The sequence below is a fragment of the Mauremys reevesii genome, linkage group 10, assembly GCF_016161935.1.
Source record: "Mauremys reevesii isolate NIE-2019 linkage group 10, ASM1616193v1, whole genome shotgun sequence".
Classification (NCBI taxonomy): domain Eukaryota; kingdom Metazoa; phylum Chordata; order Testudines; family Geoemydidae; genus Mauremys; species Mauremys reevesii.
Genome location: NC_052632.1, coordinates 84169911 through 84313667, shown reverse-complemented (window position 1 = coordinate 84313667; position 143757 = coordinate 84169911). Strand labels below are relative to the sequence as shown.

At 50.5% G+C, this 143757-nt stretch overlaps 1 protein-coding gene across 1 annotated transcript; it reads right to left on the bottom strand.

The window, feature by feature from the left end:
- Positions 1-26289: 26289 nt before the first annotated feature.
- LOC120374126 (heparan sulfate glucosamine 3-O-sulfotransferase 4-like) lies at positions 26290-139399 on the bottom strand. The gene is given in 4 exon segments (XM_039493390.1): positions 26290-30993; positions 138821-139214; positions 139268-139279; positions 139282-139399. Coding segments are annotated over 4 exon segments (1161 nt in total). The 3' UTR covers positions 26290-30356.
- Positions 139400-143757: the final 4358 nt, after the last annotated feature.

The following is a 143757-nucleotide window of genomic DNA, read 5'->3' as shown; positions in this document are numbered from 1 at the left end:
GCTGCAGGCAGAGGCGGCTGCTGTTAACCCTGTGGGAGGCCCAGCATTCCAAGCCCAGAGGAAAAGCTGGTTCATGCTCCAAAGCCCTGACAGTCTGGGATCACACTGAGCACTGCAGCTGTGCAGCCAGGCAGGCTGCTCCAGGGTCACGTACATGTGCCCCCCACTCCCTGCCTGTTGGGCCCTGGCTCCGTGTTCCCCTTCTGCTGTGGCAAAGGAGCACGGCTCGGTGCCGTGTGATAGTGTCTGGCCACCATTCTCCTGAAACTGCCGCCGGGTGATTCCCACCCCACCCATCCTCCGCTGGCCACGCCCAGCTTTGCACCCCACTAGCCATTGCACGCAGCAGGGAGATGGGCAGCACCCCAGCAGGCAAGATCCTGTTCCGCGCTCCCATTGCTTCCATGGCCAACCCGCATGAGCTGGCTCCTTTCTGAGCTGTTGGGAAAGGCGGGGCAGACGGATGGGCATGTCCGCCCGATGGACTTGCTCTGGCCTCCAGCCCCATTGCAATGGGCTGCCACTCATAGAAGGGTTGTATTGGATGGAGAGCTTAGTAAATATAAGGAGGAAGTTAATCTGTGTGATCCAGCGTGGCAGCTGCATTAGGCTACCAGCTTCCTTCTCCAGGCGCACTCCTCTCCACCCTGTGTCGAACAGCCACCAGTCAGCTCTGCTGGGCTGGGCAGTGCCCCACGTGAGGGACTCCTGCCCTGCTAAGTACCCCACTTGCCTGGGCCTAATGCCCTATAATCCCTCTGGGTGGAATTTCCCCAGCTAGCCTCACCCTCCACCATGTTTCGTGGCTTTCCATTGTCATTCTGGATGTGCTTTCTCTCACCGTAACACGTTGCCGCTGTAATCCCAAGTTCAGCAGAACAATAAACTTTAAAGGACGGCAATACCTACCTCTCGGTTTGCAAACTAAACATCATTTTTATTTGCACTCAGATCTGTGGTTCCTGCGGCTGGTGAACAGTGAGGGAGGGGGACTCTGCGCACGGAGAGCGTGCCGCACCTCTGTGCAGGGGGCTGGGCACAGCCAGTCACGTTTGCACTGCTCCCCAAGTGGAGTGTCTCTATGTGCCTGGTCTCCACTCAGCATTGACATTCAAAGGAGGATTCCCTCTTTGTCAGAGACCACAGAGTTTCCAGCAGAAACCCTTCAGACCAGATTAATTACTGCTATCTGTGCCCACTGGGGTCCCGTCCACCTGTCTGCCTCTTACTTGCTGCAGCCAAAACAATATACAATTTTCATTCCCTTTTTGCTTTTTCCTTCTTTTTTCCTTTGCTGTTTACTTCTGCTTTAATCTGCATATTATCGTCAGTGCAAAGACCTCTGAAATAACATCTGACAAATGATGCCTATTAAAAAAAAAACTCTGCACTCTCCTCTTTCACCGCCTTCTAATTTGGACTAGCATTATAACTATGCATCAATAGACAAGCAATATTATGCTAAGAACATGATAAAATACCAGCAGCTTCATAATGGCAGCAGCCAAATGGTAATTTCTGCTTCAGAAATTGGTCATTTATTTTGCTGGTCTGTTCTTACGTTCAAATTAGATGAAGTTTAATATACTGTAAAATTGAATGTATTCTATCCTTTTCAACAAACATGGCATGTATGAAATGATTTATGAGTCTTACAAACCTTAAAATGTTAAATAATCTCCTTTTTCCTGTGCCTTAAGTCAGTGATGCCACATAGTTTAAGTACAGAGAAGCAAAACTTTATTAGCTCCTATCCTGATCACTGTGTAATTTCGCTGCATTTATAGAGGCAGGAACAGTATTTAACATATTAGACTGAGTTTTAAAAGCAGCCATATTAATTGGTACATTAATTTTCTTCTATTAACTGTAATTGGTAGGAAAGCAACTCTTCCCTGGTGAATGTTGGAATTTGTGATTTAAATTTTTAATAAAGCCATGATGAAACTGCAGATGCCTAAACCAGAGTGTTCCTGTTGACATTAATGCCGTCTATACATTGGGTCCTCTCCCCTCCAGAGCATGGCACCTTGTCACTCCCCGGAAGGAAAGCCCTCCCCAAAGGGAATCTCCACAGAAGAAAAGCAGTTCCCAAGGGAATTTTGCATCTGAAGCAGGTGGCATGAATCAGTTGATGAATCTGTTGCTATCGCGTGAGAGTGAATGGATGTTTGCTACCATGTGGTAAGCTGTTGAGAGTGCATTAGTTATTCCTGGGCTCTCTGCACAAGGGAATTGCTCTGGGAGGGTGAAGTTCACCTCTGTGCAGAAGGCCAGTGCAAGTCCTTTGGGCCACTTAAGTCCCAGGATGCACGGGCCTCCTGCCTCTCTGCACAGAGCTGAATTTCCCCCTCAGAACCTAGAATATCCTTGCTAGTGTCTGTGTGGCAAACCAGGTCCTCCAGCCACCTTCGCCTCAGACAACTGTTTGTGTGCTTCCGTTTGGTTTGGTTTGGTTTGGTCTTGGCCAAAACCACCTGTGTCTGCCTGTGCATTGGCCTCCTGGCAGCGAGTCCTATCACTGTTTCTGGGTGATAAGAAACCTCCCCTGCTGTGTTCCTTTCAAGTCCCAGTTTGGAGTAAGTGTAGATGCCTGGCAGCTGCCTCCTCACAGGCTAGGGTGACCAGATGTCCCGATTTTATAGGGACAGTCCCGATATTTGGGGCTTTTTCTTATATAGGTGCCTATAACCCCCCACCCCTGTCCCGATTTTTCACACTTACTATCTGGTCACCCTATCATAGGCACCGAGGGCAGTGGTGGGTTAGCTCCGGGACTGTGCATTAGAATTCACACACTGATCAGTGCAGGAATGGTGGGTTTGCTTTGGCGAATTTTGGCAAACGCAGCATCTCACCCCTTTGCTGGGTCTGGCCGGGGCCGGGGGGGGGGTGTGTGTGCACGGCAGATCATGTCACAGGGCTATAACAGTTGTAAAACTGGTTTCCACTGCTGCTGAAGTGGAAAAAGCTAGAATGCAGTGCGTGCCCCTCCCCCACCCCGCCAGCACTAGCCTGTTTTAACTGGGCGGGGCAGAAACCGGAGCCTCGCCTCCCCTGATATTGGGAAGTTGTTACCGAAAGTCATTTTGTGCAAGGACAGTGGGACTCCTTGCTCTGGGCTCTCAGGGTACGTGTGCACAGAGATAAAACCCCTACGGCAGGCCTGGGTTAGCTGATTCAGGCTCCAGGGAGCTGAACAACTGCTGTGTGGACATCTGGGCTCTGGGCCTCCCACTTTGCAGGGTCCTAGAGCCTGGCCTCCAGCCTGAGCTCAAACATCTGCACCACAGTGAGCCAGCCCCACAGCCCGAGTCACAGCTCGGGCACAGGCATATCCCGAGCCAGTGGGTACAAACCCTGCCAGTCGCTGTGCTCAGAGCTGCTCCTAGCTGGCCACTCGCTGTTAGTTTCTGGGGCTTATCAGCCTGTCACCAGAACCTTCCAACCACCCTGCCAGCGGGGACAGCTGCAGTGCAAGCTCCCAGCCCCAGAGGCAAGCCCCAAAATCTCCTCCCGTAGAAACATTTCGAGAGCAGCCGAACACTGCGCTGTGCACAGCCTTTTCTACAGTGCAGGTTCACTCATCGATCACACGGCCAGAAGGGCCCCTGGGACCATCTGCTCTGGCCTCCTGCACTGCACAGGCCACAGGTCTTCCCTGAGCGAATTCCTGTTTGGACAGAGACGGTCTGTAGAAAAAAACAACCAGGCTTGATTTAAAAAGTCAGTGGTGGAGAATCCATGGCAGCCACAGCCAGTTATTCCAGCGGTTAATTAACCTCCCTGTTAAAAAATTGCCCCTTATTTCTAGTCTGAATGTATCTGGCTCCCGCTTCCAGCCATGGCTCTTGTTAGATCTTTATGTAGTAGCCGAAGACCCCCCAGGATCAGTTTTCTGTCCCCCAGGCAGCCACCTAACGACTGATCCCGTCCGTCCCCCCCCCCGGAGGTTGGCACCTCATGCTGTGTTGTGTCTCGGCAGTGAAAGGGAGGTGTGTATTCCTTGGGAGTGACACTTCCCACTGCCAGGCTCCGGCTCGGCTAAGGACCAGGATTTCACATCAGGCCAGCAGACTGGATTGCCACTCAGGGTGTGTCTACACAGCGGCTAGATGCCCATAGCTGGCCCATGCCAGCCAACTGAGGCTGCTGGGCTACTTCGTTGCTGGGTCGATTTCTGGGCTCAGGCTGGAGCCCGGGCGCCAGGACCCTGTGGGCTGGGAGGGTCCCAGAGCTCGGGCTCCAGACCGGGCCAGCCAAGGGTGTCTGCGTGCTGTGGAGGCAGATCCTCAGAGGCTGGTCCTTAGCTCCTAGCCCTGATCACCCCGCCTTAAACACGTTAACACCCTGTCCCAGGGCAACGGGAGCCGCCACCGCGACCGTACAGAAAACATCCCTGGAGAGCCGTGGGACTGGAGGGACCTGGAGAGCCCGTCTAGCCCCTCCGAGGTCAACGAGAACCATTTACCTCCCTCTCCTCATAACAACCTTTTCTCTCCTTGAGAACTGTTCTACTGTCCCCCTCAGTCTTCTCTTCTCCAGGCTAAACACACCCAGTTCATTCTTGTTGGGTTTTAATGCGGCTGCTTTAAATTAAGGGCCAGAATGGCATGGCTAGATGACGCCCACTTGGGCGTGCGTGCGCGTGCGTGTGTCTTGTCTCCTCACACTGCAGCGACAGCGTGTTACTTACATCATTGGCTGTCGATACAGGGACGGTCCTTGGCCACACGGTACTGGGTGCGTCTGCCATTGGAATAAGAGTCCGGCCCTGGAGGACTCGGAAGCTGATGCCAGGCTGTGCATAGAGCACACAGCAGCATTTCTGTTCCCAAGCCCGGGGAGCGCTGCTGTGGGGGGAATCCCCCTGCTTGGGCCTCTGCGTGTGATCGCCCCAGAGCCAAGGTGTCTAGCTGCACAGTGGGCTCTGGGCTCAGAGCTGCTGTAAGGGGAATATTTGCTGTAAGTGGCAAATATCTCCTCCCTGTGCCCCCTCCCACTTCTTCCCAGCACTGTGGGTCTGCAGCATCGAAAACATTCCCAGGTCAAATAGTTGGGGGGGGATCGGGGAGCAATTGTATTTTTCTCTCTGTACAAACTGCCTATGATGAGACTATTCGGTCACGTGTGGGGAGCAGGGGAGACTGACTTACCGCTGGAGAATGTGGAGCCCCAGATCACAGAAATCCTGTTTGACAGGTAAATGTTTGTGGCATCATTTAAAAAGAAGAAGAGATTTTATTCACTGAAACCGACGGCTGCGACCAGATGCAGTAAAGGGGATGCCTAGCGCCAAACCATGCCCATTAGCATCACGACTGTAAATCCCCAGCTGTCTGTAGCTTGTGTTTGCTATACAGCTGCTGGTTTTAATGTGTGTGTGTGTGTATTAGTGCACAAAGGTGTGGTTTTGTGACACAGGTAGAGTGGCTGCACACTAGCTGCATGTCTGATGCAAAAACAAGGCAATGGAAAGTTAAGTCACTTACCAACATGTACCCTCTGTTCCTTCACCCATAAGCACACATAATTAGTGTACACCACAACCTTAACTCTGCCCCCGATTGTTACCCCACATCCTCGACAGTAGCAGGTGTGGGGGGTAGTAATTGTGTTGGGGGAAGGTAGATTGCTAAAGGGCTTGGTACAGCGAGTGTTTAAAGGGAGTGGTGGATGGCTGGCACCCTAGAGTGAGGGCTGAGTGCCAGGTATGTTGTATGTGAAGAACCCATAACTCCATCACAGTGGGTTGTTGTGCATTACTGCCCGAGGGTATTCAGAGCGAAATTGAAGGTAGGGCTTGGGTGAGCATGACGGGCTGCAGGAGGCCACTTTCCATCAGCTGTGGGACGGGGCATAAGCGAGACACTGTCAGAACAATGTACTGCCAGTGTGTGCCCTTGCCCCCCATCAACCAATCAGGCTTTGAGTGTGCCCTCTCCCTTTCCCTCCATCATCCAATCAAATCTGACTGTGCTCCCCCCGCCCCCAGTCAATCAGACACGTGAGCGCAGTTCGAATGTGCGTAACGGTGAAACATGGCCCTAAAACCAGCCCTCCCGGTGCACCCGTTCTCCTAAGGGGCATCCTGCCAGGCTTTGGGTGGAGGGCAATGTCTGCAGGAGCGATCAGTCAGCAATAATAGATGATGGCCAAGGAAACACTGCAGCCAAGCCAGAGCCCAAATTTAAAGGCAGATTATTAAAAATGTATGAAGAGACCAGACAAAAACGCCATAGAAAATTCAGTGGGCATAAACACTATCCCTATGTGAAATTTCACATTGACTGGTCATCTGTTCCTAGGGACACATAGCAGAACTGGTGCTCCATTTTAGACTGCACCCTGAAGCACGGGGACGCTAGCAGGTGCCTGCATCATGAGCCTGCGCTGTACAGAGCTGAGAGCTGCAGCATGAACAGGTTCATCCACACTCCTAATAACGAAGTTAGGTTTCTGATGTTCAGAGACAATCCCAGCCAGGCCTGAAAGCCCTCGTTAGAATCCCCTCCAGACACTGTACAATGGAGACATTGAAACGAGGCTTAATGCTGGTCACATTCTCTCTTCCCTGCCAGTAAGTCAAGGATGTCTCTTTGCTATTGTATTGTGGTGACTCATCTTTCATGTAATCATCTCCTGGAAGATTTTGTGCCAAGAAGAGAAGATGCCAAATCACAGCCTGTGTGTGTGTCTTTCTCCCAGCATCACCTGGTAGGGAAGCTGCTGCCCCTTCCTCCCTGGCTGCAGCATGCCCTTCGGGCAGCAGAGCTGGGCTGGCCTGCTGCTTGGGGGTGCATCTGGGCACGGGGGCAGGAGACAGATGCTCTCGCAGGAGGCCTGTTACCATTCTGCCCTGCACTGGCAGGGAAGGTGCGTTGGGCCTGGTGGGCAGGTGGCAGAGAACCACTGCCTGCCCAAGCAATGCTCTGACGTCAGGGTTCCTGCTGTCCTGAGCACACAGCAGAAGCCACAAGGGGTCTGGAGAAGGAGGTGAGGATTCTGTCCCGAGCTGGCCCCTCACCTGGGCCAAGCCCATTTCTCATGTTTGCCATGGGCAGCGTGACTGAGCCCGGGGAAAGTTGTCCAGAAGCAGAGAGCCAAGCTGGGGCAGCGCTCTCTGTGCTCCCTGGAATGAGCTAGTGCTCCCAAGAGGGAGACTTCTGCGGACACTTGACAGCCTGGCTCTGGCATGGGGGATGGAGCAGTGACGCCCTCCTGGCTGGGATGTGTGCTCGCCTGTCTCCTAGCAGAACCTTAAGGAAATTTCCCTCCTCAGGGAAATAAAATATGCAGATTAGCTGAGTAACTGAACGCTGTATGTTAATTAATTCCACAGATCCACTGTTCCATAACATCAAACCTACCCAAGGAGGATGTGCCGGAATTAGCTCGCTCTGGAAAACATTTCCTAGCTGCTTAGGAAGAAGTTGTACAAATCTGTGACACAGTGTACAAGACTCTGAGCATTTGCCATTTGCTAACATCAAAGCTTCAGTAGGTGTTGCGTGCACTGACACGAGGCAGGCGTCTCTGTGGAGGATGCGAAATGCTCAGTATTTCTCAGGAACGCTCAGAAGGGGTTGGCAGCAGGTGTGTGGCTGAGGATGCTGAAATATGGTACTTGCAAGTTAAGTGTAGCCCAGAAGAGACCCACTTCCTAAGTGGCCCGGAAAACAAAACATACAGGTGCAAAAGGTGCCAAAGTCCAGCCTACCAGACTCTGCACGCACTGATTAGATACCCACCTGGGGTGGCCGTTGCTGCGGGATGCTGGGCTAGGGCTGCTCAGGTTGGTCTGCCAGCTGGGGCTGGGCCAGGACTCCTCTGGTGGGGGAGTGTGTGTGTCGGGGTTCCGGCCAGTCTGGGGCTTCTCCGGCGGTGGAGGGGCTCAAGGGGGGTCCGCCTGCCACCTATGGTCAGCATGCTAACAAAAGAAAGACCACCCCGGTCCCTACACTGAGGAGCGTGCAATTTAAAATCTGATGTGCAGCCTGTCTCTTCCAAACATCCCCCTCTTCCTTGAAATTAGACCATCCTCTGGAGCGGTACCGTCTTGGGCTGTTCTCCCAGCCCTGAATCCCAGCTGAGGGTGTGACACACAGTCTGTGTGGCTCTGCTCCGGAAGGTGAATGCAGCTCCCTGCTCCAGTTCTCGGGGGCCAGGCAGGCTCTGAGCCCTCCTGTCCCAGGCCATCCTCGGCACACAGCAGTACACTGCCCTAGGAACCCTGCCAGGGAATTCTAAGGAAACGCCACGTCACCCAGCTGGGAAATGCTCTAGAAACTAATAACTGTGCCCGGTGCATTGTCTGGACCACAAGAAAGCAAAGCTCCTGCCTTGGGAGCCTTCATTCCAGCTTAAAAACATGGAAATTCTATGTCAAAATGACCTCCTGGCTGTGTACAATGGTGAGGCTTTGCATAAGAACCAGGGAGTTCAGAACCGAGGTTCCTAGAGTAACTCCGCACCTGCCTCCGTGTGTGTGCATATGCTGCAAGAGGGTCTTTAATTCTGTGCTGCTACAACATGAATGCTCTGACGCCAAATGAGATGCACACACGTCTACAGGTATGCACTGAGATGCAAGAATAAAAGAATGAACAATTCAACTTCCTTCCAAGTGCAGTTCTCCTCTACTGTAGTGGTGTGTTAGCTTCCAAATCCAATCGTCTCTCCCAGTGTCTAGCGATAGGGGATCTGATTGCATGTGGAAAGGCACAACTATTGTTACACAGGGCACCTTAATTCTGGATTTTCTAACTTCTGTGTGTATTAAGATCTCAGCTTTAGCCCGACATTGCTTTAGCTTTTTTCATTTAACATCTTAGAACTAGATGCAGCAACTCTTGCTGTGACCGATGGCAGACCTGCTGGCTTGGGAGCTCTTCTGCTACAAACATAACAAGACAGATGGAAAAAACAGTGGCATATGCCATTTCCTTCCTGACTGATATGAAAAGACATAATTCCCTAATGGAATGGGAATAAACCTCACGGCTGTTTGAGTTTTAGAGCGTTTCAGATTTTCACTGTGTCTCTTGGAATGTATCTTTTTTCTGGTGGCTAATTCCCATATTGTCAGTCTGGTAAATTTCTTTTGCTATATACATTTCAGTACCTGGAATGAAGACTTCAGGCTTAGGATTTTATTAAATATATCTAGAAAAATAGGCCAGCTAATGCTTCATTGTATCTTAGCCTGTAGAGATGGCCCCGACCAAATGGGATGAGCAAAGCATTAGCTGTTGTACATGCATATTAGCTCGGAAGCTTTAACAATCAAGAAACTGTAAAGCACTTCTCAGCAGGACCTTCTCTTCGGTGAACTCTGCCAGACTGCATGAACTGGAAGGTGGCCGAATTGCAGCCCAGATAAACACAGCCTTTCTGCACAGTCACTAATGACCTGTCTACTCAGGATGGTATCGTACTAAGGGAAGGACATTGTGGTGCCAACATTTGAGATTAAGAAGTTGCTACAGTTGGCTCAGGAAACGCAGCAGTGTTCTAGAGAAAGCACACTTCTCAATAGCAAGCCTGCTAAACAACACAGGCTGAGAACCTGCCCCATAAATTCAACTACCGGCATGAAAGGCAGCCAGTGCCACTAATACATTTACCATCCTGGTCGTGGGCAAAACACTCTGAAATGTTTGGTCTTCTTCATCAAAATCACCTGGCGAATGTGCTGACAACTCTGCCGGGCCTGGCAGCCTTCATAGCCAGTGATGATCTACTCCAGTGCGAGTTCTTTCCATGTCTGGCCTGCCCTTTGAAGTGATGGGAGCAGCGTAGGGCCTACTGATGAGGGATTATCCTACATCTGAGGAGCTGAGCCTGTTGCCAGAGAACTGAGGGAGCGGGGCCTTTGCTAAGGAGTGGGCTGGGACTGGGCAGGCTTGTCACTCAGCACTGTACCCACAGGTACTGGGGAAAGGCCCATAATGCTATGGCTGCCCTGAGAGATTCCCACTACACCTCACAGCGCTGTTAGGAAGGCACTTGAGTCTAGAGTCTGTTGCCTCGACTGAAAGAGGCTGGAGCCAGGGCATTCTTTGGGAGAGAGCCTCAGCTTTGGGGCTGGGCCCCAGAAAAGCCCAGATTTGTTGACCTCGAGGACACCCTGTAAGGCTACATAGCCCCCCCCTTCCACCCGCAAAGGCCTTTCTTGGAGGGTGCATGGGAGGGAAGAGGCTCTGTGGACTGTATTTATAACCGTGTCAGTGCCTAGAACATCGGAGAGATGCTGGCTGGTAAGGCAGCACCTATGAATAACGCACTAGTGCTGGAGGTGAATGTGTCAGGTGTGGCAGGGCTGGGAAGTGTGGACTGAAGATGAGCAGAAATGCCACTCGCTTCTCTGGGATTGCTCAGCGAGTGGTAGAATAGTTGTGTGGAGTCAGAGGGTCTGGAAGCTGCTCCCGGGAATGCTGCTAAGACCACGGAGCTCGGTCAGCTCCCCATCTGCGGTGCCTCAGACAGCCACAGGCGCTGCTGGCTGTGGTGGAAACCTGGAACCTGCCAGAACCTGTGTGAAGAGGATGGAGGGACCCAGAACGGACACTCCTGAGTCTGCTTGGTCGCCTTTCCTGGGCCTCGCCAGCTCCGTGCCCCATGTACTCAGACCTCACCACAGCTGTGGGCCCAGGACAGCTCTTGTGACTTGCGGTGTAAATATGGCTGAGTTGCGTCCCCAGCATGGAGCTCAGTTCGGGGAGCTTGGCTGGCTGTTGGCAGCAAGGGTTGAGAGAATGGAGGGACCAGGGACACTGGGCCAAATCCTTCCATTCGAGGAGGAAAAGCATGGAAGGGGCATCTGCCTGGTGTGCACCCTGCTCGCCTCTGCACCCTGCAGCGAGGGGAGGACACGGCCGGCCCTGGGAGGGGCTCTGCGTCGTTGAAGGCAGCACAGTTTCGGTCAGTGCTTCGAGGAAGAATGTAGCAGAGTGCCATCTAGTGCCAGGCCTGCACTGTTGTACCCAGATAGCGCTTCTCTTGTGAATGTTCTGAACGAAAGTGCTACAGAAGCCTCCCTCGCCAGCCAGCGCAGAGGAGCCAGATGGCAGGAGCAGGATGCATGTGGGGATGTGAGGCCAAGAGCTGTAAGAGCCTGGCAGTGAGTTACTGAAGAAGAGAGATGCCTTGGGAATCCTTTAAACATAAGGCTTGTGTTGGCAGCTCCCTGGCTCCAAAGTGTAGCTGGAACACCGTGTGCTCGGGAGCTTCTGCTGTGTTTCCAGTCAGGAAGGGTAAAGAGAGCTGGCGGTCTGACCTCAGCAGAGGACATGGGCATGGGGCATGGCTAGTCCCCTGATCAGAGCTGCTACTCGCACCACAACAGAGGGTGCAACCTGCTGAGATGGAGATAAACACACCTCAGGCCAGGCATGAGAGGGCGACATACAGTTGCCCAGAACAAGCATGGGGCCAGTTCTGCTGCATTCACACTTCCCTATGTGACTATTATCTGAAGCACAGGAAATCCCAGGAGGGTGAAGGCTGATGGGATAGTTCCTCCCAGCAGCAAAACCGCTGGAGCTGAGTGAATAATGCACAAGAGCTTGTGCAAGAGGTACTTGGAACAGAGAAGGAGATGATACCGTGACTTCTCTGGCCAATCACAGCTAAGTACACAGAACAAAATTTGAATATTTATGACCATAAAGCAAAAAATGGAAAATATTAATCAGAGAGATTAAATTCCAGGACATCGTAATGTGAACAGAGATTCCATGAAGAGAGAGAGAGACTAAATTTGTCAAATGAATTATTTACTCTAAATCATTTATTCTGTCTAGTGAAATTCTCCAAGGGGGAAGTGTAGTCACCCAAGGTGATCGGAGAATTCCTTATTCCTTTCATTCACTGCACTTTTTATTCTTTGGTTAGTTCTAAAACCCTTCTGCCTTGGGTATCCCGGGGAAAGTTCATCTGGGGCTGTAAGATAAAGGGACCCAGGCCAGGTCCCTGTGAGCAACTGGATCGGTTGGTGCATGAAGGGTGGGAGGAGCTGCCAGTCCACAGTGGGGAACCCAGCAAGAAGAGCTGGGGCCTGCAGCCGAAGGGACAGGATTTATGGTTTGTGCAGAGTTTTGGTTCTGAAGCTGTGAGCCCCAGCATGGCATTGCTATGAATGAGCAGCGCATCCAAGTCATTTTGGAGGCACTCCAGCATGTGTAATGCCCAGTTTGTTACTGGGTGCGGTGGGTATGCTGGCTGTCACTGGCTTGTCAAGAATTGTTACAGTAGGTCAGTCTGAGCGCACGTCTCTATCTCCTGAATATGATCCCAGCCTTAGCGCTGGGAGATCTGTGGCTGGTTACCCCACAGCACCTAGAGAGGCCATGGGAGATATTGCTACCTGTTGATCCCTGTCAGTTGGTGGAATGTTGCCAGATGGGTCACTTGCCTTCGTTACACAGAAGTCTCTTGTTACCGGCCTCTCTGCGGTTCTGTAGCGTGTAGCGCTGGAGTAATAGTGCTTGTTCTGGATGTAGCAGGGACACCTATTTTTTAAATATCAAATCCTGCCTTAGACAGAAAGTGACAAGGAGAGAAACACACTTAATGCTGGAGCCTCCTTGTGGGACACAGCACTGCATGCTACAACTCAGGTGTACCCTCTGCTGACTGCAGGGACAGCACAACCTAAGAACCTTCTCCCTGGGCCCAAGTTTACCCGGTGGTGCTGGAACACTGTCACTAGTGGGGGGGGGGGGGGTGGAAGCCAGCTCCCTTATTCCTGTCCATACTGGGAACAGGGCTGTGTCTACAGGAAGGGGGGACCCAGACAGGGGTGAAGGGGCTGAGGCTGTGGGGTGGAGCCCCATGTGAGGAGCTGGGAGCAGAGCCCCGGGTGTGGGGTGGCAGCCGGTACCCCATGTGCAGAACCAGGAGCAGAGTCTGGGGTGTGGGGCTGGGAGCAAGGATCCCCGGATATGGGCAGCAGCCAGGACTCCACGTGCAGGGCCAGAAGCAGAACCCCACATACGCGGCCGGGACCCCACATGTGGGGCCAGAAGCAGAGCCCCAGAAATTAAAAGGTGCAGTGCCAAAAGGGACATCCCTGCAAGCTGCATGGAAACTTTTTCAAGACACCATAATAGAGGCTCAACTTAAATGTATACCTCACATTAAAAAACACAGTAAGAGAACCAAAAAAGTGCCACTGTGGCTGAACAACAAAGTAAAAGAAGCAGTGAGCGGCAAAAAGGCATCTTTTAAAAAGTGGAAGTTAAATCCTAGTGAGGAAAATAGAAAGGAGCATAAATTCTGAAAAATGAAATGTAAAAATATAATTACGCAGGCCAAAAAAGAATTTGAAGAACAGTTAGCCAAAGACTCAAAAAATAAGAGCAAAAAATGTTGTAAGTACATCAGAAGCAAGAAGCTGCTAAACAACCAGTGGGGCCACTGGACAATCGAGATGCTAAAGGAGCACTCAAGCACGACAGGGCCATTGAGGAGAAACTAAATGAATTCTTTGCATTGGTCTTCTCAGCTGAGGATGTGAGGGAGATTCCCAAACCTGAGCCATTCTTTTTAGGTGAAAAATCTGAGGAACTGTCCCAGATTGAGGTGTCATTAGATGACGTTTTGGAACAAATTGATAAATTAACCAGTAATAAGTTACCAGGACCAGATGGTATCACCCAAGAGTTCTGAAGGAACTCAAATGTGAAATTGCAGGACTACTAACTGTCGTCTGTAACCTCTCATTTAAATCAGCTTCTGTACCAGATGACTAGAGGATAGCTAACGTGACGCCAATTTTTAAAAAGGGGTGATCCCGGCAATTACAGGCCAGTAAGCCTAACTTCAGTACTGGGCAAATGGGTTGAAACAATAGTAAAGAACAAAATTGTCAGACACATAAATGAACATAATTTGTTGGGGAAGATTCAACATGGTTTTTGTAGAGGGAAATCATGCCTCACCAATCTACTAGAATTCTTTGAGGGGGTCAACAAGCATGTGGACAAGGAGGATCCGGTGGATATAGCGTACTTAGATTTTCATAAAGTCTTTGACAAGTTCCCTCACCAAAGGCTCATAAGCAAAGTGAGCTGTGATGGGATAAGAGGGAAGGTTCTCTCATGGATTGGTAGCTGGTTAAAAGACAGGAAACAAAGGGTAGGTATAAATGGTCAGTTCTCAGAATGGAGAGAGGTAAATTGTGGTGTCCCCCAGGGGTCTGTACTCGGTCCAGTCCTATTCAGCATATTCATACATGATCTGGAAAAGGGGGTAAATGGTGAGGTCGCAAAATTTGCAGATGATACAAAATTACTCAAGCTAGTTAAGTCCCAGGCAGACTGCGAAGAGCTACAAAAGGATCTCACAAAACTGGGCAACAAAATGGCAGATGAAATTCAATGTTGATAAATACAAAGTAATGCACATTGGAAAACATAATCCCAACTATACATATAAAATGATGGGGTCTAAATTGGATGTTGTCACTCAAGAAAGAGATCTAGGAGTCATTGTGGATAGTTCTCTGAAAACATCCACTCAATGTGCAGCGGCAGACAAAAAAGCGAACAGAATGTTGGGAATGATTCAGAAAGGGATAGATAAGACAAAAAATATTGTATTTATTGCCTCTATATAAATCCATGGTACCCCCACATCTTGAATACTGCATGCAGATGTGGTTGCACCATCTCAAAAAAGATAAATTGGAAAAGGTTCAGAAAAGGGCAGCAAAAATGATTAGGGGCATGGAACGGCTGACATATGAGGCGAAATTAATAAGACTGGGACTTTTCAGCATGGTAAAGAGACGACTAATGGGGGATATGATTGAGGTCTATAAAATCACAATTGGTGTGGAGAAAGTAGATAAGGAAGTGTTATTTACTCTTTCTCATAACACAAGAACTAGGGGTCACCAAATGAAATTAATAAGCAGCAGGTTTAAAACAAACAAAAGGAAGTATTTTTTCACACAATGCCTGTGGAACTCCTTGCCAGAGGATATTGTGAAGGCCAAGCATATAACAGGGTTGAATAAAAAGCTAGATAAGTTCATGGAGGATAGGTCCATGCATGGCTATTAGCCAGGATGGGCAGGGAGGGTGTCCCTGGCCTCTGTTTGCCAGAAGCTGGGAATGGGCGACAGTGGATGGATCAGTTGATGATTCCCTGTTCTGTTCATTCCCTCAGGGGCACCTGGCACTGGGCACTGTTGGTAGCCAGGATACTGGGCTATATGGACCTTTGGTCTGACCCCGTATGGCCGTTCTTATGTTCTTATGAACCCAGCCAGGGATCCTTTGAGTCATGTTCAGAAATCCGAGCTGCTCTGAATTTTCCTTGCAAGTGACCCAGCTAAGCAGGCTGTTGCTCCGAGCGGCCTGTGGAGCTGATCAGCATGTGTCTGTCACCTGCGCAGCAGGAAGTGCTCCAACGGTTGTGATATGTACTGTAAACAGCAAGCTGTCTCCTCCTAAAGCAATGTGTGTGCTGAGCCCGGCCGTGTTGGAAACATCTTCTTGGGAGACGCACGGGAGAACCAATGGCTGGATTCAGCCTGCACCTGACTCATTACCAGAGTTTAAACACTGTTACTACTTACTTTATATTTCAATGACTAAATATCCTGCTTGGCATTTTGGGAACATGAATCTATAGTGCCCTCCATGCCAAAGAAGCCCAGAGCAGCTGGTAAATGCTATGTAGACTAGTAAGCTGCTCTGTTAGCCTGCACAAAAGCAGCACAGCACAGCACCTCGTGGCAGCTGTAAAAGCATCATGCATGGTACAGTCTGTGTATTTGTCTTCTAGCAATGTGCACTGACTGATTTGGATAAAACACTCTTTGCGACGTACAACCAACAGTGAGGTCACAGACAGAGGATAAGGGCTAAAGGTACAGAACAGGCAACAAAGAGATGCTGTTTTTCTGCAAGTGTCCATGAGAATAAGGGAGAAAGCAAGACAGAGACTGGATTAAATAGAAGGGAATTGTCTCCAAATAGAATGTTTTTCATGCTTTCCCATGAGGCGTCAGAATGTCTTTACGGACAAATAGTCAGAGTAGAGTCCATTATGCTCAGCGCTTTTTGCCTTGAAACATAAATAGCTGCATATCATAGAAGTGTTTGTTAGGAGGAAATGTGTATGCTGGAAAAAGTTAGACATTAAATCATCACTTCATGCAGAAAGATATTGCTAAAGGGAGAGGATTACTTACTATATTAATTCTCTCCTTCAGCTCCCCACACATCTTTCTGCATATAATGACGTTAGTCACAAAATGTGGGGTTGAAACAATTTTGGTACATTGCAATTCTATTTCCTCAGAGACTGCATGTCCTGGTGCTTTCCCTGCCCTTCCCCGTCCTCGGGCTCTGGCGGAGCGGGGAGAGAGAGGGGACCAGTCGTGTCACATTTTCCAAAAAACAACTGCACTGGCAAGTCCTTGGGAGAGTTCCCATCCCACTCTGCTCCCCTTTGCAGCCACCGGCCACCTCCAGGGATCGCCGTTAGCAGGGCCAGCTCCAGGCACCAGCACGCCAAGCGCGTGCCTGGGGCGGCAAGCCACAGGGGGGCGCTCTGCCGGTCACTGTGAGGGCGGCAGGCAGGTTGCCTTCGGCAGCATGCCTGCGGAGAGTCCGCTGGTCCTGCGGCTTCGGCAGACCTCCCGCAGGCGTGCCACCGAATCCGCGGGACCAGGGACCTCCCGAAGGCAAGCCGCCGAAGGCAGCCTGCCTGCCGTGCTTGGGGCGGCAAAATATCTAGAGCTGCCCCTGGCCATTAGCCATTCACCACGTCACTGTGCTGTGTGATCTGAGATACCACATATATAGAAGAGACGGGGCCCTGCGCTCCCCTCCCGCCAATCCCCAGCCAATGGGCTGGGGGAGGAACTCCTGGTGGCCTCTCCTCTGAGGGAAAAGAGGCGGCCCCACCCTGCCAGGAGCTGGGACCTGTGGTGGCAGCAGGGCAGGGCGGCCCTCCCTGGCCGTCCCTATTACTGCTTCCCCGTTCCTGCCTCTCCCTATTTGCCTTTCCCTCCCTCGCACTAAACAGTGTAAAAACGAAAAGCAGCCAGACAAGATAACCCCCAGCCCGGCAGACCTAGAGCGGCTTGGCCCATCGCCCCGGTCTCTCTGCTTGTCTCCTTCCTCCCGCATCTCCCTTGTTTGGCCAGTCTCCTCACACAGCCCGTTCTTTGGGGCAGGGCCTGTCTGTGTCTGGGCAGCACCCAGCGGTCCTGATCCAGGGCTTGGGTCTTCACTCCCTGCTCTCTCACACACATCACAATAGCAGCACTAGCGTCTCTGGTACCCACTGGGGCACACTGGCTTCTCAAGGCAGTCACGCGATGCCTAGAAACCGATGGCAGCTCCTTCACTGACGCCCTCAGCTCAGTAACCATTGGTTATTCCTCGTCAGGGTTCTGGTCTCTTCCTACTCAGGTGCTGGCAATACCTGCACCGTGTCTCTACGCAGGCCCCTCAGCCCGGCACGGGGTGGGCTCGCTAGACACGCAGCCCCTTCGAGCATGTGCCAGTTCCCACCCTGCCTCCCCACAGGGAGCGACGGCAGGAGGCCAGTTCAGGTATAAATCAGTCTGACTCACCCCACGCCGTGAAAGCTGTTCCCTGGCTGGAGGAGGGAACCAGCTGCCATAGGCCCCTCTTGTCAGCAAGGCAGCAGCAGGACATGGGGCACCCTTCACCCAAACCACATCATGGCACTGGGGAACCCCCCCTCTCTCCACATTCCCACTGCAGGGCTGTGATGCAAACGCTCTGGCCTGCCCCACCCAGGCAGAGCAGGACCTGGTATCTGGAAACACCCCCTGGCAGAACCTCGGCACTAGAACGAGACCAAATATTTTCATCAGGTCTTCTGGGGGGTGGGCTTATGAAAAATGGCTTTTTGGGTGGGTCAGCCATTTCTGTACCATTCAGGATTTTCTGGTTTTGTATTCAATTCTAGGCAAATTTTTCACTTTGAAAAATTCCATGAAAGATTAAAATGATTTAGTTTCATTGGGAACTTCTTCACAGCAAAGCCTTGCCATTTCCTGGCTGGCCTGCTTGCAGACCTCCTTGCTTGGAGAGCAATCCGTTCCTGGTTGAGGGCAGGGGTTACTCACCACTGGTGTTTCTCTCCACCAGTGCTCAGTAAATCACCCCCAATTCAAGGCTTGGACTGAGGCATGAATGTATCTTCTCTGGGAGACTGGAGCAGTGGGTGAGAGCAGCCGTGGCCAAAGCATTCCTGGCTGGGCTGGGGTGCAGTCCTGAGGCTGAACTCCCCTGCACCAAGCAGAGTGACAGGCAGGCGGAGGGCATTGACGATGAGCTATTCCTAGGAATTAACTCCTTCAATGCATTTCACCCTCTTTCTGTGTGCAAACTACCTGCAAACAGTCTGTGACATGTCTTTGCTTTGGTCCTGTTTGTGATCTGTCCTTTGGGGGGATTTCTTTGTGGATTTCTTTGACTGTGTGTCCATGTGTGTCCATGAATCCTTCTTATGGAATACTGGGGGTAATGACAACAACACAGACCCCTGCTCGGCAGAGACCTTGTGATCTGAGAACACTTGCCTTCTAGTTATTCAGCCAGATGTGGCCTCTGGGATGTCTTGTCAGTCCTGGCACGTGGCTTAAGACCTTGTATTGCCCTGAGAAGTTTTGCCAAATGCTAGTCAATGGTGCTGCAAGGGGGCGGGGAGCACACTTCCCCATGGTCTAATATGGTGACCCTCAAAACCCCTGCTTCTGAAAGTAAGGTCTTTACACTGAAACTGGAAGAGCCTCTTAAAAGGTCACAGGAATTTTCTAATCAAATACATTTTTTCCAGAGACTGACTCACAGAGGGAATAATTTCTGAGGTCAGAAATGAAAGCAGGAAAAGTAAGAGCAACGGTTTGTTTTGACATTTTCCTCCTGAACAACATGTACGTCTCACCCTGTTATCACTTGGCTTAGCAATGCATTACATTTCCTAGCTCCACTGCACCACAAATAAGTCTGGTGTCACAGACACCCAGCTGCCATGCCAAGGTGAGAGCTGGTTTATTCATGCTTCTGAAGTCATTACAGGCTGTGCAGAATGGACTCGTTTACCCATTATGGGTCGGCAACCTGCTCATCTTGGTAATCACCAGGCGGGATTCGTACCTCTGCGTGGGTAATAGAGTACACAGGACGTTCTCTCACAAAACGTACACTTGAGTGCTAATGGCAGGGACTCTCCCGTAATGCTACCGTTGCCTGCATTTCCCACCGTGGGTAATATAATCCTGGACGCTAGTCACAGGGTGGAGCACAGAGAGCAACAGGCCGTTACATAGTAATCTCTGATACATTACCCTTATTCAAAGGCCTCTGCTTGAAACCTGGCACTAGCGCATGCAGAACATGCTGCGTCTTTGCTGGCCCTCTTCAATCTGGTTTGCAAAACATCCGGGAGGATGTGCCCTCGGAGGGCAGGGGCACCGAACCAGCACACTAATGGTGCGTCAGCAGTGAGGGCAGTCTGCTTGGCCTGGGGCAGTTAATAACTAATGAGGGTGTCAAAGATAACAGCAAGAATGAGGGAAACAGGTGGTAACTTTACAGCCAGGTCTTCGACAAGGCAACGCACAGTTGGAAAGCACGACTCCCGTCTCAACAAGCCAATGCGTGGCTAAAGCAAGCTTTTGAGATGTTACACCTGGGCACTAGAATGGGGCAATGCCTCGAGAACCATCACCCAGGGCTTTGCTTAGCTGTAGAGCAGTAAAGAGGTAACCAGGGAGTGGAGCTGGTGAATACTTTGCAAACATAGTCAGTGAATACGTGGTTTGATTAACATCACAAAGTTTTTAAAATAAAACATGGAGTGGCTAATTTTGTTCTGTCCCCAGATTTTACTGTCAAGAGCAAGTGACTATTTCCCAATAAATGTTGCACTTTTCACCCAGTTCTGTCAGGAACTGGCTGGAGGAATTAAAAACTCGCTGGAGGAGTGCCCTGGTGATGGTCCTTTAGTGAACCGTCCCGCTTGACAAGTGCATGGGGCTGTGGGAACAATCCAAATGGTGGCCGAGGTGGCTAATACTCCTCTCCATGCCTACTCCCTAGAAAGGAGAAGCTGAGAATCTCCTAGGGGAAAGGAGACACAACATGCCAAGGAGCCCTCCAGCCTGTCCAAGCAGGCTTCAGACCACAGCTGGGTTTGCTGTTGCTGGCTGCAGGGCACTCTGGGTAGAACCTGGTACATTTTTTCCATTCCTCCAGACCTGGAAATGGGGGGATGATTTCACGCATGCTCTCCCAAACAAGCTCCCTTCTGGGGAGAAAGTGAGCGTGCGAAACCTCAGTCCCAGTGTGCGTGAGCAGCGCAAACCACGGGATGAGATGGGGCTCGGAGGGGTGCTCCCAACAATGGCTGCGAGGAACGACTGCTAAGCGGGGTTTTGGCAAGGGCGGCCCTGGGGCTGCTGTCTGCTTTGCCGGCAGTTCAAACCCACTCGCCCACTCAGGGCAATCCTGGGGTGGCACCCACCCCCCATCAGCCTGTTGCATTCCCAGGGGAATGGACACAAGGGCACGATGCCTTTGTAGCCCAGCTGCTGGCTTGGCCTGCTGGGGCCATGGGGAGCTGGTCCATTAGAAACAGCTCCTTCTAGTTACCGCAGCCAGCAGTGATGGAGCCATGGCAAGTTATCATCTTTCATTGTTTAGTTCATTTTGTATTTCCCTTCCCTTCCTTCAGACTCTTTGTAGTGTTGCCAGCACAGGCGTGTGCCAGGGAGGGGCTGCATTGTCCCCAGTCACAGGAATCCAGTGATTTGGACTTTAGTTTGAGTTGCCAGCAAAGAGCCTGCCCGTGCCCAAACTGGGGGAGCAGGCGAGTGGGCTAATCGGTCTGCCCCGGACGCGGCACTGGCAAAGTCGTGCTCTGCTCATGGAGCTCAAGTGCATAATAAAGGGAAACTTTAATTAGCATCTTTACAGCTGTTCCAAAAGCTTTTAATGACAACAGCAGGTGAAAATGACACATCATTCAAGACAGTTTGATTGTCTAAAAATACAGCACTTGCGTCGCAAAGGTCATCAAGAGAAGAGCGCATTTCTCCTTGGTCTTCAGACTGAGCTTTTCTGCTACGTCAACGCTGAGCAGTTATGAAGAGAATCCCAGTTAACTCATTAGGATTAAAATCTTAGTCAAGCAAACGTATTCCAAGGGGGCAGATTACACTGCAGTGTGATTATATCACTCAGGTACTAAAACTCTGACTTATTTTGAGATTTAATTGATCTTTTGAGGGGAGCCGCCTCTCAGACAGTAGCATCTACACCAAAATGATCTTGATTTGAATAAGTATTCAGTCCTTGTTTGGTAAATACACCCAGTGTTAATGGTGCTTAATGGTGCCTGTAATTGGTGTCTAAAGTTATTTAAAAGTAAATTTACTAGAAAATAATTAGCAATTTTATAGTTCACTACTTCCTAATTTTGTTGATAAAAATTGTCAGTGGTTTTATCAGATGACACAATAACACAATGGTGTGAAATAGCTTTTTCTAAATTGCTAGGCAAGGGTGCCCAGAAAATAAAATAAACTATTTTCCTCTCTAGCTTTTTCCACTGGAAGCCAGCCCCCCGCAGTAAATTAGCCTTAATCAGCAATTGGTGAAACTTTCCAAGCACTGTTCAGGGATTTGGGTTTTGTGACCTTGGGGGTTCTTAACCTTCGCTGTGGGAGCAGGGAAGGAAAACGGTTTCCTCATTAGGACTAAAGCATCTTTCCTTAATGAGCTTGTGGGACTGCTCAGCCCACCACGAGCCCCATTCCCCTCTCTGCAGCTCCACAGATGGAGTGAGCTCTAGGAGTACAGGGAAGACTGAGAATCACTGGAGAGAAAGCGCTTTCCCGTGGTGCCTGTTTGCTGTACGCTGTGGAGCTCGGCTGGTTAACGCCCCAGCCTGCTGCCTGCACAGCTACAAATCCAGGGGAAAAGTGTGTGGCTGGCAGGCTTGGTGCCTGCACTGGACTCCTGCTCCGCTCCCTCCGGATCTTCAAATTGGTGTGACCTCAGGCACCATCACGCCAGCAGGGGCAGGCCCACCCATGCCATTTCTGGCAGTACCAGAATGACGAGTATGCTGCGAGTGTGCGCGCGTGCATGTGTGTGCGTGTGCGTCTGTGTGCACGTGTGTGTGTGTGTGTGTGTGCACGTGCATGCGTGTGTGCATGTGTGCGTGTGTGTGCACGTGTGTGTGTGTGCGTGCGTGTGTGTGCATGTGTGTGTGTGCGTGCAGTACAGAGCTCCCCCTGCCAATCACTGAATCTTGCCCTGGCCCCAGGGTCCAAAGAGGCCTCCCCCTGCTGTCCGGGGGAGCCGTGCAGAGTTGGGCCCATAGGTGTTTGGTGGGTTGCAAGAGACCAGAGGGCTGGGCACTGAGACCTCAGTGCTCAGAGTGGATCAGGGCCCTGTCTGCTACTGGCCTGTGAGCTTGGCAGTGCTCTGCTTGGGCCCTTCCTTCCCAGATGCAACCACAGCTGCCGTGTGGGGGTCAGAGCCTGCCAAAGGCTGCGGCTGTGACCCAGATCCTGCGAGGCCCTCCCGCCCGCAGCTGGGAGCTGATAGGGCAGGGCAGTGGGAGCAGAGAACAGGCTGCTGACCGGCTCTTTAAATGCTACCTATCCATTGTGCCCACGGCTAGAGCATGAAAACACCTGTCCGCCCTGCTGCCAGCTGCTGGGCTCTCCCCGCTGGCTTCACTCGCCTCCATCTTGTCTGCAGACTGGGTGCTCCATTGTAACTAACTGGCTTTGTGTCTATCAAACAGAAGGTGCTATGTTACATGGATTCACTGATTCCAAGGCCAGAAGGGACCATCGTGATCCTCTCGTCTGACCTGCTGTAGAGCACAGGCCAGAGAACTGCCCCCAAATCATTCCTAGAGCAGAGCCTTTAGCGTCTGTCTACACAGCAAGAAAAACCCACGGCTGGTCCACACCAGCTGACGCAAGCCATGGGCTGTTTCATGGGCTGTCTGGGCTCAGGCTGGAGCCTAGTCTCTGGGACTCTGCAGGGCGGGAGGGTCTTGGAGCCCAGAAGCCTACACAGTGATGGCAGCCCGAGCCCCATGAACCCGAATCAGCTGGGACGGGCCAGCCAGGGTTTTGTTTCCCGTGTAGACAGACTCTTAGAAAAACAGCTGACGTTGATTGAAAAATTCAGTGCTGGAGAATCCACCATGACCGTTAGTAAATTGTTCTAGTGGTTAATTACTCACTGTTAATTACTCTCACTGCAAAATTTCCAGTCAGAATTTGTCTAGCTTCAACTTGCAGCCATTGGATTGTGTTGGAGTTTTCTCTGCTAGATTAAAGAGCCCGTTATCAAATGTCTGTTCTCCATGTAGAGTTACAGACTGTGAGCAAGTCACCCCTTGGCGATCTCTTTGTGAAGCTAAATAGATTGAGCTCTTTGAGTCTATCACCATAAATCATGTTTTCCAATCCTCCAGTCATTCTCCTGGCTCTTCTCTGAACCCTCTCCAATTTATCAACATCCTTCTTGAACAGTGGGCACCAGAACAGGACACAGGATTCCAGCAGTGGTTGCACCAGTGCCAAACCCAGAGATAAAATCACCTCCCTGCTCCTACTCGAGATTCCCTTGTTTATGCATCGTAGGATCACATTAGCCCTTTTGGCCCCAGCGTTGCACCGAGAGCTCATGTTCGGCTGATTATCCACCCCACCCCCCAAAAAATCCTTTTCAGTGTCGCTGCTCCCCAGGACAGATCCCCCATCCTGTAAGTGCGGCCAACATGTTTGCTCCTAGATGTCTACATTTACATTTAGCTGTATTAAAATGCATATTGTTTGTTTGTGCCCAGCTTACCAAGCAATCCAGATCACTCTGTATCAGTGACCTGTCTTCTTCATTATTTACCACTCCCACAACTATTGTGTCAGCTGCAAACTTTATCAGTGATGATTTTATATTTTCTTCCAGATCATCAAAAGCAGCAAAGAGTCCTGTGGCACCTTATAGACTAACAGACGTTAGGGAGCATGAGCTTTCGTGGGTGAATACCCACTTCGTCGGATGCATCTGACAAAGTGGATATTCACCCATGAAAGCTCATCCTTCAATATGTCTGTTAGTCTATAAGGTGCCACAGGATTCTTTGCTGCTTTTACAGAGCCAGACTAACACGGCTACCCCTCTGATACTTGATTCCAGATCATCAATACAATTTGTCAATAGCATAGGGCCAAGGACCAATCCCTATGAGACCCCACTAGAAACACATCCACTTGATGGTGAGTCCCTATTTACAAATACATTGTGAGACCTAGCCATGTAATGTGGGCTGTGATAAGTTTATATTGTTCTAGCTTTTTAATAAAAATGTCATGTGCTACCAAGTCAAATATCTTATAGAAGTCTAAATATGTTACATCAACACTATTACCTTTATCAACCAAACTTGTAATCTCATAAAAATACTAAATTAGATTGACAGGATCTATTTTCCATAAACCCATGTTGATTAGAATTAACTATATTACCCCTCCTTTAATTCTTTATTACTCAAGGCCTGTACCAGCTGCTCCATTATCTTGCCCAGGATTGATAGACTGACTGGCCTATAACTGCCTGGTCATCCGATTTACCTTTTTTCAAATATTGTCACATTAGCTTTCTTCTAGTCTTCTGGAACGTCTCCAGTGCTCCAGGATTTATTGAAAATCAACATTACTGGTCCAGAGAGCTCCTCAGCCACCTCTTTTAAAACTCTTGAATGCAAGCTATCCCGTCCTGCTGACATAAAAATAGCTAATTTTAGTAGCTGTGGTTTAACATCCTCCTGAGATACTAGTAAAATGGAAAGAGTGTTATCACCTTATGATATGAGCACATCATGTTTTTTCTCCAAATACACAACAAAAATATTTACTGAACACTTCTGCCTTTTCTGCATTATTATTGATAATTCTACCATTTCCATCTTGTAATGGACTAATACCATTGTCAGGATTCTTTTTGTTTCTAATATACTTAAATAACTCCTTCTTATTGTCTTTAACTCTGTTGGCCATAGATTTCTCCTTGTGTCCCTTTGCTTCCCTTATCAATTTGTGACAATTCCTAGCTTCTGATTGATATAGATTGATGGTGTTTGCAATTCCATTCATTGCCTGCAAAGGCATAGTTTGCTTGCAGGAATGTTTACACAGAGCAAGAGGCCCCAGCCCATTGGGCCCAGGGTGCAGAGCTGAGGGGCCCTGACATATGGGGCAGTGGGTGCAGAGCAAGAGGCCTCCAGCCTACTGGGTGTTCGCACAGCTCTGTGCAGCTCCCTGGGAATCATTCTCCCTCCTGCTGCTGCTAAAAGAGTTGGTTGCCTGATTGTGGCTTGGGTGAGCCGTCTCCCATCACTGAGCTAATCAGAGCCCTGCAGGGGCAGGGCAGGGCAGGGCAGGGGGGATGGTTTGTGGACTGAAATGCCCTCACAAGGCAGGTTAGAAGACGACACAAGTGTGTAACAATCCCAGCCAGTCTGTGGCTAATTCACAAGCAGAGAAACAGGGACGCCCATTGCTGACTGAGCTCCTGGCTCCCAGTGGCTGGCCCGGCCCGGCTGCGAGAGGCTCCCGTCTCCCTGAGACACATCCCCCGTGTGTGCTAGTTCCACGCGGGGCCCTGCAAAGGAGACTGCGTCGCTGCTTGGCTGCAGTGCAGGGCTCGCACAGGTGGGTAGCAGAGCACCGGGGAAGGGGTGACCCAGCCATCAGCTATGGGCATATGTAGCGTGCGAGTCATTGTCTTCCCGCAATTAGCCAAACACCCTTTCATCAAGCCATTAACAAGATCATACAGGGAAATGTGCAGGCAGTGCCCAGCCAAAGCTGGCAGCATTAACTTGCTGCTGGTTCTGTCCTTCCCAGGGACTGACACCGGCTCCCCGGGCCCTCAGCCCGGCGAGGATACCCAAGCGAGACACAGAGCCCCCCCAACTAACAAAGTGGGTTTCTGCCCCAGTAGCAGCTGTGTGGTTTGTTCTCTTCCTGCTCCCAGGTCCTTTTGGATCTGATTTGTGCTCACGGTCATGGAAAACTAAGAGACGAACATCTCCCACTACCTGCACCCAAGTGACTGACTGGGCCCAGGCTCCTGCACTGCCCTGACCTGTCTCTATGGTATTAGGTTGATTACGGGATAGTGCAGAGAATTCTCCTCAGCCCTGCCACTCCTGCCGCTTTGGAATATACCCATGCAGAGACCAAGGAGAAATGGAGCAGAGAAATGCAGCTGCTACAATGTTTTATTGTTTAGTGCTGTTAGGTTCGAGTTTTAAGTTGAAGATTTTCAGACGTTCATATCGTTCAGGTACAGAATGATACAGACAGACGTGTTTGGGAGCAGATGACAGAACAGCAGTTTGCTTTCAAAAGGACGAATTGTCCATTTTCATTTCTGAACCATTAAGTACCAGCTTTTCCATAACAATGAATCATCCAGTCTCTGTGTATAAAATTAAATATAATTTATGCTTTGCTAATGGAAATCAAATACAAAATTCAATCTCCTGTGTGTCGTAATGCTGACATTTAAATAGTAAAAAAAAAAAGTTATTAACCCAACTCCCTCCTAGCAGGTTGCTCCCTCTCTTGCTGGAGAGAAAATAACTCCTTGGTCACATTAGCACATTACAAAGGCGGACACTTGTCACTGACGGTGCAGGGACAAAAGTCACCATCTCACCCAAGCCAACAAAGCCATGTCGCCGCCTCTTGATGGCCGGATGTGCCAGGCCTCCCCTTCCCGAGAGCAACAGCAAACAGCATCATGTGTGGTACTAGTGAACAGCCACCCTCAGGCACCTGAGTCTCTCCTGGCTCCTTGATTTCTTAGCAGGCCATTAATGTTCACCAGAGGCTTAGCCCCAGACCAGGCCTGCAGACGAGCAATGCAGTTGGAAAAGTGCAGGAGTCAGTAAGCGCCACCTCCCGAGCGCAGGGAGGTAACCCATATAAAAAATAAACCTCTTAAAATATGGCAAAAAGAAGACTGGGCAAGCAGCCTCGGTGGCGCAGCATCCCCTGGATGCAGACAGGTCCAGTTCTATTGTAGCAGCCGAATAGGACCTCCCTCCAGAGCGTCTCACTGCAAGAACACGCAGCTTTGTAACTGCCTGGGCGGGCGAGCTGGCCGGGGTGAAGCGAGCTCCTTTCGGAGGGTGGCGAAGGGATGCAGCGTTAAGCACAGGCCACGCTCTGCTGTCTGAATCCTGCCTCAGCATTTTGTTGCGGCTCTGGGAATACAGCAAATGGGTAGGGGGTGATTGTACTTCATCCAGGTGCAAACTGGAGCTACGGCTCCTGCCCAGCTACGGGCCAAAAGTTTTCACCAATCCGTGGAACCACAGCGTCAGCGGCACAGGCAGGGTCTTGACTCAAGTCTCTTTTCCTTCCAGGAATGGGCCTGTGAAAAGAGCAGCCAAAGGCCACACGCAATCCGCGGCCTCTGCTGTCCTGGCTGATCCCAGGGACTAGGGAGCAGCACAACACTCTGGCTTTTTTAGGGTTTTTAAAATATGCAAAGAACATTTTTGGTGTGGTCGGGGGAGGAGGGGTTCCTATGGGGGGCCTCTGAGCTCAGTAGGCTCTTGTGTGGGAACGAAAATCTCCCCCTTGCTCGGGGTGGGCAGGCCGCCCCAGCACAGCCGTGGCTCACACAGCATTGTTCCGACTGCTAATGAAACCACTGTCGGGAAAACGAACTTTTTAATCCTCTTTTGCAAAGGTTAGTTGAAAGGGCTTGATCCTGCCAGGTGCTGAGTGCCCTGGAATGGGTTACCTGGGCGGTGGTGGAATCTCCTTCCTTAAAGGTTTTTAAGGCCCGGCCTGACAAAGCCCTGGCTGGGATGATTTAGTTGGGTTTGGTCCTGCTCTGAGCAGGGGGCTGGACTAGATACCTCCTGAGGTCTCTTCCAACCCTGAGATTCTTTGATTCTATGATTCCCTTTGCTGACGGGCGACCTCGTATTTCCGGGCGGGGCTCAGCATCTGGCAGGAGTGAGACCAAAACGAGCTCAGGGTTTGCGGGGCCTGTGAAATAAGAAAAGGCTTCGGGTGTCCATGTAAGCAGGACCCTAGAAATTGGGAAGATTTAAAAAAAATTCCCTCCATCTGAAGCCATGAATCATCTTGCACGAAATGGCAAAACAACCCAGCTTTCATTTAGCAGAAGAAACAACGTTTTAATAACATCTGAAACAACTGAACATCCGCCCTTACTACATATTTGCAGTGTTTGTACAATACATTTCTGGGTTTGCAGGTCGGTGAGAAAGTGTTTTATGTCAGATGTTGTTTTAAAACCTAATCAGGCTAATATGAACTGACATTTACTTCAACGGGAACGAATGTGATTCTCCCGAAACCTGGCCCACAGTCGAAATCCGACAAATGAATTTAGCTCCTTTTATACAATCCAAAGCACTAGCACCACTTTATTGTGTAATGAACCACATGACAGGCCATGAAACCGAAAGCAGGTTCAGCTTGTTACCTAGCTTAACGGTGTTTTAGTGACATTTCCTTTGGTTAGTTGGATCAACAAGGATTTCTTGCCACCTTAATCAAAACCGAGCCTTGGTCTTGCTCAGGAATACATAAGCTGTGTTTTCTTGCTGCTTTCAAACAGCAACAAACGCAACATCTCAAAGGAGCACTGAGGCTTGATAAAAATAAAACACCTTCCCTCCTCCCCCTGCAAAAGCAGGCCCCACTGCTGCTCTTTTTAAACAGGAAATAAAAGGAAAAGAAAAGAAAAGAAACCCCCGACAGCAAGAAATCACCCAAAGGAAGGAAATGTTCCCTCACAGGTAACACGGTGTTTTCTTTTCGTGCCCACTGTTCCTGTGTTTTTTTCAGTAACAGACATGGAATATAGTGCAGCTGTGTAAAACTGCTGCTACCTTGTCTTTGCTGATGCAGGCATGCAGCTCGCTTTGGATTTGCTGAGGTTCTAGGAGTGACAGGTGCTTATCTTATCGTTTCCATTGGGATTTGCCAATTTGGTTGATCATAAACCTTTGTCATTTCCATTCGGAAAGGAAGCTTTTTCCAGGGTAGTGAGCGCTCGCTCGGTGGAAACGACCTTTTCTCCTCTTTGCAGATTTTGAAGCAAAGATGAAGAATGTCTCACAGTTTTGCAAACCCTGCTGAGTCCTGATTTTCAGAAGTGCTGAGCACCCACAGTCCCCCTGACTTGCACCCACGGTCCCAGGGACTTCAGTGGCATTTGTGGCGCTCAGCATTTTTGAAAGTCAGGCCGGTGTCTGGATTTTGCACACCACTCTAGATACGGTGATGAGGGTTTACTCAGTAGAGGAGCTCCTTCTGGGCTAATGGCTACCTAGCAAAGAACTAAAAAGCCGCCTGTAATGACAACCTCAACTGCCATCTGCTATGCAGGGAAGCAGTGGGTTTCCAGAATGATTGAGAAATGCCACTTCATTACCTGCCTGCAGGAAGAGCTGTGAGTGGGACCCTGCACCTTCTGCTAGGAGACTGTGCAGTGCGTCCAGGCCAAGCTTTCTGGGATGGAGGCCATGAGATCATTCTCAGCTGGCTCCTTAGGTACCAGTGCATGACAGTGTTTTTCAGTGCGTGATCAGCTAAAGGAGCATATGAGAATTTAGAGGAAAAGCCTGGCCTCTGGCCTCGCTGCAGACCAGAGGAAATCAAAAGCAACTCTGTTCAGTTAATGGAGTTACACCCAAAAGTGAGAAAAGACTCGGGCTCGGGATATTTGTGGCGCTTGGTAAATGGTTGGTAGCTAGTGCAAGGTGTAACTAGTATGCAAGTGAAGTGTCTGTAAATAGTTTCTTTGCAGCTTTGCTGTTTGTGTGTGATCTGATACCACCTGACTGCCAGCAAGGCAAAACTAAAGTAGTGCAGAAGAAACTGAATCTGTCGGCTTGCCTTGTCACTACTGGGATTCTATCAGCTTCTCTCATCCTTCGTTGGCCATGGGTAGGACTCACTGAATACTGACTGGCTGGCGCTGACAGGAAGCACCAGGAACAAAGTGCTAGAAACAGGTAGCCTCCCCTGTCCCACTGGAGCCTCCCCCAGCCATTCTTGCAATACAATACAGTGGGAGGGCTTGGAACAGACCCAAATGCAACCTGTACTCGCTGTGACATGAAGGTTTCAGGGCTGGAAATGCTGTTCAGCTTGACTTTAACCTTGACAATGCAAGTCTCTTTGTCACAAGACTGAGACTTTAGCCCTGTGCGAGTTGAGTGTCTCTGACAACGATTCACCTCTAGATAGCAGATAGCTTTTCCCTGCTGTCTTGGCTTTACTTATCACTTTCTTCCTGTTCCCACTGGAAATCTTGACCTGTCATTTGGTAAAACATGACATTGAATGGTTTGTAAAACTTGCGCAGTCTGTGAATAACATCTGGGTCTATTTTGGGATGAGTTCGACCCTTGGACTTGCCCAGGCACCTGGGGGCGCTGCTGTCCTCTGGCTTCTTCAGACAAGGAAACCCCTTAGTTTTATTGAAATAAAAATGCTTCTCTGTCACAATCCGTTTGAGGCCTAAGAAATCCTGGACCTTGGCCATTTCCCCAGCTGGGTCAATAATTAACCGTTCGCCGCTGACAAAGAGGATCTGGGAAAGTGGGAAATACTGCAGCCAGTTCTCCAGGTGCAGCGCATAGATCCCGATGCGGATGGCGCTCCAGGAGGCATCGATCAGTCCCAGGGTCCGGTTCTTGAAGGCGAGTACTTCGAAGGTGGGGATCTCAGGTTTCTTGGAGAGCGTCTGCGTGTAGTCCGAGATGGCCCTGGTGATGGGGTTCCGCACCACCACGATCAGCTTGGTGTCCTTGGCCATGGAGTGAATGCGCTTTGGGGCTTCGTTGGTCACAAAATAGCTCGGCGTCTTCTCCATCGTTATTTGTCCATCCAGAGTCTTGGGCATCACGTTCCTGTAGAGAAAGAAAGAGGAGAGAGAGGAAGAGAGTTTAGTTCTGTAGCAGGAATCTAGCTCCCAAGGAAACTCAGCCATGTGGGTTCCCCTCCGGCCACGCGCAGGGAGTTGTGAGGCTGAGGGCACCCCCCAGGGGAGTGACACTAGCTACCCCATAATCTCTGGAGATCCACTGCCGATTAGTGTCCTTTGGCTTCAGAACCCGGCGACGGCAAGTACCTCAAGGGTTAAAGCCGGTCTCAGTAACATATGATACAGTCAATTTGCCATAGGCATATGTAGACAAGAGTTAATTGACAATAAACCTGTACAATACCTGTCTGTACAGCAAGCCATCTGCTACCATTTGCTCAATTAAGCCTATACACTTCAGAGCCTTGTACCAAAGTGGTGCATTTAGGATTACACAAGACCTTTTTGTTAGGATGACATGCTTTTAAATGTCTCAGCTAATAAAACTTAATACAGAATAAGATCCCTTGCTTCTAGTACAATAATTAAATTTATTTACTATCTTGTGTGTGAGGAAGAATGACTTTTCTTTTATCTCTAATTCACATGCTCTGTCAATAATTAATTGCTGCTGGGTTTTGAGCTTCCTGCGCAAGCACTTTTATTAGCCAAAAGGAATTTGCCTACCGGATAAATTAACATGTAGCAAGACTTTCCTGGATAGTATATCATCATACTGTAAAATGCAGCTGCAGCCCAGATAGCTTTTATATCTAAGAAAATGGAGAAGTAAATGCCTGGCCCATATGGCCCAAGCCAAAGATGAATGTCGCAAACCAGAAAGTTTTAAATCATGGACTCAGTATGTGTGTTAGAGCATCTTTTAAACCTTAGCTGCTGGGTACCAGGCTGGCTGCAGGCCTTTGCCGTACACGGGGCATGTAGTGCCTCCAGTTCACACCCACGCTGTGCTGGGCAGGGCACTACGCTCCCAGGAACTCGTGAGTCTCTTCTCACGGCCAGTGTGAGGTCTGCTGTTCTCTTGTGGCTCCCGGCTTGAGAACCATTATTCATCAGCTGGAAAATCCCCCCCAGCTACAGAAAGAGCAACTGCGTCACATCCTGCCTCACCCAGCATGCCAGAGGCCTGGCTGCTGCCGCCTTGAACTGTATGGTGTGGTTTGCACCTGTGTAATGTGTGTGTGAAACCTCTCCAGCCAGAATGGCGCCATTCGGCACCCACTCTGCGCAGGAGTCAGCGAGGTAAGGCAGGCGCAAGGCAGTCAGGAAACAGGTCCCCAGTGCACAGGGTTTATATCCGGTATCCGTGCCAAGAGTCAGAGCAATGCTCATTGTTTCAGTGTGTGCAACTGGCACAAATCTAAATGTTTTGGACATAAAATAAAACAAAAATGTTTTATTTTCAGTTCAACGTGTTGATTTTTAAGCTTTGCAGCTATGCTCCCGGTCACACACATTGTGATGTTTAGCTTGGTGTACGTTGCCCCAAATGTCCATGATTATTGTGTAGCTCGAGTGGGTAATTAGCAGGGGGAGGGGTGGTCCCTCAGCAGTGGGGTAGAACTCAACGTAATACCAGGGCATGATTATGCAAAGCGCTGAGCATCCCCTGAGAGGAGCTCCTGCATTGCCCACCTCTTCCATTGGCTTTAATGCAAGGTGAGGCTGCTCAGCATCTTGCAGGATTGGGCCCTTCACATGGGAAACTGTTTTCAGTGCAAACATATGGTGAGAAAATAATGGGTCTAGGCTTGAAACGGTTCTTTAACAGCCCCTGGGCTCCACAGCCGCAGCGATACTGCCGCCACGCAGCAGCGCACAGGCAAACCACCATCCCGTGGGGTTACCCAGCGGGTAGCTGCAAGCAGAGATGGTTGCTAGACAGGGCCCAGCTAGGCGAACTTGCCACTGCCTTGTGTTTGAGACTGTTCAGTGCCACGTGTTGCTTTGCAGCTCACCCATAGCGTGCGCCCATGTTTCCCGACATGATAGGTAGCAGATTAAGTTCCCTGGGCCACAGAATTCCTTTCGGGGCTGCTGAGTGTTCCAGGAACCAGCTTTGAGCTGAAAAGCTTTGGAAGCTGGTGATGGGTGGCCTGAGTTGTCCATATTGCCAGAAGGGCCCAAGGCTGCCTTACGGTACTGACGGCAGGATTCCCTTTGGCAAAGCGGTTTGCTAGGCGGCTGCGTCTTCCCCTCTCCCCCCACGCCCCCCTCCCCACAGCTCTTTTGCTGAGCTTTGTGATCCCGAGTCCCAGATTTCCAGTCGCTTCCAGCAGGCTTCCGCTCTCTAGCCCACCAAGCAAAGCACAAGGAGCCCCCCCGAATGCTGCATGCCCAGTAGGCACCAAGTCCCTGACATGCGGACACTGCTTCGCGCTGCAGCAGAAAGCGGTTGCGTGTATGGACACAATTGCTGCGGCCTATCAAAGCCGCACCCGTTTTAAAGGGCATCTGCGGCAATTAAATGGCAATTAAAGCTTTGTCAGCATGTTTACACAGGTGCCCAGGGCTCTCCAGGCAGGTGCTGCCAGCTGATGGGTCCTCCCGTGAAGAACGCTAGCCTGCGGTCTGCTCCTTACATCTCCTGTGGCTGGAATTCAGCCTTTCACCACCTTTGGGACACAGTCACCCTTCTGAGCATCTGACTTGCCTCTTAGTCCTCTGTCTCTTTCCAGCTCCCTCCTGCACCGCTCCCCTGCCTGATCGCCCTAATCCCCAGTCTATAGATGTCAGGGAGCCCAAATGTTGTAGCCAGACTGGTCCTTTGCTCTAGGGGTGGGACCCCAATATCCCCACACTCCATCACCTGCCGCAGCTTCTCTGATGTCTCCAAATCCAACTCAGACTCTGCAGTGTGACCCTCCTAGCTCTCCATGGACTCCTTGCATCCAGGCCCCTGCCCATCCTCTTCCCTCGGTACATCCCCCCGGGCCAGTTCCTACAACCCAGCAGCCATCAGCGTCTGATACCCACGACTCTCCACTCTTCTATTTATTCTGACCCATCTATCCAGCCCTCTTTCCCCACCAGCCTCTGAGCCACCGACTCATTCCTTTTCTGTACTGTGCATATTGCTAGTAATGAGTGACTAGACCAGAGAAATCTCATTAGCTTCCTTACAGAAAAGTCCCGTATAAGTTAACAGGGGATAAAACTACAGGGTTCTATAAAACTACTTCAAAAACCTACAGAACTTGAGAGATTCATACAGATGTGTAGATTCTCTATTAAAGTCTATAGGGTGTTTCCCAAAGAGCTAGGATTTGCAATGGTGTACGAGAAGTAATTCTTCTGCTCTACTCTGTGCTGATACAGCCTTATCCGGAGGATTGTGTCCAGTTCAGGAAAGATGTGGACAACTTGGAGAAAGTCCAGAGAAGAGCAACAGAAATGATTAAAGTTCTAGAAAACATGGCCTCTGAGGGAAGATTGAAAAAACTGGGCTTGTTTAGTCTGGAAAAGAGAACACTGAGAGAGGACATGATAACACTTTTCAAGTACATAAAAATTTGTTACAAGGAGAAGGGAGATAAATTGTTCTTCTTAATCTGTGAGGACAGGACAAGAAGCAATGGGCTTAAATTGCAGCAAGGATGGTTTAGGTTGGAAATTAGGAAAAAATTCCTTACTGTCAGGGTGGTTAAACACTGGAATAAATTGCCTAGGGAGGTTGTGGAATCTCCATCACTGGAGATTTTAAGAGCAGGTTAGATAAACACAGTCTAGATAATACTTAGTCCTGCCATGAGTGCAGGGGACTGGACTAGATGACCTTCAGGTCCCTTCCAGTCCTACGATTCTATGATTCTATGCCTGTGTCCCATGTCAGAATGGGCTCTCCACTGAAATAACTGGAAGAGGTGTGTTTGGAGGAGAAAGGCAGCTCAATGCAGGAAGAAACTACGCTCAGAGCAAAGCTGACAATATTGGCTCTCAAGAGCGGAGTAGCTGAGGGTCTTTTTCAGTAAGTGCTAGTGCGCTGGTGGTTTTCTGATATATTGCACACCAGCCAGCTGGACAAAAGACACTATGACCTGCCGAAACAGCTGCCGATGATCTACACTGCAAATTTGTGGAGTTGCACCTGGGCACATACAACTTTCCAATTTGCCTGAGTGATTCAAACTGGTATTCCCATTCCCATGGAAATCACTTTCACTCAACACTGTGTCTTTGAAAATGACCAGCCAGAAATAACTCTAATTACAGTATGCAGCCATCTGTAAATACCTCCCAGGCTCAGGGTCCCCTCATCAGCTCTTGCAGACCTGGCCTTTCGGTGCACACAGTACCCCTGTGCATTGGCCCTGCCTGCACTGGCCAAACAATCCAAGCATGGCAGCGTAAAATTTCTTGATCGATTTCTGAAAACACTGTTGAGAAAATTTGGAACTGAAAAGCTAAAATTTCTGCCTGGAAATTAGGCTGGTCTGATGCAACTGAGCAGAACAGATTAAAGTGACAGAAGAGAGCTGATGGATTTCATCAGCTGAGCGAATGACTGACAGCACTTGCAGGCTTGCATGGGGAGAATCCAGCCCTGCATATGGCTGTGTGCGCTGCACCAAAATGCTAATCCTCCTACCACGGAGAAAGGGGATACGATCTGCCCCCTTCAAATAAAAGGCCAGTGTTTACAGAGTGCATCAGCTAAGTGACTTCCCCCAGTGTGCTGAGCTCACTGGCCTTAACGCGATTCACGAGTGTACCATCAGCAGCACATGTAGCCCTGAGTTCTGTGCGCAGCACGCTGCCAGCGCTGCAACCTAAGTGACTTGGTAAATTTGTTAAAATATGATATTGAAGATCAGGTTAGCAAGAATTTCTGAAGAGTAATACTCTATTTCCCTCTTATCAAATCTCCCTCCAGATTAGCAGGTATACTCTAAATGCACTCAACTGCAGGGGCCTAATTGCATTCCATAGTTATTGATTTTTGGAGAGTTGATTTAGTTTTATTGAATGATAACAGAAAGAAACACCAGTTTACAAACAGTGGACGTGATATTGCTGGCTGCGGCTTCCCCCTCTAAATTCTGATCCATCGCCACTCTCACAGAAGGAGGTTTGAGGATACACATTAGACTCAGCAATACAGAGTTACCCCACAATGAGGACAGGATCCAGTCCTCTCCCATGGAATGGAGAATGGATGAGCAATTCTGCTCTAAGACACAGCTCTTTATCATAGACATTTTGCAGCCAGCCTGGTCAGCTGGGTCTCTGAAGTAACAGTACTTTATTATGCCCCCGTCCCAGATCCGTCCCAGGTCCCAGTCACTTCTCTCACAAACGAGGATGCTCGGGAATAAGCAGGTGTGTGCCTGTTGAGGAGATAATGCCATCAATGTTTACAGCACTTTCCTCTTCCCACATAGTTCTGTTGGATCATTAGGAAAGGCAAGTGCTTGCTCTGGCTAGTAAAATATTTAAATATCTAGTGCCGAAAACCCAAATGCTGAGAACTCAGGACTCACACGCAAAAAGTCAGCAGGATTTTATAATGATTTCTGAAGCAACGCAAGGCAATCATGCAGCCAAAACAGAAACCTTTTCATGCATTCCTCCTCCCCAATAACCTCATTTCCAAGGAAGGGCTCAATTAGTTGTAAACATGTAACAGCCTATAATTTGCTGGAGGAAAACACGTTTCATTTTGCTAGTGAGAGCGGAGGATGAAGGAGCACCGTCCCCTCACTAACTGCAGCGGCAGGTTGTTCCGGTGCTTTGTCTACGCTTCATGCTTAAGGCTGAGAGTCTGTCACGGACTCTGTGACTTACCGTAACCTCTGCAGCAGCTGGTGCTGGGGCAGTCTTGGGCCCCCGCCCCCACAGCAGCAGCAGGAGTGTGGGAGGGGGCTCAGGGAGTTTGGGGTGTGGGAGGTGGTGAGGGCTCCGAAGCAGCAACATGTCCCTCGGCTCCTAGGCGGAGGGAGGTGCAGCCAGGCGGCTCCACACTGCCTCCGCCAGCAGGCGCCGCCCCTGCAGCTCCTATTGGCTGCAGTTCCTGGCCAATGGGAGCTGCAGAGCTGGCGCTTGGGGCAAAGGCAGCGCACGGAGCACCCCTGGCCATCCCTGTGCCTGGTCGCTGAGGGACATGTTGCCACTTCCGGGGAGCCACATAGGGAATCTGTCAGCCCCGCCAATCCTCCCCCCAGCAACAGTGGGGGTTCTGGGCCGCCCCCCCCCCGAGTACCCAAGTTTTAGTGTACTGCCTGTGACCTGTCCATGACTTTTACTAAGTATAGCGTAGCCTTGTTCATGCTTAATTCATCCAGGAGCAGTTCTGTGCTTTGTAATATGTGAGCCAAACATACCAGGTTGCTATTGGTAGATGGTGGCTGAGGCTTTAGGACTGGGCCTTTCCAGACATCTCTGTGTTACGGACTCTGAGCAATATCTGAACAATGAACGATATTCCAGGCTCACCAACCCCAAGCATGCATAAGTCATGAGCCAGGCCCATCGAAATCAGGGAACTGGTTTAAAAATCATGGGTTTAGGGGAACAAACTCCAATCCAGCTGAAGGCTTGGCTACACTTGCAAGTTAGGGTGCCTGGGGCTGCTTTAATGTGCTCTAACGCCTGATGTGTCCACACTGGCAAGGCATGTAGAGCGCCTGGACTCTGCAGCTGGAGCACGCCTGGTAATCCACCTCGGCGAGAAGCAGAACGCTTGCTGCGCCTCGGCTGAAACGCCTGGGTGTCAGTGTGAATGAGGTGTTGCATTACTGTGCTCTGATCAGCCTCCGGAAACATCCCATAATCCCCTTAAGTCAAGTGGCCACTCGTCTCATTGTTTTGGAATCAGCTGTAGGAACGTGGCTATCCCCTTTCAAAGCTCCGTTTCTGACAGCCGGCTGCTTACCTGCTCCGAGACAAAGCAACCATTAGTGTGGAATGTTGCTTGCTGTGAGTGTGTGAGAGACAGGTGTGTGTGGGGGGGTCTGAACTTACAAGGCAGCATGCTGACACACTCTCAGCACCCCAAAAACCCACTCTCTCTCCCCCCGCACACACAACACACTCCCTGTCTCACCCCACCCCACCCCCTGCATTTGAAAAGCAGGTTGCAGCCACTTGAATGCTGGGATGGCTGCCACAATGCACTGCTCTTTGTGGCGTTGCAAGAGCTGCTAATGTGGCCACGCCAGTGCGCTTCCAGCTGACAGTGTGAACACAGGGCCGTGTTTTCCCTGCTGTGGTCTCCGAAGGCTGGTTTATCTGCAAGTGTAGCCAAGCCCTGAGGGTTTGTTTTTTTATTCGCCTTCTGTATTTTGAGCCTTTAGGGGCATTTAGGTCAGATTTTCAAGTTTTTCTCCTCTCCCCTGAGAGCTAGACACGTTGTTTTTTTAAAGGCAAGCTGAGATTCAGTCACCTGACTCCAAGAGCTGGGGCTTTAAGGCAAACACCAAATATTTCAAGACTTGTGATAAAATCATGAAAGGTGGCACCCCTGCTAGTCTGCGTTTGTGCGTCTCCTACAAAGCATGGCAAGGCCTTTGCAGGGAGGGTGGAACAGAGGGAGAATATCCTACAGGCTCTGAGAGCCAACGGGAAAGGAAGGTTTTTAGGCAAGACGTTCAAACAGGAAGTGATTCTGAATGTGTGCATGTGGCGGGCTCGGGGGCGAGGTGTTGACACAACCAGCAGAACAGCCTTTCCTCCAGCTCCAGTCCCAGGACAGAGGGAAGGCCAGGGCTGGCAGCCAGAGAAGCTGACTCCAGGCTGTCTGGCTTGTGAGGATTTAGGAAGGACATTATTCAAGGACCCATAAGCGTGAAAAGAGGAAGCAAGCAGGGATGTCAGGGGAGAGCGGGAAGGTCACCAGGATGCTCCAGAGATGGTGGGAGGTGGCAGGACAGAGAGAGAGGAAAGTCTAGGGCAAAGCCTGGCTCCAATGCTGGGTATTGAGCAGCATGGCCAGCCCCAAATGTTCAAAAACCGTGAGTCCGGCTCACCCAGAATCCTGAGGTTATGGAAAATAATGGAGTTGGGGGTCTTTTTATCTGCCTTCTGCTTTTTGAGCCCTTAGGGCAGCGGTTCTCAAACTGGGGTTGGGATCCCTCAGGGGGTCGCGAGGTTATTACACGGGGGGTTGCGAGCTGTCAGCCTCCACCCCAAACCCTGCTTTGCCTCCAGCATTTATAATGGTGTTAAATATATAAAAACATTTTTAATTGATAAGGAGGGGTCTCACTCAGAGGTTTGCTGTGTGAAAGGGGTCAACAGTACAAAGGTTTGAGAACCCCTTCTTTAGGGTGCGCTGGGGTCACATTTTGAAGCTTTCTCCACAAGCACAAGGGCTAGAAACTTACTTTTTCTGTAAGAACAAAGGCTGGAATCATCACACAACCACCTGACTCCAGGAGCTGGGGCTTTAAGGAAAACAGTAATTATCATAATTCTCAGCCTGTTTGAAGACCTGGTGGAGGACAAAGGCAAGGTACCAGGCAGGGACAGTCCAATCACGCTGTTTTTCCTGAAGAACTCCTAGCACAGATCTCTATCGATCCATTAACTATGGAAATCAGTGTATTATGTTTTTGTTGCTCACGCCACAAAACAGATTTTATTGTCATTCATAAAGGCCTATTTCTGTGCATTGCCGCCGTAACTGACTCAATTACAAATAAACAGGAGACAGTTCCTGAGCGTGCGGCTTAGTGCACGGTGCAGAACGCCCCAGCCGGAGCAGCCGTTGGGAAGGGAAGCCCCCGTCTCTCTCTGGCTCCCCCGAGGCAGCGACGAACCTCAGAATGATGCTCTAGATTGGTGGTGTTGGCTCAGGCAAGGAGCTGCATCAGCCAGAGCAGGAAGCAGGAAAGTGTAGGCGCCGGGAAATGCCTCTGCCAGTCTGGGGGCTGGTGCTGGCACACAATGCTTTCCAGCTACCCTGGTTTGTTCCTGTTTGGATGTGGCTGTGGGGGCTGCAGGTGATTGTGCAGCACAGATATGGGCTGCAGGCAGGCTGGTGGCTGGAGCTGGGGTATTTCTGCTCAGGCTCCCTGGTCTAGTGGATTAGAGCCAGTTACCACTGCGCTCGTGGGCACCTGTGGCCAGTACGCTGCTATTCAGCCCTTTCTCCCCTTCAGGGGCGTATGAAATGCTGTTAGCGCCTGGCCCTCCCGCTGCCAGGCATGCTCAGCCTGGGTTTGTATCTCTGCTGGTCTCCTTTCAGGCCTGGCAGTTTCCAGCCTTTGTCACGTCCTGTTTGGCGCACACCTGAGCGCTCGCCCTTCTTCTGTCGTGCAGCATCCATAGGGTGTGACCTGGGGCCTTCCTCATTCCCATGCGTCCCCACCCTGCTGGGCCCTGGGTCTGGCTGCAGGCAGCGGTGCACTCTCTGCCTAGGGAAGTGCAGCACAACCAGAAGGCTGGAAGAAACTCACCGTCTAGCTCCTATTGAGATGGCAAAAGCCCCCAGGTAGCAGGCCTGTGCTTTAAGTGTCATCCCGACCCATGGGCTCCTTGGAGATCATGGCAGCTGAGCCACTGCCCCCTCAGCCTTCCCCACTAGTCCTGGCCGGTCTCTCACCCCTGCTCCCGCCTGCACGGTGACTTGCTCTAACAGCACGAGTCAGGGGCAAGTCATCGTTCCCTTAAGTCAGGGGTTGGCAGCCTTTGGGAAGTGGTGTGCCAAGTCTTCATTCATTTAAGGTTTCGCGTGCCAGACCGGCAGCACGGGCAGCAGACAGAACCCCAGACTGGCAGTGGGCTGAGTGGCTCATCCCACTGCCAGTCTGGGGTCCTGTCCACCAGCCCTGCTCAGCCGGCTGCCAGCCCAGGGTCTGTCCATCCAGGCTGGCAGCGGGCTGAGCAGGGCCGGCGGCCGGGACCCTGGCTCACAGCAGCGTGCCACTAAAAATCAGCCCGCGTGCCGCCTTTGGCACACGTGCCACAGGTTGCCGACCCCGCCTTATGTGATAAACTGCAGCCAGCTCCTCCAGCTGACAGCCAGGGCAAGCGCCTGAGTTTTCACATCCAGCAAGGCCAGGTGCAAGAGCCCAGGGCTGCAATGGGGCAGGCAGCTCGAGTAGCATGAGGAAAGTCACCCTGTAGGAAGCACGTCACTCAGGCTGTCATGCTGGGGTAGCTCTGCACAGTGGGGTGGGGGGTGCGGACTCCAGGAGGGTTACGGGCTGTTACAGCAGTGAATTCTCTACAGCAACCCCCTCCCTTGCCGTGGGCGCATGTGGTGCAGGGGAGAAGTGACTCACTAATCTCCTCCACCCAGAATTGCGCCTTGTCAGGCTCTTGCTATCAGCAGCTAATCAGATGCTGTGTGATTTTCATGGGAGACCTGTGAATAGCAGACACTCAGGACGGGGGCACAATGGAATCAGAGCAACTGAAGAGATCCAGTGGGTCTGAGAGTCAAAACCGTGAGCCAGACTCGGCCAGCCCTGCTCCCTCGGCCTGGCAGGCCGGCTGCATTCAGAGGGATACTCCTGGGGTGAGGGGCTGCGCCGCAGGAAGACGTGTGGCCAGAGGCGGCCCTCGAGTGTACGTGTCCACCAGCACCAGCTCAGCCTGCTCCTGTCGCTCTGTCCTGACTAGCGCTGCTTGGAAAACCAACGCTTTTCCTGAGAGAAACTCCAAGCAAAAACATCTGTGTGAAAAATGTTTGGTTGAAAAATGTTGCTTTTCCCACAGGAAATTTTGAAACAAAAAGTTTCATTTCAAACCTGCAACATGAATTCAAAGGGTGTTTCCTGACAAAACTGTATTTCTTGATGGGGAAACTGTCTGCACAGACCCCTGGCCAGCTCCAGTCCTGACCCTTCCCACACCACTGCCTGGTGCCAGAGAAGGAGAACTGGCTTTGTGCTTTGAGCACAGGCCTGGGAATCAGGAGTTTTTAATCTACGTTCTGACCCAGCCTCCCCCATGGCCCAGCACAGGCCACTTAAGCCAAAATTTTAAAAAGTGGCCATTAGTTCTGGGGGTTCAACAAACCACCATGGGGCCTGCTTATCTGGCAGGGGTGCAGAACACCCAAAGCTCCCACTGCGACGGAGGGTGCTCAGCAGGGCCCTGTGTGTCTATAGTTGGGTGACCAAGCCCATGGCCCTTTGTGGCAATTTTAGGCCTCAAATTCCATTAGTTAAATGGGCTCAATCCTCCCCCAGTACCTCACAGGGCTGCGATAGGGTCGATTGGACAATTACTGCTAGGTGCATGGATGCTGAACATATCTTTTAGTAAGAGTAGAAAATCAGCGACATTCGTTTGGGGGCTGAACATCTGTTCCCTTGACGTGTCTGCACTACGCATACCCAAACATTAGCAGCATTGTGCAAGGACATGAGAACCAGAAATGGAAACTGACTGACTAGAAACGAAGCCGAGCTGGCTAGTCTGTTTTCATTGAGCCAGGGTATGTTAATAGCAAAAAATCAACATGCACCATCAACAGTGAAGAGTAAACAAGACTTGTGCAATGATTTCACTTCTCTTCTCTCTCTCTCTATGTTGGCTTGGCCTGCACTCACCTCCACAGTATCCCAGCAACACAGAGTGTTGTGGGTCAGACCCATGCTCCAGCTAGACCAATAGCCTGTCTCCAGCACTGGCCAGAGCTAGATGCTTCAGAGGAAGGTGTAAGAACCCTGCAGTAGCAAATATGGGATCATTTGCCTGCTACATCAGGTCTCACCGTAGTCTCCAATAGTTAGAGATTGGCTCAACTCTTGAAGCAGGAGGTTCAATATCCTGCCCAACATCAATTGCTATTAATTATGATTTCTATGGCTATCAAGAATATCCAGTATCAGAGGGGTAGCCATGTTAGTCTGGATCTGTAAAAAGCAACAGAGAGTCCTGTAGCACCTTTAAGACTAACAGATGTATTGGAGCATGAGCTTTCGTGGGTGAATACCCACTTCGTCAGAATATCCAGAATGATGTCCAATTCTTTTCCAAATCTTACTAAGCTCTTTGCCTCAACAACTCCCTGTGGCAGTGAGTTTCACAGGCTAGTTACATGAAAACAGATTTCCTTTTACTGATTTTAGAGTTCACACCTGCTATTTCAGTGACTGTCCCCTTGCTCTTGTGTAATGAGGCAGAAAACAGATGTTCTCAATCTCCCTTCTCTAAACCAGTAATTATTTTGTAACAGGATAGAACTTGGAAGGCTTTAAACAGAAGCTCAGATCCCCTCTTTCCCTCATCTCTAAAGGAACATATAAGGGCTCAGTTCATGAACAAAGCTTTTGAAGCCTCTCCTCCAGGTGAAGCAATGGTGCTCATACCTCTGCTGAGAACTGCCTGCCCTGAGAGTCGGCTACCCGGCGAGGAGAGGCTATTCCTTCCACTGCCTAAAGCAGGAACTCAAATCTCAGCATTTAAGATGTGAGGATGCAAATTGGGATGTGGATAGTGGATTAACAGGATGCTAAAATACTGTTATGTAATTATAGTGCTTATGTACATGACACGCAGACACAGCAGGGAGGCAGGGAACGCGTAGGGTGGGGAAAGATGGTCCCTATCTCCAGAAGAAGAGACATACAGGGCACGGCTGATCAGCTGCGACAGCAGAGGCCTGGATACAAACGAGAAACAGCAGCACATAAGAGTCCTCTAGCCTTGGGAGCTGGGCTGGAACACCAGGCGCTAACAAAGAGTCACTGATCCTGGGGATTTCAATTACCGACACCAGTTCAGCAATAACACTTGTTTACAATTTCCCAGACATGAGAGGCTGTTTTCTTATGCAATTCTCTGAGCAAATGGAAGGAGCAGGGTGGGTGAAACTGACTGACTGATGCTAATCTGAGTCAGAAATGGTGACCACAGGAGCAGGGTGACCTGGGCCAGGCAGGCGGATGGCAGATCATGCCCGCTGTTCGGAGATCTGAGTGAACCCGATGAGAGGGGGCCTGGGAGGCCTTGCAATGCCTGGGGGCTGCACCACGAGGACTGGGCCCAAAGGAAGGAGGTGCAGTGGGAGGAGCAGGCTGGGCTCCCTTCTAACATGTGCTGTCAATTGCCTCTGGAACTGGCTCAAGGATGCTGCCGCTGCACAGTCCTGGAGCTGGAGACATGGTCGTCGTTCTCCTTCAGCGGGCCAGGCTCCACAGGCAGCATGGGGGAGACGTGCTCCCTGGCCTCCAGGTGCTGCAATGCTGTCTGGGAATGGCAGAGCAGACTGCCTGCTGGGCAGCAGCACTGCACCCATTGCACCCATTGCACCCTCTGCCCACCAGGAATTGGTCTGACTCTTATGAGCTGATTTCACGCAGGCCCCCAGTGGTAATGGCTTCCAGCCAGGCCAGGCTTTGTGAAGTGGGTGGGAGACTCGAGCCCACCAGCCCTCTCCCCATAGTGCAGCCCACACAACAAGCCACACGCAGGCCAGGACGGGGTGGCGAAGAGAGGCCCCCGCTGCAGATTTTCTTGCACAAACCACTCGGCCATTCGAGTTGTGATCTAATTCCCAGGAGACACTGCGCAGGTTGCGGGTTCCCCTCTGTGCCGAGCAGTCTTCGTCCCGGGGGACAGAAGCTTTAAAAAGAAGCTGGGTCTCCTGCACATGGGAGGCTGCCTGGGAATGCCCTGAATCTGTCCTCTGCCAGCACCATGGCTGGCCACACCCCTCCCTGGCCACTGCCCACTTCTAGAGATGTGCTTGTGGACACGGATTGCTAGGGGCCCTGCACCAGGTTAATCCCACCCCTCCGTGTGGCCGTGCCCAAAGCCGGGCTCGCCCGCCTTCGGCACTGATGCTTTGGGATAGACTCTGACAATCTGCCTATTTCCGTAGTGCCCAGGTGCCATAACCATAGACCAGGACACCAGGTGCTGGGCACTGAACAAGGAAAACTGCCCCAAGCCTTTTGCTGTCACTCACCTGTTCCTGGAACCTTTGGGCAGGGAATGATCTCGGGAATACAGGGGTTTGCTGCTGCCTGAGCTGTTCCTGTGTGTTTGGTGGCTGGGACTGTGGAGTGCGCCTCTTATTTATTGGGGTGACCCTAAGGCTAATGAGATGAAAATGAACTCAGTTCAGTTGGAAATACAGCCTCCCTGATCCGCCCTTCCTGCACACGAGGCGTCTGCCCCCTGGGAGTTTGGCTGCAGGATTTGTCAAAGGGTTAGAGCAGTATCTTCTACCAGGTGCTCAGGTGACGAGGGCCCAGTGGGTACCTGGATGGATGCCTACTGCCCCTCCTCCTGCCTGGCCAAGGTAAAGGGATTGTCGTGTTTAAAGCACTGAGCGTTACTCTACCACAGCACTGGAAATAAACGGTTGTGTATATAAATGCCTAAGAGCCTCGGCTGCCTGGTGGGGACACCCACGCTCCACTGGCAGATGTTCAAGTCCAAACCAAACAAATGAGGGATTTACAGAAGAGCCACTGACAAGCTCTTAATTACAGGAGCCCTTCAGGTGATCTGATCACAATAAACAGGAGCTGAGAAATTAAAATAAAGAGCTAATCATCTGAGAGCCCCACCCACATTCTGGGATTGTGTTCAGTTCTGTGCACCTGGAGCCAAGACTGGCACTTAGGAGTGACAGCAGGGCGCTGGAGACTGAGAAGGGACCTGCTAAAAGATTTCACTCTTGCTTCACAGCTGAGCTCATAAATACAGCTCTGGAAGCTTTGCCTACAGCGTGGGGCCAGGCTTGAAGGCAGGAGCCAGGGTGGAGGGAAATGCTTGACTTTGAAGGACACTGTCAGCGATAAAAGACTCTCATCATGCCATGGGGAGGGCTGGGGCCTATACCAGCTCCACCGATGGAGTGGGGGAGCTGCTCAGGGATTTCTACCCCTCTCCAAGCCCAAGCTACTGAGCTCTGCACAGAGATGCCGGGTGAAGAAGGTGTAATTCTGTTTAGAGCCAGGCCTGGCCCAGTAATTCCCGGGGGATAATAATCTAGAGTTTAGACACTGGATGGGAGAGAGCTGCTTGGAAGACAGGCAGATGGGTTTTCTAACAGGGCAGGGATGAAAGCAAACAGCAAATTGGATGTAAACGCGTCGTGTGCGGGAACAGATGTGTATCTAAGCACCCAGTGCCTGTCTAGAGCACTTGGGCAGCGACTCACAGGGAAGCCAGAGCAGAGCTGAGATGCTGTGCGGGAGCAGCACCTCCGGGACCATCTCTCTGACATGCTGGCCTCTCGGGGGCCCTATTGTGCTGCACGTCAGTTCTCTCCTTCATTAGTCTGATGGGTTCCCGGTAGCTCGGAATTCACGTCTACCAGCCTCAGAGCCTGTCTGGGTTTCAGGGCCAGCACTTTTTGCCTACGTCCTTGCTGGCCTGGTCTCTGCCTGGCTGTGTCCAATAGCAGCGCAGGTGCTGAGTGCACAGGAGAGAAAAACGCCTGCCGCTATTTCACTGGCGGTGTTGAAAATAACAAGAGTCTTAAACGTCAAGCAGCCAAGCAGCCAGCACCAAAGGCATGTTCCTCGGAGCAGTTAACCCTTCCCAGTCCTGCCTGCCATGCTCGCTGCTCTAACTGCATGTGTGTAAACAGAACACTACCCAGTGCCAGTCCGCCTGGCTGGGGTGGTTCTCTTCTGCCGGCTGCTGTGGGATTGTGTTTAACATTGGCATCGTGCTGCATCGCCAGAAAGGACAGCTAAGCCCTCAGCTGCTCTCCAGGTTTCCTTTACACCACTCCTTCGCTTTCCATCAGTGGGGTTATGAAAAGGGACGTGAGGGCTTTTGCTTATCTATGCTGTACATTGTCACACTGAAAGGTTTATTGCCAGTCCTGGGCTGGGGTCCAGGAATTGTCTGGCGCTCCTCACTGACTAACACAGAGGTATTATTTGGGTGTTTGTGTGACTTTTGATATTTCCCTCCCTTCATATTCATCCCACAGCACCACAGCACTGATGCTAAAACAAACCAGCCTCTTCTGCATCCCACCCTGGCCCCTCCCTGACCACCTCTGCTGCTCCAGGATCCGAAGGGAGACTCATTGGACTCAGGTCTCGCCTGTTAGACCACTGAACTAATCAACTCTACAAATAGCACAGTGCAGGGAGTGGCAGGAACTTTGTCTCCTCTTCTCTCACTCCAGTTTGCCGCAAAGGCCGGCCCTAAACCCTTACTGGAGAAGTGTGCTTGAGAAATTGTTCTTAGCTGCTGGTTTCAAACAAGCTCTTAATTTTCAAAGGATACGTTTTATAAATTTGTGAATTTACATGTTGCCAAATCCCTCTTGTGACTTATTTAAATCCAGATTATCCTGTTTATTGCTTCAGTCACAGCTGTCATGTATATCTGTGTAGGCAGCTTGTTCATTATGTTGTAGGGTTCCTGCAATCCCACTCAAAAGGAGCCGTTGTTAACTATATTTTTATGCTTCCACCATAAAGAAAATTTTGTATAGCGACTCCCTCAGCTCAGTATCACAGAGAGGCAGGACCTTAATATGCACAGGACAAATGCTACCCAAAAGATGCAGCATTCAGCTGCCTTGACTTCGTCTCCTGTGAAGGGAGCCAGTCACTACCATTCTTTGAAATGTGGTGCAAACATCTGTTTTCATCTTTAGACCAGACAAACACAGAGTCATTTTCCTGTTTTATTATTAACACATTCTGGTATAATTGCTTGGGCTCTCAACTGTGACTGTTGGTAATTCACTCAGCTGTGGGATTTTCAAGGGGAATACGGCACTGCAGTTAAAGATTGCATTTAAAATAAAATCTATTTGCTGTAAGCCCCCAAGTCAAATCTCTTGTTGAATTTGTTCAAACATAAATTTATAGCTGAATTTACATAGATTTAATGTTTTATAATCTTTTTGGTCTGTGAATCTATATTCAAGACTGAGTGCATTAGCTTAGAAATACTGTGCTTAAAGCTGAAAATAATTTTAATCTCTCCAAAGTCCAATCCTTTGCACATCACTAAACCACAGAATCCAATCCGTTCTAATCAGAGACACAAAACCTGCAGCTGCTGCTGCCTAATAGATGCATATTACTCTAATTCAGATGGCTCGCACATATGTTTTAAAAAACATTAAACACAAATGATAAAGAGCTTTGGAAGGAAACTTTGTGGTTACTCATATGTTTTCCTTTGCTAGGGCTGCTGTGGCTTTGATTAAGGCTAAAACTGAACATACGGTCTTCAGGGAGATTCGCTTAGAAACAGTTCATGACTTTGGGGCCAGTGCAAGCACCGGTCGTGGTAGTGAAGGTGGACAGGAGAAATCCATCCCCCAGGACTCACGGCTCCACTCCCATGGGCTGACCCTACTGCCTGGAAGTGGCTGGCAGAGCCTGCCCTCTCCCCTCCTAGGAAAGCCGCTCAGTGCACAAGCACCGTGTCTCAGTGCTGCTCGGGATGTCAGCAAACCCCCTGCCCCGGGGGCCATGGCCAGGGCCTCTGCCCGATATCGGTGTCACTCCAGGCAGCAGCTCCCATGCACTCGGGGTGTGTGTAGGAACCACAGCTAGCACAGGCCTGCCGCAGCAGGACCCACGTTTGCCGGGTATGCGTAGCAGCCAGGATGCATCTCACAGACTAAGCAGCACTGCTTCGATGCAGATGGATGATGGAGAGAGCTGGGCTCCGGCACCTCTCCAACATCTGCCCTGCTGCCTGGGCGTGGAAGTGAAATCTCTTGTCACCCGCACCCAGGCCCCTAGTGGCCGAGCTCTGGGCGCCCTCCGCGCCGGCATTACACAGTCTGCTCCCTCGACGCTGGCCTGATGCCCCTGGTGGCACAGCAGAGAACCTGCTGGTTCACAGGGGGCCCGGGCCCGAGCGCGCTCACCGCGAGGGCCCCGTACCCATGCTCACCCCGGCCGTTTCCCTGCCCGCTAACTCCGCCCTCCACTGGACTCCAAGTTCAGCCTCTCCCGGGTCCCAAAGATTCCAAACTAAGTCCAACGACGTCCTTAGCAGAAACTAAACCCCTTCTGGGGCTCTGCCCAGCCTGTCTTTGGCTCAGCTCCTGCCCCTGTCCTTACAAGGGGCTTGTGCACCCCCTTCCTAGGGACTGGGGGGATCCAGTCCCACCCACGCCTCTGGCCCCTAGCCCAGGGCCCTGGAGTGAACAGCTGGGTCTGCTCCTTGTCTGTGCTCCGGTTTCCCCTGGGCCGCTTCCTACCTCTCTTCTCCGGTTCCCCTATGGGTCTCCCAGCCCGCCACCCCCACCCCCCGGTTAGTCAGGGTCTGCCAGCCCTGCCAGCCCAGAGAGCTTTTCTTTCCCACGCTCTTCCTGGCAGCTTCCTTGCCTGCACTGACCCAGGGCCCTGGGGGAGCCTTCGTGCCCCCTGCAGTCTTTGCAGACACAGCTGCTGTTTCCCGGGGATTCCCTCCCACCCCCCGGGTGCCCAAAGTGTGGTGCCCACCGGGCTGCAGAGCCCTGGCATCGGCATCCCCCCGCACACATTTCTGCAGAGCACCAGCCAGCCAGGCCAGCCCCGCCACAGCAGTGTGTATGGAAGGCCCGGGAGAGTGGGCCTTGTTACCATAACAACCGAGGTGCTAACATCCTCTTTCTAACTGTAAACTGATATGATCAGAGAACCAAAGTATCGAGTTGCTATGGCAACTGAAATGCCGAATTTGAAATTGTGTCAATAGCGAGGTTCTCGGAGAAGAAGTAAATGTAAACAACAGTTTGGGGCAAACGTTTCCTGCTGGTTTGAGATTGTTCTGCAGCTGAGCCGGGCAGTTTGTGTGCTCTGTTTCATCCTCGCTTTTTAATGGATGAACCAATTCAGGGGACCTCAGAATACCAGTCTGCAGCAGAGCTCCTGGGGCTGGGGCTTGTGGTATGATATGGGCTTCTGGAGCCTTCTGCTTTAGCACCACCATGGTGGGAGGCGCTCTGCAATGTTCCATCCCTCGGGATCTCTCCTACCCAGCCAAAGGCCCACCCTGTGCTCACCGTACCCATCACTCCAGCTCTACGCCTCGCATCACACCTGCCTCGCTGAGCGGCAGGTATCCAGAGATGTGCACTAGAGATGTACAGAAATGACAAGGTTCCCTCTGAGGAGTTGGTCTGGAGCTTGGCCCTTCCTGTGAACCTCTGGTTGTTAATTCTGGATGCTCCATTAATGGGATACAAAGAGAACTCCAGGCCTGCCCCCTGCCCGGCTGGGTGATGGCCCTCACTGTGTGACTGCCCCACTGGGAATGGGTCCTGGCTGCCCTGTGCACACATGGGGGAGTGGAGTCTGTACCTCACACACACACTCACAGTATTTGACCAGCCTGGCCGGGTTCTTTTACGGATTTGCCAGTTGTCAGAAAAATAATTTAATCTGGCGGGTATTTTTAGGTGAGTCTAAAGATTTGCATTATTATCACAATACCCTGGGCTGGCTAATGTTAAAAGTGTCTGTGTCCAGCTAAAGATGCTGCAGTGTTCCACTTCTGCAGTTTAAGCGATAACAGATCAAAACAGTTGAAAATACAGCAGCTGTCTGCCCACCAACACGCCAGTGCACTGCGCATGTGTGTGAGAGAGGGTTTTTGAGTCACCATAAAAACAGTTTAAGGGGGGTTGCGGAGTTGCCTTGTGGTTGGAGGTCAGGGTTGCGGCAGGCTTGCCTTGTGGAGGAGGGTACCGGGGTTTTTGCATTTCAAAGGTGGTAACCCTATCTCACAAGGACAGGACAGGATCTCCCCGTCCGCCTTCAAGTGGGCTCTGGCGTCTTCCCTGTGAGTGCTCACTAGGCTTTGCAGCAAGGGGGTGATGTGATAAAATGGGGCAGAGGAGTGCAACTCTCCATGTGTTATTAACGCTCTGTTGTGGCTGCTCTGGGTCTGAACAGCCGCTAGCTGGCGGGGGGGGGGGTCCCGAGGGAAGGGGTCTCCAGTTGGGACACCACTACAAATACCTGTAGTTACTTGGTTCTTTCCATGACTCACCCTTATTGCTCCTGTTAGTTTCCCGTTAGCACCACAGCATGGATGCCACTTTACTTTCTTGTTGTCCCTGGTAGTGGATTTGTCTCTAACAGGATCTTTACCACAGGCCGGTAGGACCCTGCAAAGCTCTCCCAACTCTGCAGAGTGCCTGCACCATCCCAGGGAAGTCAAAGGTCTTTATTGCCACTTGCAACATGCCACACTTGTTGCTCAGCGGGTATCCCATGCAGGATGTGTAACATGAACTCTTGGGACCATCCCATGGATGCAGCAGGCAGGATCTAGATGGGCCAGGGGGACGTCTGTGCTTTGTCACAGGGCATAAGAGAAAAGTCTCTTCTTCCAAACTTAATCTCAGTGCCTCTGAGCAGGACGAGGCGTAAGGCCGTTCCGATGCCTGAGGGACGGCATAACTCACACTGCGATGTACACGGCACCACGATACGAAAACATGTAGTGCTGAGACCCGGCAGACAATGCAGGCTACTGATCCCAACCGAAGGGTGCTTCCCCGGACTCAGGAGGCTGCCCCGACTGGCCACTCGCCCCAGTTCACCCTGCTCCCTGTGTGACAGTGGAGCATGTGAGAGTAATCACAGCACTAAGCAGCCGCCCTCGTACGGGAGCCATCTCTTCGTTTCAACCCCTGGTGACCAGTGTGGTGGCTGCAATGCTTCGGCTGAAGAACGAACGATGCCGAGCAGCTGCACAGCAGGCTGCGGGCTGAATGAGCTTTACAAACATGAATGACAGGAAAGGCTGGAGTTGCTTTCGTGGGCTATACAACGTGTCCTCAGAGTGACGTGCCGTTCCCAGCACGCGCTGAACCTACAAACCGTGATGTGAATGTCTCTTCCCCAGCTCTTCCAGGAGATTTCTTCATCTGAATGTGTTCCAAGACCCAGTCCCATTTTCGCAAGGGTTTACAATTCTGTGGCGTGATTCTCCTCTCACATACACGGGGGTCGCTGCTGACCACAGTGGAGTAACTCCTGATATACACACGTGGAAGCAAGAAGAGGGTGAGGGAGCCCAGCAATGTACAAACACAAGGAGACAGGGAGCTTATCACCCCGGTTAGTTGCCGCCCATGTCGTCGAGAATATTTCAGTGGCAGAAATTTAGGTGACTCACAAGTCTGAGTTTGTGTAGGAGTCCTGCAGAGGTTAGTGTGGATCTTGGTGTGGTATTCTCAGGCCAGATCACTATCTCCCATGGTCCTGAAGCAAAGGGTTTTCATGGTGTATCCCGTCACAGCATGGCTGGCCCCAGTAAATGAGGTGGGGCCAGCTCCCCTGTGCCAGAGCACAACTGGCCAATTCAGAGGGCAGGGCAGCACCGAGGGGCTCTAGAAGCTGAGGGTGAGACCCAGTGACAGGGGGTCAGACTGGTTTGGTGAGGGGGGCAGGTGAGAGCTGCCACAGAGCTGGGGCCTGCTGGCTCTAAGCTGGAGAGGGCTGCAGGCAGGGGACAAGCAGAGGGACTTCTCCGGGGCCAGAAAGCTGCACCAAGAGGGCCAGGGGACGTGCGGGATGCTCCCCTGGCAAAGATGCTCCTAGCAGCAAGGCTGCGGGGTTCCTGCTGGGAAGAACCATTTGAAAGGGCTGGGGTGGTGCCCTGGTACACGGACAGGAGAGGGCTGCACCGGAGAGCCAGGGCATGGTAATGGATGCTGGGGGCTGTATGATGCAGGTACTTTTGGACTATGCTGGGGGGATTCTGGCCTATGGTGTTGGGTCTTGTTTTGTTATAATTTATGGGCATGGGACTCTTGTCCTCAATGAACCCCACAAGGGCCATATTTATACTTGGAAGATGCTTTGGGTTATTTCTGGAGAGACTGCAGGAGGGAAACGGAGGCAGGTGCCCCTGTCGTGCCATGGTCTGCAGCAGGAGGGCTCTCCAGGTAGGGCTGTCCTATGACATACCCTTTACAGCCTTAATGGTGCCCAGCCTACATCATCCACCAGGCTCTTACGTGGTGAATCCAGCACTGCCTGAGAGCTGGGATAACGAGCCATGCCAGAGTTTACTTTCTGTGAAGCTACAGAATCCACGACTCATGCACCCACCAACACCCGCGACTCCTGACTGACTGAGGCCTGAGAATCAGGAGTAGGGGGTGCTGGCGTGTGCATGAGTCAGGGATGGACTGAGGCCTGAGAATCAGCTGCTGCATCTGTAAGGAAGTCGGATTCTGTAGGCATTGTTAGCATCTCTTTGGTGTCCAAACCTTCCTAATGATTCTCATGGCCAATAAAACAAACCCACTGCAGACTGGGCAGTCTCTGGGTCCAGCCAGACGAGGGGAGCTTGCTCTGACCTTGGAAGACAGCACGGCAGTCCTCTGGACTCAGCCGTATGAGGCTTCAACATGGCCTAGTTTTCAATTCTTAGCCTGTTGTGAAGAAGACAAACATTTGTGCTGCCCTTTGAAGCGTTCTTAGTGTGTGGGTGAAATACCAGAGCCAGGGACGATGGGTGGGGTTGGTCCCCCTTCCTGCCAGCATGGAATAGATTCAAGGGGCAGCTGGCCGAGTATCAGGGAGATATATAAATACACTGTGATTTCACTGGGACCATCTGGCTCACGCATGATAGGTGGGTAAGAATGCTATAATCATGGAGCAAAAAATTAAGCTGATCCATTAGGGCCTTTTAGCAGACGCAGCGATGGAGCCCATATTAATCCTGCAGTGCTTTGTGAACAGACATCACAAGGTTAAAACTAGCCAGTTGCAATTAAAAATAACCCTGGCTGTTCAGGCTGGTCTGAAGAGCTGTTAAATTAGTGCCTCCCCCAAAGATCCACTGTTGTATAGGATGGTGTGGCTAGCACAATGCAATCAGAAAGGCCGATCTTAATGTGAATCTCACTCCCTTCTGCTCGCTCCTCAAGAGGATCCCCCCAGGAAAGGATTATCTCACTGCCCCGAAATCCCTCCGCCCACATGGCTGCACAGTTCAAAGCACACTCGGAAAATCCCAAGCCATACAGCACTGCCGCGGTTCCACTGCCTCCCTAACGGATTGTGCACAGAATCACTGGCTCCTTCCACGGCAAACTGACTGTCGGCTGGAAAATGCAAATTCTGCGCGTGACCTGGCCGTGTGCAGCATTTACCTCGAAAATAGCAAAGCTCTTAGCATGGTGGGGAGCGGTTGGCATATTGGCACTCACACACACCCTGTCGTTTTTTCTGGTGCCCACAGGGAATGTGACTGTCAGAGTTTTGAGCACCTCCCATGCCTGTATGCAGAGGAACCTTGGCTCTGTGAGACGTGGACATTTAACGCATGTTTGGTGTAACGCCGTTCATGCTGGGCATGTGTTTGGCTTGGGTTGCCCAGTTTTTACTTTGTATGTGTTGTTGGTCAGTAGTTAGGGGCTGAGGTGGGAGGGCTGGATGCTCCGAGATGCAGCTTGCCAACCTCGGTACCAAGCATTGCCCCTTTTGTCCCAATCCCACCTTCGCGATCATTCTCACGGAGGTGAACACTGATTGTCCTGATGCTGTTTATGGCAAGTATCTTCACTCAGTCTCATACATGTAATGCAGCCAGCACAAACCCATTCCCTGACGTGGGGCCTCGACAGTGCGCGTCCTAGGCACGGGGGCTGTCGCTGAAGGGAGCAGAGATTATTTCTGCAGGTTTCTATTGAGCATGTCCAGCAAGATGCACTGTGCTGCCCATCAGGTCCAGGACAGTGCTCTGGGAACAAGTTCTGCACCTTCTCAACTATGGTTTCATTACAGAGGGGTCCAGGCTTCCCTCCTAGAGAGGAGCCCCCGGGACGTTCACAGGGCTCCCTGTACAGCCATGGGACATGCAGTCTGTCATGTCATTGCAGGGAAGTGAGATCATTTTGAAACTCCCAACATCAGACGCTCTGACTCCACTGTGAGCATCAGTTCATTCGTGTCTCTTTATTCTTTTCTCAGCCCTGCAGGAGCAGTGCAGATGGGCTGGACAGCGGTGTCTGGGGGAAGAGCCCAGTTCAGTGAGTGGGGAGGGCTAGGATGAGGGTCAGGTGTTAGCATGGAGAAATGGTCTGAAGTAAATCGGATGAAATTCAATAAGGACAAATGCAAAGTTCTCCACTCGGGAAGAAACAATCAGTTGCACACTACAAATGGGAAATGACTGCCTAGGAAGGAGTCCTGCAGAAAGGGATTTGAAGGTCATAGTGGATCACAAGCTAAATATGAGTGAACACGGTAAAAGGGGGAAGGCAGGAATGCAATACGTCCATTGCAGAGAGGTATCGGTGGGTGGGGGAGATGTTAGCATTAGCTGTGGTCTCCAATCAGCATCCCTTGGAAGATGCAGGAATCCCCTGGACTGCCCTGGGGGTCACCCGTCAGAGCAGGCCTGGGCGACAGCTGGCAGGTTAAGGCGCGCCAGGAGCAGAGGTGCCAGAGTGGGAGGATGCCAGGCACCTCCATCAGGTTTCTCCTGCTGGGTGCATCAGGAACCAGTGGGAGTGACTTCTGTGCCATGCATGTGAATGGCCTGGCAGGGCAGCCGTGGGAGCAGGGATACAACCCAGCCATCCTAAGTCGGGGCAGGAGGATGAGAAGAAAAAGCAAGTCAGGGAGGAAGGGCAGGTGGCTGGATTCAGAGATGGACCCATAGGAGGGGTGAATAGCACTGGGGACCCCTGCCTGGGCTTGAATGCAGAGCCCGGGATCCTCAGGGCCTAGGGGGTCTGGCAGCCCCAGTCCCTCTGCTCTTCAGTGCAGCTGGGCAGTGACCTCCCCTATGCATCCCGGCTGGGCTTGCAAAGGAGCCTGAGGCCAGGGGAGCAGCTCTGGTGAGCAGATGGGAGGCAGCTGCAGGGTCAGGGATCCGTGGAAATGGCAGTCCTGAGCAATCACAATCAGCTCCCTGCAGAGGGGTCATCAGCACCGGGCAGACACAGGGCCACAGCTGGGCACAGGTGTGGCTGCAGTTCATTGAGCAGTCCTGAGTCCACTAAAGGTGCTGAGGACACTACGCTGAGCATCCTTTTACACGCAGGGACTTGGCTCCAGCTCCTAGGGATGGTGGGGTCAGGGGAGAGAAACTTGTCATTGTTCTGCAAAACTGCCCCTAAAGCCCAACCCGCCAAGAAATCCAAATTTCACCCTTGTGACTTGTGGCCTCTGTCTCTCTCTCTCTCACACAAGCCCAGGCACAATGGTCCCAGCCCTCCACACTTGTGGTAGTTTGCACTGCCCGGATCACCCCGGCTAGTCTGGGAATGGCGAAGGGACAAGGCGGGCAGCCAGTCAGACAGTGGAGCAATTTGCGTGGTTGGCAAAGCTAGCTGTGAACTCCTTGGGGAAAGGAGCTCTCTGGAGAACAGAAAATGGACAGCGGAAAGGCTCCGAGACTATGTGAGAAAGTGTCAGACAGAAAAGCAAGGGGGCAAGGCAGAGAGGCGGCTCTGAGGAAAGGACTAAGCTGGGAGCTGTTCTCTACAAACGGAGCCGCTCCCATGGGGCAGCAACAGGAGCGATGCGTGTGAAGGAGTCACTATATTGTATTTCAAGAGGAAAAACACCGTGGCTGAAAACTGTTCTCTCAGGATGCGGGGCGGGGGGGTCAGTATCAATCGGATTTACTGGCCTACCTCGTCTGGATGCTGAGTGGGAGAAGCACAAAGGAAGGGCAGATCCAGTGTCCATTGCAGGGGAGACAGCTGGTCTCCTGGGGCCACTGGGCAGAAGTCAAGTATCTTGGTAACACTGACAGGGAGGCTGCCGGGGTCTCCAGACGGGACAGAACAGGGACCCCAGGCAGGGTCTGCAAGGAGCAGGTCGTCTTTAGGGGTGCCTGGTTTGTGCCACTTCTGCCTGCTGCCCCCCGTGCTGGGCAATGGAAGGAGATAAATAATAATAATGCGTCATGTGTCAGTCACCCCTGGAGCCCACGGCCCGGTTCCGTGCATACCGCGTCGGTGCTATGTCTTTGCACGTAAACGGTTGGTGAGAACCATACGGTGATTCTCCAGGCACCAAGAACATGGGGACGGTGCCTTTAATGTGTCTACGTTGAAAAATGAATACAGACACTTTTGCCTCGGGGCTGGAATGAAAACCTGTAAGTGGGGGGAAAATGCCCTGTGAATTTCCAATTTAAAGCACCAATCTTAGAAACGAATCCTAATCTAGCACGTCCTACAGCCAGGTACTCACTCTAAATTGGCTCTGAAATCCACTTCCATCTAGCGTTCCCTTAGCCCAAATGGCACAATATTCCTTAATGAATTGGCTTGTAATCATTCTCCAGAAACGCTCCTGGAGGGAGATTCCCTGTGTGCGCATGTGCCTCCCCTTGGAGTGTTTGCAGTGTGCATCTGACTGGGAAATCCCAGGCTGCACTTGCCACACCACTGCCATCTCTGCAAACCCAGGGGATAGGACGGAGCATGCCTAGGGGGCCAAGGAGCTGCACTCAGCGAGGGAAGGACATGAGCAGTCAGTCTGCTGCTCTGGAGTCTGTAGCAGCCAGGACAAGAGGGAGAAGGGAACATTTGTGCTCACAGGGTTAAGAGTTTTTAAAGCCGGGTTTCTTCTTTTGTTAAAACTGTAAGAAGCTTTGTAAACTCCCCCCTCCCCCCCCAGCACTTATGCCTTTTGGCCACTCAGCACCAGCTTGCATCAGCATGGAGCTTTCACATGTTCTCCTCTCGCCTTGGTCCTTTGTGTTCATAGCCAGCATGGGAAAAGCAGCTCAGCAGCTGTATACACACATCATTTGGCCGCTCTGTGCTCTCGGGCAGCCCTCTGCATGGGAACCCTTAACCTCAGGCTGCAGTCAAAGGTGTGTCTGTGCCGGCTGCACAGGGGCCCGCGAAATCCCGCGTGTCAACGCCTACATTCCAAGCCCCGTGGCCCTGTCAAACCTTCATGTACATTGGCCACAATGTGCAAACCAGGCAGGTGAAAATTAGGCTCCTCAGTCTCTACGTAAGCAAATATGGGACCCTGCTGGGTGTGTGACAGATTCCAGCGTCACGTGCTGGGAAGAACTGCGTGACCCTGGAGGCTCCATCAGGGAAGGACGTCACCTCAAAGCTGTGACTCTAAAACCTGGCACGCGCCCCGCAGCCCCATCTATTGCCTTGTGAGAGACAAGAGCATTTGCGCATTGACGTGCACTACCCTGTTTAAGGCAGAGGCATGTTCTCTGCCACAGGGGTATCTGCCTCACTGAGAGCTAAGTAACATCCGCAGAAGCTTCAGGATTAACATTCACTAGTAGCACTGCAGGTTCCTGGAAACCTGGAAAAACAGGTTATTGTGTAAAATGATCCAGCTGAAGAAGAGAGATGCCCAGTCCAAACCACTCAAACCATCGACTTGGCTCAGTTGTGCAATTTAGGCTATTCCTGCTCCCTCCAGGAGGGGCCATTCCTGAGGAGGAGGATTGTGAAAATGGAGTGTTAAAAATGTAATAATGTGGCTCTACATTGCAAGGAGTTCAGTTTCATCTTCTGGGAAATTTACTCCCAGCAAAAAAGATCTGCAAATAATGGCTCTCTAAATGAAGCCACCCCGGCTGTATCATGCTAAAAGCTTTTAGGAGAAAAACAGTAAATAAATTCCACTGTTCAGATGTATTTGGATGTTATCCTAACGCAGCATCATGAGTAATAGGAGAGCCATCAACAACTAAAAGGATTGGAACTATTATGGCAGGGCGGCCAGAGGAGTAATGTCTGCAGAAGAGGCTGAGTAACAGAAATGATTGTTGCACACAGCCCAGCACAGAGCTCTAACGATGATGAGAAGCCACGCTGAACGCAGAGAGACTCTGCTTTACAAGTCCTGAACTACGGGGGGCGGGTGGGGGCAGTTAGTGCTGCCAATCAGAGTTTCTGGCTTTCATGGAGGCAGTTAGGTAGCCACACAATATTCCCTCGCTCTTCAAACCGAACATTCATTTGGATCCTAATTTTGGAAGGGACAGCAGGAGTGGGGCTGAAGTTGCAGGTGAAGTGGAAAGGAAGACAGCCCTCAAGCATAACTGCAGAGACGCCATGCCGTGGAAAGCCTGGTTCTCGCCATGCACCAAGAGCGAGCAGCACACTGGGAACCCCACGATTGGAGCAGTGCTAGGGCATTGCTTGGCGGGCAGAGAGCTTGTGTGTGTGCATAGTACTGCCCTCTACTGCTAGCAATCGACATTAAACCGGGGCGTGGCCATGTAGCTTCATGTACCTGCAGAGGCCATACCGGGTACTGCCTCTGGCTGTCCATTCAGTGCCCGGCTCAGCCATAGGCAGATAGCTGCGCTGAGAGGTATCCCTGACTCTCTCCCACGCCTCCCGTCCTCAGCACGCCCCGTCCCTAGGACGTACATGGGAGGAGTATCTCCTGCACTCCCATCCGCCTGACATGTCGCACAGCGCTGGCTGGCCAGAGCTAAGCTATTCTCAGGCGATGGCACTGGCTGTGGAGCAGGCTTCCAAGGGAGATGAGACCAGTCCAGAGTCTGAGCAGCTCTAGGAAGCATTGTAAGACCTGCCTGTTCGCTCTAGCCTTCCCATGACAGCAGTGAGACTTCTCCCCTCCTGCCTCTTCTAAAGTCACACCCATGTGCACATTGTAGCCAAGCACTGGGCCCTCGGCCACCTCACACGCATGTGCACAGCCGCCTCCCCCCTATGCCACATCCACATAGCAATGGGTTCAGTACCCTAATGGCCATCTGTCCTGTCTGGACACCAAATCGATCCGTGATGTAACGCCAGGGACTTCAGTCACTTTGCACCAGGGATGTATGGGGCCATGAGCATTCCTGAGTCACCCACGAGGTGAGACTCTTTGCTTTCTTCCCAGGAGCCCCCCGGTGCTGTCAGTGGAACGGGAAGGGAAGGGATAGACAATCCATTGTGCAGGGCTCATCTGGGAAGCCTCCCTTTCCAATTCTGAAAAAGCCACTCGGGTGAGAGGCGTGCAGCAAAATGCCACTTTATGCCCTCTGAGGCCTGGCTGCAGCAGGGAGCTCAGCTGGCTTTGTTCAGCTTTCGGCAAAACTGCTCGGTCTGGCAAGGTCCGTGCTTGTGACCCAGGAGAAAGCAAAGCCAGCCGGGCTGTTGCAAAGGGCACCGCTAGTTATTATTTGCTTGTGCTGATTATTTTGGGGTTTAAGTTCATTCATTATGTATGCAAAAATGGTAATATGCCAACATCTGAATGTCTTTTAGGCGTACAATATTCTTATTATTCAAAATGTTGTTTTTTCCTCCATAATTGAATGGTTTACCTTATTATTACTTTATGCTAATACCCCAGCATTTCCATTTTTCTATAGGATGCTTAATTGTAACCGAGGCGCAATCAGAATCAGAGATGCCGTCTGTAATTGACTGCATCATAATAACAGCTAACATTACGGGAACAAAGTACCAAAATAAATGGAACCAGGGAGAAAACAACCTCCGAAAAGATCCAGCAAGCTGCTTTGTATCAGGCCAGAAAGCTCTGTACTGGCAGTAACCTCTCTGCCTGAGCAGTGGCAGTTTGAGCATTAACACAGATAGAGTGCTATTTATATCAGTTTGTACACTTAATCAGTTTTTTTGCAGTTTTCAGCGAGATGTGAACTATGTCCCTGTCCAAGGCGTTTGGTTCAAATCAGCTGAGACAGAGAATAATCAAGATTTATGATTCTCATTCTGACTCGGATCACACAGTCAGTGCAATTGGTACAACCCAGCTTCCTCCCGCACAGCCTGAGTGACGTGCACTTCACTTTCCCTCGCACAAGTGATTTAATGTCCATCTTGAAAACTGTCAAAATGCTTCTGCAGCCCCAGATAACAGTGGGCCTGGGCCTTCCCCCTCCTCCTGCGACTGCTGCCTAGGGCTGTGCACTGGAGCCCACTGATTCCCTGGTGACAGACACTGGAGGGACGTGGCAGAAAAGTTAAAGAATGTTTGGAGGGAATCAGTGAGCTCACACTAGAAAAATAAAAGAGGTTTCAGCTAGTTCCACCTCTCAGTGTGCTCCAAGGATCCAAGAGAATGAAAAGATCCCCGACACTTCTGACCTTCCCTCTAAAAAGTATCTTTGCTGGCGCACCAACTGCCGTAGGTTCTGTACGTGTCACTGCTGCCTATAAATACTCGCTCCGCTACCAGGAAAAAGGTATTTTGAGGTAGAGTGAACATCAGGTTTGCAGCCAGCGAGGACCCTGTGCAGTATCTCAGCAGTGCCACTGGACTGTACTTAGAGCTGTCAGCATGTCCATTAGATAGCTCTATTTCCAGAGGCTTCCAGCAGGGCTAGAGAGCTGAGCTCAAGGGCTCAGCTGGGAAGCAAATGTTTAGATAACATTTAAATGGCCCCAAATGACTTTAAAAAGTGATAGGAACAAAAGAGGAGAGAGCGTTCTGGTTTCCAAGCAGTTTATGAACCCAGCAAGCCCCCCCCCCACACACACACATATACACAACTGGGAACAGGGCTGCTTGGGCTGGGCTGGGTTACACAACACATGAGGACATTCTGCTCAGAGGCAGGGCGTGAGCGCAACAAGCTGCACAGTGACAATTTCAGGACGATGTTTCTGGCCCACGACACAGTTTCACGCATACCAGCAGCACCTGGAAGCCTGTGCCTTAGAGGGACCCATCAAGGCTCCTCCTTCACAATTTGTGCCCCATCCAAACTGAGAAGCAAGAGGTGGAGCCCAGCAGGGATCTCTCCTGTGTCTGACCGACACCATTTGGCCTACTGGGGTTCATACTGATCCCTGCCCTCCTCTGTCCTCCCCTTCAGACTCAATGGGTCACTCTCAACGAGAGATGGGGTGGCCAGGTCAGTGTCTCTCTCCAGGACCTCATGGAAGCAGAAACAAACCATAGAGAGTTTACAGTCCAAAGGGAAAAGTTGCTGATTCCTCCCGCAAAGGCCGTCATGGCAAAACCCAGCTTCCAAACTCCTCCAGCACATGCCCCCAACTAGAGTCCCCCGTTCCTGGGCAACATGTAGGTCACTGAGGAGTGTCTGGCAAGCCAGTGAGGGCTCTCTGATGGCTCTGCCAGGGGGTGGATATTTCTGCCAAGCCCTACTGGTTCCATAGTAATTCACAGCCAGCCTCCAGCCCACACAGAGACGAGGGGCTTGTGAAATGGGGGCCAGGCAGAGGGGCTGCACGAGGCCCTATGCTCAGACGGTTGCCAGGGACCTTAAGTGATCCACAGCTCTGAAGTGCAGGTGCTCTGCACGGGGCAAGGTCACCGTCTGCGCTAGAAGCTGCTGTGACGGGGAGAGCTCTGGCCGGCGCTGGCCGGTTCACAGGAAATACCTTCAACGGGAAAGCCCAGTCAGCCTTGCCTCTTGCATCAGCCGCCTGCTTTAGCTGCAGGACGGTTCCTGTCAGACAACCCCAGCATCCCTCATGCTGACTCCCAGCTGCCATGGCTGCAAAGAAACAAGCCTGTACTGAAGAGTGTCCATTGTCTTACAGCAGAGCTGGCTTGGGCCCAGTGCCTCTCTGGTCCGATCGATGGGACGGGAAGAATTCTCCAGCCCAGCTCCCGTGCAGCCAAAGATGCTGGAGAGCAGACCCACCCCCCGTCCCAGTGGGACATAGCTGTAAGAGGAGAGGCAGCTGAGGGAACAGCCCCCATCACGGCTCCGCTCTCCAAGGCCCAGAGGCGACTGCAGTTCGGTGCTTCGCAGGGAGTCCACAGAGGGTAAATGGGCTCGCGTTGCCGTACGTGTGTCCTCAGAAATGTAGCCAGACAAAAGTGCCAGCGATGAAGGAAAAATAGCTGCTGTTTCCTCGCAACATTTGAAATCTTTGTGCCTTGGCTTTGTCAGAACAAGCGACGGGCCGTGCTTTGCATTCGGCTGGGTTTGTTTAGCTGCCTTCCCCGGCGTGTGCGCAGTGCGAGCAGTGCGGCTTCGCATTAGAGAGGCCTTCCTGTTAAACTCACAAACTCGCAGAAGAGTCAAGTGTGTGAGAAAGCAGAGTGATTCCACTCCAGTCAATAAAGTAAACAGTGCCTGGTTTAGATAAACAGAACACTAGTGCTGAAGAGCCCTGGGCAGCACTGCACACTCTGATTAGCGTAAATGCTAAGCACAAACCAATTAACACTCTCTAAGGCTGCTTATCTCATGTCACTTAGTGCTAAAATAAAGCCTAATACTAAACACACATATTGATTTAACCATTAAATCCAGCATCACTCAAAATAAAACTCATCATATTATTGAGCAAAAATAAAGTCACCGTAATTTTCAGAACTGAGCATGTTGTGAATGATCATTTAATTGCTTCACCTAATGGTCACACATCCCCACTGATACTCACACTAAGAGGCTAATCCTACTAAGCCTTAACATTAAGACTAAAATGATGAGATGCACATGGTACCTAGGCAGCAGCTCCTTCTTCAGTGCTACCTAGATTTTCCTTACCCTGAAAATAGGTTAAAACACTTGAATGGTGGCCCAGCATAGTGCTAATGGGCTCTGTGCTGCTTTAAAAACCAGGAACTGAACACCTGCAATTACTAAAGATCCTGTCACAGGTTTCACTTTCCATGCCCTGGAGAAATCCCAGTTAATCAGTCACATCCCATGAGGGACCCATGGCCCCATTGTGCCTGGGATGCTGCCAGTGCCCTGGCTAGTCTGGTAAGCAGCCTGTGCTTTGAATGGGTCCATGCACCAGTGGCTGTTTTAAAGTACAAGAGCTGGAGACACGCACGTGCACACACACACACAGACACGCACGCACACACAGACACAGACACACACACACACACTGGCTTTCTGGGGAACAAGAGCAAGGCTTTTTCCTAGCATGTCTTAGCTTACAAGAGATTGGAAGCTAGGATCACAGGAACAGGAATTGCCATCGGACTGGAGATCCATCTAGCCTGGTGTCCAGTCTCTGACTGTGGCCAGTCCCAATTGCCTTTTGGGGAAGGTGCAAGATACCCCCCAGCCAGCAGTGATGAAACAGCCCACCCACATGGGACATTTCCTGCAGTTCCAGTTGCCATCTGGCCTCCCCTCACCCCCACTGGACAAGACCACACACTAGTCCCCACCCCGCTGAGGTGGGTCCCCGCCTGCACTGGGAGGCGGCGCCAGCGCCGGCATGCGGCATCTGGGAGGGGGGGCGGCAGCCGCGCGGGCGCAGAGCGGCGGCTGCCTGCCGTCTACCCCGCCCCCGGGCCCGTGCCACAGGCGCAGGCCGCGAGCCGAGCCGGAGCACGAGGAGCCTCGCTCCCCTCCCCAGCCGCGGGAAGAGGGGACCCGCCGCGGGACTGGGGAAGGGCGGCGCAGCGCTCCGCGCTGCTTGGGGCAGCCTACTTTCTAGAGCCGCCCCTGCTGGGAGGGCAGCGGAGGATGGCTGTGAGGAAGGTGATAGCTGTCTATAGTATTTTTTGATGAATGTTGTGGGCACCTCCACTGTTTGATTCTGAGTGGGTGACTGCTAAGGGTTAACTCCGTTCTATGGGGCCGGGTAGGGCTGTAGAAAGGCAGAGTATGGGGCAGTCTCCGATTCTTGGCATGCAATGCAGGTGTCAGCCCCTTTGCAGGTTCGCCCCAACCATGCTCTGATGAGCGAGTGGGACAGTGACTCCAAAGGGAGCAGGGGATCCCAGGTGGGAATTTTCAAACACAGGAACTTGGGGGTTAGACGGCCTGAAAGGCAACAGTTGCAGGGGGCAGCCTGTCTCACCCATCCTCAAAGCTTGGGAGTGGGAGTGGGGGGTGGAGCCTGGGTTAAGAACCTACTTAAACTGTCAAGGAGGGGCCAAGTTTAGTGAGACACTGTGCATTTTGGCCTTTTCTTATTTTTAACCCTTTTCTCTCTGTTTGCAACTGTTCCTATGGATCGATAAATCATGCTCTGCTTGGAACACGCTGCTCTATCGCTGCATTAACCAGCTGGTCCCAGTTCCTGGGAAGGATTTCGTAGCAGGAATAAATCCACTGAGACCCACCAGAAGTAAATACAGTTGGTAAAAAGGGGCTGCTGTACCTGGTGATTCTCTCTAAAGGTGGGGTGAGCCACAGGGTGCCACTCTGAGAGGAGTGCAGGTCTGTCACCTGCTCATGGAGAGACTGCGAGAGAGATCATGGGCGCAGTTCATCTCTCAGCCATAACGGGGTCAGTGTCTAGCTGCAGTGGCGAGGAGGTTTGTCTATCGTGAGCAACCCAGCCAATCTGTTCCTGCATCCTCTCCGCCTACATTCCCCTACGAACCCCAGCTTCATACGGTTTCCTTATTACCTGCCATTTCTCAGTGCACCGTGGGCCTAATAGTTTGACACTAGAGGTGTCATTTCAGTAGTGAGTGAAGTGCTCCATTGTGTACACCAGTGGCAGGTGTTTGGGAGGCCCACATACAGTGCATTGGGAATGGAACAGGAAAAGTGCTCCATAAATACCAGTCGTTATTCCCCCAGGTACAGACTGGTTATATGACCTCTCCTCTGGGACCCTCTTGAACCCTCCCCTCCCCCACCAATAGCTAATTAAGAACACTGGTGTCCCTCACTGGAGAAGACACAGTACATGTATGGGTTAATGCTGTTTAAATCAGCCGCTCAGTAAGGACTCCTCCATATTTGCCTTTGGAAGCTGTTTTAACCACAAATGGACCACAGATGTCAACACCGAAATAAACGATGAAGAGTGTTACCCATCAAATATAACGAATGGGACGAATATAAAAGTTAATGTCCCTAATATTTCCTTTTGAGTTGCTACCTTCTGCATTAATTGAAGCAAGAAATGTTCCACTTAGTTAAAACATCTACTTAGTGCTCTGCTCATAAACACACCTGCAGATCGAGTTCGCTGGTTCACTGGGTTTAAATTAGTTGATATCAATGTTATTGATGGCATGGTGGCATCAGGAGAGTACGCTGAAGCTTTAATGAGGCAGCTGAAAGCACTGGCTCCTTGCTTACTCCCACTGTTCATAGGTCAATGATTCATTAGGCCACAAAGAGGATGCTATCTCTGCCTTTTTGTCTGAAGCCTGAGGAGGCAAACACATTGGCTCTGTGGTGAACACCACAGGTGCTATCTGCAACAGGTCAGAAAAAGGACACAGACAGCAGGCAGGAATCCAGAAACCTGCCAGGCCCCTCCTTCAGCAGGGATCCTGCCCTTCCTTTGAGATGCAGCAGTGTCTGGAGATGCCATAATCACTGCTAGGCCTGGGCGGGGAATGGTTTTCCTGTCCTGCAATAATTTTGAAGAGTGAAAAAAAAAATTCCCACCCCAAATTGGGACGAAAAGCCAAAGTCTTAAAAATTTTCACAAAAAAATCCCCCCTCCCGAAATTGGATTGGGTCTTGTGATTTGTTTTTGAATTTTTTTTGTTTTAATGTTGATGTTTTACGTTCTCTTTTACATTTTTAATCTGTAAATTACCTTAAATTTTGAAACAAAAATAATTTCAAACCAAAAAATGGAAAACTTTTGTTTCAAATGTCTCAAAATGGGAAATTACAATTTGAATTCTTTTCCAATTGTATTTGATATGGGAAATTCATCAAACCCAGCCCTTTCCTGCTAACAGGTTCTCTTCCAACTTATCAATGTTTTGCAGTGAAGAAACATTTGGAAAAGTTCCTACCCAACTGTAATCACTGCCAGGGGTTCAGCATCCCAGTGGTAAGCATCCAACTGGGGCAGCCCTGCCTGCCTGGCTGTCTCACCCCCCGGGTATACGTGGAGAGAAGGTGGGGGTGGGGTGCAAAGTGCATGCGTGTCACTGAGGAGAACGTGCCGTTTACATTCCTAAGGACAAGAACTCATTCTTCGCTTTGGCCAGGTGTCTTTTCTCCAGACAAGGTTAACAGAATGTGAAAGGAGGCAGCTGCCACTGTACCATGCGGGAAGGCCAGTCTAGGATCAGCAATAGTCATCAGCTAGGAGCAATGCAAAACGGGTTAGCTCGAGCTGTTTGGGGGCACAGATTAAAAATAAATCTCCCCACGTTTCATATTCTGCCAGGCAGCTCCTGTTTGTAGGTGAAATCTATTAAAAATTATCCTTCGGATAAAACGCTAAAGTATCTTTGACATTTAGCAGCCTGCTTCAAGCAAAACAAAGTGCAATAAATGCATAGGTGAGCTAATTGGCTCAAACACACCCAACATACAGGCTTTCATGAATAAGTAATTTAGTGCCGATTTACTGATGACTCAGGCAGACCTATTAAAGGCTCTTTCTGATCACGAGTTGTATAGGCACCGGTTTGCCATGTTAATGAAATGTAATTAGGAAGTTCCAGTCGCAATCTGGTAGTAGAACCAAACCAGCTGCAACTCGACTCTCTAGGCCAGCAAGTAATAAAGAGAAAGAGAAATGCTGTTACGGCCTCTTACTGAACTCCATACTTTGAGGTACTTAGTTTGCTGTGAGATGGAGATGGAGCTGCTTGGCAATGTATTCTTCTCAGTAAAAATTAATGCTTTAACAGGAAGCCAAATAGCTACAGCTAATGCACTTTTGAATGAGATCTAAATTTTATTCATAAGCATCAGTGTCAGGACTAAAATAACATTTTTATGGACACTATGAGCATAAACAGCTCTGCTGATTCAAAAACAGAAAGTGCACTTCTGAATGAATCGGCGCATTCGGATGGAACGAAAGGCTCATTTTAAACACACGCCTCAGACAAGAGTGAAAGCCAGAGACAATGTTCTTGTTGTGAGGCTGCCTTCAAGAAACCACTTGTGCAGCAGAAAGGAGACTAGCCAGTGGGGAGAGAGTGTAGAGGTGAATATGTTTGGGGAGAAGGACATAGATCGCTCAGAGGATGTCTGGGTGAGTCTCTGCCTTTGCTTTGTGAAATGGCCGGGAGGTGTGGGGGGGTGTTACAGCGATGGGTGCCATCTCATGAGCAGCTCAGGTGGGAATGGCATGGAATCCCAGGTGGCATGTATTATTCTAACATTGCTGGTGAGCTCACAGCACGGGGGCGGGAGTTGCTAACTCTGAAATACTTTAAAGGAGCGAGTGCTCTGGCTAGATATTGTCTAATGGAGTTCTATGGCTATTTCTATTGTCTAATGGAGTTCTATGGCTATTTTCTGGGTGCCTCCACACTGGACGCTGAGAAATTGGAAGGAATTGAGAGAGAAACGACGACATTCACTAGGGAACCGTAGGCATCGAATTACTGTAAGAGGAACGATGCAGAGTTAGACATATACATGAACCTATGAAGTCTGACACTCCATGGGGATTTCCATAGCATGAATAGCAAATCTTAACAGTCCATCTTAAAATATATGGGATGGCAGCAACCAACTTAAATCTGTGTCTCTGTAGAAAGATAATAATAAAGGACTAATGAGCCTTATCTTTATGTAGAGTCGATTGAAGGTCTGAGAGTGAAGAGCGGCAGCAAGAATGGCCACTCTATCATGCTGCAGCAATTAGGAAAAGACAAAGAAAGCTGGTCATTTTATGCAGAAAGAAAGAAAACTGCTGTTCAAAGGCTCCGAGTGAAATTCTGGTCCATGGAGGTCCATGGCGAAGCTCCCACTGACTTCAGTGGAGCCAGGATTCCACCCTCAGCATCCTAGCTGCAGAGGGATCTGATAGGCAAAGCCAAACAGAATGGCTGGACTCTGCATTTCCAGAGTACCCCAGGCCCTGGTAAGGAGCTCCCTGGAGGGAGAAGCAAGTTCCCAGGATGTGGAGGGAACTTTTACCGATTTGCATTATTTTAGGGTTCTTACATTTATTCAGAGTGTAAGATAAATGTATTAAAGCCAAGAAATGCACACCTCTGGCTCCTTGTGTTCTGCCAGGAGCTGCAGCAATCCCTGGATGGTTTGCATAGAGAGGTCTCTGCACCTGCAATCCCAAACTGGCATCCGCTCTTTTAGCTGCCATCCTGGGATGCTAGCTTCGGTTGTGTTTCTTGGCACTCTGAAGACTTCTTGTTTCATTACTCCTTTCGTTCTCCTTCCCACGCTACATCTGGAGTTACAGTGTGATCCCCAGCTCTCTTATCTTGGCCAGGTTGAGTTTGGTTTTCTTTCTTTCCCATATTTCTCACTAGGTCCCTTTCCTCTGTGCTATCCCTGTCTGCACTGGTGTTTACGTCTCCTCTCCACTTAATGCCATCTGTGAATCTAAGTAGTCTGCGCTTTCTCCTCTCCTCCAGATCCTTAACCAAGACTGTAGCTAAGCCTGAACTGACCCCGACCCCTGCAGGACCCTGCTAGACACACACCCAGTGCTATTTATGAGGAAATGCGTTACTAACCCCCTGCTATAGTTCAGCTACCCCAGACTCCCCTCCTCCGCTCGTTGTGACGTCACGAGTGCTTCTTTATAACCCCCAGCTGCGTTTTATTGCTGGCTCTTGCCCCGCCGATAACATCCCCTAGCAGAGCCTCCACATCCCTAGAGCAGCCGTTCTCAAGCTGTGGGTCGGGAGGTGGCGACCCCTTTGCATGGGCTCGCCAGGGCTGGCTTAGACTTGCTGGGGCCCGGGGCTGAAGCCCGAGCCCCACTGCCCAGGCTCTAAACCCCTGGGGGCAGGGCTCCGGTTGCAGGCCCCCAGCCTGGGACTGAAGCCCTTGAGCAGGGGGCTTGTGCAGGCTCAGGCTTCGGTCCCCAATCCCGGGGCCGTGAAGTAATTTTTGCTGTCAAAAGGGGGTTATGGTGCAGTGAAGTTTGAGAAACTAGAGCAATCTGCTCCATCTGAGAATGGGGGCCGGCTCCCATCTTGTGTTCGTAGCTAAAGCAAAGTGGTCGGCCTTGGACCCTTCGGTCCTACTCTGCCTCGGAGGTGGAATTACCTCCCTTTGAGGACTCACACTGCAGACACATTTTCATCTCGGAAATCCCCAGCTCGGCTTACCTGTAATTCTCTAGGTGCCACTTTAATGGGTGTGGCTCTGAGAAGTGTCCTGTGATACACTGCAGGAAGGATGCTGTAGAAGCTACGTTTGGATTTTGATATGGGTTTTGACAGTGCACAGATAGCCACTGCTATGCCAACAGAGCAGCCTCAAAGGCTTTGAAGATGCAAGTTAAAAATAGTCATAAAATTGGAAAATGTGGAGTGCCTTGCAGCTTCATGTGAAAACTGGCTGCAAATAAAATAATAACAACTAGCAGCTAAAAGGATTTCAATAAATACATCTCAGAGAGAGCACTTGCTCTAGAAAAAAAGCCAGATGGATATTGGAAAACACTCTGGAGTGGGGGGAACGTGTACTGCTGTGTGCTGTGAGACAGGAAAATGACAGGGTCCTAGGCTGCTAGTGATTGTGTGCTTTCAGCCCTGACATAAGGAACTGGCAACACAACCGGGAGGAGAGCACTTGCCCCAAAGGAGAAGAGACCCAGAAGGTGGTATGGCCGTTCCCATTTGGAGAGTGATGTCAAGAGGGTTTGACAGTGCTCAGGGAACGGAAGAACAGTGGCAAGGAAGGAAATAGTGGGTGGGAAGACTTGGGGCTCACTCATCGAGTGCCCCAAATCGGCCATGCCAGGAATCCAGCTTTCACGCTAACTTATGCCAGTTCTAATGCACATCTTTCCAGAGATACGGCTCTCCCTGCTCCCATTAAGGGTCTAATCCAGCTCAGTGGAAAGACTCCCATTGACTTAAATGGGAGTTGGATCAAGTCCCAGATGTACTGCTCTGGATGGCTTTTGTAGATGATGCTGAATGTATTCGCTGTCTCTGTACACTCTGTACGTGTGCTGGGCCTTTGAATGGTGACACCAAGCAGAAAAACTCCATCAGAGCTGGGCTGGAAACCAGGCATTTGAAAAACCGAATCAAGTCTTCAGGGACAGTCCTAGGTCCCAACTTGGGCTTCCACTGAGCCCTGTCCAGACCAGGCTGCAGGCAGAAGAGGCGGAAAGGAACGTCCTGCTGGTGAGGACACAGCTGGGCCTTACGTCACTACCACAAAGAAGGGCTATGGGAGAGATGCCGCGGTGCTACTGCATGCTCTGCCTTTGGCTGATTCAGTTATACATGGGGGACTCCTAAACCGGGCTAGTCCTTCCCTCCTTTTAGCCTGAATAAGCCACGGGGCAACGGATCCTCCCTCCACAGCCGGCCCAAGGGAGCCTGCACTGATAACAAAGGCTTCCAGATGCTGTAACAAACAAGAACACCCGGTATAGTCCCACAGCTATGGAAAACCACCCCAAATAAACAAAGACCTGGTGCCGATCCCCACTGCTGCCGGCATGTCACTTGCTGTTAGCCACACGTGTGCCGAGTGCCAGTCCCAGGCACTGCAAGTAACTGCCCCCGCCCGGGGCCAGGGCCGAGCCCGTGGCAGGCCTGCCACTTCTCTCTGGGGGAATGTTTGGAATATTTTTAAATGTTAAAGTTCCAAATTTAAAATGTGAGCTCCCCTTGCATGCTCTCCCCCTCCAATTGGGGGGGGCATAACCAGTGACCCCCCCGCCTGCCCCTTGGAAGGGCCACCATCCCAGCGAAAGCCCACTGTTTCTGTAAAGGCCAGCCATTAATGACTGGATTCGTTAAGTAGGACAGACCACTCTGTGCTCTGGCTTGTCCCTCCATGACCAGAATGACATTTACAACTGCCCCAATAACCAGGCAGACTCTCCTCTGCCCAGAATGGCTCATGGCTCCATGAAATCCCCAGGCATCTCACTTGGTCAGTCTTGTGTGGCAGGCACTCAGCCAAAGAACAAGCCTTGAGCTAGGCAGAGCAGCCACATGCCTAGTGTCACTGAGGTATTAACATTAACTCATCGCCTTACACGTGTTTCCTTTCAACTTAACTCTCTGCCTCCCAAGTCTGGTTTTAGAATCATAGAATCTCAGGCTTGGAAGGGACCTCAGGAGGTATCTAGTCCAACCCCCTGCTCAAAGCAGGACCAATCCTCAGACAGATTTTTATACCAGTTCCCTAAATGGCCCCTCAAGGACTGAACTCACAACCCCGGGTTTAGCAGGCCAATGCTCACATCACTGAGCTATCCCAGCTGATTGCAATAGTAACCCTTAGCTCACCACAGGCAACTCACCTGAGCAGGCCTTCACTCGGACTAACTCAGCCCAACGTTTGTCAGTCTCTCCCCGTGTGGGAACCCCTGTTCCATTCAGCATTGCACATCCACTGTTGAACTCAGGAGCATTCTCCAGACAGGCTGGCCGGCTGGACACTCGACTCCCAGCACGTCAGAAGTGTGAGCGTTATATTATTAATACGTGTCTGAGAGTATTCGAATCTCACCAGCCAGAGCGCTGAACGCAGGGAACCAGCCGGCACTTCTTCAAGAACAAAACCGTTCCCCCTTCCCCTATGTACACCGACAAGATGCCTCTTGACAGCCTGGGCCACGTCCGTGTGGCGCATTTCTCCAGGGGGCTCCGCCAGCCTCTGGCCTTCTAAAACTAGAGACACCTTCCCACGAAGCATGTGCTGGCTGAGGCCAGCGGCCCGCTTTCCTCTGGGTCCCTCTGGTTCACTGCCTGTTTGCTGGGGCGGCTCTGCTTGTGCGGTGAAGGATGGAATCTCTGCCTGCTGCTCAGCTTCTCTGGGGATTCGTTAGCCAGGTCTGCCCAAGCGAGAGGCAGAGAACTACGCTCCGCTGCTAGGCAGCGACAGCCCGTCCGAGCCGCTGACCAGGCCGACCTTTGTACTAGTGGAGGTTTTATTGGAATCCAGGCTCAGCCACACCCAAACCACTGACTGGTTTGTTAAATCTGGCTAGGGTGACCAGACAACAAGAGTGAAAAATCGGGATGGGGGTGGGAGGTAATAGGAGCCTATATAAGAAAAAGACCCCAAAATCGGGACTGTCCCTATAAAATCGGGACGTCTGGGCACCCTAAATCGGGCTACGAAAACTTTACCCGACTCTGGGCAGTTTGTTTATTTTATAAGGCCAATGACAGCAGGCAGATCCCAGGGCTCAGTCGTGTCCTGAGCCCTCCTGTGCCACAGAAGCTGTTGCTAGTGGATGTGGACTGAGCAATCAGAGTTAATATTTGAATTTCAAATATGAAGTGATTCTAATCTATCTCCAAATGCAGAGAGAGCTACAGACGCAGGAGAAGCTGAGACAGTCGGTGCTGCCTGGAGCCCGGCAATCGCCAGAATTTTCTGACAAACTCAATTAACTTTGAGGCGCTCCAAGCCGGTGCCTCCCTGCGTGGGTCTGGCTGGGAGCAGAGGCTGCAGTACAGTTACTGGCGGTGAATTTCCTGTCATCGGGGTAATATATCTGTGGCCACAAATGAAAGATCAATATTTATTTAACACACACACTAGCCTTTAAAGGGCCTTAATTGTAAATTAATCATCATTAACTGACAGTAATTGAACATGCTTAAAGCTAGAGTCACAATTTTTCCCTGCAGCAAAAATAAATAAATAAAGGCGTCCAAAATACCAGCAGCTTGTGAGCACTTCCCAGGCTGCTGCTGTAGGAGCAAGGGGCACACGCTGCAGCTCACACGCAGATGGCAAGAAGGCTCCCATCGCCTCTCCTGAGCATGGACCCCATCTCTGGAGTGCGGGAGCGGCTCCTGAGCGAGGACTGCCATGGTGCAGCCTCTCCGCTCCACCAGCCTGGGCGCGGCTTAACGGGCTGCCATTCACTGCCTCGGAGGAAAAGCTGTCTGTGCTGGGGGTCCCTTCTCGTGGATTTCGATTGGAATCACGAGCAAGCACAATGCACCTGCCTAATGGTTCACCCCTGATCTGCAGCAGGGGTCCCGCCCAGCCAGATTGGTGTTTTATTTACAGTGATCCTGTATGCAGTCCTGCCCTCTCTCCAAAGAACGTAAGAGTCTTTTGGCCTTGCTGCTGCTGCAGTGAAATGGGCACCCTGAACTGCCTTTTAAATCAGCTCTTCACACATTCCTAGGGCTGGTTCAGAAACTTTCTCTGGTATCTAAGACTTACAGCAAGCCCAGATCCAGAAACTCTGCTAAGCACAGGGTCTAGGAGCAGGGGGCTGGTGCTTGGTTGCACATGCCAGAGCAGGCTTTGCAGAAAACATAAAGACACAGACCCTGAAGAGCTTCTGCTTTTAGACAAATGCAGATGGTGACAAGAAAGAGGAAGGGAAGGAGTGTGGCAGGTGAAAAAATGTGCAGAACATATGCAAGGAAAGCTGCTGGGCTGGGTCCTTCCTTGCCTCGCTTTATAGCTTCAACTAATGCCCCGGCTGAAGAGTCCTGCTTGTCTCTATCTGGTCAGGCAGGTGCCAGCCCTTTGGCTTTCCCCTCTCTAGTGTGAAGTTATTTACCAGACGCCTGCTAGGAGGTGCCTGACACTGCATCTTCACGCAGGGATGGTGCTGCCAGGCTGAGAAACACGCCATTGTTCATGGGCAGAGGGTTCCCCTAAAGGAAAATCACAGGGTGAAGGAACAGAACTCTAGGAATAGAAGTGACAGTTCTTTAGAATCTGGGTCAGTTTTAGATTTAAATATAACGGCAGTGGCCTTTTCTGAGCCAGCCACGGAGGCAGCATCCGGGGGGAGGGCTCTGGGCTGGGAGTCAGGAGACCTGGACTCTGCCCAGCTCTGGCACTGACCTGCTGGGTGACCTCAGGCAGGTCATGTGCCCACCCCCCACTTTGTCTGGCTTCTCTTTTAGCCTGGGGGCTCTGGAGGCAGGGACCATCTCTCACTGGGGATCCGAGGACAGTAAACCCCAAGTCTCCGCAGCCTAGTGAAGGATGAAGTTGTAGATGTTTGAAAGCAAAGAGGCATTAAGAGGCAAAGAGCAGGTGGCAGGGATTAGGGACACTCTGTGCGCTGGCTGCTTCAGACCTGGGCAGCGTCCCATGACAGGGGAAGCAGATCACCGCTAAGCTGTAAGAGGTTTATAGTGTGTACCGGGGGATTACTTTCCCCTTGGGGCTGGGGGGCTGCCTCTTCCAGAAACACTGGGAACTGAAAGTCCGGCTGGCGCATGGCTGAAATGCGCAGTCATGCATGTCACAGGGCTCCTGGTTCCATGCTGTGCTGCAGCGAGCGGTGCTGCTGTTAACACGTGTCCCCAGCGTTTGTGCGCAAAGCTGCCCCCAGCTGGAGACCCCTCCCGCTCGGATCATTCCCACATGTGGCACCACCAGCCCGTCTGGTTCTTGCGGGGCCTGGCAGTGACTGGCCCCAGGGACACGCTGACCAAAGAAAGCCCTCAGCCACGCTGTCTCCATCATCTCATGCTGATTCAACAGATGTTCTAGGCTGCAGAGTGACCCACACACCGAGTGACACGCCGGGAATCGTATCACATAGAGAAAGCGCAGTAAGAACCTTCTCTGCCGCCTTTGGCTACTGATGGGAAAAGCAACCAGCCAGGGGAGGGGGAGGGCGGTCGATGTGCCCGTCCACCAGCCCTGGCTGTGCTGGAATAGTGCTTGAAAGACGCTCGGGCGTCAGAGACCCAACTAGCTGAGGTGCCAGGAGCAGCAATGGCCGTTGGACAGATTTACCCAACCCTGGTGCTGTTCAGATTTACTGACTGGTCTAGAAAGCTGTAGCAGCTCCCAAGTGCAGTGTGGGAGGTATTATTAGGGTGATTTAGCAATAAAATGTGACTGACTTCATTACGGGATGTGTAGGGAGCACATCTGATCTTCAGTCCCAGCCAGGCCGCGCACGGCACGCCGGCAGACAGAAATGCAAATTCCCTTTTTATAAGGAAAACTGCTGTGAAAAGTGACTTTGTTATTAAAATTCACAATTGTTCCCAGTCGCTTTGTTTAGTGCAGAGTCGGGTAATTTAGGCGGGAGGATGGAGCGGAGCAGGCTGTGCTGAGCGTCCCGGGCTGCCAGCCCTTCTTGGCTCCCGTTTCCCCGGTGGGATGGCTTTCCAGCTCTGGCAGGGTGAGTGCTCTGGAGCCAGCCTCTCCCTGGCTTGTTCCTCTGGGAAGGCGCTTTCCTATCCTCCCAGCTCCTGCCTGGGGCTCGCTGGGCTAGGCCTGTACTGAATAGGTTCATTAAATGCTCGGCCCTGCACCCCCTCCGGGCCTGAGTTTCCAACTCGGTGCCAGGCCAGTCTGCCCCCCGCCCTGCTGTACCTGCAACAGCCCCTGGCTGCAGCAAGAGCACTGACCCCACTGTGCAAGAGACGCTGCCTTTGAAGGCTGGTCCTGCAGTTCCATGGCATCCCCCCTGCGTCATCTCACCCTGAATCCCAGAGGGGAAGTCAGCAAGGAGCAGACCCTGCCCCAACCTGGCCCTGAGCCCAGGGTGCGTGGAGCGGTTTATGGGAGCAGCAGGGAGAAGGGAGGGCAGGACAAGGGGCTGGCAAGAAAAGTCACTCTCAGGATGGGGGGGCTCCTTTCCCTTACTTGGCCTGCTTAGCTGCTGTCTGTCTGTCCTGTTGCCTTGCAAATCGCACTTGCTCTGCAAAGCCCCTATTGTGAAATCAGCGCCATGTCCACCCCCGGCTTTATATTACTGTGGATTTGGTCCATCGGCATGTAGGGGCCTTGTAGGAGCCAGACCTTTAATACTGGGTAATTGTAATGGTTGGAGGCAAACAACTGCCCCGCGAATTTGTTGCCAGGGAGGTTTGCTGACATGAAATCTTTCCATCGGGTTAGCTGTGTTCTTGTTTTGAGAAGCTTAAAATATGTCAAAGATCATATTAAACTAAATCCCTGACTTCCTCTGCCATCCAGAAAGTCTAATCGTGACTGATTTGCATTTTCATCTGCATATTAATGGTGGGCTTATAATCAGCAAGAGAACATTTCCGGCCTATTGTTCCAAAGATAAAAAACTTCCTCCATGAAACATAAACATGGAAAAAAGCTTCCTAATTCTGTCACATCTCCCAGCACACACTTCCCCTGTACCCACACGCCTGGGATTTGCAGTATCCTAAGTGACAGAACATTAGGGCTCGGCTACTTAACCCTGAGATCTTTACACTTTGGCATAAGGCTGTACAGCGCTGGGGTTTGTTTTCAGAATATGACAGTGCATTTGACACAGGTTTAGCTCCCCAAGCTAGGTTTAGTGTCAGTGCTAACACACCTAGCTGCTGTGAGCCAGCAGGTGAAATCAGGCAGAGCAAAGGGCCCTGCTTTCTGCTGCAAGAGGATCAGGAGAATAAATCTGGGACTTCTGCCTCTACACTGGCAGGCTGCAGATTTCGTTGGAGGGCTGAGTCCTGCTCTCCATGCTAGGCCTGCACCCCACGTCACTGCACACACCCTAGCCTAGCATCTCATCTGGAGGTAACCTGCTGCAGGAGTGTGCGCTCGTGTGTGTGAGAGAGCTGGGAACAGAGGAGAGAGAGAGAGAGAGCTGAGAGAGAGAACTTGAGTGTGTGAGCTCAAGAACACCTGACAGCACCTGTTGTGGAGAGGAAGAAGCACTGGGCCTGTTGAGAAGCAGAAGAAGGAGGGGGAGCAGGGAATGGGAGCAGAGGGAAACTCCTCCTTCCTGGTGCTGGTGGTTGCTGGTGGGAAGGTTTGGGTCTCCGGGAGGTTGTTTCTAGGTTAGGCAAGGCTCAGGGGAGGGGAATTGTAGGGAAGGAAAGGTAGTTAGCTATGGGAGATTGCTGATTGGAGCTGGATGGTGACTGGGTGACTCTGCTAGATGAGAGCCGTGTGGTGGGTCTCCCTGGGAGTGGAGTGGGAGTCGTGATCTCTCGAGGCTGGTAGATGTAGGTAGTGTGGGGAGGAGGAATGGGTAGTGGAGAATGTAGAGATGTCCTGGAAGGGGAAGGTAGGGAAGAGCAGGGGAGGATGAAATCCAGAGCCCAGTTGGGAAGGACAGAATCCAATCCACAGCACCAAGGCCAGCCAGGCAGGCAGAGCTTCACCACGCCAGCAGGAGGCAGCAGAGACGATCAGGTCAGGAGGGTTTCAGGATCGTAGGAACTGGGGAGAGGAGGGGAGGGGAGGAGTGGAAGACAGGAAAGGGATGTGGGGGGGGGAGGAGTGGAAGAAGAGATGGCTGGCGGGAACCAAAAAAAAAAAAGAGAGCTGTTAAAAAACTAAAAAAAAAGGAGAACGGAAGCAGAGCTTGATGGGGAGGATGGGACACTGCAGAAGCTAGGAGGGGCTTAGGAGAGTCTGATGAGAGAGGATCTAGAGGAAGGAATGATAGATGAATATAGTCATATAATAGAGAGCAGTCAGACAATCACATAAAAGAGAAAACAAAGGATGGTCAATCAAAAAGCAAATCAAAAAACAGACACAATAAAAAAAGTGTAGGTACAAAAGAAAAAAAACTAAAATAATAATAAGAAAAGTGAATAAATAATAAACTAGGATAATGATATTGGGATGAGATATAATAAGAGACACACCTGGATGATACAAATAAAATGATAGACACAATAACAAAGGGGTACAAAAGGAATGGTGGGTACAAACACAGGCCAGGAAAGGGGGCAGGTGAGAAAGTACATATTGTTAAAAAAGTGGGCATTTAAATGAACAAAAAATATAAAAGTAGATCACAGGTTCCCATAATCTATAGGAAATATAAAAATATTCCATTCTAAAATAATACATTAAATATCATGCTATTATCAAACAATACCATGAGGAAGTAAGTGATGATGAAAAACCAGGACAAAGATAGAAATAATGAAATGCTAGAAATTATCAAGGCAGGGGATATCAATTATCCAATATTAGTGGGTATTTCAGATATCAAAATAAAATTTTAATAAATTTTCTTCATTTAGAGATAAAATGACTGATGGATTTCGACATTTAATGGGGCAGCTGGAGGCGCGGAGCGATGATTGGAGAAGGGAGTGAGAGGAGCTGGCATAGTAGGTAGTGCTGGAGGATAGCAGGAAAGAGAAATAATAATACAATAACATCAGCATTCAACATCCCTGTGATAACAACACATCCCAACTGCCCAACACTGTGGGAACAAAAATCAAAAATAAGGGACAAAAAGTTGAAAATTAAGTAAAACAAAAGTAAAAAGGTACATTGACTACAGTGAAATAAAGACACATTGGCGTCCCAACTTTTATGCCCACCATACTAATTAACACAACAAAAAAAGAAAAAGTAAAAAAAAAAAAAAAAAAAGAACTAAAAAAAGAGTAAAAAAGGCTAAAGAAATAAAAAAAAGAAAAAAAGAAAAAAAAAAAAAAAGATAAAAAAAAATTAAAAAAAAACAAGTGAAAAAATGAAAAGAAAGTAAAAAAAAAAGCACAAGAGTAATAAGAAAAAGTGTAAAGAGAAAAAAGAAGAGAAGTTAAAAACAAAATAAAAAAAACAAAAAAAAAAATAAAAAGTAATTTTAAACAATCACAAAGGCCCTAAAAAAAAAAAACAAAAAGATGAAAATAAATGAAAAAAAACTAAAGAGAAAAAATAAAAAAGGGAAAAACTAAATGTCTTCTTTTTCTGCCAGTCTTGCTGAGGAGAGGATGTTAGGAGATCTGAGCACCTAGGTGGCAAATCTGAGTGACAAATCTGATTGAAGTGTCAGTAGAGGAGGTTTTGGAGGAAGTTGAGGAATTCACAATTAATTCATAAATTCAACATTAGATCACTCACATGTTCACTCAAGAGTGAGATCACCTGAACTGAAAAAGAAGAACTGAAAGAATTAACTAAGGGTTGTAACCCTGTCTTATGAAGTTTAAATCCAATGACTGGAAGTTAGCTAATGTAACGCTAAATTATTTAAAAAAATCTAGGGGTGATCCCCGCACTACAGACCGGTAAGTCTTACGTCGGTAAACGGCAAATTAGTTGAAAAAATAATAAAGAAAAACAAACATAAAAAACAAAAACACATAAAAAATACAAAGCATCAACCCTGTAAAGGGAAATTAAAAGGGAAGGTACTAAACTATCAATCTATTAGAATCTATCAACAAGACAGTGGGGTGGGATGGACATAGTGGATTTAGTGACATAACATTTTTCAAAGCCTCCTCTACCCAAGGCTCTCTAAAAAATTACGTAAAAAAAGCTGTTCAAAAGTAAAGGGAAAGGTCCTTTCATGGATTGAGAACTGGGAAAAGGACAGGGGACAGGAAATAAGGGTAAAAATAAATGGTGTAATATGGGGAGTGAGACTAGGACACTTTCCCATCCAATCCTATCCTATTTATTCTATTCAGGAATATCACAGTGAAAATGGAAAAAAGGAGTAAACAGTGAGTGGGTAAAGTTTGCAGATGATACTAAGCTACTGACAGAAGAACAAAAGAAAAGAAAGAGAAAGAAAGAGAACACACAAACTCAAAAACTAGGCAACAACAAACAAAATAAAAAAAAAAAAAATAAAATTAAAAAAAATAATATAAATTAAAAAAAATATAAAAATACACAAATAACAACATGGGGGCTAATTTAGCTACAACGAAAAAAAAAAGATCTTAGTATCGTGGATAGTTTTCTGAGAAGATGCCCACGCAGTGTGCAGCAATGGCAAAAAAAAGCAATGTTAGGAATCATTAAAGGAAAAAGAGAATAGAATAAGACTGAGAATATGATATATAATATAATAATCCATATGATCCAATATAATGTATGTGTGTGCACAGATGGTCTCTCCTCCTCAAAAAGATATTAGAAAAGGTTCAGAAAAGAGCAACTAAAAACTAAAGGGATAGGGGAGAAATGAGGAATGAGGAAAGAGAAAGAGAGCTAGGAGAAGGGACTCTTGGAAAAGAAGAGAGAAGTTTGGAAAAGAGAAGACTAATATAAAATCATGGTGATGTTGAAGAAAGTGGATAAAGAAAAGTTATTTTTTATATAATTATTTACAAGAACTAAGGTAAAGAAAAATGAAATAAATAGGCAAAAAATTAAAAAAATAAAAAGGAAGTTCTTCTTCATAGCGCACAGTCCTTGTGGAACTCAACTACCTGAGGAGGTTTTGAGGAGGCTAGGACTATAACAATGTTTAAAAGGGGACTGGAAAAATTCATGGTGGCTAAGTCCAATAAATAAATGGCTATTAGGATGGATAGGTGGGTGTCCCCCCCTCCTGTCGTCCAGGGGGGGGATGGGATGCAGATGAGAGAGAGAGATTGATTCATTGCCTGTAGGGTACTCCCTCAGGGGCACCTGGCATTGGCCACTGTCGGTAGACAGATACTGGGCTAGATGGACCTTTGGTCTGACCCGGTACGGCCTTTCTTATGTTCTTATGTTCTTATGTTCTAACAGAAACACGTGAAATCAAGAGGCTGAAATCACCAATCACCCTATTGCAGAGAGAGAGTCCTTAGGTGGCTATCGTGGCTGGAATCCAGCTAAGCTGCCTTTTAACATTTAAAGTCTCTTCCCCATTGTGGTAAGATGATAAAAGCCTTTGCTTGTGGTGCCGTGGGAGTGAGGGCTTCCGGCTGCCATAGTCTGAGATGGATACCAACTGGCAAGTTGAATTAGTGCCATCTGTCAGAGCTAGGAGAGAGATGTTGCAGATCCATTCTCCTTGATAATGCGATCTGTGTTAGAGTCAGCACAGGAACGGGTCGGCCCTGGAGCCTGTTTCACACAGCAAGGGGATGGCTGAGCGAAGGGACCACACACTAAAGGCGTTTAAATAAATACATAGTTTGACCTCATCTTAGCGCACTCAAACTTCCACAAACTCGCTGCTTGCTGAAACTCTTTCCTCTTGCTCTTTCTGCACTTCCTTTTTCCAGGGCTGCTAATCACTAACCAAAACAATTGAGTTAACTTCCAGCTCCATTAGCAAACAGCCACCTGTGTTTGCCACATGGCGAAAGGCTCCGCATGAGACCGAATGTGCATTTCCAAGCTTCTAAAAGGGTTTCAGAGAGAACACCAAGTGAGCAAAAATGATAAAGGAACAGCAAACAGCCTTGAAGCTGGATGCAAGGAAAGTTGTTCTGGCCCTTCACCCCCCAGAAGGGATCAGCAGAACGTAATTCTGAGCAATGAACTGGCTCCATTCACAGCTGACAGAGGTTCCCAGCCTGAACGATCTGTGTCATGTCCTGGGTACGCACTGACACAGACGGCAAAGGCAAGTGGGGCCTGGAACCCCCCACCTGCCCGGTCTCTCTCACACGACTGCTCTCTGCCATTTCTAGAGTAATCCGTGCAGCGCCCCTTTGCAGTCGTGTGATGCCCTGATCCCAGCATGCAACACCCGGAACATAACGACAGCAGGAGGCTCTGAAATCCCAAGGGTCTCAGCTCTACCCAAATTAAAACTCTGATAAAATAAACAATTTCCTCTTTATGCTCAAAAATTCCCCCCTCCCCCCGAAATCTGGGTTGTGATGAAATATGATCCTGGCCAGTTTCTCTGGGGCTGACTGTGTGCAGCCAGTTCAGCGCATGTGAGTCAGGTTACAAGGAAATAAACCGGCTCAGCCCAGCCCCCTGCCCACCGCTGCATTCGAGCTGGGACACCCGACATGGGCTTGTTAGATGGAGTGCCGCCTCTGCACTTGGTCAGGCCTGTTGTTAGTTCAGAGAAGCCAGAGCCTGAATCGATTTTTCCTGACAGGTGATGCCATTCTAGTAAGCCCGTTTCTCGGGCACTGCTGGCCCTCTGAAGTGTCTGCGAAGAGAGCACGGAGCGGCTGGAGGAGCCGAGTGCCCCAGGGAGAGCGTTGCTGCTCAGCCATGGAGAGGGGCTTGAAATGTGAAATTGCCCACATTTGGAAAGGGCCTTTCTCCAGTTGGGCAGAGACTAAAGATCAGGTGTGACTAAGAGCCTTGCCCTGCTGGCACCTCCGGCATTTATCTGGATTGTTCTCCTCACACAGACTCTGTCGGGAATCCTCCAGCCGCTCAGGGGAACTGTTCTCATTGCCAGGAGCAAGAAACTGACACTGTCGCCATTTGTTAGCCGGCAGGAGCGGTGCCCCAGTGAGGGAAAGCTCTAGACAGCTGGGGTCCGACCTCGGTGCATTTCTCTTTAACTCTCCTCCCCTACGGAAGGCTTTGCCTTAGCTAACCCCAGGTGATTGCACCCCTGGGCATCATGCTTAGCCTGGGGAAGACTCCAGCTATGCCTCTGACATTTACAGGCAGCACAAGCAATCCTCTATATTATCAGGTAGCTCACGGATACCTTGTTGTAAGGAATTACAGGTAACAGAGAAGGGAATTCTCTGCAGGCTTCAGCCGGTGAGATTGCTGAGGACCAGGGTTCTCATCCTGCCTCCTCTACATTTACCCTTTAGGCACTGGACTGCCACTTCCATGACAGCTCTGTCACTGCTCCACTGAGATCGGTGGAACGTTAGGGCATCCACAGGACACTGACAGGCAGCAAGGGAATTATGTATTTACTGGTTTAAAATGGGTGAAAGGCCTGTTTGCAGACAACGCAAAGGTCACACACATATGGAAGAACAATTGTCTCGGAAGTTGGCAGTTCTATGATCTTCATACGTGGGCGAGGTGTCCCCATGTCGCTGGAATGTAGGAGCATATTGAAAACCAGTGGCTCTCAACCTCTCCCAGCTGCTGTGCCCCTTTCAGGGGTCTGATTTGTCTGCTGTACCCCAAGTTTCACCCACTTAAAAACTACTTGCTTACAAAGTCAGACATAAAAATACAAGTGTCACTACGCACTGTTACTGAAACATTGCTGACTTTATAATTGTTACCATATAATTATAAAATAAATCAGCTGGAATATCAACATTGTACTTACATTTCAGTGTGCAGTATATAGAGCAGAATAAGCAAGTCAGTGTCTGTATGAAATTTTAGTTTGTATTGATGTCGCTAGTGCTTTTTCTGTAGCCTGGTGTAAAACCAGGCAGATCTCTAGATGAGCTTCGTACGCCCTGGAAGATCCCTGCGCACCCCCAGGAGCACCCGTATCCGGGTGGGGAACCACTGCAGTAAACTAAAGGAAAAGTGACTCGGGATTTTGGGTGCCCAATTTGAGCCACCTCAAAGGGGCCTGAGCTTCTGAAAATCCTCAGCACCAGCCCTGGATAATCTATGTGCACTATGGGAATTCTGGCTGGGTGTCCGTAGGGACTGGATGGAGAGGAGTCAGGGAGAGCAGCCAAACTTCCCCTCGCTAACTCACTGCTGTAAACGAATTCCCTGAGTCGTCACTATGATGGCTCGTCGGTGGGTTCCACGCCAGGGTTGGTGTCTCAGTCCAGTTCCTAGGGAGCTGGCATCCGTAGATAGGAATGAGAGGGTAGGTCGTGCTGGTGGGGGAGGGGCATGATACGTGAAAGAAAGCAGAGAGTCAAATATAGTAAAAATCTTAGATGGGTAAAACTGTGCCACAGAATCTCTGTGGACAAAAATGTGGTGCTTGAATAATAAGAGTAGAGCAGCAGGAATATACTACTGACCGCCAGCCCAGGAAGGTGACTGTGAAATACTCAGGGAGATTCGACAAGCTACAAAAACCCAGCAATAATGGGGGATTTCAACTATCCCCATATTGACTGGGAACATGTCACCTCAGGATGGGATGTTTAGATGCCATTAACGACTGCTCGTTGGAGCAGCTAGTCCCGGAACTCACAAGGGGAGAGGCAATTCTTGATTTAGTCCTAAGTGGTGCACAGGAGCGGGTCCAAGAGGTGACTATAGCTGAACCACTCAATCATAATGTAATTAACTTTAATATCTGTGTAGGGGAGAAAATACCAAAGAAACCCAGACAGTCCCATTTCTCTTCAAAGAGGGGAACTACCCAAAAATGAGGAGAAGCGTTAAATAGGAATTAAACGGAACAGCTATAAGTGTGAAACGCCTGCAAGCTGCATGGAAACTATTAAAAAACACCATCATAGTTGCTAAAACTAAATGTATTACCAACCCCCACACCCCCCAAAAACACAAAAACAATGCCACCATGGCTAAACAACAGAATAAAAGCGGTGATGAGAGACAAAACGACATCTTTTAGAAACTGGCACTCAAATCCTACTGAGGAAAATAGAATGAAGCACACGGTCTGGCAAGCGTAAAAGTAGAATTAGGCAGGCCAAAAAAACAACTCAAAGAGAACTAGCAAAAGACACAAACTAACAGCAAAATGTTTAAGCACTTGAGAAGCAGGACCCCTGCCAAAAATCATTGGGCCTTGGGTGACTGAGATGCTAAAGGAGCACTCAAGGAAGACAAAGTTGTCACGGAGAAGCTAAAAGACAGGGAGATTCCCACACCTGAGCCGTTCTTTTCAGGTAACAAATCTGAGGAACTGTCCCAGACTGAGCTGCCATTAGAAGAGGTTTTGGAACAAATTGATAAACAGTAATAAGTCACGAGGATCAGATGGTGGGATTTATCCAAGAGTTCTGAAGGAACTCAAATATGAAATTTCAGAATCAGAGAATATCAGGATTGGAAGGGACCTCAGGAGGTATCTAGTCCAACCCCCTGCTCAAAGCAGGACCAAACCCAACTAAATCATCCCAGCCAGGGCTTTGTCAACCCGGCCCTTAAAAACCTCTAAGGAAGGGGATTCCACCACCTCTCTAGGTAACCCATTCCAGTGCTTCACCATCCTCCTAGTGAAATAGTGTTTCCTAATATCCAACCTAAACCTCCCCCACTGCAACTTGAGACTATTGCTCCTTGTTCTGTCAACTGGTACCACTGAGAACAGTCTAGATCCATCCTCTTTGGAACCCCCTTTCAGGTAGTTGAAAGCAGCTATCAAATCCCCCCTCATTCTTCTCTTCTGCAGACTAAATAATCCCAGTTCTCTCAGCCTCTCCTCAAAAGTCATGTGTCCCAGCCCCCTAATCATTTTTGTTGCCCTACGCTGGACTCTTTTCAGTTTTTCCACATCCTTCTTGTAGTGTGGGGCCCAAAACTGGACACAGCACTCCAGATGAGGCCTCACTAGTGCTGAATAGAGGGGAATGATCACGTCCCTCATTCTGCTGGCAATGCCCCTACTTATACAGCCCAAAATGCCGTTAGTCTTCTTGACAACAAGGACACACTGTCAACTCATATCCAGCTTCTCATCCACTGTAACCCCTAGGTCCTTTTCTGCAGAACTGCTGCCTAGCCATTCGGTCCCTAGTCTGTAGCAGTACATGGGATTCTTCCGTCCTAAGTGTAGGACTCTGCACTTGTCCTTGTTGAACCTCATCAGGTTTCTTTTGGCCCAATCCTCTAATTTGTCTAGGTCCCTCTGTATCCTATCTCTACCCTCCAGTGTATCTACCACTCCTCCCAGTTTAGTGCCATCTGCAAACTTGCTGAGGGTGCAATCTATCCCATCATCCAGATCATTAATGAAGATATTCAACAAAAGCAACTTGTGTGCTTTGAGTTAAGCACATGCTTACGTGCTTTGCTGGTTGGGGTCTTAAAAGGCATGAGGGTGACAGGCAGCCAAATGACTCTTTCCCAGACCCAAGCTCTGGCTCTTTGTAGCTGGGACCCTCATCAGTGAAGTTTCATAACTACAACCTCCTGCAATGTTTCCAAAAATATGAGGCAATAACCTGTGAATGGCACGCAGGAGCCCGGGAGACGCGAACCCTTCCGTTCAGATCAAGGACAAAGAATCCAAACTCTTTCCAGCCCAGTTTACCAATTATGCCTCCTGCACATCACTGACCTATTTACAGCCATGAATTCTCAGCATTTCACAAGAAAACATATGGCTTTGCCAACAAGATTTGTAAAGTGCTTTATAGTAGCCCACAACTTTACTGTGGTACCATTTGTGCTACTAAAGCGAAGTCTGAGTCAGCATTTCCAGTGTGAATCCCATGTTTCAGGGCTTTATCACTCTCACATAAACCCTTCTGTGTACGCTTTGGGATAATGAGATTGATCCTGCTGCCAAGTCAGGACATGGATGGAGTGACTGACCCGGCAGGGCCCTTCCAGCTGCGTGGATCTCTGCACATGCCATTTACCCCAGGTTTGAGAAAGCTGAAAAGGGTCCAAGCTCAGCACAGAGGCGCCAGGTGGAGCCAGGGGAGAGGTGCGGTACCTGCCTTTGTGAGCTGGAGGGATAGGATTTAAAAGTTGCAGTGTAGGCTGGGCCTCCAGCTTGGGGCTGGCACCTTATGCAAATGAACTGCTAAAAGCAGCTGCCTGGAGGAAGCTGAAAAGGGCTCTGGGGAGAGAAGGTCCTGGGCTGTACACTGGCCTTTGCAAGGCGCCGTGGCCTCTCCTGCGCAGACTCCTCATCCGAATCCAGAGCCAGTGCCCTGAGCACAGCCGCACACGGCACAGATGCAGGAGGTGGACCCCAAAGGCTCCTTCTTCTCCACCAAGGGCCCATCTGTGTAGATTCTCCCACCACCACACAGATTCCCATTGGCTTCCCCAAGACTTCGCTTGGGGCAGGGCTCCACCCAGAGCTGGGGGCGGGGCAGCAAATCAGACCGAGCTGAGGCAGAGAGAGTGACTAGGCGCTAGGCGGGTGCCTCCGGAGTCCAGGCTGCAGAGCGCAGGCAGAACGGAGAGAAATAATGAAGAATCATAACGATCCAGCTGATTCTCCCCTGACCCACAGGGGCTGTTCCTATGGTGCAGTCTCACCCTCCAGCCTGGGACAGGATATCAGGGTTCCTGAGGCAGCTTCGGAGGGGATGCCAGGGTGGGGGCCAGAAGGGACAGGACGTGATGAGGCTGGAAAAGCAGCTCCTAGGAAGGAATAGGTTAAAGCAGGGCCCCTCACTGACATAAAGGGGAACCGGAGTTTCAGCTCCCTGGCCGGAAATGCTTTTGTACCAGCACACAGCTCAGCGTGTGCGTGCCACGTCTCCCTCGCCCTCTGCCCTCACTCCGGGTACAGAGGGGTATTTTCCTATTCCCAGCATGTAACACTGCTGCAAGCTGAGATCCCTGACAAGGCAATTGCTTCCTAGTTAATGTTAAGCACCGTCATTTAGCCTGGTCCTTTCACACAGGCTTTGCTGCGGCCCTTTCATACTTTGCGGTTTCAGACTCTCTCTGTTTTCTTTCAAGCAACGGTGTCTCTATGTAAGCTTGTTTCTGCAGGGTGAGCCCCAGGGTGACCCCCCGGGACCACAGAAAATGGGTTTGCCCCCGAGAGGAGCTCACACGCCTGTACATGTTCCTGCTCTCTGGTTCTCCCGCGCCAAGCCCATCCCCCTCTGGTTGTGAGCACGGCACCGATTTACACCCATTTAATGAGGAGCACATTCTCCCCCTATTGATTTTATCCTGGGCCAAATCAGTTGCTGGTATAACTCAACCCAGAACAAAGCTGTTACCCCAGGGCTGGTTCTGGACCCTGTGAGGCACGTTCTGTACCAAAACCAGGCTCTTTTCTTCCTTGGCACTGAGCTGGAGAAGGAAAGTGATATTAACCCAGAGCTGGCCCTGGCATTAGTTCAGAGAGAGGTGGGGCTGTGGGGAAGCTTTAATTTCTCCCTCTCATTCTATCTTCATTGAAAGGCTGTGGACAGAAAACAGATGATTTGTTCAGTTCTAAAATCAAAGTGAGCCAGGAGCTCCCAGTGCCAACCCTGATCTCGGCTAGCCACTCCAGGAGGGAGTCAAGTTGGTTCAGTGGGCCTGCGAAGCCTGGCGCTGAACTGAGGGCTCTCCCTGCAAGGAGAAGGGAGACAGCAACGCTTTTGTTTAAAAAAAAGTCAAGTTCAACTCTGGTAGGTTAATTACACTGAAGAGGGACAATTATCCACTCTCGGTGCTCTTACATTCCAGGAACAGGCAAACACTCCTCCTTCCGGTGGGAAGACAAATACTTGCCCTGTATTTAACATCCAGACTCAGAACACAATTAGTGCAGACTTCATTATTTCAGTCGCCCCAGAGCGTGTGGTCGGGAGCCAGCCCTCGTGGTGCTGAACACTGCACATATACATCTGAAGCCTCCGTCCCTGCCCCACAGAGCTCACAAGGCAAGAACTCCCATATAACCGCACAGCGGCTGGACCTAGGGGGGGGGGGCTGCTGCTCCCCCTGCCTTGAAGTAGTAGTAATAACTCAAATACATGACTTCCGCCCTCAGCACCCCCACTCTACACGTTTCCAGCCCTGCTGTGTAACCATGAGACAAAAGGGCAGAAATATGCCCCTCCAGTAACTCGCTGCTCCATCCAGATCAGCCCACCCCGCTATGTGACAGCTGGCTCCAACACAGGGCCAGGTGCCCCCCAGAGAGAGGCAGCCAGCCTGCCCTGTGGGCAAAAAGCCACTGTGAGGTGGGGGCACGTGGGAAGAGGGGGATTACAAAGAGGGGTGGGCCCTGGGTAGGGGTCCCTCACTCCCAAACTGGACCTTGCTATCTGGCCAGCTGTATTTTTCTTCTGCATTTCAATTGTGTAACATGCTCACAACCCCTCCAAAGAGAATGTGCAGCCCACGGTACTGCGGAGCCTTAACCAAGGGTGGCTGAAGGAAAAACCACCGACAGTTTGGGACACTTGTGAAGGGGGAAATGAACATGTAGTTCAGGTCACAGCTGGATACAAGGCAGCATTATCCTGGGTCTGTACCGTGTGACTAGTGCTCCCTTCCTGGTGTTTTATAAACTCCATTCTCCCCTGGAGTGACAGAGCATCAGACCATCTCTCTCTTGCTCACAGAAACAGCCGGTACAAATGGCCAGGTCCTCGTGCTCCTTCTCCGGAACAGTACATCCGTCTGGCAGTGAGCTGGGTTGCAAAGCACGTGGGCCAGAGTGTCTCACAACCACGCCAGCATAGAGAAGCATCCATACAAAAAAAGATTCACTTGTAATCCTGCTAATGCGTCTCCAGGAGGGCTGGTATCTCCTGAAGAACACTTCCCATTAAAGAAATCAATTTAGTATTCGACTTCTCTTCCTGTGGTGCATATTGAAGTGGGATTTGACAATGATGGAAAACAGATTGGTGTTAAATACTGCCAATAATGCCTTGTAGCTCAAGGTTACAGCTCGTAATCCAATGCTCTGAAAATACCGTGCTCTACCATCAATTATCTAGGGTTATGAGGTTTTCAAATATACTGCTCATTCAAGCTCCAGGCAAGACGTGTCCGTTTGCCATTTTTTCCAGAGTTCTTGGGTTTGGCTCCCTTTCTTGAGTTGGCTGCTGTGAGCTTCTGTAAAGTGCAGGGCTGTTATGTAGCATAATGGAGGCCTTCTCCAACCAGAGATACACATGGCATGTGGCTGCCTACTTGGACAGGATGCTCCTGCGCTTGTGCGGCATGCCCTGTAGCAGATTTTTCATGCTCCATGCCCACGCATTTCCTATCTGAATTGAGCACCAGACTGCAGAGAGACTTAAGGCAGACAAGTAATTTATTTAGCCTTTTCTATTCAGCTAAACACAAATGCAGGTTTCAGATTCACTAGTTTAGTGGGGAATTTCAAACAATTGTTTTCACTCCTCTGGTTTGTCAGAAATCCACAGCAAAGCAGATTGCTTTGTGTCCTAAATCCCAGCTTTGAAGTGTGACAAAAGCTTTCTTTTCTTTAATAAACGAAAATGAAGCTAACCATTAGTGGACGCCTCTGAGCCTCACGTAAGAAGCAGTACAGTAGGGCAGTCCGGAGACCTTTCTGAGCATCTTTTCATGTGAAGGCTGCTGAAATACCAGCTAATCCCACTGTGCTATGCCTCTGCCGGGGAGTGCCAGCCAGAGGTACCAAATGGCACAGGGGCGTGAGCTGTCAGGTGCAATATCATACGTCTGCTCCTAAAGGATTCCGAAGGGAGCTGATCTGAATGATGGTGCAGGGGAAAGGTGGGACTTGCTCGGTAACACAGGATAAATGCCCCAAGAGCTGGATTTTGGCCTCTAACTGATGATGTAGGACATAATGCATTTCTACAAATTCCCCAGTGCGCAGACAGACTCAAACACGGATTGGGGAGTTCACAAGGGTCGATTTTCCATGGCTCCCCGCTTCACTCAGCACACACAGAGGTCCATTGTTGTGGATGGTGGATGAGTAAGGTACTGCTCTCAGCCACATTCAGTTTTGCTACCTCGATTAAAGTGGATGCCATGGGCCGGATGGGTGGAAGCAATCTGCTCTTTAAGTGCTGGCACTGGGCTCTGAAGCAAAGCCTGGGAGATGCAGAAGATCCAGTGTATGGATCAGAGCGGTGTTGCAAATATCCGTGAGGACTAAATAGATAAATAAACTCACAGGGGATCCATAGAGATCAGAAATTTAGACAGGAAATAAATGAGATTTCACTTGACAAGTGAAAATTTAATGGAAACCAAGTGGAAAAATGCAAAGCATGTACGCCCCATGGGCGAGAGAGGCCCAGGAATTGGACATGGTTGAAAGGGATCTAGGGCTGAGAGAGGATAATAAATCAGACATGAGTTTGTAATTTGATGCAATTGCAAGACAGTCCAATGCTTTTTTTGTGTTACATATGCAAATCCAGCATGCCCAGGGCAGGGAGGTCTGGCTGTGGGGTGACCACTCTGCAGTACTGACTTCAGATCTGGGCACCTCATCAGCAAAAAAAAAAACTGCAGCAAATTGGGCTGGGCGCAGAGAAGAGCCACAAGAAATGACCAAGGGCCAGAGGGAACGTTTAAAAGAGTTCAATTTCTCTTGCTTGGCTAAGTCCGGACTATCAAGGAGCCATTGGCAATGGCAATGCACAGCAAGAAGTTTCATTGGTCCTACCACACCCAGGAACAACGCTGCATGTTCCACAGAGCCACCTACGGGCGTTTTATCTATTAACTGACTATTAACTTACACATCGTCCTCTCTCTTCTAGAGAGCACTCCTGTAACAACGATGACAGCAAGCGGAGCAGTTAATTAGAGTGGTACATGGTGCAGCAACCAGGAGAAATGGGATGAAATGAACGCGAGGAAAATGTAAGCGGAATATCACAGAGGGCTCCCTGGCAGCGGTACATGTTAGACCATGGAATAGCCCCCAAGGGAAAGTGTGGAAGTTCCACTGCTTGGATGGGCATGTCCCAAAGGGATCAGTCCGCTGCTGGCCATGAGAGATGGATGGGGTGGGCTAATGGGGGTGTTCCCTTTCTAACTTCTAGGTTGGTCAGCTTTCTGATGAGGAAGCACGTCTCTCTGCTAAAGCTCATTCGGTCATGGCCTGAAGGGCGAGGCAATGACACGCTCCTGAGAATTCACCCCTGTGGCGAGTAAACTCACCCAGCCGTCAGTGACTACTCGTGCCTTTTGACTGGTGCAGGAATTTCTGTCTCTCACAGTCCCAACCTGGGCCACTGCCAAACACACAGACCCAACGAGGGACAGGTGCAGCCCATAATAGTCTCTAGCTCCGACAATGCAAAGGGCCTGCAGTCATGCTCTCTCTGAGCGGGCACTGCCCAGCCCAGCAGCCCAGGCGGCACCACAGAGAATCCGAGAGGCACTGCGAGCTGTTCTCTCACTGAATGGCAGAGCTGGCACCTACAGGGGCCTGTCCAGATGCGCCTTGTCCGGGTAGAGCCTGACTCAAGAGTGAAACAAAACTGAGCAAAAGTATCAGTGGGGAGGAGACGGGCACTCGCTGGGTGACCAGCTGTGGCTGAAAGCAACCCAGGAGTGGGTGACTCGGCGGTTCAGTTCTCTCCTTCGCTGCCCTGCAGTGGCTCTTTGTTTGCATGCGGGCTGGGGCGCAGTGGTGTGAATGTCTGACGGTGGGGCCCAAAGGCCCCTGCCCCAGGACCGGACCCCCTCGGGCTGCACAGAGACGATCCCTGCCTGCAGGGGCTGCCAGTCTGCAGAGGAAGCTGAGCAGGGGCCTGCCGGCCATGGACCACAGCCCGGGGAGACTCCGAAGCACTTGGGGCAGGGGGATTGCAGGGTGGCCAGAGGAAACATCATGATACAAATGCTACTTTTATTGCTGATTTGTTCCGTGCTCCCCAGCCAGCTGCCTGCAGGAGACCTCGTCCCCTCACTGCCCAGGAACAACACGTGCGCAGTAGCTGTTTGCTGACTGCACAAGGGAAGACTCAGCAGCTGCTTGGAATAAGAAGATGGATCAAGAAGGATTTAAATAGTGAAGTGAGTAGCTCCTCAGCCGTTTAACTGCAAGCTCCATCCACAAGTGCCGCTCCTGGAGTTTCGGATGCCGAGTCTCTTCCTCCCAAGAACACAGGAGGCACAAAGCCTTGTAACATGGGGACCTCCCCGCGCAGGGAAAGCTCTTGCCTAGACACAGGCTGGTAGGAAGGGGCGTTTGCAGCAAACAGGACGGCCAGCTCTCGGGAAGGAAGCAGGTGGCAGCACCGGCTGTTGTGAACAGATTTAGAATCCTGTTCTGTGGATCTCTGCATCAGGAATCGGGTGCTGGCTGGAGCTCCTCTGGGCAGACAGACCAGCATATTCCCGCTCTCCACCTGCCCCAGGCATTGCTCCAGGTCAAGAAAGGCATCGCACGCATGAGAGGCAGCGACATAACTGGCATTTGGCCAAGCCCTCTCCCCCAAGGCCTGTTTGCGGGCGAGGTGCACAGCAGCGGGAAGATGCAGCAGGAGAACTCTTGGGAAGTTGTGTCTGTGTCGTACCCAGGCCAGGAGGCTGCCTCCGCGAGTGGCTGGAAGCCAGCCGTGCTACTGCAGATCATGGCTAATGCAGAGTTTCCTTTAGCCTGAGCATGAAGTTCCCTGGCTCAAGCCCTGAACCATTTCCATTCTCCACCAGGATGCGCTCGCAGCTACAGCTGGTTGCACTGGCATCAAGGTCCTCCTGGCCGAGCCTCAGGAGAGAAGCAATAAATGGTGGGTGAGGGGAAGAGAATGGTGGTTAGGGTGTCATAAAAACCTGCCTAGTACTGCAGCCCAGGCCCTGTGCTCCCCAGGGCGAGGGATAACCTCTGCTCAGCTGCATGCTGCGCCCAGCCCGGCTGCGGTGGGGGCTTCGCGACGTGGTTGGCAGCAGACGCCCGTTGTCTGGCACTGGGATTATTTTGCTATCATAGAACACAGTGAGAGAGAAGCTGGTGCTCACACTCCCAGGGGACTGCCACGGAAATGCGCAGTTGTCTCAGGAGGAGCCAGACAACAAAAGCATTGACGCAGAGCAAAGCCGCCCAGCAGTTCCCTCCCTCCCAAAGCCGCCGTGTGCAGACCAGGCGGGGCTGGCGGCCTCGCACGGGCCCCAGGAAAGCAGTGGGGGTGGGGGTAGGCCAGGGGAGGGCATGCCGGCAATGGAAGGAATGAGTGGGGAGGCGGTGTCATTGGGCTGTCTCCGAGCGCGTGGTCACGCATAGAGAGCTCTGGGCAGGTGGCTGGAGCGGGGGAGTAGATGTGGGGCAGGGATCTGAGAAAGGGGCAAGCTATCAGCATGGGAACACCCCTTTCTGCCCCCCCTTCACCCTCCCCACACATACAGCCCAGAGATGACAATAGCACCATCATTTCTGACTCTGCTTGGGGGAAGCATGTCCTCGGCGCTATCCGTCGTCCAGCAAAGCAGCGGGCGATGGGCAGCAGAGTTGCGTGGAGTGGGCGGTGGGGAGGGCAGAACCTCCTGGGGGATAAGGAGCTTTGATGGCTTTGGAAGCCTGGGTGGCTCCAGGGAGACGGGACAGAAAAGAGCAGCTACAGCCCTGCTTTTAAGAGGCAAACGTGACTGCTCTTCACTTCAGCACAACAAACTAGGCAAGTGGCACATCTGTCCATGGCAGACACCTACAGCTCCAACCAGAGACATGTTCCTGTGTCCCAGCTCCCTGTGAACAAGGACCCCAGACCCCTGCACAGGCTTTGGCAGAGCAGAGACAATGAGGTGGAAGAATACAATGGACCGCAAGGCAGAGATTTCATGTGGCAGCAGCTTTGTGAGGGACTCAGACAGTCCAGTGATGAGCATGGAGTAAAAGCAGAGATTGACAGAGCACTGGCAGTGCTGCCTAGCTGTAGCCACAGCGGTGCTAATTCTAAGAGAGCCTTGGTACTGGGTCACTAGGCCACCTGAATGCTTTGGGGGCCTGGGGGACAGAGTAAATTGGGGTCCCTACCAGAATACAATAGGAAATAAACAGTAATTTTGGTCTTTGCAATTTTACTGAGAAGAAAAACATGACCTAGAGGTAAGAGAAAAAGTGTTATTTGTATTCAGCTGATACAAAAACGTTGCCTCCTTCAGCTGCTTTTTTTCTTTTCGCAGCTCCAATTGCTTATGAACTTCCCATTGCATGATCTGAAACTGGATACAAAAATTATGCTCATCGCTGCCAGGGCCCCCCAGTGGCTACCTGCCCAGTTTGCCCAGACCTTCATACGTCACTGTGGGTCACATGCATTTTGGTTGCAAAGAGTCCTGTGGCACCTTATAGACTAACAGACGTAGTGGAGCATGAGCTTTCGTGGGTGAATACCCACTTCGTCGGATGCACTTCGTCGGATGCAACATGCATCCGACGAAGTGGGTATTCACCCACGAAAGCTCATGCTCCATTACGTCTGTTAGTCTATAAGGTGCCACAGGACTCTTTGCTGCTTTTACAGATCCAGACTAACACGGCTCCCCCTCTGATACTTGACATGAATTTTGGTTGAGTCTGAAGTTAACTGAACATGGGACCCCACTGAGAAAGGAAGACCCAGTCCCAGTGACCCCGCAGTGGCATCGACTAAACATGGGAATGGTTCCTGGCCAAATGGATGTCAAAGCGAGACGCCTTCCACTGCAGTGTTGGTACAGAGGAAATTACCATGATCGAATGCATTTGGGTGTGCACTACAAGAGTGGGTTAACATACACCCCCCACAAACCTATACGTATGTTAAAGAAATTATTCCGAGGGTTCGGGATTTATTTGGCTGCTGTTCCCTCCATGCCTGTGGAAAGCCGTGCATCACTCCCATTGATCTTTTAGGTCAAAAGCAGAGGAGACAGAGTCTAATTTTATGGTAAATGCTCAGAGCTCTGCATAAATGAGTGCCACTAAAGCCAGACTTGGAGAGCAATGTGTTTCTGTGGTTAGAACCCATGGCTAGGTTACCTCTACCCGCCATCATGGGCACTGTTCATAGGATTCATCACCTCAAATGCTGATCGCTCACTTGCTCTGCGTGTCCTGTGACAAACAGATGTCTCCTCACAACAAAACAACCCCGCGAATGCTACAGTGCAGCGTTCGCTGCATTCCCTCAAGGCGTTGTCTCTGTTCCAAGAAGCGAGGCTATTTTTAGAGAGATCAATGCGTGGTGGGATCTATGCAGAGCGTATTGGATTTGTATGTGCAAAAGACTTGCTGCCCAGCTCTGTCTGGAATGCAGCAGGCCCCGGGGCTGGTGCAGGCGCGCGGTGGCAGGGACCATCCCCAGACCACCTTGCACTGGGGTTGGGACCTCAACTGCGTTAGCCATGAGCCAAGTTTTACACGGCCAAGGACGTGCCGGTGGTTTTATTTGTGGAATAGTGACACCTGGTGGCTGGGAAGGTTAATTACAGAAGGGAATTGTCTGGTGAACATCCCCAAGGCAGGCTCCCAGCCTCAGTCATTATTCAGCATGGGGGGCTCCGGCTGAACACTAACTCCTTGCTGCTGCACTTATCTGCGTGAGAGACCGTATCTCCCTGAGCCCGGCTCAGTGGCACAGCATGTCTGGCACGGCCAGGTGCTGCACTGGGCAGAGCTGGGTTCAGGACCATGTGCAGGAGTTTGGCCTTGCAACTTGGCAGAGTCCAGGAACACGGCTCAGAGGTTCGTGAATGAGTCTGAAGGAGGGGTCTGTTCACAAGCACTCAGGGGCATCCAGTTTGCAGAGTACTGGCAACCTGTGAGCTGAGCTCGCCCAGCACCTTTGACAAGCGACCCAGGGCTGTCTGCAGCAGATGTGCTGTCTGCTTAATAGAGCCACTGAAAATCTACATCTGGCCATGCAACATCGTGACAGATGAAAGGGGACGTGATGGCATCGGCCCGTCAGTGGTGCTTGGCAATGGGATGAGGAAAAGAGCCCAATGCACGAGCAACAAACCTTTCCACAGTGGCTACAGGTCCACTTGCCAGATGGAGGTTGGAGCACTCTGCTTCCTGGCTCGCCTGCAGGCCTCAGCCTGGGCTCTGCGATCGCTCTGCACGGTGACTGCACCAGCCTGGACCCGGCTTCTCCAGACTGAGCGGCTGTGGGCAGGGGTCTCCCACTTGCCAGTGGGAACGTTGAATTCCTTGAGGCCTTGCTGCCCTTGTCGCTGTCCCGGAGCTTTGGCCTTTCTCTGTGTCCCGGGAGAGGGCCGGCTTTAGGTGGATTCCCCGGAATCGGGCCCCGCGCCTAAGAAGGCCCTGCGCCTTAGGCGTCTTTTTAATTTTTAGAAAAATGTTTTTACTCACCTGGCGGCGGGGGGCGGGGTGTCCGTTCCAGGGCTTCGGCGGCATTTCGGTGGTGGGGGGAGGGGGAGGAGTCGGGTCCGCTCTGGGTCTTCGGCGGCATTTCGGCGGCGGGGGGTCCTTCGGTGTTGGGGAAGACCTGGAGCGGACCCCGCGCCGCCAAAGTGCCGCCGAAGCCCCGGACCGCCGCCAGGTATTCGAATTGGGCTCCGCCGTTCATAAAGCCAGCCCTGCCCGGGCAGTTCTTCAGTTGGCCACAGAGCACAGCCCTCAGCAGACGATCTTGAGGCGTGCGCTCCACGTGTCCCAGCCAGCGAAGCCTGCAAGCGTCCGGCACAGTCTGCATAGACTGCAGGCCGGTGCTCTCAAGGATCTCGCTATTGGTGAGCTGTTGGTCCCAAGTAACTCCAAAACATTTTCTAAGACAGCAGGTGGAAACTGTTCAATGTCTGTTCCCGCTTGGCGTACGTGACCCAGATTTCACAGCCATAAAGGGGGGTACTGAGGACACAAGCCTGATGAACAGACACCTTTGTGTTCAGGGTTAGCAGCTGGTTGTTCCAGACACGAGGCACGTTTGCCAGTCATGACAGAGGCTTTGCTCATTCTAGCATCAGGCTCCCATCAAGGTTAAGTGAGCTGGTGAGAATTGAGCTGAGGCAGCCGAGGTGATCCACGTTGTCCAGAGCTTCATTGTTGGCACAGATTTTATGACAACAGGCAACTATCAGCCTAGGAGGAATGTGCCAGGGGGAAAAGTCCCAGGTCTGCCTTGGATTCGGGGCCTCGGGATCGTGTCCCAGGACCGGGCTGGCAGCTGAAGTCCTGCCTATGCCATGTTAATTCCTGGACTCTGTCACCACCTCAGGCTTATTCCCCGTGGTCTGTCACACGCGCTGCCCTGGACCACACCACATGGCATTTTCCAGAATGTAAAGGGTTCGTTTGTCTAAGGACAATCATTAAAACCTTTGAGACGTTGCAATACCAGTTTGAAGGAGTTTGTCTCCCTTCCTCTTCCCAGAGCTCTAAGCCGCAGAAGGCACCAGGCCAACGCCGATTGCTGGGGGCCGAGGAGAGGTATTTCACTAGTTAAAAGGCACATTATTGATCGCGTTTTGTGCTGGGCAGTTCTAATGCTTTCAGTCTCTCACAATGCAGCAGCTCTTGCTCGGCCCAGCAGAGTTGTCTCCGGCCCCAGAGGCGGTGTGCTGTTTAACTCCAGTCCCTACGTCAGCCATGCCGCACGCATTTTGTCCTGACACTCTGGCAGTCCCGAGGAGCTCAGGGTGAGAAGGGAAGGGGTTTGTCACTTACTCCTGCACTTAGGCAGTGATTAACTGAAGTTGATGATTTACAGAAGCTTTCAAAGATCCACTGGCTCAGGCCCTTCTCACTAGGGTCAGCTGTGCATGCTAGCTGGGTTTGCATACAGTGCTGGCACTGAAGTCATGGAGAACTGAATATTTAGTTGCAATCTAGCAGACAGTGTATGACTGTGAGCAGGGTGCTCAATGCCAAGGAACTGCAAAGCCATTTCATTTGCATTTGGTAACAGCCTGCTGCTGGACTGTATCGCTAGCGAGGACAGTATGTGCTGAATAACAACGTGTCTCTTTCCGCGGCCCGTACGGCACACTGTGCTCCCACAAGGACAGCTTGAGAAACTGGCGCCTTTCAATAGCTGTTGAAAGTTGGACCCTCACAGGATTCCTCTGGTATCTCTGATAAGGTGCATTGTTCAGCCCCATCTGATTGGGCAGGCTGCTCTGACCTTACTATCCTCGGCAGAGTTGGACGTGCAAGTAACACTTTTCCCACGGCAAACCTGACTGGGGTGTTGCACAGGAGGCTTACGGCCGAGAGGGGCGTTGGCAGTGAGCAGCCCGGCCGTTATTTCTGCAGATGCCATGCACTGAGTTCCAAAACATGCACGCTTCAGGCAGACATCATAGGTCAAACCGAAAAAACCTCCCACCTTCAGAACAGCATTTACATATTCATGAGCCTTATCACTCCCCTCACAAACTGCTCTGTGAATGGAAGCAATTCAAAGAAGCAGCTCCAAACAAAGACAGATTTGGAAACCATCAGGGAGTCAGTAATATAGTTTCTAAAAGGCTCAGTCACCCTCTGAAATGATTCAAAGCTGCATTCCAGCAGCACACTGGGAGCGCCGGTGGTGACACTTCAGGCAAAGCAATGCCAGTGCAGGACCCAAGCACCCCAAGGGACACGGGTGTGTGAGTTCAGCACAGGAGCAATGTGCGGAACGGGGCATTCTGACTCCCTTTGGACAGAATGACGATGGGGACAGCTCGGGGGCTGCGGGAGGGTAGCAGAAGACAGGAGGCTGGTGGGTATATAGCACCCAGGATGGCTGCCAGGGGGTACAGTGGTGCCATGTACCCTGGTGTGTACAAGCCAGGGTCCGGGTGGACTCTCCGACTCATTCACAGACTGGTGGAGGTAAAGGTGTTGGGCACCGGAAGGAGCCCTTGAGCAGACTGGCTCTTGCCATCCGCTTGCACGTCAGCTGGGATCATCAAGTAAACCCCTCGTGTCATGTGGGACTTTCCACGGGGGTTAGAATTTAGCATGTTATTAAGGAGACCCATTATCATTTGAAAAACCTCCCAGCCGTTGTGCTTATCCTTGTCTGACTCCACAAAGCTTGTTCATGCTTTTATCTCCTGCAGACTAGATTATTGTAATGCTGTGCAGCTTGCTGGCTTGCCAGGAGGACTGATTACCAATCCTCAGTCTTTGTAAGACTGTGCCACACCAGCACAGAGCACACAGACGTGTCATCGCATTTCACCAAGCCTGGCTTCGCTGTAGGGACTGAAGTTAAGGTGGTGGTTGACCTCAGAAAGTTCTTGAATGACATGGGCCTCAAGATTACTCCAGTTTTAATGTTAAAATATCTGCCTGGGTGTTTTGCCCCCGCACCATGGCATGAGAGTGCTCTGTACCCATCACAGGTCCTGTTCAAAAACAGCTCTGAGCTCCAGGAAGCTGATTCTGCCCCAGTCTGCCCTGCTGCACTCCACAGGCTGCGAGTTGTCATGGCTTCTCCGGTTTGATTTCACTCCATGCCACAGGCTCCTCCCTTGTGTCGTTTCTCTCCCCTGGGAAACACTCAGAGACTCTGCCACCAAAGCCAGTTTAACAAATAACACAGATGATCTAGAAACGTTTGGGTAAGAACCCGGACTCTCTGCTCAGACTCCGATATTCTAACACTCGTGATGAGGATAAGGTCTGTTGATCATCTGGGCTTCCCAGTGCAGAACTGTGCAGAGAAACTGGATGTGCCTGCAGCACAGACGTTCTCCTACGAGGAAGATTTCAGAACCAGGCCGTTTACGCCTTCAAATATTTATTATAGTTGGATGCAGCTGAACCACAGTATTTTTTCTCCCCCGTGCTTCCCTTCATATGTCACCTACCATCACACGGACCCTTTGTCCATTTCCTGTCTGCTTGGAGTGCAAGCTCTTCGGGCCTGACGCTGGCTCTGGGGGCAAAAATCTGTCTGGAGATTGGTCCTGCTCTGAGCAGGGGGTTCGACTAGACACCTCCTGAGGTCCCTGCCAACCCTGAGATTCTATGACACTTCCTCTGTAGACCCGACCCTGGCTGGAGACTTTGAGCACTGACACAGTATAGAAGGACCAACAGTAATGATAAACTCAGTAACACTGCAGTAATGCATTAAACCAGTGTTCCACGGATGCCCGTTATGCCTGCCTCCGAGGCGCTGAGCGCTTTGGGTACCCACGTTCCCTGCTGTCTCAGGGCTGCCCATGTGGAAATCAGCCTTTCCCTTTAACAAGGCTTCAGGAAGCAGCTCGTACAAGCACAGCCTTCCGCATGTTCCTTCCCCGCACGAACAACATGTTCTCGTTCCCATAACACTTCAAGGATTCACGTGCTAAGCAGCAGCCAGGCTGCTCTCGCTGGGTTGGTCTGTTGCACGCTGCATTCGTTATTATGAATAAACCTAGGTCTAAGCTACAGAACCAGCCAGGGTCAGCTGATTTTAGGAGTCTTTTCCCTGTGTTGGCCATACAGTAGTCAGCTGCGGACCAAGAGATTAATTAATGTAACCCCTTAGTTATTGGCAGGGCCGCCCAGAGAGGGGGGCAAGTGGGGCAATTTGCCCGGCAGCGGTCCGGGTCTTCGGCGGCGGGGGGCCCTTCAGTGCTGCTGAAGACGCAGAGTGAATGAAGCTCCCTCCCCCCCCCCGCCGCCAAAATGCCACCGAAGACCCAGACCGCCGCCGGGTGAGTACAAGTGCCGCAGCTCCCCCACTTTGCCCCAGGCCCCCTGAATCCTCTGGGCGGCCCTGGGTATTGGCTTCAAGTGGGTTCCCTTTTAACTCCTTCATTCTCTAATGGATCAGCCAGCGCGTGTTCTGACTCAGCTCTCTAGCTATCCTGCCTTTAGGCTGCTAGTCAACGCCATGGCAGTGGCGAGCGGCAGTCACCCAATGGGGTAAAACTTTGTGTGCAGTGTACGTCCACCCTTTGGGAGGGGGAGGGTTAAATAATCCTCTTTCCTCCATGCTGTGGCTAAAGGAAGCAGAAGGATCTCTGTATACAGAGAAGCTGTCTCAGGTGGTTGTGCAGCCAGACAGCCTGTCAATCCGCGGATCGAAGTGCCTGCAGCTTCCATTTGGAGGCAGGTGAAATGATAATAAACACTAAGCTAAGGATGTGAATTTATAGCCAGAGCTGCTTAATGAACAGGTGTTTCTGAGAAGCAGCACAAATCTGCAGACTCCAGCCAACACTTTGCAGAGACGGCGCTGCGTTGCAGTGACACCTGTTGAGACATGTGGCCACAAGCAATACCACTGCTGGAATGGATGGAGCTGCTAAGAGGAGAAGGATTTAACACTGCCCAGCCCCGGCGGATCTCAGGTTTATGAATGTGAATCCTAGCAAGCAAAGCAGAAACATTAACAGCCACTAGGTTCATCCTGGCAGATTGTCACCCGTTTATCTAGGCTTCTCTGGCTTCCCCCACTTATCTGAACTGCTCCCAGATGGCTTTTATCTTTACACCACTGTTCACTGATACAAAAAGACAACAATAATTTAAGATCCTCTTTGACTCCAGGCTAATACCAATCCGCCTTCTTTGCCGAGGGAAGATACTTTCCCCTCTTTATATCGGCCAGTGATTTTTCAGCGTATGCAGATAATCTCCTGTCCCTCATAAATACTGCAATAAACTCCCCTCCCTCTGTCCCCCATAAAGTGTATAAAAACAGCAGCAAGCCCAGCAATGGTCCCTGGAGCCCTCTTCAGGGATGCAGCAGCTGACACAGCCTGCTAGAAACATGCTCCGCGCCACTGGGGAGGCTTCCCGGTAATTGCCTGTAGCCATCGCTGGCCCCTTTCACGAGCCTGAGTGGGGAAGGGAGAACAGATGCCAAACTGGGGGGGGAGTTGGATTTCTGACCAGTGAGTATTTTTTATGCAGGGGACCCCCCTCCCACCCCCGAAATTTCTTCCCTGTTGAAAGACACCAGCAACCTGGCAAGTCTTGCAAGGCCCAGATCTTCCCCTTCTCATGCAGACGGGTGGAGAGCAGCTCCCTCCGGCGCAGGATCCCCACCCCCTGCATGGGACTCTCCCTGGGACCAGTGGCAGGGCAGCCAGGTTCCCAGCAATGCTTAGCACCCCCATCTCCAGGGGGCTTGTGGAGACTCAGCGCCCCTGAAAATCAGGCTTTAAATGTCTCCACGGTGTTGAGTGTTGGCCTCCCACTGGCGCTCCGGCACAGCAGCAGCTGGGAGAGCCCTGGCAGTGCAGCTCTGCACTGCTGTGGTCTGTTCTGAATCCCTGGTGAATCTCTGTGGGCAGAGCATGCTCCCCCGCAAGCTGCTCGCCTCTGTTGCTAAAGCTCTTGCCAGAAAGGGCCCTAGTTGCAGGTCCTCAGTCTCCAGCATGGATTTCTGCAGGTGGTGGCTGAGGTCCTGTGGCCATTCCTGGCATGTGGATGCACTCAGTGGGGAGCGCACAGCCTCAGTGATATCTAGGTCTGTCCGCCTTGGGGTCAGGTTCCTCCTCTTCCCTTTTCTGATTGGTTGTCCAGTCTGCATGGACATCTCACTGGCTGGCTGAAGAAAAGTCCGGTTTGCTCATGAAGGTTTCTGTGCACAGAGGAGGCTGGAGGGACAGGTGGGGAGCTCGGTTACTGTGCATCAGGCATCAGAATGGGGCCCTGCTCATCACACGTTCCCATCTGGCCAGTAAGTAAAATGGAGACCGTAGAGAGAGAGAATGGTCCTCACGTCCCGAGAGCACTGAACGCACAACTCCTTAGGGACAGACGTTGACTCTGGCCAATCTGTCCCAATTTGCTCTAACACAAGAAAGCAGCTTCTGGTTCAGCCAGGAGTTACCTTGCTCATTACTAGGTGCTGCTATCCAGCAGATGACAAATCACTTCTTCAACATGCAGGCTGCACAGCACACGTCTGGTTGAGATGAGATTTCACCCAGAGCCACGTCCCCATGAGTTGACATCGGTTTCACTGGATTAATGACTGCAGAGACACCAACAGCAGCATACCAGAGGAGGCACTTGTGCAGCTGGTACAGCAGCAACCAGCCGCATGGCTTGGCGTGAATGAGCTAAGGAAGGGACCTGCGTCTGAGTGAGCGCAAGCCAGGATTTCTTGCTCGTCGCAGCAAGGAGGTGGGTTCAGGAGGCTTGGAAAGGAACAAGCAGCACTTGAGAATAGACAAGAGCTTCTTGGACTGGGCATAAACACATACAGAACTTTAACTCCTTGGGTACTGGAGGCTTCTCCCCTCTCAAGGAATTATACCACACATGAATTAGAAACAAAACGTTAAATGATTGCATGAGAAACCTTTGTGAAGAGCTGATCTCCGTGCAGCTCTTGTCAATGCAAAAGCTAGCTACAAAAAAACCCACTAAAGGATGCTGACATGTTCCATGTTTTCGGTGCTTATTCAGGCTAAATCTCTGAGCACGTTTTGTCCTTTGCCCAGCACTAACCGGGCGGAGAGCAAGCTGATGGCAGAGAGTTTGTGCCACATGTGGCGATCAAACGTGTTACAACCCACACTGGCGTGATCTGGATCATTCCCAGGGCCACAGTCTAATCGCATCAGTGTGACTGTGGGCAAACTCCAGTGTAGTCAGAGAGTCACTTTGGGTTTACTGCAGGTAGCCAAAATCAGAACCCGCCCCTATTCGCTATGCCAAAAAAAGGAGACGTCTGAAATAACGTCAGCAGACGAAAGCGCAGAGATCTTGGATTAAAGCCATCAACCTATCCCTACTCTTCCTTCTGCATGGCAGCACCCAGGTTCTGGGCAAGGGTCCGGGCCTTACATGGCTCCTTCCATATAACTTCTGATGCGCCATTGCAAGATAGCTGCCCCCAATGACAGACTTACGCCCATGCTGAGGGCAGGACTCTGCTGCCTGAGACACGCCATGCTGCCCGGCGCTTTGGGAACATCAGGTAGGGGCTGCTCCACTGGGCAGGGCTCCCATCACCGTGCTTGTGAAGCACAGGCCTGAGGCGTGTTGGGGCAGAGAGGACTGAGCCCACTAGTGGTCAGCACAGACCCCAGGGCACTTTTTTGAAGAGCAGAATGTTGATCTCAGCGGCTTTGCCAAACACTCACCCCTGACTTGATGTTCTGCCTCTCTAACCCCCTGCAGTCTCAACCGGATAAGAGAGTCCTCCGCACATCCTGCTCTGGCCTGTACGCTGCTGTCTCCCCTCAGTGGGAGGGAAGCGAGGCTTAGGCTCAGGGCCTTTGTTCCTGCATATCCCTTGGCTACCCAGCTGGGGGATGCACGGCTACACTGAGTGTGTGGAAAGCAACTTGGGATTCTCGGGCAGTCGACCTGCAAAGCACAACATGCCGGGCCAGATCCAGAGGTGGGGGCACTGAATCCCACCGGCTTCAACGGCTGCTTTGCCCCAGCTGAGGAGCTGGCCCTTATTTTTAAACCAGGGTGAAGTTCAGTGCCTGTGGCAAGAGCATCCTGCTGGATCCCTTTGCTCCCAATTCAGTGGCCATTTGAAGGGGGCGGAAGAGCCCATTGACCGGCCTTGGTATTTATAAAGGGCTTGTCCCCACCGTGCCCCGACCCTGAACAGGATGATGGGCAGGGCCATGTCTGGCGCTTTGTTCTCAACACACCATGGCTCTGGGGCCAGGAGTTCCCCACGCTGTCCTGCTGCTGAAAATAACCTGCCCCTATCCCCGATCGTGGGACAAGTCTGGTTCACTGCCAGGCTGATCCTTTTCTGAGACACTTTCCTTCTGTTCTCTCTCCCACGGCACATCTTGTTTGGGATGTAAAAATGAGCTGAGGGAAAGAGGACACCTTGCGATCTTCTCCTGCTGGGTAGAACTGGCTTCCGACGCTAAACTGACTAAGGCTGAGGAGATGATCTTGGGTCCTGGGGCCCCCTAGCCCCCTGTGCAGGGTGATGGACGCAGAGGCATTTCACGTGCCTTGTGCAGGGGAAGAGCAGCTTGATACAGTAGCTTCCCCCTTCCTCGCTGACCTACCCGGGCCCTTTCCCTCCCAGTGTATCTGGTGTACCTGGGGCAGCGTTTCACACCTTGAGCTCAGCTCTCTCTCTTGGTTGTGGCAGGCTTTTCCAGGCACCTCTGCACCCACCAGTCATGCCCCCCGTCCCCTCCCCACGTCAGACACTCCCAGGTTCGCTCTGGGGGTGGCAGCAGGTGGGCCGGGGCCCTACTGCAAGTCTCAGACACAGGAGAAGCTTGGAAAGGAATTAAAACAAATCACTGAGTTGGAATGAAGATCCTCTGAGGTATCGGGGCATCTGGATCTGTGCTGCTAAGTCACCGTGGCACTTTTTCTCCCATGTGTCTGGCTCTTTAAGGATCCTGACGCACAGAATTAATGCTGCTACTATCTCATTAACTTGACAAAAACATGCAGAGCATCGAGCGAATGATAAAATGGAGATGAGTTTGAGGAACTGGAGCAATTTAAAAAAGAAAACAAGGTGTCAAAAATGTAATGTATGCACAGAAAAGACATATCTAGACAAGGGCTAATATCTTGTGTCAGCCATCGATGTTCCAAAGTATGCGCTTACCGAAACGGGATATCAGGAAAATACCCGGAGTTTCCCCAGTGAGAAAACAGCCTCATTTCTGGTTCAGTTCCTTGCCATGCAAGATGTTCTCATCCCATACTAAGTTACACCTCCCCACAAACTGGAGTTTGGAGAACTTGGCTTCAGCTCTTAATGTGAGGAGACGTCCTTTCCTCCAGGGAAAGCCACCGATCGCAAGGCCACGAGGGACCATGACAGTTCCCTCGTCTGACCTGACTAGCACAGGGCACTGAATCTCACCCACCGATTCCTGCACTGGAAGGAATTATTCTTTCCTATTATGGGACACTCTCATGTTCAGGATGGTTTATAATTTATGCCTGGGGGGTTACCACACCTCTGGGATGACCTGAGCTGATCCCAGAAAAATGCTTGGGGGTGGTGATAGCATTGCCTAGGTCTCTGTTACGAGAACTGCGGTAACTGCCTGGCCTCTTGCAGTGCACCTGGGAGCTGGAACTCTCATGGACTTTGGCAGGAGGTGCCCAGATGGAGATCTCCCCTTCAGATTTCAAAAGGACCTTCTCCAAAATACAGCGTCCTCTTTAAAGAGAGCCAGCGCCTTAGAACGATGCACATTAGCCGTAGCCCAGCAAGCTCTCTGCACTGTGCCGTCTGTCTGCACTCGCCACCCCTCCTTACCACACCCAGAGATTTGCACAATCGAAAACACATAGTTGTCACCGGAACATTTCTACCTGGAATGATTTAACCCAATTTCTAAATGCCGATAAGCCAGCAGATTCCCCGCGTGTTCGCCGTGCGACACCACAAAGTGAAAGGCCCTGGCAGCGGGATGGCACAAAGGGTAAAGTTCTACATCTCCAGTGCAAGGATAAAGTTTTTACAATGTATAAAATGTTGCCCTGTAAAAATCACTTTGCTGTTTGGTTCTGGAATTTGGCATCGAACCAGAAGAGCTCTGGGTCAGCTTAAGCTTCCTAAGTGCAGAGATAAAGCATTACCGGGGGAATTGTCCCTAAGTCAAGGCTAGGAACACGTGGCGGAAGAGTTCTTACGGGTTCCTCTCCCATCAGGTCTGGTAGGATAAGTGCTGGTAGGATAAGTGCATGTAAACACACACACTGGGGAAAATGGACTTAGTCTTAACTCAGAGCATTTCCAGCATGCAGCATAGCAAATCGCTTGATCCAAGTTCTTAAATATATTAAAAGAATCAAAAGGGTGATTTATTTTAAAATATTAATTAGGATGGTGGATAGGAAAGAATATCTTACCACGTTCCCTTTGTATGAATGTAAAGACCTTTCTGACTGAAAGGAGCTAAGATGTTCAGAACAAAAGGCTACACTCGATCCTTCAGAATTCAAGGATGCAGAGAGACACTGGTGTGTGACTGGGAAGTGAGATCTTAAAAGCCTGCAAGAAGTGGATCCATGTCCACACTGACAAGCTGCTAGGACAGGGGAAATCAGTCCTCCATGGGCGCCCATGTCAGGCAGCCATTTTTCCAAGAGACGGTGAAGAACTGGATGGAGTAGGGAGGAGCAGAAGATCACCGTGTGTGGGTTGGAAATAATCATAAAGATAAGAAGCAGAGGCAGCTGCTCAAAGGTTTGTGACTTCCTGGGAATGTGACCCTGGAATCCCAGCCAGGTTTTGTTGAGAGAGTGCAGCAGAGCATCAGGCTGTTTGAACAAGGCAAAAGGCAGGGGAAGCAGGATGTAGAAAACAGCCAGGCACAAAAGGCTTTTAGCAGGTTTCTCCATACCCGGAGAAGCAGGGCGACAGGGGGAAGATTTGCCACCTATAAATATGAGCAGTGCTGAGTTAAAAGGCTAATTAGAATAGCAAAAAGAAATACAATGCAGCGACTTCCAGAGACCATTTCTGTTAACAAAGAGTTTTTTCAAATCTGTTAGCAAGAGCAAATGTGAGCGAGAAAATTGGATCGCTATGGAATGATTGCAGGGAATTGGAGAAAGGAGAAGGCAACGGCAGATTGTTAAACAGCTAGTCAAGCTCCTGTCATCTTCACCCTCTGCGGAGGCTGAAGCAAAAGAAGACAGGAATCAGACTGTGTGTGTTTGGAGAAGAACCGAGCCAGTAACAATGGATTGGCTTGTGGAAAGACGGGGCAGCTGGAGAGCCCCCAGCCAGGAGAGCTAAGAGAACAGAGCAGTGCAGTTTGTTCAGTCCTAGCTCACAAGGGGCCTGATCTGCCAAATTCACATACAGCTTTTACCTCCCCGGCGCCTCAAGCTCTGGGATGGGCGGGGGGAGGACGGGTGAGTTGGTGCCTTGCAAATGGGGTTCTGCAGCCTGCGCACTGGCCGCCCTCTTGTCCCTGGGAAAGGGCCCCTCTGGGCCAAGGAGAGGCCTGGATCTTGGCGTCTTAAATCCCAGCAGAGATTTTCAGAGTCCAGGGTGACGGAGCCATGAAAGCAGCCAGGTGCAGCGGAGACCTAGATGCCGTGTGCGAGTGGCACAGAAATTCTGGCGACCCAGAGCTGAAGAGGAGCTCAGCACGGCTCTAACGCTGGCCTCGCTCACCCGCAGAAGTTGCTCCAATAAAGATATTACCTCCCGCCCCTTGTCTCTCTAGAGAAAGTAGCTCAGACATCCCTATCTACCTGCCCATGACTCACAAACAAGGGGCCATCTGCCAGCACCAAATGACGACATACTGAACACCTGTACAGAGAACTGCTTTGTTTTAATAAATTGCAGAACTGAACTTTAGAACAGGCTGCCAGACGGGATCACTGATGCTGCTTGGCATTCAGCAAAGGATTAGACATTTGTACGGCTTGCAAGGCCATCCAGTTACATTGCATAGGACAAACCCTAAGCCAACTGCTCACTGGCAGGTTTCCCTGTGGGCCAGTAAGCCTGGAACTGTCTGCTGCTAGGTCCTTCCTCTAAAGCGTTTGGCACTGGCTGCTGTTCGAGTCAGGACACTTGGCTCAATGGACCTCACTTCTGACCCAGTCTGGCAGTTCCTATGTAGGAATCGTGGTGCCTCAGTTTCCCCATCTGTAAGTTGAGGATAAGCCCAAAGACACTAAGGGAGTCAGTGACAAGTGGGTGTAAAATGCTGGAGTTCCTGACTTCCTGGCCTGTGCTTGGACCTCTCTGTGTCTCTGCCGTGCAAACTGCAGCCCGCAGTGGCTTGGAGCTGGGGAGTGGAGAGGGCACAAGCCAGCAGTTGGGTCTGGATAAGAACAGGACCCGGACAGGGGACACTTATGTCCAAGGATTCACTATACACCGGCCACCTTAGTCAGTAATATACCTCCAGGGCCCGGATATCTAGGGACCATGGGGCCGTGTGCAGCCCTGAGGATCTGCACAGCTGGTGGTGCTGTCTGCCCCCAAGATTTCCCTGTACCTGACTGTCTGTTGGACTGTAGGCTCCTTTGGGCAGAGACTGAGGGTGACACTCTCAAAAGCACCGATGTGATTAAAGTCTCAGGGACAGTCCCCAGGACGTCAGCTCCCACGTGCCCAAGTGGGACTTGGGCCCTTTTGACAATGTTTCGCCAAGTCTCTGTCGGCCTCCTGCAGAGCTGCCCTGCACAGACAGGCTGTGGGAGCCAGGAGTCACCGTACCGAGCGTTCTCTGGAACGACGCTTGGGGTGGCAGCTGCCATTTTGTGCAGTCGCCCTTGAGACCGAGCCCAGGTTAGCGGTTCTGTCTGCCCCGCAGTGTGTAATCCGCACTGCCCTGCTCCACAGGCCAGCACAATGAATGCTGAATTCTCCCTCGCTGGGCAGTAACGTTGCTCAGCCGCTTACATCTCCTCCCCACCTCCCATGGTAGAACGAGCTGTGGAAGCCACAGTGGTGGGCAGCAAAGGGAACTCCGAGCTTGTGAACGCTGTGGAAAGAGCTCCCGTCCCGCCTGCCTCCAGCCCTGGCTGGGGGGAAACCCAACAGCAGTCGAGGAAAGAAAATAAATGGGGGGGGGGGGAGAATGTTTGTGAATCTCAAACAATTTGGAGAGAGACCCGGGAGCCTGGGCCTGCATTTGCTTTTCATTCTGGTGCCAAACCCCAGCTTGGCCCATGCTGGGACTCTGGGTAAATTAGTTTTGGTTCTGAGCTCAGTCCAAGCCCCAGCAGGCCAAGTGTTGAACGGTCACTTGGTTTGCAGGATCTGTGTTCTCCGGCTCGCCAAGGCCCAACGGATGAGCTAATGGCTACAGCTGGAGGTGCGGAGTGTGCAGGTAACAGGGATTTGAACCCAGGGCCAAGGCAGACAGACACTCAGTGGAAATACCTCAGGGCACCATCTGGGATTTATTAGCTACAGCTGCAGCATGTGTCAGAAATTGTTCATAGCTTCCCCCAAAGCTGGAACAGATGGTCCCCAGGTTCCTAACCTATTCAAACAACACACCTGAGAGCAGCGCCCGAGCCCGCAGCTGCGCCTGGTTGGCTTGGGTTGCTGGGAAGCTGTATGCCCAGAACGGCTATCGCCATCCAGCGGTAGGAGCTCAGCATGCGGTGCAGGGGGCAGTCTCTTCCCGTGAGAGTCTGTCTCAAACCTGCCCTGCCTGACCGGCTCACTTCCTAATCCTCCGGCCAAGGTCGTCTCATGACAAACTCATCTGCACAGGCTGCGAGTGGGCTCCCTGGGCCTAGGGCTCGGGACAGAGCTGGTCAGTTAGTGCCATTGGGGCACAAAGCGCCAGCGTAGGGGGAGGTTTGTGTCGAGGCGATTGCGTGTGCAGAGAGCACGTCGGCCTGTTCACTCTCCATATGTCCCTGTCCCCACCCTTTGGGGTCCAGGCCTCAGCCAACCCACATGCAGCACTGGCTGCTCACCAGAGCGGCTGCTGTGTCTTTGCTTTCAGCTCTCCTGGGAAATGAATTTTTAGAAACTCCTGTAGAAGGCTCCCGAGAGGCGGCAATTCTATTAATATGTGTGTGTCCCAGATTCCCTGGTGCTCCGACAAGCCAGGCATCCTGCCACCCTCGGAGCCTGAGGGCAGGAGACACTCATCATCTGCATCTATTTGTGACATCTCCGGTGGTGGCTGAGACGTCACAATGATACCAGGCCAGAACTGGGATCCTCACAGCCCCCTCCCCCACCCCGCTGCTTGTGCTTGAGCCCAGCCGGTGGGGGCAGCATGAGCCAGCATGTCTGAGGGACCGACACAGCTATAAGCAGCAGTCGGGGTAGTCGGGCTACGGTGGCTCTTGTCTGGGAGCCGGGGCCAGTGTGCTCTGCCAGGGAGACTTTCTAAAATGAGATTAAATTACAAACATGACTAACTACAGGCACTAATTAACTCAGATTCATAACAACACCCTGTGAGACAGGTATTATTGTATCCACAGAGAGATGAAGTGACTTGCCCAAGGTAACAGTGGCAGAGTCAGCAACTGACCCCAGAAGTCCTGATGCAGTGCCCCGCTCTAATTACTACTCCCTGCCTCACGTGCCTGCTATCTTTTGGAGCACATTCCAGGCAAAAGGAAAATAAACTCCTTTGCCAAGTGACAGCAGCCCTGGGGCCTGCCCAAGTCACAGGAGTAACTGTCTGCCCAGCCTCCGGCTTCTGTGTCATAGAATCAGAGAATCTCAGGGTTGGAAGGGGCCTCAGGAGGTATCTAGTCCAGCTCCCTGCTCAAAGCAGGACCAAACCCAACTAAATCCTTTCCTGCCAGCACAAACACACCCTCCCCTCTGGCCCTGCCTGGCTAATGCATCCCGGGCCGAGTATTCCCAGGGAAGGAGAGGCCCAGGAAGTGCTTGTCCAGGGGCCAGGCAGACTCAGTGCACTCACTGAACGTGATGCCATTGCTGTATCAGAGGCCTGGGGTTTGGCCCTGAATGTCCTAAAACACTCAGCTCCATGCATCCTGCCCCCCACTAGCCACAGGGCAGGGAATAAACTTCCTCACCCTGATCTGTTTTCCCTGCAAACCTCCCCAGTGACACAGAGCGAGGGGGAGAGGAGCAGAAAATCTGCCATCTCCCTGCACACGCGCATCCAAAGACAATGGTTTTTAAATGAGTTTTCCGTGAGGCATCAACAGCTCTTTAATATTGTCCTGCCTTTGCTGGCTGATCATGCCGGAGCCCCAGCTGGTGGGGAGCGTGGCTGCAGCTTCCTTAAGGAAAGGGGCGACAGCAACATATGTCCTCCCCCCTGGAAGAGCTACACCAGCTGCTGCTCAGCTGCCACCTTAGACTTTAAGCCAGAACAGCTCTGCACAAGGGGCAGCAGGACAGCAGCAAAAGGAGAAGCAGCTCGTTGGTGCAGCTCCAGGTCTGCACCGTCCCCTCCCCACGAGTCAGGGGCGGTTCCAGACCCCAGCATGCCAAGCACGTGCTTGGGGCGACATGCCGCGGGGGGCGCTATGCCAGTCGCTGGAAGGGTGGCAGGCAGGCAGCCTTCGGCGACATGCCTGCGGAGGGTCCACTGGCACGCCGCGGGGGGCGCTCTGCCGCTCGCCGGTCCCGTGGCTTCGGTGGACCTCCCGCAGGCGAGCCGCGGGACCGGCGAGTGGCAGAGCGCCCCCCGCGGCGTGCCGCCGTCCTTGGGGCGGCGAAATGTCTAGAGCCACCCCTGCCACGAGTACTGAGCAGGGGCAAGTTCCAGCCCCTGTCTGCAAGGGGATACGCTCAGAGCTGGAGAGGGGTCGGCCTGCCTAGGAGACAAAACATTATCTTCTGCTCTGCTTCTCAGCCCCCTCCCACCCTGCTCCTGCCCCTGCCCCGGCCGCAGGCTGGCACTGCCACTCCATGCCTGCAGCTTCTGCTCAGCCGGCTGCCTTGCAGCTCAGTGGTCCCTGCTCCACCTGTGGCTAGGAGAGGGGCTGAGCACAGCTGGCAGAGCAGGCCCCTGAGCAGCGCCTGGATTCCTGGCCATGCCTTGCAGGCTATGATCGCAGTGCAGTGTCTGTTACCCGCTACCTTCGTCTCCCTGGTCCTTCTTCCCTCCCTCTCCTCTCCAGTGCTCGCTGGTGGCTTCTCCTCCCTGCACCCCACCAGCCTGGTGGCTGCTACTCCTGCCCGCTTTGCTGGGCATCTGACGGACAGCAAGTTCCCGGTGTCTGCCCCTCCCCTGCTGCATGGGCAGACCTGCAAATACCCGCTCTGGGCAGATTTCCCGCTCACGTGCCGCAGCGCAGCCAGGGTGCCAGGGGGTGGTGAGCGGGGCAGATGGGCTGGGTGCACGGGGCCCCTCCTCGAAGGGTGCGTCTGTGAAGCGAGTGCGTAAATGTTAGTCACACAGCACGTCCACAGCGCTAGCAGAGGAAGCCCTCCCTCCCAGAGCCATCCGTCCTGGCACTGACACCTGCTCCCTTCCAGAGGGTCCTGAGGGGAGAAGGAGCAGCAGCTGGTCCAGGCACAGGCAGACACAACTCAGCACACACAGCTACAAGTTCCTCTGCTGGCTGAGAGCTTGGGAAAGGGATTCCCAAGCAACAATGGCACTAGCAGAGCCCAAAAGGCACAAAGGGCTCACACAGCAGCAGGAGAGCCAGGGAGCGGGGCCAGAGGAGCAACCTCAGTCCAGGTCCAAGGCCAACCACAGACCCCTGCCCTCGCTCGGACGAGGACGCATTTGCCTGCTTCACTGAGTGGGCATGGGGAGAGCTGGCAATCGTGGCTTGCCGGCCCCCGGAGAGCACTGCAGATTTCTTTGCTTGGGAGTCCTGTAATCCTGAGGATTCGGCTTCAGGGAGTCACTTGGATGGAAAGGACCAGCTAATAGCTTGTCTAGGCACCTCCCCATTTGATCAGTGCCACGCGCTGGGATGGGACATGTGACAATCACCATCGTCCCAGGGTTACAGCTGTCGGAGAAACGTCGAGGGACCTTCTTCCATCAAAATATGCACTTCCATGGAAATCAAAATGCTTCATGAAATCTAGCTGATTTCACTGGAACGCTATTTTGGAAGAAAAATGGGGAAAATAAGGCCTGACAAGTTGAAATGTCCTGTTTTGACATTTTTGGAACAAAATGTTCCCGTTTTTCATTTTGAAATGACTTAATTTAGAATTTGTTTTATTTTGTATAATGTAACATAATGAGGCTCGGAATGATTGGATGTTTATTAGTATATGTTGGTAAATGTCAATTTCACCATGCACACACAAAACAAGAAAAAATTCCATCGAATATAATTGAAATGTACAGACAGGCAAAGTAGGGAAAATGCTGCTTGAGAACTTATTACAATTTGATTTAAGGAGATTTAATTTGTATATTTTGAAATATGATGCTGACAATTTGTGTTTTAAGGGTTATAAAGCTTTATGAATCTCAATGTCTACTACCATTAAATAATCAGTCTGACACACACTCCCTTAATTTACCACAACGCTGAAAATTTAAATCAATACAATATTTTTTAAATGTTTAAATCCCATAATTTTGTACAACTCTGAAAATTTAAATTGATAAAAATAAAAAAGCTTAAAAATAAACATTCCTATTACCCCACTGAAATGACATAAAAATCCAATTCTGCCAACCCTAAATAAATAATAATTAAATGTTTGATCAACCCCAACTGACATTTTTTCAGACTTTTCTTTTGCAGAGAATTTCATAATTAGCCATTTTTGCTCTGATTGAGAATGATGCCAACTTTCAAAGCCTTGAACGCAGGACTCCTCGTGCTCCACACGACCCATCACTGTTACGGCTCCAGCCGCAAGCTGGGGCTTTCGTTGAGACTCTGTTGTGACACCCTCTAGTCTCTAGAACAGGCTTTATAATTGCAGTTGGCTGGGCAGAAAAACTACTGCCCAGGAGAACTTCCCTGCAGTCTTACGGCCCAGGTTGGACTCTGGCCTGCTGCGATTTGCACTGTCTCAGGGAGAGAAATCGTTATTTACTCTAATTACACGTTAAATGCCAAATAAATGCCCCACCGCTGTGTGATAATTGAAATGTCACCAAATGATTAATTTCTGCTTTGCAAGCAAAGGACCCATTCAACATTAGCAAACCACAAAACCATGCTCCTTTGAATCAGGAGCTTGTGCGTGGCCTTTGTGCGAGTGGCTGTCTGCTGGGGTCTGATGAGCCATGGTGGTCGTTGCTGACGGGTTGGCCAGCACCATGTATATAGCAAGATGTTCCAGCTCTGGGGAAGTCCAGTCCATACATGTTGCATGGTGCTCTGAGTGCCCTGGTTTGAAACGAGGCCGAGAGCTGCCCCTTTGATTCAGGTTTACTGTGTGCAGGAATCTGTGCCGCGCTTCTCTGGGTAGCTGGTTTGGTTTGTGCAATGTCTTGGACAGCCAGATAGACGTGCTGGAATCAGTCTGCCTGTACCCTCCCGATGCCTGCCCAGAGGGTGTGCCCTGCAACAAGGCCAGCCTGCGTGAAAAGTCTCACAAGGGAGAAGTTGCCCACTGAGGCTTGTGGTGTGCTCTCCTTCCTGCGAATGCTTCAGAAAACACACAGAGTCCAGCCACTCCAGCTCCCCGGCCCTGGCGAGGTTAGTATTCTCTGAGCGTTCAGACACCTTGGATCCAGCCCAGAACAGACGCTCCTTGAAGCTTCTTGCACTACAGGAAAGTGACCCGTCACAGCTCCGATCAATATTAGGCTCAACATTAAAATTGATTCTGCAGACAATCTACCATTCTGGTAATCAGCTGCACCTTTATCCTGGCAATTGCTGAAGACTTTCTGTTATTATTTGCAAACAAAAAAGTTTCAAGAAGAACATGAAGGGTCAGGCTTACCACGGCAAACCTAGGACAGTTAGTCCTGGTGGCTAGGAACCCCAGGAATCCAGGGCCAGCTCTGTGCCGTGGCCAGCCGTTCCCAGAGAAGAAAAGGCCTGCCCGTTAATTGTATGTGTTTAAGAATCCCACACTGTGAAGCTCACTAATTACATTTTAGAAAAGAACAGAAGGGAACTCTAGACAAAAGCCCAGCATTCTCCTTTCGCTCCCAACCCCCCTCCTCTCTCTCTCGCTCGCTCTCTCTTTTTTTCTTTTGTGATAAAGAAACAATCTTTTAAACATCAAAAACCACACCGGTGCTGCTGGTACCAACATAGGATAACCTTGAATTCTATGTAGCATGCCCGGCTTTCATTATTTATTAGCAAGATCAATTAGAATATTCTGTTTGCAGAAGAATATAATCCAATATGTACTTCAAGCACAACCAGCTAAATATATGCTTATTTCAAAATCAATCTAAAAGTCAAGGTTTCCTTTTTAAATCCTTCATACAGATTTTTAAAAAGGCCTGCGTGTTCCCACCTGCTGAACACTGCAGTTTCAAGGAGACAGTTATACATTTTCAAGCTCCTCACATGGGAATTGATTGTAAAAGGCAAACAATCACTGAAACCCCACATCACAGAAGGGTTCCTGTGGCCGGAGGTTCTGCAGGAAGGCTCTGTACTCAATCCACACTGCCATGTAAACATGTCAGGATTCCGTTCCACACCCTGCCGGCCAGGTGGAGGTGCGAGGGGGCGGACATCAAGCCAGGCAGAGCAGAAAACCACAGCACTAGTGATCATGTTATCAGCTGGGCCCGAGAAGGCAGCATGCCATGGTCTGCTTGCTACCCAGCAGAGCAGGAAAGTGCCAGTCCCGCTGACTGACTCACCGCCTACCCACAAGATCCAGCAGAGGTTGATTTTTCTTTGACTTGACTGGATTGATATAAAGCCAATCCTAAGCCCAGCACACCCGGCCTTGAGAGATCTGCTGGGTCCTCTCCCCTAGCCCCCAAAGCTTACATTGCACATGATGTTTTGACATCAAAAGTGCTCATGGTGCTGTGGATGTCTTTAGAGACACGGTCCCTGCTCTTGGGAAATATTCAGGGCAATACAGGGATTCCAAGAACTGTACGACAGAGAACACGCTGCCCCATACCCATTTCAGCTCACGAACCCCAGCACCCTTCTACCTGCTTGTTCATCACTGAGCTTCGCCGTTCTAGTGGGCCACCACCAATCCCCGGGGGGGAGTTCCCCTCCATTTCTCTCCTCGCCGTGATCCTACAGCAGCCCTTCAAGTCTGTCAGTGCAATTCCTAGGTCAGCTGGTTCTCTTCAAGGGGTTCTTACGTCATTCTTCACAGCTGGACACGTGAGAAGACAGCACAGCTTCTACGGGGCTATGGCTGGTCTTGTGGAGAGAGCCTAGGACTGGGAGGCTGAAGAGCCACGTTCAGTCCTTACCTCTGCCAGACTCCCTGCATGCCTCTGGGGAAAGTCACCTCACAGAGGTGTTGGGATGCTAAATTCATTCACCCCCACCAAGCAGGACAAGAACCTTGGATGGAAGGTGCTAACGAAGAGCAATTACTATAACCCACCATGCTAGTGCAAGGCACCAGCCACTGGGCACCCCACTGTAGGTTTTCAGAGTTGAATCCTGAGTGATTCCTTATGCTACTTCTCCTAAGCAGAAGCCTGCAAGTGATTAATTCAAGCAGGCTGCCCCGGTGCATTAGTTAACCCAGCACCAGAGAACCCTGCGGTCCAGTAGGATTCTAGTGCACGCTGAGGGCCAGTATTCAACCCAGTGTTTTCATTATCGCAAGACGCATCACATAGATAATATGGATCAAGTCACAAAGCTCTTCACTGATTCATAGAAGATTCTACCTTATACCCGCAGCACTGTTTTGAATACATTCAAAAGAGATTTCACATGCACTCCTCCCTAGGGATCTAACTCCTAAGAAAGTTACTGCCCATAAAACCTCAGTTCACCCATTGCATGGTGATTTCTCCAAGCGTTCAGCAGTTGCTCTAATAACCGGAGAGTAAAAATGCTCATCACCTGTCTGCACTGCTAGCTTCTGAGTTTTCCTTCTCTCTTAAGCGATTTTTTTTCGCCTTTCATTTTTAAACCTTATCTCCTGGTAAAGAGGATATTTGATGGGATCAAAAGGTGACCTTTTAAGGAGGTTATTAGAGCCTCAGATAATATCCCTGCACGTTCATGCACACTCAACATTAAACAGAGTGATTCTCTGATCTCTGGTTCTTCGGTGGAAAAATGATTGCACAAAGATCTGTACCTGAAGTCCATGTGGCAGGACGGGAAAAAACCCTTCAAACCAAGAGATTGGCACTGGCTTTACTGCAGCTTCTTCGAAAATAGCCCTCTTACTTTGTTAATGACTATTTCCTTCCTCTGGTGGAGTTTTCTGCCCATACGATAGGGGCAGGAGATTCCTGAATATCCCACATCATGCCCCTATCTAAATAAAGTCATCCACAGTCATCCCAAAAGGAGCATTACTGTCCTAGAGAGGGTTCAGATACAGCCAGGAACAATGAGTAGAGGTCTGGAAAACCTTCTCTATGAAGAGAGTTTGAAAAAATGGTGCCTGTTTACTTGAGAGTGGAGACATACAAGAGGGACATGATAAAAGGATACAAACTGATGAGTGACACAGAGAAGGTAGATGGGGAACTGCTAATACCTGTCAATAAGAGACACTAATATGGGGCAAATAAGTTGAAAACTGAGTTATGATGGGGGTAGGTCACTCCTTCAATCCCAGGAAAAGAGCTATGGAGTTCCCGGAGCAGGCAGCTTCCATCTGCTGAGCCATGAAACTCAGCTTTTAGAAGGCAGCTACTTAGCATCGCCAAAGGAGTTTCTCCCCCTGCCCTGGAGAAAGGGGAATGCAACATTTACTGACACCTGTTGTAGGCATCCTCCTTTAACAGACACTTTAGGGAGAAGCTGAGACACAGAGATGGGGGCTGTCTGGCATAGGGCCCCATAGCCCTTGTAAAGCAGGGAGCTCTGAGACCCACTGAGGAGATGCTGTCTCAGCATGGCCTGGCAAAGTCAGGCAAGAGGTGGATTTCTAGCGGTGTCCGATGTCCCCTCCTGTCTCTGTAGCTAAGCCACGCAGTGCCCACCTGGCCGGGCTTTGCAGAACATTCTGCCAAGGGGGCTAGGAAAACGGGTTCTTCTCACTTAATGTGATTTCATCTCTACTCTGGTTTTACCCTGATCATTGGAGGGGTGCGCTGAGGGGTCAGTTCACATAGATGGCCGCAAAGAGACCAGACGCCCTCGCCTCCGAGGGGACGTGCTGAAGGCTAAAGAGCTGCTGAGGCCTCAACCCCCCCCCCCCACTGTCTCAGTCAAACAGGCATGACAGGGGAGCCCTCTCCCACCCAGGTGTCACCAGGGGCTGCAGCAGGCGAGCAGAGGGGAGAAGCCGAAGGATCGAGGATGGGCCCACAGTTGGGGAAGGGAGGGCTGGTGCCAGGGGCACTGGGGAAGAACGGAGGCCGAGGAAGATATGATTTGGGGGGGCCCAAAGCTTCACTGACTGTGATGGAACAGGGTGGGGAATGGGAATGGATTACCTGTCGTGGGGGTGGGGCAGAGCTGCATGAAATGTGGGTGGGGTGGGGGGCTCTGAAGTAACTGTATGTGGCAGCATGTGAGAACAGCTCTGTCCAGGGTGGCTCACGCGTACTCTGCTGCCAAGGCTTCTAGGTCGAGTGAGGCCATAGGTGATTTTCATTGTGCAAAGCCCCATTTCAGTGACCTATGGTCATGCAAAGCTGCAACCAATGCCTGTTCTGGCTGAGATGTGGCTCTCCTTGCATCCAATCTCCCGAAGTTGGGGGAGAGGAGAGAAATGGTCCCAGTTTTGTATTATCTGACTCCCAAGAACCCAGGGCCAATATCCCAGGAGGCCTCCCCGTGATGCACAGCGTCCCAGGTTCATACTGGGAGATTTTTCTATTCCAGCATCAATGGAGGATACAATCTACACTGGAATGCTACTGCCACTCAGCACCTCAGAAAGTCAGCCGTAAAAGGGTTAAGATGCCTAGTTACTCTTTTTATACCTCTGCTACATTTGTTTATAGACTGAATTCCCCAGAAGCTGAGCCTTTTTACTAGTGGATCTGCGGTAGAACCGTGTTATTATAGATTGCAAGTTCCTTAAAGGTCAGATAACACAGTACAATTGAATCATATTAGTGAGCATAGCATATCTCAACTTGGTATTTTACTAAGAAAACCCATAAAGCAAATTGTTTGTTGCAGGGAAACATACATTGTATAATAAAGTCACAGTATAATTGTCTCCTGAAACAAACAATCCGTTTATAAGAAGAACTCCCTGTAATTGTGGGTCCTCTGCACAGCTGCTTTGCAGGCGAGACATTGGGAGACTATTGAGTGCAGATATTCCAAGTATGTATTTTACAATTTAGGTACAGTACCTAAATGCATCGCAGAAGACCTAGCAAAGAAATAAACAACTTCCAAGTGTATTGTTGCGAGACAAATATTCAATACTTCATTTAATGTATGGTCTGCAGTTAGCGGTTAATCTCAGACAATGCACAGGGAGCCATGTTTCACACCGCTATTAAGGAAATGCAGAATTGATTGTAAGGATGATTGAAGATTTCTAAAGAGCACAATTCCCAAGCCAGTGATGCCCGGTGCTTTTTTTTATTTGTCTGTAATCTACTCAGACAAATCCTTTTATCACGTTTATTTCCCTTCCACATTACAACCCATGTGATTAATTCCTTAACTTTGCCATCCCGCTTATCCTGCCCTACTCTCTCATTTTTCATCTGTTTAAAATGGGTTTTCATCTTAAATAGACGTATTTTCTTTTTAAGCCTCTTTGCTTTATGTTGTTGTTAACAGGAACTTTCAATATGTCACATCAGCTGAAACCTGCAGCAAAGAGATTCACCACAACCTGCAGGGCTGCTGTGGAGAACAGTCCTGGCCTTGGTTCCAGAGTTAGTTTTGAAGACAGTGGGTTTAATTAGTCACTTCGCTTTCCGTTAGAGGACAGTTCAGGCCTTTTCCAAGTGTGACACACAAGTCTTGGGGATAGAAAAAGCACAGAGCTCTTTCTCCAAGAATTCCAACACTAGTTACATCCACATAGGTCAACGCAGCTATTCTGAGCATTCTGGTCTAGAAATTCTCAGCTGAGTCTAGATTTAATCTCATTAATGAAAAAGGAACCAGTGCTACAGCTTAAGAATGTATTAGTCACAGAAAGAAGAGGACAAGACATTTAAAAAAAATTAATAAACAAAGACATCCTCTTTCATCCACCGTTAATACAACCGTGTGCTGTTAACAACCTGGATGGGAGATGAGGAACATTGTGTGAATTCCCTCCCAGTGCACAGTCTAATCTTTAGTTCCTATAGAACACCATTGTGTTCCAGCCAAACAGCAGTGAAATACACATGAAAAAGCAATTAGATTTAAATCTAGTTTCCTCTTACTACCTTGCCTTTCCCTTTTCTTTACTTAGATTCTCTTCAATGTTGTAACTAATATGATTTCTGTTTAACGCAGTGTGAAATAAGAATGATTTATGGGTCTGTTAACATTATTCAGGTACCTGACGACATTTCAACCCCCTAAAAGTGCAGACTGCTAACAAAATCCTGGCGTCCTGTATAATTATTTATATACCCTGCCCACGTAATCAGTGTTATTCCGGCTCTTGTAAAGCTTAATTTCTTTCTTTACATTGTGCATTCCCATGCCCTGGAAGTCAAATTACACGGCTCCTCGATACAGTCCCGGTTCCCTAGTGAATATTTCAAACGGTGAACATTTTCAAATATAATTTCAATAGACCTCTGGGTTGGATTGAAATTGACATTTCAGCACCAAGGAACTCATGCTTCAGTTTAAATAAAGACCAGTTAAATGTATTCCATCCCCACTGGGTACCAAGAGGGGCTGTGTGTTTAGGAGCCTTCTCAGAACTGACTCCAACAGGCCCCACTTTTAAGGGTATAGAGTAAAAATTTTCAATAGCATCTAAGTGACTTAGGTGCCAAAAGTTACCCCAGAGTCACTGGGACGTGGCACTTGTGAACATTTTACCAATAGCCACTAAACTGTGCCCTATGCGCCGGGGCTCCTGTCTTGGCAGAAAACCTTTTGAGTTTGTGGTTTTCAAAACTCTTCATTAATTCTCAATGCTGCCCCACATACATCTTGTGCCCTTTTGTGCTTGGCTCTGCACATCGGGGCAGCCCCCCAGCCGGGTCCCCGCTCACCCTTCCCTGCCCAGTTTTTAAAGTGTAACAAGGAGACAATGAAACACAAACTCATTTTCATGCCACAGAGGGGATTGTTTATTGCTAATGCAGCAAATAGAACTAATTGAATCCACTGGGGGCAAAAAGAAAGAGGAGGAAAGTATAGGTACAGTCCACCCACAGAAGGGACAAGCCAGGATCTGAATATTCATGGCCCAGGAAACTGCAAATCCTTGAATGCAAAACATCTTCATAAATGGTTTTATTGCCACAGGCAGGGCATGCACGGGACTCAGAGAAGGCAAGCCTTGTACCTTTGCATATTTTAAGAGTACTATTCTGAGCCAGATTCTATGGTCTATTAAGCAGCTTTGCACCTTTCTGGTAGCACAAAGCAACCTGAAAGCCAGCGTAACTGCCAGTGGTGGAGTTCCCATGTATAGAGGAATCCACAGGTGATATTAGTGCTAGTATAGCAGCTCCTGTGCCATTCATGCACCATCAACTTGTGGTCAAAGGGAACCCCAGGGATCTCCACCTGTTGGAACATCTCCTTGGTGCCACAGGCACATGACACACAGTAGAGCAGCCTTGAGGCTGCTCTACTTTACATCAGGGATTAGACTGGTGGCCTACTGTCCCCAGGATTGGGGCGGGGGCCTGCAAAGGCAGCCTCAAGCCACCTTTGCCCATTCCATGGGATCTGATGCTGAGCACAACGCGGCTGGCCTGGAGAAGCTGCCCCTGCAAGGGATTGTGCAGTTAATCACCAAGAATGTCCAGCTTCACACATACAGCCAATTAAACCTGCCACTTGCTTTTTGAACTCACTGCCATTTGTGCCCCTTCATTTCCAATGGCAACACAAATAATTAAAGTACAAGAATCCTACATTAATGTAACATTAAAGTTATTCATTAAAGCACCAACAAGTTTAGCAATGAAATGCCAACGGTCTCACCGTCAGGTCAGTGAAGAAGGATCTCCAGAGTCTGTCCTGTACATTTAAAAACAGAGTGATCAGTGTTGTGCAGCTGATAGCTTAGATATTAAAATGCACTTTCACAAAGGGTGACATGACTAGGAATACAAGGTACATGCAGCGCGGCCACTGAACGTTAATATGACAACCTGGGTTTTTCATTTCCCCAGCTTTGAGCACTGAGATACACACCCTAGCTTCATAATAACGTCAGGGTTTTTATTTTAATTTCTTTGTCCCCTGAAGAAAACAAAGGAACAATTAAAAGAACATGAATAAGTCTGAGGAGCTATTCGACTGGCACCATTTACAAACTCCATTTGGAATCCCCAGTGTTGCTCTTGCAGGGATGAAAAGAAGAAGAGACGAAAGGGAGTCGTCAGAGTGGTAAAGTTCCACATGGGAGAAGCTGCTTCTTGCAGAGGTTAGAAGTTCTGCACGGGGAAAGGCTCCCTGCTTCCTCACCAACCCTGCAGGGAATGACACAGAATCCAGCCCCTGGGCACAGACATCTACCCATGGAGAACTGTTAATATACAGCTTGGCTGAAGGTTCTCTACCAAAACATTAGCTATGACAGTGATGTTGGTCCCGAACCTGCACAGAGTTTACTGCAGGATCTGAGCCCTAAGGGTGAAAATCACCTCTGCCGAAGGCCATTACCAAGCCTGTCCACCTGTTAAGCACTCAAAATCATTGGCCTCCGTGCACAACCAAGGTCAGTACTGAAGCTTTAAACATAGCTTAAGCTAATAGGCATATGTGCAAACCCACCCTTTTAAGCACTTATCTGATTGTTATGTGAAGTAGGGGAAGGACCTAGAACCCATCCAGCAAAAACCTTAGGCACATGCATTGTCCCATTGGCAAAGTTATGCACGTGCTTCAGGGTTATGCTGTATGGGGGGCCTAGTCCCAAGAGAGCAATAAAATGCCACAGCTTTATGTTCACCCACTTTTAAGTTACAAATGAACAAATACGCACTTTTAAAAGGCTCTTTCAATGGAAACGTATTTTCTCACCATTGCAAACTGCAGAAACAGCTGCAGAAATCTTCCCTCAAACTTTCTATTCAGCCACCCCTTGGTAGATGCCCAGCCTGGACAATTTCAACCCAGCGGGAAAGGTTTTCAGAAAGTTCTGAGCCCACAGAAACAAGGTTATAATGAAACACCCTGATGGAACTATAACTATGGCAAGTGACTCTTGCCATAAGGGTTGGGACAGTCTAGCAATATGTTTTATCAGCCTCAGAAAATCCAGGCTAGCTTTGAGCATTAAATCCAACCTATTCCCACCGTTATCATTAATTGTTAGAATATTTGTATTATACATTTTACATACCAAATAGATTCCAATTTCATGGTGGACTAGATCGCAGAAATGCCTCTTTTAATCTTTTTAATTCTAAAGAGGTATAAAACTTTAATATTTCCTAATGGAGTGTACATTTACTCATATCTAACAATATCACTGCAATTTAGGAGCAATAAAAGTCAAACTATCATCAGTATGATAAGCTTGAAGCTTTGGTTGCAAAGTTCAATCAGTTAACCTAGGATAGCAATAGCTTCCCTTCAATGAGTAATGATGCAGAATAATATTTAGATAGAGATAAACCCTTTTTGCATAGGAAATTGCATTATGATTTGCTGGGTCTTAGCAATTCTCAGCTAGATGTCTTCCTTTACCAATGAAGTTATTGCTTCAGGCATTTTTCCATGGTGCTTTGATTTTTTCTTTCAGGTTTCCAGAGGATTTGGAGCTGAATAAGGAACCTTTATTGTCCTTGATGTAGGCATGTGTAGAGCATCCCCAGGGACAGGTCATCTCCCCGGCCCCTGGCCCAGCTTATTCATATGGTGCAATGGCTGACATGAGTGTGTAAGGGGGGTGGGAGGAGAAGCACAAGCAGCAGCTGCTGTTCTGAACCCAAACCTTCCATCCCACGTGCTCCTAGCTTGCCAGGGCTGGGTGGAGTTCAGGCACTGTCTGTCCGTCTCTGGCCCGGGAGGCAAACTCTCCAGGTGCAGAGCCTGGGTCTGAGAACCCTCTTGGCAGTGGGGACTCTACAGTCTAGTTGCCTAGACCCTGAACCTAGCGCCAGCTCTCCCTGGTAGCTGCGGTTTGCTCCCAGAGCTCCAGGGAAGCTGTGGCCTGCTGGTTTCTGTTTGCCCCTGCAGGGCCTACATGACAGTGCAAGCAAGTAACACACGGGCTCTGCAAAGGAACTTCTAAACACACACATGCTTTACTCTTGGACAGCAAACGAGACACACAGATCTATGGAAAACCTGCATGCAGAACCCTATCTCAGCACCCTCACTACGCCAAGAGCCCTGGGGGGTTTGATCAGTGTCTTTCCAGGGGGTCCAGCAGGATTCCTCCTGCCCAGCCGTGTCAGATTCTGGCCCTGCTCTGCTCACCTCTCTCTGGACTGGCCAGTGACACCCCGCCCCAGTCGGGTGATTCTACTTGGGCACTTCATAGCCCTTCTCAGGTGATCTGTTGGTTACCAACTCTCCTAGTTAAACTGGACCCTCAGGTGGCAGCTAGTTTCCTGATTTACGGTGCTTATATTTGAATGGGGGACCCTCCAGATCAACAACCCTTGACTGTCCTGCACTGTTAGCCTCTGGCTAGCCACAAGAACTGCTTCTGCCACCTCTCTGGAGCTTTTACCAGAAGATGGAAGGCAAAGGGCAGCAGTATAGGCACACGACAGTCTCCCAGGTGTTTGTAAAGGAGAGCTTGTCGTTTGGTACTGATCCAAAGACCTGCACAAACCTGCCATGTCCTCTTTCCCCGCATATTGCTCGTGGGTGTGGAAACCCTTCAAGGGGACTCTCCTGTGGTTAAAGCTCTGGGAGGGAGGCAGAGAGAGGGGATGGGCACTGCACACGGCCTCTCGTATCCCACATTGAACAACTGACGTTATGGTGGAGTTTCCAGTGGTGCTAACTGCAGCATCCCCCAGCTCTGTGCTTTCTAACCCAAGTCGGGCTGGTGGGTGGAGGGCAGGAAGGCACAGGTGTGGCTATGAACTCAATGGCAACAGACTGAGGGACTCGGGTAGCTTAGTTTGCTCCATTTCTGGTCCCATGCCATACCGATGTGGCCAACAGGAATGCTGCTTAGAGGCTGCACTTTATTTCTTGGCCCTTGCTATATCACTTAAATCAGGTTTACAGAAAGCTAATCCCCTCTCTGGTGTGGCAGGGGTTGGTATCCACTGGCTCCCATCACATCTTTAATCCTGCATTACTGCATCGGTTTGTTCTGACTTTCCATTTCATGCCAGGATCATGGCCTTTCACACGAACACTGTCAAACTCCTCTCTGGCTCTCAGCTCTCACTACTAGCAGTTAAACCCACTCACTTTTTTCTTTATTTTGTGCTTTGCGGCCTAGATAAACAGCACAGTGCCATCCCTTTCTTCAACTGTCACATGCTAGCAGCACCTTTGTCCCATCAGTGTGTACCGCTTACCCTGCCAAGGCCCAGAATTAGAGACGGGATAGCCGTGATGAGCTGGGATTAATTTAGTTGAAATAAATAGATGGGAAATTAGCTGCAGGTTAGAGTGCTGACTTTGTATGCAAAAGGTAGCAGAATCAATGCCAATATTCTCTAGGGGGAAGAACCAAATGGGGATAAACTGCTGGCCAATTAGAGATCTCCTCCAACAGAAATGACTCTAGGATTCACGGTTTGTAATTGGAGTTTCATGAGTCAGCATTTCTGGTGTTAATATTTTAAAGCCGTTTTGTGTGGGATTAGAGCTCAAAGTATAATTTACAATTAATTACTTGTCCAGCTAATTTACCCTGTTTCTGCACACATCACCCAGGCTGTGATTTCCTCCAATGTATACAGTTTTTATTTTTGGATGATATTTTTAGTTCCTTGTGGGGATGGCAAAGTGTTCCCTGTGAATTCAGTTTCGCAGCAATGTTACTTCGTTGCAATTGGTCAGAATGTCACATGGCTTCGCTTTTGTTTCCTGATTGGATGAGTGCAGGATGCATACTTGACTATGCGAATCTAAAATTTGGTTTCAACAAGTGCTTTTGTACATGGTTCTGAAATTCACTTTCCATGAACCCCCTGCTTGTTAAGCTGAATTACACAAATGTTCAGGGAGCATGACTGTAGAAGGGGCAGCGACATGGCTGAAGCAATGCTATTTACACGTGGGAGAATAGTGATGGAAAGTCAGTTGTGTTGCTTGTCCATCTCTGTGTGGGATGGAGATGTATGTGGGTCCAAAACACCAGAGAGTTGTGAATTCTGACTCTTGGCGTAAAGAACCCAAGGCCTTTATTCAGTCATAACAGAAAGGGCCAAATTCTGCTCCAGAGTGGCTCCATGGATGCAACTAAAAGCAAATTTTGGCTCAAGATGTGTTCCAACAATTTTCCAAATGAACAACAACACCTGGCAGTTAGCGCTTTTATCCACCGTCCTGTGCTGTTTCACACATTCTAGAATTTAGCTTCAAGCTCTTTGCCGATTCTTCTTTCCCATAAGCCTCCTTTACTCAGTTTCTCTCAAGAACTGATTCAATTTGGAGCTGACCGACTCCAGCTCAGGCCGCAGCATACCTAGCAGGACATTTGGGGAAGAACTTAGCTGTAAAAACCACTCTGAATTTTACATCCACCCCAGGCATTTTGGGCCTGTTTATATTGCAAAATAAATTCTTTCAAGTTACTATACTTCACAGGAGAGTTTGTCAAGGTAAATGCCATCATTTACATAAAATGTGACTAGCGATTGTAATATTAAAGTAATAAAAGCAAGTTTATGATGCTTAGATGTACAATCTGACAGGAAGAAAAACAGCAAATCTTGCAACATTTACTAAACTGGTGTGGAGATTTTGGGGAAGAAAATTGGAGATTTACAAAAATAGATATTTTTCATAAGTATGATTTTTTTCCACAGCCTTCAAACACTTTGCTTTTTAAATACTCTTTCAGCATTGAAATGGCAACTAACTAAATGCAACTGTAGAGCAGAGACCTGAACAGGAATGAAACACCCAGTGAGCGTCGTGTTCACAAGCGGCAGTTGGTTTTGGAATCTCTGTTGCAGTAATTAATCAGGTTTGCCTAAGAGAGCCACCTTCCTGCCGCCAACAAGGAGAGTCTCACTTGGAGCAATTAGTGAGTTTCCAAACCCCAATGTGCTCAAGGGCCTTCCAGCAGCTGGGAAACGAGAAGATGAACTGCAGGTAGCCATACCACAGCCAGCGCCACACTGGGGACAATGGATCAGGAGTCCCAGCTAGGGAATCCAATTGCCTACATGTTCCCCTCATGCCAGTGATTCCCCTTGGCTTCAGTGGGCGTAGGCCCTGAGGGCTGAAACTGGCCTTAGAAAAACCCAGAGACTTGGGTCTCTAAAGGAAACAATATTTTTCTGGCCACATTAAAAGCTCCGGGATAGCCCCCTCATGTTGACATTAGGGCATTTTCTCAATAGGTCAACCAATGATTTACATTGACATGGTGCCAAGCGTATTCTAGGCCCTTCACAGGGAAATCAAATGACAAGGTCTCTGCCCCAAAGCGGTTACAGGTTAAGGCCCTGATCCTGCAAAGACTGAGGCTGAACTTTCTACATGTGAATGATCCCACTAAATTCAATCGGAAAGTTAAACATTGGTGTCAATCTTTGCAGAATTGAGGGTTCAAGGTTTAATCCTGCAAATACTGATTCACATGAACAACCCTGACTAAGCCAAGTGGCCACACTGACTCCAATGGGACCAACTCCCATGTGTCAGCACGACGTGTGTGTGTGAGGACTGGGGCATAAAGGCTTGATCCTGCCAAGTGCCCTCCGCTCCCACGGAAGTTAACGGGTGTGCCGCATCTCGTAGGATTGGGCCCTATAGCCTCAATCTAAACAACAATCATTTCCCCCTTGGATGAAGACATTCAGAGAGCCTGGGATTTACAGTGAAACTTTTAAAAGGGGCTGAAAAGCAATTTAAACAGATTCCGATGCTAAATAATACTTGGGGGGGGAATAAAATGGACTGCTAGCTATTTATATGCCACACTGAAATTATAATAGCCACACTTAATGCTTCGGAAAGTTTGATAGTGTATGTTCCTTACTTGAACTCAGTGCTAAATTCTCAGCCATTCATTCACACTCTTACCCTTCTCAATTCATTGAAACCACTTCAAGCAAAAAACATTTGAAAGAAATTACCTCAGCGTGTTACACCATGAGCAGTGAGAAATGTCCCACATGAGCCTTGCCGGCCCCAAAAGCAATAAAATTTCTGCTGAAGTGCATGATATAATAACTCAGGGAAAAGAAATCCCCATGACAACAGGAGGAAAAAGAGATCCATGAAAAGCAGAGGATTCAAACTGCTCTCAATAGAAGGTGTCACCAATCTGTGGTGGAATTTTCACTTTGAAAATCAAAAGCCTTTGCTCTTAACTTTCTTTGTAAACCTGTTGTTCCTCCCTTACCTAGACCACAGTTTTTACAAAGCAGAACATGCCTCACTAAATCAATACATGAACAGGGGTCAAATGCATCATTTAAACCCAGAAATGTAACCAGCTGATTCTTTTCCACTGTGTATTCCAAAGGGGCTCAGTCCTATTTCTGGGTTTTCTGTTGTGTCCTTTGCTGTAGTAGCTGCATGGCCGGTGTGAAATGCAGTCACACAAAGCTCACTCTGCAAACACAGAACTGACAAATCGTTAGAAGCAAAGCACTGTGCAATTTCCTCCGTGGGTTACTGAGACAAATGCGCCGAAGCGTCGTTGTTCCCACATACGTATATTGATGCGTAAATCGTTCCAGGCCTGGCAGCGTGGCACTGGCCCCCATCTGGCAAAAGGTGTTAGAAGAAACACAACTTGACCTTTTGGTTGTTGTTATTTATCTTCCCACTTGTAACTCCATCATACCCTGTTTCAGGACAGCTTTGGGACAGTCATAATCCCAACAGAAGGGACTTCAGCTTGACAGAGCAGGGGGGACCTCGCACTCAGACCTATATCTGCTTGTGCTCATGGGAAGCGTTGCTAATAGAGCTCTGACCTGAATAATCAGGGAGTCCTAGGGGAAGGATGACTGCCCCAGTGAACGGGTACAGGAGCAGAGATGGGGCAGGCACAGCCCCCTGAACAGGTAATAAGTTAGAAAGCAAAGAATAAATGCTTAATTGGGGAAATCTTTAGTTGCTCCTGTTTGTGGTGTCCTTACAGATAGCTGAGATGATGACCATGACCTCGCAGGCCGGTGCACAGCACCCAGCGCGGAGCACAAGGTTCTTGTGTTGCCATGTGAATGTGAATAGAGTCTACGTGTGGGGAGAAGCACCAGGCTTCATCCTCCACTCTCAGTGCAGGAAGTCCAAGCCCCATGCCTCTGCTCCTTCCCTCCAGAGTGCAGGGCACAAGGGGGTGGAGCTTGGATGGGCAGTGGGTGTGGCTGAGGAGCTGGGGGCATCACTTTGAGCTCACTGAGGCCTGGTTCCTCTTAGGGGGCCGGGAGGGTCTCTGTGCACTGTGGCCCCCCAAGGCCCTTTCAGCAGCAAACAAATCGTAAATCTAAAAGGTGGCAGGGAGCAGCTTGGCGCTAGCGCTGGCCTTCCAGGAGGAAGGGTGTTCCCGCATCGCTTGCCCTGCGAGCACGTTGCCCCGTGCTCTCCCGCTGCCCCGTGCTCTCCCTGCTGCCCCGGGCTCCCCCTGCTGCCCCGGGCTCTCCCCGCTGCCCCGTGCTCTCCCGCTGCCCCGGGCTCTCCCCGCTGCCCCGGGCTCTCTCCCGCTGCCCCGTGCTCTCCCGCTGCCCCGGGCTCTCCCCGCTGCCCCGGGCTCTCCCGTTGCCCCGGGCTCTCCCGTTGCCCCGGGCTCTCCCCGCTCCCCCGTGCTCTCCCCGCTGCCCCGTGCTCTCCCGCACACTCCCCTTTGCTGCGCAGGGCTGAGCTCAGTGTCTGCAGCCGGCTTGGTGATGCTGAGTGCTAGGTGCTGCTCTGTGGCCGTGAGGCCATATGACATTGCAGCGAAGCCTGATGTCTCCCTGCATTCTCCCTACATCCCTTTACCCGAAACAAAACAGAAAGGCTAAGAGAAACCAGGTACCGTCTTTGGGAAATGAAGCTCTCCTGGCCTAAGCCCACAGAAAGGCTGTGAGTGTCTCTGGGCTAGACCTGTCTGCACCGGGGTAGAGTCACCTAGTACCTCTTGGCTTGGGAGCAGATCCAGCCCCCAGCTGAAGAGGCTAACATAGCCTATGAGAGACCTTTACTCACCCCCACCCCCAACCTCTCAGCAGGGCAAGAATAGGGAATTCCAGGCACCTTGCCAAGGGCAGAGTCTGGCCCTTGGCATGCACAGTACAGGCCTGATCAAAAGAGCATTGAAGTCTATTGCAGTCCTTCTGACAATTTTCATGAGAACTGGCTACAGAACTAAGTGTACATACACATGCATCTCTGCCGTGCATGTCTGCCCAGGAATGCACAAGAGAAATATGCCTCTGAAATAACAGCAGGCTCATTCTCCACCCCCCACCCCCCTCATGAGAAACAGCACTGATATTATCCCAGAATTATTTGCAGGTGCAAAATTGTGCCTCAAAATTAGAGGCTACCACTGAAAATCGGGTCCTAAATGTTTAAGGAAAAATGAGAGATGATAGTCTTGAAATTACCAATGTTACAATGGGGTACGTGTGTGTATAATTTAAAATTCATAGCTCAGGGTAATCCCAATACACCGGATCCACAGCATCAGGAGGGCAGCTGAGTCACTGCATTTCAGCAAAAGCCGACTCACAGCAGGACCTGGAAAAATCAATACCCCTTCCCTAAACTATCAGAAGTGCCGAGGATATGGTATACACTGGAAAGGCCTTTTACAGAGAAATACAGTAGTTACAAAGTACCAGCAGTTTCTCACATCATTAGAAGAAAAGCCCCATCTATCTATCCACCCTATAATGCCCCTCTGCACTGAATGTCAGCACCAGTGGCGGTGGTTTTATTTTCTGAATATTATGACACGGAATAGAGGGGTATAAATATTACACAGCAGCACATCACTGAGATTCAAACAGCACAGGATTAACACTGAGGCGACCAAAGGCTATTGCTATCTGATGGCTGTTCAGGGCCCAGTGTGAAAAGAGTCCACGGTCTCAGTCCAAGGTCTTAGCCTTCCTTGCCCCTACCCTCCTCTCACTTCCCCTGCTGGCAGTCTGAGCAGAGAGCCCAAGGGACGCACGGCCATGGAAACCAATCTACCTGAAAGGTAATTCATGCTGTTCACTCTGTGCGGATACAAATCGCAGGCCACAGGAGTACAAACATTGTATGAGTGTGAAACACAGACCACTGGCCTCTCGATCAACACAGCCAGGGATGGGGAACACAGAATGGTAGCAACAAAACCTGCTCAAACGACAATAGTGCACGATAGTCACGACCCAAAGATGCACTAGTGCAGGGGTAATCCATTCGTTTTTGGCAAGATCCAAATTCCTTGGTCAAGGTATAGTTAAGGTCCAGACTCCAGAGCAACATCTTTTCACACCACAGTAACAATAATGATAATAATCAGTACATAAAGAGATTTCACGGTCCGTTCAAAAGGGTCTGGTGGTCTGGATTTGGCCCATGGTCCACCCATTGCCTATCCCTGCACTAGTGTAGTGGCCACAGGGGTGTGGTTTAAAGAATCAGTTTCTTAATCCCAGTGCAATTGCTTCTTGGACCAACTGGTTCGGGCACAGATATTTCCTGAAGCAGCTTCTTGTATTATTCAGGACGAGGATCCCCGATTTATTGGTGTTATTAATTATTGATAGGACTGGAGCATACGGGGGCTTTATTGTGCTGGGATTGTTACAACCAAATTAGACAGACCCCAGCCGAGCAATTTGACAACCTAGAAAGACAAGACAGACAAGGAATGTGCATTTCACTTTCCCCAGGCATGTAGGCCCATTGTTTCACATGCGAAAAGTTAAGCCTAAAGGACTGAGGTGTAAGAGAGAATGAGCCATGAAGTAAAAGCAAGGTTATAATTATGAAGACACCATAGCAGTTCCTTAGTTAAAGTTGCATTGAGAGTTTCACTAAAAGGATGAAAGGGCTTCATTATAAATGAAGAATATAAATGTATCATATCCTCCCCACACTTACAGCACTTACTCTTAACAGTACCGAATGAATTTTCTGAGAATTTACCAGTAAATCTGTTAGTTATAATCATTTTAAAATGTCTCCATTTTGATTTTTATGAGTCTAACCTTTTTTTGGATCCCTCTAGCAAATTAATTCCTGAAGTCTGAGATCTGAAAATTCACTGATTTATAGATTATTTGAAAATCTAAGACACAGGATACATGCCCTGGTTATTAATGTGAAAATATTGGATTTAACACTTCTAGTCATAAATGCTGTATTTACCTTATGAGGCGTGTCATATAGTGTTACAAATGGTGCATTTGTTATCAAATGGATGCTACAGACTCTAAACTTTCATTTAAAAATGTTTCTAGCCCTTTCAGATGCCAAGATAACCTTGAAAGCGTGAAGCTTCCTGAACCTCCAAGCAGCTGAAACAATAGCTCTGAGATCCAGGAACTGTCCCACCCTTCTCAGTGAGTTACTGTGATACCTAAAGTTGACAATTTAAATGCCAGCATGATTAACTATTTCCCTGCTGATCACATAAGAGGAACACCTCGCTAATGTGCTTAATGCACCTCCAGACAGTGCCAATGCCCCACATGCCCTCAGCCCAACTCCCCAAACCTGCTTCCATGGGACAAGTGCTACAATGCGGGAACATGCTGCAGGTGCCTCACACTGAAAGCCCATCAAATCATTTTATTTTCTGCTGTTTCTACATTAACCTCTAAATGAACAGCACGGAGGCTAGTGTGCTGACTGTAACATTCAGCTAGTATTTCATCGAGTAAACACTTCACTTTTCAATGTAAATCAAGCTGCAACAGAGTGCCAGAGTTTTCAGAGACTTTGCCACAGAATCCAGGTCCAGGGTCTCCGGGAGTATGTGGGGTTTTGCCAAAGGTTTCATAGTAGATGACAAATGTTTAAATAATACAAGTTTTGGCATCTAAAACTGCAAGATGACAGGTGTATCCCAGCTCCAGAAATGACTGCGGGTCCATCCTCACTGCAGAGTTAATCCAGGCTATTAGGTGGGGTTGGTCTTATCCTGGCTCTCATTCACACCCACGCCTCAGCTTTACCCCTGAGCTAGCTGGCCTGTCCTGGGGTAGAGGCTAACGCAGGAATATGGCTTACCTTTGAGCTGGCAACCTGCCCACTTTGCAGTGAGGATTCAGGTTAAACCACTCAAGTGCTGACAGTTCTCCAATGCCTTCTCACAACTCCCCCGTGTGCCCAGAAGGACAGACAAGTTCTCCCACAATTCACTAGGAAAGAATCACAGAGCATCATATCATGCTGCAGCGCTACGAGCCCCCAGAAGTTCCAGTGCTAACATGGATGAGCACAGCAACTGTGTGGACGCAGTCGAGTCCAGATTTGCAGTGTGGCAGCTCACACCCTGACTAGGGCAACTCCCGTACTCAGACCCGAGTGCTGGATACCCAAGTTAATTCTGCAGTGAAAGACATTCCCCTGTGCTGACTGTGGGAAAGTCTTGGATAATAAAAGCACCAAGTACTGACTAAAAATCCCTGGCAATTTGTATTTAGGATTATAGAAAGATCATGTGATCTAGAAGGGTAAGGAAGGAAGGAAGAGGCATCAGTTAATTTCCACTTTGATGGAAATGAAGACCTCATGACCTTTGACAAACCTCACAATGATTCACTGTGGAGCAAATCATTTTGGCATTGTAGAAGGGATGCAGTTAGTTCTCTTTATCATGAAGGATAATATCTACTGTTAAGTACCAATGTCTCCGATAAAAGAAAGAGGTGAAACTGAGAATATGGAAAAGACATATATGCCAGAAAGAAATATCACTGGATTGTTAATAAAAAGAGAGGCTAAAAATAGATAACGCTTCCCACAAACCCTTAAAAACAACTTTTAATAGCATTCAAAATACATCATACATTTCGAAAAAAGAAAATCTAGGAAATTCAGCAACTGAAGGCTATAAATGGAATTGAAGGGAAGATGTACCACTGAACAAATCCCTCAAACAACCCAACACTAAAGTGTATAGAATCGCAAATTATGATTCCAAAAGCAAATCAGACACCTTAATCCTGAACAACCCCATGTAGCCTTAACTCCACCTTAAACATAATACATCAGTACACACGCAGGAAGATTTCAATTCTGTAATTTCCATATAAACTGTAACCCTGGCTTTCGAACTATCACAATCAGCACAGATCTCCCATTCACATAGCTGTTCCTAAACATTACAGAAAAACAGCAGACTCTAGAGAACCGGTGTAACCAATTCCCTACATAAAGTGTATTTTGCACTAACTTCAGCTTCTGGATCGTCGTAAAATATAACCTCATGTGGAGTGCATTACAGCAGTCAAGCTCAAGGAGACAAAGGCATGACCAGCTGTAGCAAGATACACATCCAAAAGAAATAGCTAAGTATTATTATCCCCATTTTACAGATTAGGAAGCTGAGGCATAGGGAAGTTACAAGGGGACTGGCTCTAGGCCGTGTTGGCACAGTCTGGAGTAGAACATAAAGTTACTGGTTCCTAGGACAGTACAGTAATCACCAGAACATACTTTCAACAATGAATGATGCAGAGGAGGCCAGTCAAGTGACCCCATTTTCCACCCCATGACACTAGAAAATAATAATGTGATAGTATTAAAAGGCAACAGTTTTAAAATGGACCAAAGGAGCCCCAGGTTACAAAATGTGTAAGTATCGGTGGAACTCACTGCCAGAAGACATTAATGCAAGTAATTCAATAAGGTTAAAAACTGACATTTATGTGAATACGAATAACGTCTGCAAGTTCTGTAGCTAGGACACAATTGCAAAGACTCTCAACCTTCATGCTGCCGGACATAAGCTAACCATCAGCTAGGGCAGGAAGAAATCCCCTTGGTGTGTCAGAAATGGGGATTTAGGCCTTACTCTGAGGCACTAAGGACAGCTGACTGTATGTGTCTCCTTGCTATCTTCCCGTATGGCAATTCCAGCTCAGGATTGAGACGACGATCTGCTCACTGCTTGAGCTGTGGCTGCTGGTAGGGTAACCAGTAGATTTCAGTGCCCACTCGGGTGCCCAGATGTCCCGGTTTTATAGGGACAGTCCCAATTTTGGGGTCTTTTTCTTATATAAGCTCCTATTACCCCCCACCCCTGTCCACATTTTTCACACTTGCTCTCTGGTCACCCAGCTGCTGAGTTCAGCACCATTCACCAGCACTAAAAATGAGCTTAAACAAACCTATGAGAGCAACTCCACACAGCTACAAGAATGACCAAAAGAGCCGAATCCTGTTCTGCAGATGCATCCCTCTTTGTGCCTTTCGCTCCAAGGGAAAGCGATGCTCACTCCCTGGCCCTTTTCGCCCAGCTTCACTTTCAAGATGAAAACACAGCTGCTTGTCACAGTCAATGCTTGATCTTCTTCCGCCTATTTTGAACCTCTCTACACCCCTATCTTTAGCTTCTTTCATCAAGTTTCTAAACTTGGTCCTTAAAGCAAAGCTTTCCTGGGTGACAATTAGGTAAAATATGATGTTGGCTGTTTGAAATAAAGCGTGCACAAAATAAAATCACCGGAGCCAGTCCTCCTCGTGTCCAGATGTTGATGCAACAGGCACAGCCTTTGACAGCACATAACAAACAAACTCTCAGAGAAGTACTCTCTTTCCGATTGCTGGAGCTCCTCAGAGAATCGCTGGGCATCATAACAAAGCCAAGCAAATGCCACAGCAAATAAGTGCTATGCACACACTTTGCTTCCAACATTTCTGAGAAAACCCACCTGAAGATGATCACATCTAAGTTAGTGTTGACACATGAAAACCTCACACTTTATTTTTATTAAACAAAGCAAAAAACCAGCTAATTCAAACAGTTGTTAACTTTTTGCCTCTGAAACTGAAAATGTTCCTCATTCTTTCGAGCTGTTTAGTCAACTACTGAGTGAAATAAAAAGCCAGGACCTCGATGTTTAATCATGATTATTTCCTATTTGGGAAGCAACAAGCACAGTGCACGTGCTGCCAGAAACTAAAAAATAACATCACCAATAATTTTCAAGTTAATTAATGATTTGTATTTTCAAGTTTTGAGATAAATATTTTAAAACAGTGACCATCACAATTAGTTTGATATGTTGAAACAGCAAAGAAACCTACTGATGAATTCATCCAGTTTTCATCTATTGGAACAGGTTAAAAGGAGTCTACGTCAAAAGTTTTAAATGTGTTCGATCAAACGGCACTACCAAGAGTCATTCATCCACAGAGCTCAGTCTAATCAATTCAAAAACTTCTAGCAGATGGAACTTGTTGCATAAAAGGAATAAATCTCCATTTGGGAAGTAAATTCAGGATGCTGCAGCTTGTATGAAGAATGGATCCTTGTTTATTTATTGTCACTTTAAAACTGCAGCTATCACCTGGGCTTGCAGGCTTGTTTATTTCTGTAATTATTAACTACTGAACAGCCTAGATTTGTATATTGCAAGTGCAGCTACCCTGAGCAATCTGTTCAAATCTTCTGTGTACTGGGAGCTGCATAAAATGCATTTTTATCTAGCTCTGGCATCTCCATCAGAACCCTGTATTTTAAATAGTACAATAGACAGTAACATTCATTATACATGTATTTTACCTGCATTTAAATCTGTTCTAGCTCAATTTGCCTCCAGGCCAGGCACTAGCTGCTCTGGGGCCTCATCTGCATCCCTTATCCGTCACTATCAGTGTCCCCTATACATTGTTTTTAGGTGGTTAAGCAATTCCAAGGTGCCTGCAGTTGAAAGGAGAGGGCATGGCTGGGATTCACACAGGCGCTGGAGACAGTACCTTGCTCGGGTAAGCTGCCAGGCAGGGGATGGGCAGACCTGAGCCCGCTCTTGGCAATAAATACCTAAGCAATAGAACTTCTGCCCAGAGGGGGAAAGTCAGATTTTAAATTCACAGAAACCTTCAGGGTGCGCCCCCCCCGGACTCAAACCCACAAAAGCAGGTCAAGCCACTAACAACACCCTCTCTCCTCCTCGGCCCTGGGCACAATAGCTGCTAATCCGCCCGCCCCAGGATCTGTCCCTGGGGGCTGGACTGGTGCTGCTCCCACAGCTACAGCCCCTGGTACCAGCACACGCAGCCCAAGGCACAGCCCCCCACCCGGGCATGAGGCCAGAGCCTCCGGGGGTGGCGTGGGGCCGAGGGAACTTGCCCCCTGCTCCCAGGGCAGAGCCGATGGTGCCTTATGGGAGCGGAGCGGAGCCGGAGAAGGTCCCGGCGGGAGGGCTACAGGCAGCGCTGCCCCGGCCCCTGCCCACCTGCCGGGGGCTCTCTCCAGACAGGCCAGGGAGAGCCCGGGCCCAGCCAGGCGCGCTCTCCGCTGGCCACGGGCCCGGCTCCTGCCCGCCGGGGGGGGCGCAGCTGGCCAGGCTGTTTGCCCCGCGGCCGGGCAGGTGTCTCTCCCCCCGGCCCCCCCCCGCCCCGCCCCGCCGGCCCGCCCGGCGCTCACCTGTACCACTCCAGCCCCTTCTCGTAGTTCCTGTCGAAGAAGTGGGGCTCGACCCCCACGGCGCGCACGTCGGGGTGCGCCCGGATGGCCTCCAGCAGCGCCCGGGTGCCCCCCTTCTTCACGCCGATGATCAGGGCTTGCGGCAGCCGCTTCTCGCCGTAGTCCGGCGTGGTGCTGCCCGGCCGGCTCAGCTCCTCGTCCGTGGTGCTGGATTCCTGCGGGTCCCTCTCGAAGGCGCCGCTCTGCGCCGCGATCACCTCGCCGGGGGCCAGCGCGGTCCGGAGCCAGGCGGCCGCCGACCCCCCCGGGCGGCTGGCATTGCTGGCCCGAGTGGGGGGCGCGGGGGTGGCCGGGGAGCCGGGCAGGGCGCCGGGGGCCGGGGAGCCGCGCAGGCCGGCGGGGGCCGGGGAGCCGCGCAGGCCGGCGGGGAGCGCAGGGCGCCCGGGCCGGTGCCCCCATCAGGCTGTAGCACAGGTAGGTGAGGCACAGCGAGAGGCTGCACATGCAGAGCAGCTTCCGAGCGGGGGGCCCCTTAGAGCCGCGCCCGCCCTGCGCCCCAGGCTGGGCGGGGGGGGCCATGGCTGCTCCCCGCTCCTAGCCCCGCGCACCGGGCGCACATGGTGTCAGCCGCCGCCCGGCAGCCCCGTGACCATGGGGCGCCGCTGCCCTCCCGCCCCGCAGCCGCCGGGGAGCCCCGCATGGCACAGTCAGCGCGGAGCCCCGCAGCCCCCGCGGGGCGGCCGGCCGGCCGGGCGCACGGGGACCGGCTCCGCGGCGCGGCCGGGGACGCTGCGCTCTGGCTCCGCCGCCGCCGCCTCGCACTGTTGCAGCCCGAGTTCCTGCTGCTAAACTTTGTGCGAGCGGGAGGAGAGCGCGCTCCCGGCGTGGGGAGAGCCCGCCCCCGGCACGGGGCGGCGGGGAGAGCGCGCCTGGCCCCGGCCCCGGGGCTGGCACCGCGCCCCGGGCCGGCCCGGCGCTGGGAGCGGAGCTGGAGAGCGCGCGCCCTGGAAACCTCGCCCCCAAATCCCTGCTGCCCCCAGAGCGCCCCGCAGCACTGGCTGCCCCTCCCTCCTGCTGCCCCCAGTCTGCCAGCTGGGACCCCAGTCACCCTGCCCCTCCTGGCCCCCAGCCTCTGCTCCCCTGCTCCTGCCCCCAGTCACCCTGCCACCCCCGCTTCTCCCTGCCCCCTCCTGGCCCCCAGCCTCTGCTCCTCCCCACTTCTGCCCCAGGCCCCCCTCCCCACCACTGCACAGCTTCCTCAGCACTAATCCCTGTCAGTCTTCGGAGGACGGGGCCTTCCCCCCCCTCCTTTGCAGGCATCTGGGGTGACTGGCTGTCAGCCCCCATCTTCTGTCTTTGGGGGCTCCAATCACTGTGGCCCCAAGCCATAGGGGAAAGGCGCCTCCTCTTTCATGAGGGGAGGCTGGGCCCTGCCCCCAGGGGTGGGGATTCCCTCTGTGGGGAAAAACCCGAAGAGGGGGGCTAGACTAGATGACCCCTCCAGCCCTACATTTCTATGGGCAGAAGAGTCTGTTCCCCTCTGGGGTAGAGCCCCCCTCCCCAACCCAGGAGCTCTCCTCATCATGAGTAAGGAGGCACCATCTTCCCTGAGGGCAGGCCCGGCTCCTCCGTGGGACGCAAGGGGAGGCAGTGGCCATCCATGTTTATCCTTCAGAAATATCGATATGGGGCCCTGGACCCGGTCCCCGCAAGGGTGGTTTAGTGATCTCCGTAGAGGGGAGACTCCATCAAAGGCATAAAATTACCCTGGTCCTCCTGTCCTTCAGGATGTCAACAAGAGGTACCTGGTCTCCTCCGAGAACCTCATCCAGTAACCTCCCTGATCTGACATTCGGGGCGAGGGGAGGGCTGCAGTTCTTTGCCCCTGCCACAGAGGTGTGCTTAGCTGAGCAGCTCCTGGGGTATGTGGATGTGAGTTTGGTACATCCTCCACCTTGCCCTGGAGTCTGTTGGTATCTTTTAGGTACTTACCCTGTAGGAGCAGAGCGCCTCACGGTCTGTGGTGAATGTATCCCTACAGCTCCCCGGGAGGCAGGGCAGGGCTATTCCCTGGGTGTAGAGATGGGTCCTCCCATCCTGCAGGGTCCTGGTGCCCGAGCTCCACCCTGAGCCCAGAACTCTCCACAGCAGTGAAACAGCCCCCCAGCCCGAGCCCTGCGAGCCCCAGGGGCTGGCACGGGCCAGCCGTGGGTGTCTAGTTGCTGTGTATACAAAGCCAGAGAGACTAGTGATATCTGATGGAGCAGGGACCTGACCCCTAGTGCCCCGACCTCTGGACTCTCCTTCCTCCCTACATTGCTGACTTGACTCAACGGGGATCTGAAAGTGAACATTAGGGCCCGGATTTTGAAGATGCGTGTGCCTAAGTGCACATACCTGAGTTAGGGACAGAAACCCCCCTGCACACTCAGGTACAGCTGCATGCTACGCCTGGCTCGTGTGTGAGCACTGGCGATTCCACACCTATATTGGGGGTGCTCATTGAGGTACACACATTTCTGGATGGGCACAACCACAATGCCCATGTTTTCAGTGTTGAATACTATGAACCCCGGGAACCTCAGCTTCACCAAGGGGGAGAAAAAAATACACCTGAAGAGTCGCCCCTTCCTGCTCAGACGCCGCGAGTATGGAGCTGCTCCACAGCCCACCATGCAGGCTCTTGCATCAGCCTGGCTGTGGGGGCAGGTGGGCTTAGTTCCCCTGGCACCTTCTGCCCAGAGATAGGCCAGTTTTTCACAGCGTGGGGCGGGACAGTGGGGAGTGGAGTCTGACTTCTCCACATCTTGCTGTTAACACACCATCCCAGCAGGGCAATTTGTCTGGGGGAGATACTATCGGCATCTCTGCCTTTGTCTGAGCCCAGGACAAGAGCAACATTTGGAGGGGAAAAACCCCATTGTTGAGCACAAATATTAACTAGATGCCCAGTGCCAAGAAAAAAATTAATCAAATAAGATGAAGAGCATTGACTTTTCCCAGAGTGAACAAAAGCTCAATGCTGCTCTCAGCTGGACATGTGTTCTCTCTGTGCAGCCTCAGTTCAGATAAAGATTACTCCTTTAGAATATATTTTTTATGGTACACTTGAGGCCTCTGAAAGGCAGTCTTGTGTCCTGTAAATCATTTCCTGTAACTAGTGGGTTCCTTTTCAACTGCGTTACAGTTATGTTAATGTTACGGGGCTAACCTGAGCTGACAGAAGTAAAGCCTCATCTCCCTTCCCTCACAGCCTTGTGCCTCAGTCCTGGAGCGAATACTCTACTGAGCACATTCAGGGTCTGGTGAAACACCTGCGAGAGCCGAGCATGGCCATTGGCAGCGCAACATAGAGCTTGGGAAGCCAGCGGAGGTTGGGCTGGGTGACTCCTAGCCTAGGGACCACACTGTCTGTCTATCTCTGCCGTGAACAGGTGCATTCCAGGGAGCATTTCTTCGGGGGCGAGGGGCATCTGATTCAGAAGTGAGGACAAGCAAGGTGAAACCAGGATTCAAACCTGAAGCCAAAGGTCCTGAAAGCTCCAGGGTTCAGCCCATTGTAGATGGAAGTGCTAGATACAGCTCCACCCTTCCTAGAAGTTCTGAGCAGAGCAGTTTTAATCTGCTGTTCTGGTTTAGGAATTACTTTAGCGACACTAACTGTCCTTAACCTAAATCTCATGTCGTTGCTGCAATATAGCGTAAGCAAATCAATAGTGCAGCTGCTCTTTCCAGAGAGAACTGGCACTGATTGATCAGGCCTTGGGAGAGTTCAGCCTGCTGGTTCCAGCCCTTTCCCCTTACTCCCCACTTGGAAGCTATGAGCATGGTCTGAATGCATCAGAGCTGCCCGACTCCTAGGTGTGCAGGGCGCACAGTGTTGTCTCATTAGCCTCCATACTGAACTGGATGCATGCTGGCATTCTCGGGAGTTGGTCTCCAACATTAATATGGAGATATCTCCTCTTAGATCAGAGCTTGGGCATCCTCGGCGCTTCTTGTACCTGCTTCTGCACTTGTTTTTCTTTGATTTAAACATGGAGAAACCACTGGGCATCTATTGGAGTCAGTAACATAGTGATGGACTGAATCTGCCAGCATCCTGCCTGAACCACTGACCCAGCAGATTCCGCATCTCTGCACTGACGCCATATGTGAAAAATCTCCAAGGCCGTGTTGGCCAAATGCAGTTACTCTGCGGCAGCCATTTTCACCTGTGAAATGAGGATTTACCCTAGAGGAGATGGAAGTGATTTTGAAGCTCCAAGATAAACTGGAGGGACCAGAAAAACTTCAGTTATTTATTGTAAAATGGAGCACACATTTACAGCACAGTGTTTGCCAGAACGCTCCTGTCTGAGATTCGAGGGGCTCCTCGCCATGTGCTCTGCTTGCTGCTCATGCACCCAACAGGATGTGCATGTGCACCCTACATCCAGCAAAGAGCATCTCCTCTTGGGCTCCAACTGCTAGCCCAGACTGTAAAGCTCTGTAAAACGAGGGGGTTTCCTGAAACGGCTGGTACCCAGGCTCAGAGCTGAGTATTTTATTCCTCAGAAAGGAAGCAACGTTTTGTATTTTTCTTGTATGGGTGTCAAACACATGCCTGAGCAGATGTGAGTGTGATCCACGTGTCTGGTGTTCTGTGCGTGGATGTGATAGGAACTGATGGAGCGTGACACTTTATTTCACAGTTTCTGCTACTGAGGGCTCCTCCATTTCCATCCCATACCAGCACATTTCCAGGCACATTAATTAGCCCCGAAAGTCACTCCCAAGTATTCGGGGAGTGTCCAGTCCAGCGGGTGCTGCTGGCTATGCACAGGAATTACCTGGACAGATCAGACCCACGATCCAGCTAGCTCACGCTCCTCTCTCTGGCAGGGGCCAAGACTGGCTCTTTTAGAGGAAGGTGTAAAACCCCACTGTCACAGAGT